Source organism: Mytilus edulis, chromosome 12, assembly GCF_963676685.1.
Source record: "Mytilus edulis chromosome 12, xbMytEdul2.2, whole genome shotgun sequence".
In the NCBI taxonomy this organism is placed as follows: Eukaryota; Metazoa; Mollusca; class Bivalvia; order Mytilida; family Mytilidae; genus Mytilus; species Mytilus edulis.
In genome coordinates, this window is record NC_092355.1 from 30,730,466 (window position 1) to 30,874,644 (window position 144,179).

Below are 144,179 nucleotides of genomic sequence, written 5' to 3' on the forward strand. Positions count from 1 at the left end.
TGAGGAACAATGCCTGATCGTATGTGTCTAATCATTTGTAGATGACACGCAAACACTACTGGAATAATTTCATGAATGCCTGGAAACAATTTACCTCAGAGTTCATTTCAAACCAGTTTTTATTTCTGTTCTGTTTTCCGTTTTATATAAATGTGTTATAGTTTTATATTACATATCGTTTGTAAGGGGATTTTTGTTGATTGCTATTAACGTTTTTAACACAAGATATTATGAGAAGGACGAAAAAAACAGATGTGTATATACTGTATTCTATCACATTGCAATGAAAGAAAACAAGAAATATGCCATATTCGTACTGTTGCAAGTAATCTTCTAACATATTTAATAAGCTTAACATGTATAAGTATACTTCCAGACGTTTTTGATTGATGAAACTTTTTTTATTAGACACATCTAAATTTGTTTTTGTGTATACTGTAAATAGAGTTTAAATTGACAGAAAGGGACAAAATCATCAATAACCAACTTTTTTTCTCTCCAATTTGAAGATATGTGATTTTGTAAAAAATACAAAATAAAACACACAATATCTACATAAATTATGCAGCTGTGAAAGAACTTTTCGATTTTGGTGGGGTTTGTGTTTCTCAGTCATTCGTTCTCCATGTTGTGTTTTATGTAATATTTCCAGTGCGTAATTTTATCTAACGTTCAGAAGGAATCAAAGTCGCTTAGGTTTATAGGTGTTATATTCTGCGGATTCATTTTTTTTTTCTCAAGGATATAAAATTTCGTGAATTACAGAAATTTTTTATTTTCGTGAATATTTAATTTCGAGATTTATCTAAAGTATGCATATAAGCCAATAGAAAATTTATGATTCGATGAACTTTTACTTTCGGGTTTTATCTATACTCACGGAATCCACAAAAATTGGAATCCCACGAAAAAGGATGAATCCACAGTAAGTAATGGCCATCAAAGAGATATATATTTACAAGTTTAGTACAACAATAGGTCATTCATTGGTGCAATTATCATGATTATGCCACGACTTCATATTATATTTAAGTAGCATATCGGTACAATCAAAATACAACACTTCATTTTAGAATAGAAAATGTTTTTTTTTTTTTTTTTTTTTTTCAGAAATACAAAAGAAATGTATTACGTATGTGTAAAGATAATAAAATTAATTATTTCTTTGGATGAAGGTATATATATTCGTGTTATGAATTAAATATAATAAAGGTTATACTTATTAAAAATTTAAAAATATAATATCAACATTGGTAATCATTTGATTTTTTATTGGGCTTTTAAATATCATTATTTTCCTATGGATATATCTAATATTTTCTATTGCAGCGTCGAGAAAAATGCATGACAAATTCATTGATTAAAACAAATTTTTGCAGAGTTGATATAACCAGCATGTTTAAAATTTGCATGGTTTATTTGGTTCGATGCTCTTGTTTTGTAAAAACTCTTCTTAAATAATAGTTTGACTTTTTGTTTTCATTGAAGAGTCACTTGTGAGTCTTTTGTAGACCGAACACGAATCTGATGTAAAATGATTATCAAGGTACATTTCACGAGTTAATATTAACAGTTTTCCTTTTAAATAAATCAGGCAGCAATAATCTCTCCAATTTGCAGATTATTTTTTTTAATTAATAAAACATAAGATTTATTTAAATAATTACAGTTTTACAATAACCTCTTGATTTTGGTGTTTGCGGTGCTCAGTCTTTGGTTTTGTATGTTGTGTTTTGTTTAATATTGCCATGACGTAACTGTGAATAAGAATACATACCATCAAACTTTCGTGAACGTACAGAAACAATTAAAGCCGTCAAGATCAAATGAATAATATACGAAAATGAGTAATTGTTTACAAGTTCAGTACAACAGTACCAATGAATTTAGTACAGATATATTGAATAACCTCGAAAGTAAACATTGGTACAACTGTGATTAGGTCTTTAATTGGTGAAATTATCCTCTTGTTTGTTCTTTATATTCAAGTAGCTTATCGATTCAATCAAATTATAACACTTCTCCTTAAAATAGAATATAAATAAATCATCTTTTTTAGATGTTAAACGTACCTAGGTGTAAAGATAAAAAAAAATAGTTTTAGAAAGAAGGTATCTGTAGATATGTTATCGATTAATGAATTTCAAAGGTTTCACTTTGTAAATAGGAGGAAATAAATTATGAACATCCCTTATCTTTTGACAGTAGGCCGTGCAGTTAAAACATCAATATTCCTATTGTCGGTATCATAAATTTAGAAAAATATCAATGCAATTTCGGATTTATACATTCAACAAAAAATGCCCTGAATTAAACAAACATTTGCCGCAGTGATATAGCCAGGTTGTTTCAAATTGGCATGGCTGTATTAGATTCTAATCTCTTGTTTTACTTTATTTTTAGTAAATCCCCCATTACATAGTACTTGACTTGTTGTTTTCATTCGAGACGAAACGCGTGTATGCTGTATAAAATGATAATCAGATATAATGAGTTGATATAATATATAATAGTATAGTTATGCTTTGAAGAACGACGATTTTGATCAGCAAAATATTCGCAAAACACTTAATTGATAAGAAAATAAATGACAAGGCAAATATAAAGTACTCCAATCTGGCCAAAGATCAGAAAACAGTCAAATAAAAAAAAGAAGATGTGGTATTGACTATAGGTCACCGTACAGCCTTCAACAATAAGAAAATGTTCATACCTTATAGTCTGCTATAAAAAGCCCCGAAATCACAAATGAAAAACAATTCAAACGAGAAAACTAACGGCCGAAGTTATTTACAAAACATGAACGAAAAACAAATATGTAACACATCCACAAACGACAAAAACCACTGCATTACAGGCTCCTGACTTGGGACAATCAAATACATACAGAATGTGGCGGGTCAAGTCCACAAAGAACTCTTCAATGTAGTGGGAAAATTGAGTCCCCTGGAGAGAACTATAGCTGACTCAAAAACAAAAATGAATACATGTTCAAAGAGTTAAATGGGTCGTTAACAATGATGATCTGTTTTACACAAATGGAAGTAGTTTTGTATGAGCTTCACAACATTCTGCGGAACAATGCCTGCTCTTAGATGTCTTATCGTTTTCATGAACCACGCAAATACTTTTGGAATCATGTTATGATTGTCTACATGCAATGCAAAGCTGAGTTAATTTTATGTTTATGTCTTTTCTGTGTTGCTCTGTCTTTGGTTTTCTATGTTGTGTTTTGTGTAATATGTCAAGTACGCAACCATGAATAAAAATATATAGCATCAAACTTTTCACGTGCAGCAAAAATAAATCTGTTCAATATCATATGAATTTGATAAGAAAAGACCATCACATGAATATCTATTTACAAATACATTGCACAAGTACCAATGAATTAAGTACCTCAGATGTGTTTAAAAGTAAACCTTGATACAACTTTTATTACGTCACTAATTTGTGCAATCATCCTATGGTTTATTCTATATATACGTAGCATATCAATACAATCTAAATACAACACTTACAATCTAATAACGAAATTCAATTTTATCTAAATTAAAACGTAGGTGTAAAGATAAGAAAATGAATTATTTCTTTGGATGAAAGTATCTATATTTTGTGATTTCAACGCATTCATGAATTTCAAAGGTTGCACTTAGTAAATATAAAAAGAAAAAAGAAAAAGAACTATTCATTGAACATACTTTGTATTATTTAACAGTTAGTCTAACATATTAACATATGTAGTAAACATATTCATATATAATATGTTAGCAAGTTTGATAATGCAGCACCGAAATTATGCATTTAATACAAATTAGTGATAGTATCAAATATTCGCGGAATGGATACAGCTAGCTTGTTTCAAATTGACACGATTGTATTTGATTATTTTTTCTTGATTAAGCGTAAACTTTTATTACTTGATATTAAGCTTGTTATGGACGCTCATTCCTTGCAAATGAATAATTCAAGTTTGGTTTAATCAGGAAAAAGAATAAATGCTTGCAAAACACTTGACCTATAAACATAAAAAAAAAATATGTCAATTATAATTTACGCGTATCACATATTTGTCAATTAAAGTTTGAAAGCGTTAGTTTGGTTCAATTCAATATAAAACTGAAATAAATACTTGAAAATATTCTCCTTTCAAATATTTTGTAATTTCCTATGAAATTCAATGCATTATACATGTTATATGGGTACATTTCTGAAGCTGCGATTAACTCAAACTATTTTAGTACGGTTTCCAATAATTTGAATGACTTCAATATGTTTTTAATCTTAAAGTAAGAAATTGTTAAAGAGTTATGCTACATTGCATATAGTTGTAAGATAGTCCTATTTAACAAAGTCAGCTTAACAAGAGCATATAAACTATGGAGTTGTTATGTGGGAACATTTTCAGATTATGCTGTAATCACCGTCAAATCTGTATTTCCTCAGGGCATGTTTATATATATATAACATTAGTTGTATGAGCCTTACTTGTCTTGTAATTCTCATAATATAACATTTCTTAAGTACTACGAATTGCGGATAGCTAATATTATATTTAAGCAAAAAAAACAAAAAGACAAATGATAGAAGAGTTAATTTCAGTCAAGCATTATCTTTATCTTTGCTGATTTGTGTTTTTATAAAAAAAAAAAAAGATACATTTCTGCCGTTTGACAATGCACATATGCAATATGAGGTCCCACACAAAATGAATTTACGATTAAGATATAAAGTATCCAACTATGTTTTAGAGGACACCACGAATTAGCAAGATACGCCACCAACTTTTAATGTAAAATTGTCCCCGTCTTGTCATTGATCTAACAAAGAATTTTTATTTTCTTCAATAAAAATCAAAACGTCGAAGTCTGAAAAACAGTACTAGACTGAAACATTTGAAAAGAGAAAGATGTTGAAATTTCATATGAATTTTGATTACTGAACAATAAACATATATCAACTGATATCTTTTTAGCTAATAATGAGTATACCAGTCTGTGAAACCCTACAACAATAAAACATAAAAACCTTTCAATCCAAACTTATTACGTTATCTGATTTTAAACGGGATGGGATGTCAGTTTTAAGGTATTAATTGGCCTCTGAGTAAATATAAGTTTTACAACAACACTTACTCACATTTGTATTATAAAACACCGTGTAGTCTTTTCAGACGCTACGTATACGTAAGCATAATCCGATCGTCATTTCCATGTGGCAGCGGTGGTGATGCTCATGTAGTTCAAACCGCCGAAAAGTCTGATTCGGTTCAACCACTGAGATAATACTGTATAGTGTACTGGCTTATTTCATGAGATCAGGTCAGGGTTTTTTCAATTTCATTTTTTCCAATAGATCAAAAATCGATTTGATTCGTTGTCCGGTTTTTATTACCTTAACGTGCCTTATAAAAAGAAATCCTGTTTATTTAACATGTAGTTTTTTTTATGATGCACACTGTGTGGGGGTGAGTCCGTCTTGGCGTTGAAACTTATAACAGATGTTTATTATGACATGAACTATTGACATTAAATTCCAAATTAGGGATATGCCTATGATTTGCGATTCTTTGAAAATGCCTTAGTGTCGTATTAATAATTGATATATATATATTTGTATATTCATATTTATTAAATTTGTTTCATTATTTTTTGTCTACTATGCTTTATTTTAATTATGACAGTGGCTTAAAAAGTGTATAAGAAATTAGTTTTGGTAAAATAGACACTTGCCGTTAATTTGCAAGACCATCATATTAGACTTAGCAAATTAACACAAAGCGTTATTTGTGTTAAATGTTTGTGATGTACGTGTTCAAAGTGTGCTGATGGATTCCAATTATTGTAACATAAACGAACAATGTCTAAAATTTGGTTTTGAATTCGGAATTTCTAACATAAATATTAATAATCTTTAATATTAGATCGTAATGGTGAATAAGAATTGCACAATTTAAAATTGTTGAGGAAACCACATTTAGTAATATCTAGTTGCCAGTATGAATCGAATTTAATTGTTTTTATTGTCTTGAATCTTTCTGTATTATACATAATTTTGGTTTTAATGAAACAGATCACATTTTTTACTTTAAATTTCTCGTAACCAGTAAATCATATTTTCAATTCTGTAACTATAACAGATTGCTGCTATTTCATAACCTCATTTACTATAGCTATAGCTAGCATCGGTTGTGATGTTCGTTATATATGATCGATGATTTCAATATCCGTTGTAAGTATGAAATATGGTGTCTCTGCACACTATTTGCAAAATTGAATGATTCTTCGAAATATTTTAATGAATCTTCGAAATTAGACTGAGCAAATTGACACAAAGGGTTTGATTGTTCTAGTCATGTGTATTATATGTGTGTGATGTACATGTACAAAGTGTGCTGATGTATTCTAATCATTGTAACATTAACCAACAAAGTCTGTTTTTGTTGGTTAACTAATAAGTCAATATATGTATATTTTTATTTTAATATGACGACCTTTTATCGACAACCAGTATAATCGCAATGTATCTACCTTTGGCGCAAACACAATAATACACAAAAACGGCTGTTCCGTGTTACGACCAACTTATTTATACTACCAGGTATTCTCAATTTAGACATTAAAACCTCAGTTTTGCTTAGTAATGGCCTTCAGGTGGCATTAGCATATGACTTCGTGAAAATAAGTACACTAGGTTCCATAATAAGAACTATAAAAGGAGGCCCGACCATGCACATCCATACTGGAATTTTAGTGTAAACACGAGGATCACATAAGTTCAAAACAATGTGGTTATATTTTCATGAGACCAGGGTAACTTTTGTTATCTGAATAAATTTGGAATTGAAATTGTCAACATTGTTTTTTTTAACACTTATTTTTTTTCACCATCTATGATATGTTAACCTTAGACATATTGTTTTCTTAGCAGTCAAGTAAAGTGCCGACATTTAGATTATATCTGGTTTATTTTCAACATATATATATAGACTACTTATTAATAATTTTTCGTAAACAATATCTATTTTTTGCATTTAAACTAATTAATTTAATAATTGTTCTTTATTTCAATGCTTATTTACAATGTTAAACGATAAGCTGTCAATCAAAACCAAAAATCAATAGCCCCAGATATAGTCTAAAATTTGGTTTTGAGCTCGGAATTTTTTACATAAAAATCAATAATTTTTAATATTGGATCGTAATGGTTAATAATGATTGTATAATATAAAATTGTTGAGAAAACTACGTTTAGTTATGTCTTGTTGTCTTTATAAGTCGAATTTAGTTGAAGCATGAAAGAGTGTAAGCATATAGATATTAATTCTTGAATCTATCTGTTTTATAAATAATTTAGCTTAAAGTGAAACAGATCACATTTCTCATAGCCAGTAGATCATATTTCCATTTCTGTAACTATAACAGATTGTTGTCATGCCAAAACCTCATTTACTAATGCTCCAACTATGATTGGTTGTGATGTTCGTTATACATGATCGATGATTTCAATATCCGTTGTAAGTATAAACTATGGTTTCTTTGCACACTATTTGCAAAATATTAAAGAACCTTTCTTGGAAATTAAACTCAGCAAATTAAGACAAAGAGTTTGATTGTTTTAGTCATCTGTGTTATATAATGTGATTCACATGTACAAAGTGAGTTGCTGGATTCCAATTAAAGTAGCACATACCAGCAATGTCTGTTTTTGTTGGTCAACTAATTAGTCAATATATTCAAACTTTAAACAAATGTTACATAAATTTGAAATTTGATTTTTTTTTCTGACAATGCCTGCACCAAGTCAGAAATATAACTGGTGTGTGCCTTTCGCTCCGTTGGTCGATATAGTCTATAATTTGGTTTTGAGTTCGGAACCTCTTATGTTATTATTTACAATCATTAATATTAGATCGTAATGATGAATGACTCTAAAGTTGTTGAGAAAACCACATTTAGTCATGTCTAATGGTCATTATAAGTCGAATTTAGTTGTTTTATGAAAGAGTGGAAGCATATGGATATTAATTCTTGAAACTATCTGTTCTATACATAATTTTACTTTAAGTGAAACAGATCACATTTTTCATTCAAATTTCTCACAGCCAGTAAATCATATTTCCATTTCTGTAAGTATAACAGATTGTTGTCATGTCATAACCTCATTTACTAAAGCTACAGCTAGGATTGGTTCTGTTGTCCGTTAAATATGATTGATGATTTCAATATACGTTTTATGTATAAACTATGGTTTCTTTGTACTCTTTCTTCAAATGTCGGTTGATGAGTCTTGGCAATATTGAGAACACAGTTTTTTGTTTATGACCAAGAGAAACAATAATATATAAATAAAACAAAACGAATCGAAATCAAACTAAACAATACTCGAAAGATATTCAGGCGGTATATACATTGTCTATAACAATATTAGCTCTAGCAACCGTCGAGTATCAATTCTTTTTACAGGTCATCAGTATCATGATGGCTGCCGCTGGTTGTGAAAATAATTGAGTCAATCCAAATTACCTGAACACATTCCTATTTTATAATAATGTGCTACGTGTTGCTTAATCTTCAGTAGTCTGATTTGATATTTTGGAACTTTGATTGTCTTCTTAATATTAACCATGGTCTGGTTTTATTTACGATGGGCATATAAACAACAACTAAGTCTTTGTTATAACTGTTCTCAACACTTCTTTAAAGTGGTAATCATAAACGAACCATTATTATTTCATATCGGTTAAGAATAAGCTTCTCTTATTGGATAAAAAGGGATCACATGACATTCATTTCTCTTCAGAAATAAATTCCATCGGTAATTGCATTGTAACAGAACGAAACGGACCAGAAAACCGGTCGTTAACGGATTTTTACATGATAATGACCGATGGGGCGTGGTTTCTGTCTGTTAATGACCGTTCGAGCATGATTCCCGTCTGTTAATGACCGTTGGGCAGCGATTTCTCTGTTAAAGACCGATGGGACTTGGATTTTCTGTTTGGAGAGATGTTCCTTTAATAAAACATTTTCCTGTTATCAATATCATATTTAAGTTGTTAAATTGTTTACCATATGTTTTGGTAAATTATGAAATTATAGAGAACATGATTCAGTATTCATATACTGAAAAATTGCACTAAAAATGAATAGCAGTAGTCCTACGACTGATCTTCACTCTTTGCCATAGAAATCGTACAACTACTCGAGTTTGCTTTGGACATTTTGAATTTATGAGAATTTTCAAGAACATGGTTCCTCAATGAAATAAACATAATAGTTTTTGAAAAACTTGTCAGTATCGTGATATATGGACTGCTCAGTCATTATCACCATCTTAGTCAATACCACTGTCCTGTGGGCAGTCCATATATCACGATTACTGACCAGTTATTCAAGAACTATTATGTAAATAAAACTTTAGATATAAATAATATCTTTCTTTATCTGTATTTAGCCAAATCTTTTGGAATTTTTGTTTATCAATGCTTTTTCACTTCGTACTTTGTTCAGTTAAGAACTTTTATATTTTTTATTCGAAGGTCACTGATGTTGATAAAACGTACGTCTGGCGTAGAACATCTTACTTAATCATAGCATCGTTGATGACTTTCTTTAATGCATCTTTTGTTTTGTTTTAATTTTTTTGTTGTAGAAACAGTGCCACCAGTACAACCGTTCAAACGTGACACAAACAAATACATATTGTACTTAATGCTGTCTTGTCTCGGACTGACTTGCTGAGACGTGGATACAATTTCAGCTGGTCAAGTTGCAGCACTCAGTTAAAAAGTCATTTTAATTCAATATTTTTTAAATTTAATGTTTAAAAAATTCTAATTGTGAACTGATAACCTGACAAAATCTAGTTAGAAATAACTGTCTTTGATATGAAAAAAAATTGTATATTAATATGATGCACATTCGTTTTTTTTACAGTTTTACAAGATGTTATTTTCTGGGGTTTTTTTTATTGGTTTTTGCTGTGAACTACACAAAAACTGATATGGATATCTTGTAGCTGTTTAATTTATAAACATTATTTCATTTTTTTATTTTGGAAATTTTCTGATTAACATATTATATTTGATTCTTAGATCTTGGATGATATGTAATACTGTGATTTTACCGATTCAGTTTGAATCTAGAGTTAATGAATTTTGCTAGAGCTAGAACTAAAAATCATGCTAAAAAAATCCTTATCAATACAAAGAAAAAATTAATAAGAGCACTATACAATACGATGGTCAAAGCCAAATTTGATACAAAGACAAACACCAGTCTATAGAAAAACACAATACAGAAAACCAAAGGCTGATCAAAACAAACACAGATTTCGTACAATTTCGAATTTTGCACGTGCATGTGCACACATTTCTCGTTATTAAAGTGAGTTTGTAGTTTAAAATCAAAGCCATAAGAAATGTACGAGAAGGGGTGTTTTTAGTATTAACATACACCATACTTGAATTCTAGACTTTAGCTTTGGATTTTAATGAATAATAAAGGCAACAGTAGTATGTATACCGTTGTTCCAAATTTATAAATCGATTGAGAAAAAAAAATCCGGATTACAAACTAAAACTGAGGGAAACACATCAACTATAAGAGGAGAACAACGACACAACAAAACACAAATGCAACACACACAGACGAAATAAAGCATAATAATAGCAATTTTCCTGACTTGGTACAGGAATTTTTAAGGGAAAATAGAAGGCTGAACCGGGTTTTGTGGCTAGCCAAACCGGCCGCTTTAATGGCAATGTTAAATATGCGCAGGTCAAAATAGCAAAGAAAGTCAAACAAAGATGAAGAGCATTGATGAATCAAAATTCCCAAAGGTTGTGCCAAATACGGCTAAGGTTATCTGCCAGGAATATAAAATACTTAGTATTTAGAATCATTTATATTTTTGCAAACAGTGAATGACACAGGGTACGTGTTATAAAAAAAAACACGGAGGGTATTGTTTCAGATATGTAATATCAAATATGATGCATGGGACCATTTTCCATCGTTATAATGCTAATACAATGTGTAATACTTTAGACTTTAAATTGTATTAAATCGAATACATATCTTTGTTGTTTTCTCCCTTATTTTGTGATTGGAGTTATAAAAAACTGAATTGCACCTCAGCATGCGGTAATATTTAGTACGTGTGAAAAAGAAAAATTTCAAGAGTTGCTATTTCTGAAACGGACATACTATTGATTAACATTAAATAATAGATACCTTTGTTGTTTCGGTATTGCAGTTCTCAATTGTTCGTTCTTTATATAGCATTTAAATTTATTTTAATGCGAGCTCCAGCGACGATTCTTTTGTAGACAGAGCATAGGTATGGCGAAGACAATTTTAATCCTGCAATCTATAAGAAGTTTGTATTAACATTTGTATTGAAACAGTTCAATCATTACAACCGTACAATAAAGACACCAACATATACATATTTTACTTCTTCACCCCTTGTCTCCAACAGCATTGCAAAGAAATGAATATAATGTTAGCTGTTTCTATAATATTTTCAACATACAAATGCTATCGCAATGTTCAATCCTTTTAAAATGAAACTCTGAATCTGCTCTCCAAATGTTTGTAAATCTTAAATATATTATTGATCTGTTTCTGACATCTGCTTTCAATATTAGATTCAATAAATGACAGCACGATGATTAACTACCTTTTTGTTTTATCTCCATCCTCTTTGTTTTACTCTTTAAGTAGTACCACATTTACATAATTGAAATCACAATTATAAATACCTGTATACTACAAAACGAAGTAATCTCATTTGATAAAGACTGCAGTTTGTGATCATGAAAGCTTGAATTGAAATGCAAGTGTATACAATTATACCTACATTGTCTGCAGTAATACTGGGCTTTATACATACTTTTTTCATTTACAATGCTTTATTGCATTAAAAGCCATTAAGTCCGACGTTAAAGTTGTCTTACAGATTTGTTTACCATCTCCACTTTTTTTATTAATAGTATATTAACATTGTTTCATAGATCAAATTCATTCGTTCAGTGTATGTTTACTTGCTTTTAGTTTATATCTTTTGATTGAGTTGAGCTATTTGATTGATATCCCATAGTGTGTCTTTTTATGTTGTAATGTGACACTTCTATTTCAGGTAAGGGTAATGGTTGATGCCTGTTTTAACCTGTTGCATTTATTTGCACATATCATACGTTAGAAACCTGTTGTTCGGTAGTTTTCGTTTATTCGTGTGGTTTACGAGCGTTTCTCGTTTCTCGTTTCCTGTAAATATGACCTTTAATTTTCCTGATTGAAATGTTTTATACAAGTCATTTGCATGCCCTTTATACCTTGAATTGTTTTTCTGTGTTAGGTTTGGCTCCAGTTTGACAGCCCTACTTTGACCTACAATTGTTTACTTTTTTACACATTGTGACTTGGTTGAAGAGTTGTCTCATTGGCACTCATACCACATGTTCTTATTTTTATTGAACACGTTTTTACTTGAATCTCTGTTTGTGATAAGTACAGTAAACAGTATACTTTTTAAAAAAAACATTGTATCACGGCATGGGGTAATAACTAGTACACGTTTAACTTTTTTGAAACATTGATGTTTTAAGTTTATCTCTAGTATGCCATATTTAAAGTTAATAATTTAACAAAATGCTACTACAGTGCAAAAACAATTTAGAACGATATGATAAACAAGAATATGAATCGACAATTGTTTATATAAATGTGATGCCATTTAGGAAACAGTGTAAACGGTTCGTGTTTGCGTTCTGTAACAATGGAAATTCAAAAAATTGAGGAAAGAAGATTTGAGCTAAATACTCTTCTCGCCGAAAATGAATCGCTATTGATGTTCTTCTTGATGTTTCCTTTTTTCCCTCTTTTTGGTCCTTATTTAAAGAGCGCACATTGTTCATTAAATCAATATCATTAAGTTGTTTCTGTTTCATGTCTAGTCCTGATGCACCACATGCCCTGTGGTATGAAAAGCACGTAGTCAGTTCTTATGTACTGACATTATATTTTTTTTTCTTCAGTTGATTCTTTTGTAATTCTATATTTATTTAGTTCAGCAATACAACTAATACGTTTCCTGTATTTTTTTTTTTTTTGTAAATTCTTTTAAAGCCTATAAATTAAAATTACGAATTCCTAAGGTGAACAGGAGAATAGAGATGGCATTAATTGAAGAACAACAGAAAACAACATCAATAGACAAAAAATGATACAAAGTAGTGATCAAATGACGTAACACAATAACAAAACTAAAAAAAGTAGCAAAACAAATTCAGCCAAAACAATGGCTGGTATCAAGTGGAAACAGATACATTTGAGAAAAGTAGCAGCAAGATTTTCATTTTTATTTGATCTTGTGTCGTCGTACAAATTTTAAAACAAATTTCTCTACAGATGATTAAGAAAGTAAATCTTTATGATACCGACCCTGACTGCACCTTATTTCCAACCCGGAGCACATGCGCTCTTTAAAATGATTGTATTTCTCATGTCAGAAGTCGGAATTAAGTAGTTATCGTTAATTCATATTTGTTTAATGTAAGATGTTTTGATATAGTATTTACTATTAGTTTTCTTAATTGAAGAGTTTCGAATTCTCCTTTCTGAGCCTTCTATAGTTGAGTTTTCAGTATGGATTTTCTCATTGTTGAATGGTGTATGGTGTCCTATAATTGCTTACCTAATTTGAACTTTGGTGTGTAATTGTTTCTTTGGTAAGCATGTCATATATAAAATTTAAATCAACAAGACCTCTTATTTTCTATTGTAGTTTTTGTTTTATCTAGTGTTTGAAAACAGGTATTGTGAATTATGTCTGTTCATCAGCAATGTTCATTAACCTGTTATTAATGTAAGTTCACAAAAGAGGTAAAACATTAGTTGTAACGATACTTTGTTCAGATGAACTGAATGATCTATAACAATAAAGAGTTTCGTCTTGATTTTTGATATCTGTTAACATCCGTAAGGAAAGTTAGTAGTATGAAAATATTGTCGAAGTTTCTAATAAAATGCAGACAATATCTTAGTCATTATTGTAAACGTAAAAGTGAAATGACAATTTACCGTTATTTATATGAGTTTTATGTCCTTTTTGATATATTCAAATTTCATTTTCTGTAATTACTAACATTTCTACGGAAATCAAGAAATACATGTGATGATTAACCGGAATCCTTGTCTGTAAAAAGTAAAATCACAAAAATACTGAACTTACAGGAAAATCAATTCGGAAAGTCCATAATCACATGGCAAAATCAATTAACAAAACGCATCAAAAATATAAACGAATGGACAAGAACTGTCATATTCCTGACTTGATACAGGCATTTTAAAATGTAGAAAATGGTGGATTAAACCTGGTTTTATAGCGCTAACCCTTTCACTTTGATGACAGTCTCATCAAATTCCGTTGTAAAATACACCATCGTCTTGGTATTGTTTAAAACGATACTGACTAAAGGAAGAATACATTACAAATAAAATACTACAAAATTAAAGTGATCTTTGCTGGAAGTAACATGAACCAATTTCATGTAAACCAAAGAAATTTCCGAATTGTTAAAAAAGGCAATGACTAAAAAAAAAAAATAATATCAGCGTGATCTTAACTTGAAAGAACAATACATTATTTAATGTAAACTAAGGAAACTTCCCAAATTGACGTGCATATTGATATTGAATAGTAGTCATAAAATATAGAGATGATTCATTCAATCATACATTTCAAAGAATTATTCTTTAACGCAAGACTATAAATCTTCAAGTATTGTGTCACTAGATTTCCATAAACATTAAATTGCATGTATTTAAGTACACGCTGAAGGCTTTATGAAAAAAGCTTTAACGGAACGGAATGAAGCATTAACTTATAATTCCTAAACAAGGGAGTAGTGTAAAGTAGGTTTTAATGCTCGTGAAATATTCTTTACTTTTAAGGTCATACGAATACCATAATATCAATCACTCAATTCCATTGTAAGTTTGTACGAAAGAAGCAATCTAGATATTGATAAGACATACATGTAATGTAAAAGTATTCTTATTCATAAGCTGACAATTTTTGCGGTTTTCGTTGAAGGTCTTATCCATAAATTAAATTGACCATGATATATAACTGTTCTAAACCAAGACATGGACATATTCCCATTTATGATTGACTACCGGCATACGATCATATAATCAAATAAATCATCGAATACAAGCAATCATATTTTCGAAAGTCAGATTGCCGGAGTATGATGACGTTTTTGTATAGATAATCTTCTCTTCAACATGCGCTTTTTGCTGAATCCACGAACGTTGAAACCGACGAATAACAGCTCTTTAACAGTAAGTCATAACTAATTAGTCAAAAAGAAAAAAACGAACAAAGACTATAGCAAAGGCTTACAAAAGACAAAAAACCCAAACGCAATAAACAACCAAAAAAAAATCACTTGTCAAATGCAGTGAGTGGTATAAGTTGCTACAAAGGGGTAAGCAGATCCTGCTAAAAATAAGAGACCTGTCGTGTTTTTCATGAAGTTCAAACCTGCTGTTGTATCAATGGTATTTGCATAAGGTTAACAGATAAAAAAAAATCTGTAAATAAATATCAACGTATAGACTGTCATCTGAAAAATGAAAAATATATATTACCTTTATTTTACCACAGAGTTGAGACGTTTCCAATATATTGTTTTCTAAATCAAAGACATTTCTGAACTGTCTATTTTTGTTTTTCTAATTGAACTTCGAACGTATACTGACTCACGGTATAGGGTATAATGTTGGACATATTTGGCAGTACGATTCGACAAATTATAAAACAATATGTATGTATGTACGTATGTGTGTACGTAGATCCTTTCTTTGTAGCTGCAAAGGTACATTGAAATCTATGTACACTCCCTATCGGGAGTTTTGAGGTTATTTCACTATAAACGTATTTACAACAATATTTCCAAGGGCAATCCCTACCCAAATACAAGGCAGTGGTCATAACATCGGGCAAAATCTGTTAGCAAAGTAAACAGTATGACAGTATTGTTGAAGATTCTAATCAAATGCATATAATGTATTCGTCATTATGGTAAACGTAAAAGTGAAATGACGATTTACCGTGATGGCTGATGGCTTCAAAACTTTACTCCAGAAATTTTCAGAAAAATAAAATCCACCAATACAAGAACCCACGTACATTCGCTTTCTCCTGACACCACGAGTGCTAATATCGATAAATTAGAATACTTTACAGTCATAACTCATAATTTAAAAAAAAAAAACGACTATAGTAATTATCAAGACTAAATGAAAAAAGACAAACGTAATAACAAAGAAAGAAAGTTGACTTGTTAAAAGCAGTGAGTAAGGTGTTACTAAGGGGTAAGCAGATCCTGCTCAACACAAGAGACTCATTGTGTTTGCCATTTAAGTATAAACCTGCTGATAAATGTACCGATGGATTTTATATTATTTGAACAATATTTGATATGTAAAGTATCAATTCATAGACAGATATCTGAAAGTACAAGAAGGAAGTCATATATATAGCGGGTAAGGAAGATATATTAGGTATTTCGTATAAAAACACATTTGGAGTAATTGGAGTTGGTTCCATTAGCTATTGTTTGTATGCTTATAAACTAGTAATTGAAATGGGTTGACAATGAACATCTGAATATGTGTTACCAGACTATTTTGTGTGGGGTCCGTTTTGGTACCAAGTGTTGTACATATGTTCTTTTAAACAACATTGTACTTTACAATTCAATTACAGTAATACAAAAATAAGCGAACGAATACCATACAGAGAAACACTGCTATTTTAAAGAGCCGAGGTATACAATTGTTTAAAGTGTTTTTTTTCTATTTTCAGAATATTGAGTATGCCGGCACGGAAGTGACTAGTATTACAGTTTGCGTGAAGATTCTTTTAAATGCCTCAACATCGCAGACGACACGATAAACAGCAATACAAACAGTCAGTAAACCATTATTAATTTGAATTTCATACCATTTAAGAATCAATGCAAACGGGTCATCTTATCTTTCTATGAATATTGATATGTAAAAGGCAGGCAGGAGATATCTATTATCATCTATCGTTGTTTATTTTTCAATGAAAATCTCAATAAGTATATAATGTTTTAATAAGATTCTAAGTCGCAGACAGTATTAAATTAAATCCACATCTTAGTGTATAATGGACAAAAAGACAGTACACCTGACTCCGATCGAGTACACTTACAAATTTGATGTTCATTTTAATTGTAAGGTAGTACAAATGTCCTTATCTAATACATTACATGATACATTGCAAATGACACACATTTCTAAAACCTTTAACATTCAAAATCTGTTATGAGATATACATTTGAAACACATGTGTAACATAACGTGGTTCAATGACGAAATAAATCCTACATTGTATAAACTTTATATGGTTGGATTAGTAAGCAAACAGGATATTTAATCTAAAGATTTGGATCCTCAATGCTCTTAAACATTGTTCTTGTTTGGCTTTATATATATTTTGATATGAACGTCACTGATGAGTCTCATGTAGACTACACGTGCGTCTGGCGTACTAAATTATAATCCTGGTACCTTTGATAACTATTAACATTTAAAACGTTATATACAATAACTTAATATTACCCCATGGTTGAGCAGTGTCAAAAAGATTGTTTTCGTAACCAAAGTATTTTCACTTATTATTCTTTTAATTGTCATGTTTTTTTTCTAAATTTAACTTCTTACGTAGAGGGTATATTTATATTGAATATGCAATGACAATCTGGTATGGTTAGATACACAGGAAAAGGGGATAGCTAGGATTTAAGCTTTCGTTTTAATTTAACTTAATATAAAAAAAAAGAAAATGTGGTGTAATTGCCAATGAGACAACTCTCCACTAGAGACCAACATGACACAGAAATTAACAACTATAGGTAACCGTACGTCCTTCAACAATGAGCAAAGCCCAAACCGCATATTCAGCTATAAAAGGCCCCGAAATAAAGCATGTATTTCAGATATCTTAATTGTAATTAAAATTAAAGTTAAGTTAAGATACACTTGATGTAAGAATAATTTTTTTTCACTCCGGCAGTGCGGTTTGAACACACTGTCTCTGGTGTCATCAGAATGTTCATCTTACTGCTGAGACAACGAAACCATAGATAAAGACATGACATTTAAATATCTTAGTCGTCTTCTCTCAGAGAATAGAACACAATTTCTATTAAAGAACATAATCAAAATTAAAGTATTAAATGAGGCTGCTTTTGCAAATCCTTGTATTTTCGAGCAAATATTTTAATATCGAAATGTTCTTATTTTTTATGAAATGCAATTGGTTCATCATTAAGCTGATATGGTGTCTTACATCAACAAAATCAACCATTTAAAACAAAGTTTTGTTACTGCTTATCTGAATCCAATTCCAAATTATATGATATGTAAGATGTTTTTAACTCTTTAAGGTAGTTCAGGGGTATAACGCCATCGTGAATTGTACACTCACAGTAAATAATCGGTCTTGTTCTTTGCACAAATCTGCAAGTTTAAAGAAAGATTTGCAATTTATTGGTTACTCTTCTTATGTATATGAAGAAAACGTAGTGATTCATTGCAATATCGAATTCATTTTAACAAATACAAACTATTTGTGCTATTAGAATTAATTTTTCAAATTAGCCATTTAAGGGGAGATAACTCTTTTAGTTACAAATTGATACTTCACATATAGGGAAATTTTCATATTTTCCTTGTCGCAAGAAAACAAGTTCGGTGACACTATTTTGTGTTTTTATTTTCTTATAATATACAATAAACCTATCTTCTCATTTAATTTATTTCAAAATTCTGTCTCATATATTTCTTTTTATGCACTAACATGTGTTTTTCCATGAACAATCTTAGCAAATGTGGACAATTTTTAACGACTCGTACCTTGAAGAATAGCACGATGTCCCATACTTTAATCATGTAAAAAAAGAAGATAGTAAAATCTTCATTTTGGCAAAGTTTTAGAACATTTTGTCAATTTTTTTGTTATACCCAATGAACTACCTTAACCGAAACTGATTAGAAGTCATTGAAACCAAAAAACCTTAACACATTGACTCCTACAGGATGACAAAAGATCATAAAGATTAGACTATTCAATAAAATGCCAAAACCAAATTAGGAAAATCACAGAGACAAATCAAGCAAAACTAAACCAATCATCGGAAGCTAGACTGTATTTGAACCTGGAAGGATATTAGTTTCTTTGATAAAGAAACTTCATACATTTCTAGTTTATAAAATGATTTGAAATTTGATTAATAATCTTATAGATGCACATGAGGCTCTTTTGATGTTGTTCTCTTTTATATTCATTTCCTTTGTTTGGTTTCTGATTGGAAATTTGAACATGGTGCATAGAATTTTTTTTTTTGTTATCTTTGGGCATGAAAATCACGTAGCCATTGTGTTTGTTCAAGCATAATTCTGCTTTGATATTGTGACATTTCACTTGCACGAAATGATATTGAATTTTGTAATTCTAAGGATGTCTAGTTTGTTTCCGTATAACTGCTACATTCCGATTACAAATTTTCATTTTATAATGGGCAATTGAAGTAAAATTTAGGTGCACATCATTTATGGAGGAACTATAACATATTTATCAGGATACTTACGATTTTCACTTACTAGAATATCTTATAAAACTTGCTTCTTACAAAGCAACACACTGCCTGATTGCCGTTTTGTTAATTGAAAGTTGATTGGTATAACGTATATTTTGTTGTCCTTGTGTTTCTTTAAGATTAAGCGATATAAACTAGAGTTTGACCTACCTGTTTGGGACCTCCAGGTTAAGCGGTATAAAGTATATATTGTCCTACATGATGTGTTACCATAATGTTGTGCAGTATAAAGTAGAGTTTGGCTTACATTTAATGTAACAGGAATCCTCATAGACAAGCCTGATAATGTCAAAGAACCAACTTCAATTCACCGTATTGTAAAAACATATATTTGTAGGTACTATAGATAAGGCCTTCACATATCAACTTAATCTTCCGGTTAACCGGTTAATCGGTCGAACGATTATCCGAGTAACCGGTTAGTCAAAACTGTAGGATTTGATAACACTAGTATAAAGTAGATTTTGACGTACTTATGCTACCTCAATGTTGAGCGGTATGAAGTAGATTTTGTTGTACCAGATATGTTACCTCAAGTTTGAGTCGTTTACACATACGTTTGTCGTACCAATTGTGTAACCTTAAGGTTGAGTGGTATACTATAAAGTAGATTTGGGTATGCTGTTTGATTCTAGTATATATGAATATTGGACAAGTTTTTATATTATAGAGCATCAAATAATGATATCATATTATTTCAAAGATTATGTCGACAAAGCTGAAAGGTTAGACATTCGTTCATAACAACGCTTACAACAATATGTACCTAGACTTTTTTGTAATACCTCTTTGCATTATTGGAATTAAAACTTTGTGAACAATGAAAAAGGAAAACAATTTATAGAATAATGAATTAATATGGGTCTAGTGATGATCTCGTGGCTTGTATGCCGTGTGTCGCTAGTTTGGAATACACCTAACTGACAATTTACTAGAAGATATGATACAAATACAAGCTTTAGCTAACTGCTAGCATACCTTAGAATAAAGATGTTACAGTACCTGGGCACTAGTATTCGTCACCTGCATTTTTTTGCAATATATTTCATATGAAAACACATTTTTTCAAAAAAATATTTTGAGGGCATTTAAAGACGTAGAATTGTTTAAATTATGTTTGTTTATCGGTAATAGTTTTTGTTTTTGTCTTGATGTGAACACATACAATATTTTTTTTATAATTTAATTTGGTTGAATAAATAGCGAATTTCTGAACAGAAAATAATATTTGTGTTTATCTGGTGAAAAAATTAAAATGATCCACAAAAAAAAAAAAAAAAAAAAAAAAATAAACAAATAAATCTATGACAATTCTGATTCTATTGGTACCAATTTGCTTAATTAAAATAAAACTAAAAATGACCCAAAATATTTTTTTAAGAAAAATGTAGTTTTATATACAATATATAGCGAAAAATTTAAAGTGACGAATACTTATGGCCACACTCTGTACTTAGATAGGGGTAATTTGTCAAAATATTTAGTGTCTACTTACTCAAAGACATTGGAAATATAGCGTAATGAGTTACCCTATTTTATGTATTATTATGTTAAGATGCTTAATGTATTGCTATTTCATGACGGATGTACTCTATGATATGTTTCTACAGTGCACTTAAACAGTCATTGGTATTCTTAACTAGAATATTGCAGGAACCCAAAACTGGACATACTCTAATTACCTTGAATAAAGAATGCAACGGTGAATTTTAACAAGACTTCGGCAGATGATGGATGACACCTACCTATTCAATAATGTGATTAATAGAGGAAAGAGGAAAAGTCAGAGGTAAAAAAGGAAAGAAATGAAAACAAAGCAATGACAAACAATGGTCCACAACACACACCAAAAAAAAAGAGAAAAAAACTAAAATCACAAAAAAACTAAACTCCGAAGAAATTCAAAACGGAAAGTCCCTAATCAAATGCCAAAATCAAGTGACAAAACACATCAAACGAATGAACAACAATAGTCAGTATGAATCCCACTAAAACTGTCTAAAGTGTTCACTATGTGTACCCTCAGAATGCTAAAAACTGTTGAATACTTTCAATTTTAACTACTGTGTCTCTTTTTTTTTATATAGTTTCTGTCAAACAAAAGTGTGTCATGGCATGTAGTTATAGTAAGAACATATTAATGTAAAATGGAGGAAATATAATGGCGATCTTAAAATTTCTTACTTTTAACAATTTTCTGTATGCCTATACGGAAGTAAACAAAATTGTGTCTATAATTTCGCTTCAAGTGCAGACATCATTTGATTCAATCAGGGGAAAAATAGGAACATGATCCAGAAAATTGCAGTTCTTTTATATAAATGTATTGCTATTCAGGAAACAGTGTAAAAGGTCGTGTTAATTTTCTATAATTATGGAAATTCCCAAAGGAAGGAAGGACAGATGATTTGACGGATCGAATCTATATCAAAGAGTATATTTGCCTTCAATCGTCAATTAAAAAACTCATAAGAGTACATTTTAAAACAAAAACCAGGATTATACAAGTTAGAGATATATTTGTTTTGAGGAACGATATGTTATCCATTATGGATCGTTAGAGGTTACAATAAACTATTAGGTTTTATGGGCACATAAAATGTTTCAGAATATATTGCTTTTGGAGAAGGTATGGGTAATTTTGATCTGAACAACTCCATAATTAATCATTTAGTCATGTTCAGTATATCACTCAATTTCCAGGCTGTTTCAGTATTGTTCAAACAATTCGCTTGCAGTATATAAAAATCAAATCAGTTGACGTTCCTACTGCTCAAAAGTTGTCCCTTACCTACATTGACACCATATACAGAAGTGCATGTAAAGCTATATAAAAGTACTGAATTGATTTCTAATTGACCCAAGACTGGACATGATTGAATAGTTTAGTTCATACTTTTCATTTAGTCATTTAGTATGCTAACGTTAGAATAAAAATGACCGTATAAGACTTGACGATTTAATTTTGGGATTACATAACGCTCCACAGTAAACATAAACAAATAATTAAACAACAAAATGTCTAATCCTCTTCTATTTAAGACTTTTTGTTAGGATTTAAGATAACTGATTTGTGCATACACGTGCATATATGTGTATTTTATATACCTCTATGAGGTTTTATTTTATGAATCACAGAAATGGCTGACGATCTTCTACAACTATGTTACTAATTTATTGGTATTTATGTTGCGAAATTTTTCCCCATCGATTTTTAACTAGTTAATATCATAATATTTTGTCAAGTTCAGCATCAAATATGTGGGAATAAAAAGGTTCACAAGGTTTTATTATCAAATTCAAAAATCAAAATACGTCATTTAATTTTTTGTGAAAAATTATCATAATTGCAATCTAACCATATCTTCTTATTCATATCTAGAACCTCATTTTTTTTTCATCAATGTAAATTTAAGAGGTTATGAATAAACATTGCAACGGTGAATTCATAATTTCATAGAAATTGATCCAATATCCACCCATTTAGGTGCGAATCATATCTCTGGCCTAATTTCATAGAAATTGATCCAATATCCACCCATTTAGGTGCGAATCATATCTCTGGCCTAATTTCATAGAAATTGATCCAATATCCACCCATTTAGGTGCGAATCATATCTCTGGCCTTACATTGACACTGTGCTATGTACGCAATGTTTCGGGTTATTTCGGAAATGTTTTTATTCCAGGGAAACCTTCATCAGAGACCACCCCTATTGTTTTTGTTTTGTTTTGTTTTGATTTGTTTATTTTTGATTTTTGATTTATTTCTTTTTTATTACTATTTTACTTTAATTTATTTATTTTTTTTAATTCTAAATATTTTAAACCGTTTCTGAATTGTGTTTTTAATAATTCCACTTTTTGATTTGTTTTTTGTTTTTCTTAACTTTTTCAACCAATATTGAATTAATTAATTAAGCGTTTCAGAGTACGAATTTGTCCTCAGAAGAATATCATTTTACATGTGTTGTTTACATGATGGTCATTAATTAGTTCCGCACAGTTAAATGTTTAGTAGGAACTGTGAGGTTTAGATAAATTATCATATAGTTCGTTTAACTAATTCACCAATGTTTCTGTTTCCTTTTGAAACCTATTGATAGGTTTTTATGGAATTTAGCACCTATTGTAGAATCCGTTTTAATAAGATGCCAGTATTTCCCGAATACTTTTTGAAGTTTTTCTGCTTGAGGATGATAATTTGTAATGAATGATACATTGTATTTATTTTCAACTTTATTCTTTTTCTTTAATTTAATTTGCCTGTCTTGGAATTTGATTTTTGATAGAATTTGTTCTACCAATTTCCGTTTATATCCTCTTATTAACAGTTTTTCAATAAAAAGATTTTTTCTGGTTTGAAATTCACTTTCATTGTTGGTGTTTCTAAGTATGCGAATGCCTTCGCCTTTAATAAAAGATTTAAAGTTTGAGATGGGATGGTTTGAGTTTTTATGAAGATATTGGAATTTTTCAGTTTTCTTTGTAAAACATTTCAGGTCTAAAACACCAGTATTTTTGAAGCGTTCGCCCTTGAAGATTTCTAGGTCTAGAAATGTTATGGACTGTTTATTGCATTCGTAAGTGAACTTTAGCAGGTCATGTTGTTTATTTGCATTTTCAAACATAAAGTCAATTTCAGACTCTTTTGCTTTCACCATTAGAAGTCCATCATCTCTCATTCTTTTATGAAAAATTATTTTTTCAGAGATTGGAGAGTTTTTAAGGATTGAGTTTATGTGATTGTAAATAGCAATGTCACATATTTCAGGGGAAGCTGTTGCTCCCATTGATGCTCCAATGATTTGGCGATATGACTTTCCATGAAAGGTAAATTCATTATTGGAAAGGATGAGTTTTGTTATTTCAATCAAAAAATTGTTGGTATAATTTCATAGAAATTGATCCAATATCCACCCATTTAGGTGCGAATCATATCTCTGGCCTTACATTGATACTGTGCTATGTACGCAATGTTTCGGGTTATTTCGGAAATGTTTTTATTCCAGGGAAACCTTCATCAGAGACCACCCCTATTGTTTTTGTTTTGTTTTGTTTTGATTTGTTTATTTTTGATTTTTGATTTATTTCTTTTTTATTACTATTTTACTTTAATTTATTTATTTTTTTTAATTCTAAATATTTTAAACCGTTTCTGAATTGTGTTTTTAATAATTCCACTTTTTGATTTGTTTTTTGTTTTTCTTAACTTTTTCAACCAATATTGAATTAATTAATTAAGCGTTTCAGAGTACGAATTTGTCCTCAGAAGAATATCATTTTACATGTGTTGTTTACATGATGGTCATTAATTAGTTCCGCACAGTTAAATGTTTAGTAGGAACTGTGAGGTTTAGATAAATTATTTTATAGTTCGTTTAACTAATTCACCAATGTTTCTGTTTCCTTTTGAAACCTATTGATAGGTTTTTATGGAATTTAGCACCTATTGTAGAATCCGTTTTAATAAGATGCCAGTATTTCCCGAATACTTTTTGAAGTTTTTCTGCTTGAGGATGATAATTTGTAATGAATGATACATTGTATTTATTTTCAACTTTATTCTTTTTCTTTAATTTAATTTGCCTGTCTTGGAATTTGATTTTTGATAGAATTTGTTCTACCAATTTCCGTTTATATCCTCTTATTAACAGTTTTTCAATAAAAAGATTTTTTCTGGTTTGAAATTCACTTTCATTGTTGGTGTTTCTAAGTATGCGAATGCCTTCGCCTTTAATAAAAGATTTAAAGTTTGAGATGGGATGGTTTGAGTTTTTATGAAGATATTGGAATTTTTCAGTTTTCTTTGTAAAACATTTCAGGTCTAAAACACCAGTATTTTTGAAGCGTTCGCCCTTGAAGATTTCTAGGTCTAGAAATGTTATGGACTGTTTATTGCATTCGTAAGTGAACTTTAGCAGGTCATGTTGTTTATTTGCATTTTCAAACATAAAGTCAATTTCAGACTCTTTTGCTTTCACCATTAGAAGTCCATCATCTCTCATTCTTTTATGAAAAATTATTTTTTCAGAGATTGGAGAGTTTTTAAGGATTGAGTTTATGTGATTGTAAATAGCAATGTCACATATTTCAGGGGAAGCTGTTGCTCCCATTGATGCTCCAATGATTTGGCGATATGACTTTCCATGAAAGGTAAATTCATTATTGGAAAGGATGAGTTTTGTTATTTCAATCAAAAAATTGTTGGTATAATTTCATAGAAATTGATCCAATATCCACCCATTTAGGTGCGAATCATATCTCTGGCCTTACATTGATACTGTGCTATGTACGCAATGTTTCGGGTTATTTCGGAAATGTTTTTATTCCAGGGAAACCTTCATCAGAGACCACCCCTATTGTTTTTGTTTTGTTTTGTTTTGATTTGTTTATTTTTGATTTTTGATTTATTTCTTTTTTATTACTATTTTACTTTAATTTATTTATTTTTTTTAATTCTAAATATTTTAAACCGTTTCTGAATTGTGTTTTTAATAATTCCACTTTTTGATTTGTTTTTTGTTTTTCTTAACTTTTTCAACCAATATTGAATTAATTAATTAAGCGTTTCAGAGTACGAATTTGTCCTCAGAAGAATATCATTTTACATGTGTTGTTTACATGATGGTCATTAATTAGTTCCGCACAGTTAAATGTTTAGTAGGAACTGTGAGGTTTAGATAAATTATTTTATAGTTCGTTTAACTAATTCACCAATGTTTCTGTTTCCTTTTGAAACCTATTGATAGGTTTTTATGGAATTTAGCACCTATTGTAGAATCCGTTTTAATAAGATGCCAGTATTTCCTGAACACTTTTTGAAGTTTTTCTGCTTGAGGATGATAATTTGTAATGAATGATACATTGTATTTATTTTCAACTTTGTTCTTTTTCTTTAATTTAATTTGCCTGTCTTGGAATTTGATTTTTGATAGAATTTGTTCTACCAATTTCCGTTTATATCCTCTTATTAACAGTTTTTCAATAAAAAGATTTTTTCTGGTTTGAAATTCACTTTCATTGTTGGTGTTTCTAAGTATGCGAATGCCTTCGCCTTTAATAAAGGATTTAAAGTTTGAGATGGGATGGTTTGAGTTTTTATGAAGATATTGGAATTTTTCAGTTTTCTTTGTAAAACATTTCAGGTCTAAAACACCAGTATTTTTGAAGCGTTCGCCCTTGAAGATTTCTAGGTCTAGAAATTTTATGGACTGTTTATTGCATTCGTAAGTGAACTTTAGCAGGTCATGTTGTTTATTTGCATTTTCAAACATAAAGTCAATTTCAGACTCTTTTGCTTTCACCATTAGAAGTCCATCATCTCTCATTCTTTTATGAAAAATTATTTTTTCAGAGATTGGAGAGTTTTTAAGGATTGAGTTTATGTGATTGTAAATAGCAATGTCACATATTTCAGGGGAAGCTGTTGCTTCCATTGATGCTCCAATGATTTGGCGATATGACTTTCCATGAAAGGTAAATTCATTATTGGAAAGGATGAGTTTTGTTATTTCAATAAAAAATTGTTGGTAGGTTTTGTTATAGAATATTCAATTTTGTCATGTTCATCAAGCGCTTTTTGTAATGCTTCTGTGATTTCTTCAAATCTGAGATTTGTATATAGTGATGTTATATCATATGTAACAAGTAGTACATTATTATCAAATGTACAGTTTTCAATATTTCTGATTAAGTCACCTGTATCAGATATGTATGTTTTTTGTGTTTTCACTAAGGGAAACAAGAAATAATCTAAGTATCTCCCTAACCTTTCAAGTGGTCCATTACACTGTGATATTATTGGTCTACCAGGGACATTTATAGTTTTTATTTGATTGTTCTCGTTTTCAATGTTTTGTAAAACTTCACGGTCTAGTTTGTGAATTTTAGGGAGGAAGTATGCAAAAGGTGTTTTTATATAATTTTGTTCATTCTTAATGTATTTGAAAGATATTTCATCAATACAGTTTTCTTCTTTCATTTCGAAGATTATTTCATATACCTTTTTCTGAGTGTTTTTAAGATATATATCTTGGATTTGTTCATAATGTATGTTATCATTCAATTGTTTTTCACCTTCTTCTAGGTAGTCAGCAAGTTTTTGAATGACTGTTACATTGTTTTTATCTGCTTTATGAATGATGATATTTTCATCGTGTTTTAGATTCTTCAGACAATTCCTTTCTTGTAGTGAAAGGTTAAATTCAGTTTTAGGGACATATTTAGATAATTCCATTTTGGTATAGAAAATATATTTTTCAATAGGGTTGTCGGCAAATGCCGGCACCGAAAATTTTGATTTCTCCTTGAAAGGATGAATTTTACTGTGTATATTTCAATTTTCAAGGAAAAAGTATGAGAGTCTCAAATTTCTTTCCGTTCTTTTAAAATCTATCATTATTTGTTTTGTGGATGTTTTTGTTGTTGGAACAAAGTTTAGTCCTTTAGCAAGAACTAATGTTTCTGGTTGTGATAATGTTTTAGAGGATAGGTTCAGCACAAATTGTTTTGCAATTTTAAGCTTGATTTCTTTTTTATGTAGTTTTATTTTATTTTTAACTGCTTTGAATTTTTCAATGTTTTTATACTTTTTCTTGTTTTTATTAAGTCTTCTATGTTTTCCCATGCTTTTCTTTTTGCATTGGTAATAATTTTATTTTGTAGTATTTCATATACTTAAATATGATTCTGTATCACTATTCTCATTGGATGACCATCATGTAAACAACACATGTAAAATGATATTCTTCTGAGGACAAATTCGTACTCTGAAACGCTTAATTAATTAATTCAATATTGGTTGAAAAAGTTAAGAAAAACAAAAAACAAATCAAAAAGTGGAATTATTAAAAACACAATTCAGAAACGGTTTAAAATATTTAGAATTAAAAAAAAAAAATAAATTAAAGTAAAATAGTAATAAAAAAGAAATAAATCAAAAATCAAAAATAAACAAATCAAAACAAAATAAAACAAAAACAACAGGGGTGGTCTCTGATGAAGGTTTCCCTGGAATAAAAACATTTCCGAAATAACCCGAAACATTGCGTACATAGCACAGTATCAATGTAAGGCCAGAGATATGATTCGCACCTAAATGGGTGGATATTGGATCAATTTCTATGAAATTATGTCTAGATCTTATCTTATTGATCTCATCCGTGCATCTGATCACTTGTGATCATGGTCCCTGTTTGTGGCTGCTAAAAATTGTATCTCTGAGCTTGATACTGTGCTACATACAAACAAATATTGAAAAATTAAATTTAAACATCAAAATTCATCCTCAAAATCAAACACAAAATACAAATCCTAAAATAAAACCTACAATCCTAAAATAAAACCTAATAATTATTTTAATTGAAATTAAAACACTTATTAACATTAAAACCATATTGAAAATAAAAAACTGGTCAAAAGTCATTTATAGACTTGACCAATTAAATCATGTGTAATACTAAACCACGCCCATCTAAATAACAATGGTCAAGGACACTATTTAAGGTTTCTGCAAATTTTAAAGCTTAAAACTTTTGTAAACTTCACTAGTTCAGGTATAACCAACGCAAAGCAAGACACCATGGCTGAAAATATGGATTTTAGTATTTCCACAGAAAATCTGTACTCTGATGAAAATCTGGATTTAAACGATGACTTCACCATACCTTGCAGTCAAATCCCAAACAGTCAAAAACCTAAAGATGAAATCGAAATCGCTGAGGAGGGAATGCAAACTATTACAGAACTCAGTAAGAGAAGATATCCTCTTTTGACAATGAAAACTTTGTTGGAGTTCTAAAAGAAACACTCCATTAAATCTGGAATAATATCCGTGCATTTCAATGGAAACGTAGGACCGAAGACCAACAATGAGGTCAACGCAGATATAAACAAAACATTGAAACCTGCAATAGACAATCTTCAGGATTCTATAATACAAGTGCTGAACGAACATATTAATAAACTGAATGTGATGCTAAGTGATACATATACTGAAACAATAGAATCCATTGGAGTAACTACGGAAAAAAGTGGTGACGCAAGAAATATGTTAAATAGAAAGTCTAGGGAAATAAATGATGAGTTCGAAAAACGCTTAAGAAACTATTCAAAAAGCTTAAAATATGAAACCAGAAAGAATACTCCTAGCAGAAGGAAACCAGAAACAAAGAAGAATGGAAATGAAAAAGTATTGAATGAACTAGCCAAACTGTTAGCCAAACACAAATAACGGATTACATGCATATAGTGAAAAGTAATTATGAATAAACTAGGAAATATCTCATTCCTATCCATATGGATTAAAACGAACAGTAATTACAAATTTCATAATTATTTCATGTGAGATAAATCGGTAATCATTACTAATTAAACCATATATAATCTATATCAAACTTTTGTCTTTTATCAAATGATTACTAAAATACCTAAACTCTACTTTTGCTTTTACTTGGATTGTTGATATATTGCAAATTAATGACAGTAAACCAATAAACCTGGGAATATTTTATCCCTAGGTTTGTTTATTTATTGCCTACTGCGTATCCACGATTGATCTAGATAGCAATTATAGATACTGACCAAACAATAATGAAGAAGGACACACCCCTTGTGGTCATTACACAATTAAAAACATCCAATGAGAATAGTGATACAGAATCATATTTAAGTATATGAAATACTACAAAAAATTTTTATTACCAATGCAAAAAGAAAAGCATGGGAAAACATAGAAGACTTAATAAAAACAAGAAAAAGTATAAAAACATTGAAAAATTCAAAGCAGTTAAAAATAAAATAAAACTACATAAAAAAGAAATCAAGCTTAAAATTGCAAAACAATTTGTGCTGAACCTATCCTCTAAAACATTATCACAACCAGAAACATTAGTTCTTGCTAAAGGACTAAACTTTGTTCCAACAACAAAAACATCCACAAAACAAATAATGATAGATTTTAAAAAAACGGAAAGAAATTTGAGACTCTCATACTTTTTCCTTGAAAATCAAAATATACACAGTAAAATTCATCCTTTCAAGGAGAAATCAAAATTTTCGGTGCCGGCATTTGCCGACAACCCTATTGAAAAATATATTTTCTATACCAAAATGGAATTATCTAAATATGTCCCTAAAACTGAATTTAACCTTTCACTACAAGAAAGGAATTGTCTGAAGAATCTAAAACACGATGAAAATATCATCATTCATAAAGCAGATAAAAACAATGTAACAGTCATTCAAAAACTTGCTGACTACCTAGAAGAAGGTGAAAAACAATTGAATGATAACATACATTATGAACAAATCCAAGATATATATCTTAAAAACACTCAGAAAAAGGTATATGAAATAATCTTCGAAATGAAAGAAGAAAACTGTATTGATGAAATATCTTTCAAATACATTAAGAATGAACAAAATTATATAAAAACACCTTTTGCATACTTCCTCCCTAAAATTCACAAACTAGACCGTGAAGTTTTACAAAACATTGAAAACGAGAACAATCAAATAAAAACTATAAATGTCCCTGGTAGACCAATAATATCACAGTGTAATGGACCACTTGAAAGGTTAGGGAGATACTTAGATTATTTCTTGCTTCCCTTAGTGAAAACACAAAAAACATACATATCTGATACAGGTGACTTAATCAGAAATATTGAAAACTGTACATTTGATAATAATGTACTACTTGTTACATATGATATAACATCACTATATACCAATCTCAGATTTGAAGAAATCACAGAAGCATTACAAAAAGCGCTTGATGAACATGACAAAATTGAATATTCTATAACAAAACCTACCAACAATTTTTTGATTGAAATAACAAAACTCATCCTTTCCAATAATGAATTTACCTTTCATGGAAAGTCATATCGCCAAATCATTGGAGCATCAATGGGAGCAACAGCTTCCCCTGAAATATGTGACATTGCTATTTACAATCACATAAACTCAATCCTTAAAAACTCTCCAATCTCTGAAAAAATAATTTTTCATAAAAGAATGAGAGATGATGGACTTCTAATGGTGAAAGCAAAAGAGTCTGAAATTGACTTTATGTTTGAAAATGCAAATAAACAACATGACCTGCTAAAGTGCACTTACGAATGCAATAAACAGTCCATAAAATTTCTAGACCTAGAAATCTTCAAGGGCGAACGCTTCAAAAATACTGGTGTTTTAGACCTGAAATGTTTTACAAAGAAAACTGAAAAATTCCAATATCTTCATAAAAACTCAAACCATCCCATCTCAAACTTTAAATCTTTTATTAAAGGCGAAGGCATTCGCATACTTAGAAACACCAACAATGAAAGTGAATTTCAGACCAGAAAAAATCTTTTTATTGAAAAACTGTTAATAAGAGGATATAAACGGAAATTGGTAGAACAAATTCTATCAAAAATCAAATTCCAAGACAGGCAAATTAAATTAAAGAAAAAGAACAAAGTTGAAAATAAATACAATGTATCATTCATTACAAATTATCATCCTCAAGCAGAAAAACTTCAAAAAGTATTCAGGAAATACTGGCATCTTATTAAAACGGATTCTACAATAGGTGCTTAATTCCATAAAAACCTATCAATAGGTTTCAAAAGGAAACAGACACATTGGTGAATTAGTTAAACGAACTATAAAATAATTTATCTAAACCTCACAGTTCCTACTAAACATTTAACTGTGCGGAACTAATTAATGACCATCATGTAAACAACACATGTAAAATGATATTCTTCTGAGGACAAATTCGTACTCTGAAACGCTTAATTAATTAATTCAATATTGGTTGAAAAAGTTAAGAAAAACAAACAACAAATCAAAAAGTGGAATTATTAAAAACACAATTCAGAAACGGTTTAAAATATTTAGAATTAAAAAAAATAAATAAATTAAAGTAAAATAGTAATAAAAAAGAAATAAATCAAAAATCAAAAATAAACAAATCAAAACAAAACAAAACAAAAACAATAGGGGTGGTCTCTGATGAAGGTTTCCCTGGAATAAAAACATTTCCGAAATAACCCGAAACATTGCGTACATAGCACAGTATCAATGTAAGGCCAGAGATATGATTCGCACCTAAATGGGTGGATATTGGATCAATTTCTATAAAATTATGTCTAGATTTCATGGAAAGTCATATCGCCAAATCATTGGAGCATCAATGGGAGCAACAGCTTCCCCTGAAATATGTGACATTGCTATTTACAATCACATAAACTCAATCCTTAAAAACTCTCCAATCTCTGAAAAAATAATTTTTCATAAAAGAATGAGAGATGATGGACTTCTAATGGTGAAAGCAAAAGAGTCTGAAATTGACTTTATGTTTGAAAATGCAAATAAACAACATGACCTGCTAAAGTTCACTTACGAATGCAATAAACAGTCCATAAAATTTCTAGACCTAGAAATCTTCAAGGGCGAACGCTTCAAAAATACTGGTGTTTTAGACCTGAAATGTTTTACAAAGAAAACTGAAAAATTCCAATATCTTCATAAAAACTCAAACCATCCCATCTCAAACTTTAAATCTTTTATTAAAGGCGAAGGCATTCGCATACTTAGAAACACCAACAATGAAAGTGAATTTCAAACCAGAAAAAATCTTTTTATTGAAAAACTGTTAATAAGAGGATATAAACGGAAATTGGTAGAACAAATTCTATCAAAAATCAAATTCCAAGACAGGCAAATTAAATTAAAGAAAAAGAACAAAGTTGAAAATAAATACAATGTATCATTCATTACAAATTATCATCCTCAAGCAGAAAAACTTCAAAAAGTATTCAGGAAATACTGGCATCTTATTAAAACGGATTCTACAATAGGTGCTAAATTCCATAAAAACCTATCAATAGGTTTCAAAAGGAAACAGAAACATTGGTGAATTAGTTAAACGAACTATAAAATAATTTATCTAAACCTCACAGTTCCTTCTAAACATTTAACTGTGCGGAACTAATTAATGACCATCATGTAAACAACACATGTAAAATGATATTCTTCTGAGGACAAATTCGTACTCTGAAACGCTTAATTAATTAATTCAATATTGGTTGAAAAAGTTAAGAAAAACAAAAAACAAATCAAAAAGTGGAATTATTAAAAACACAATTCAGAAACGGTTTAAAATATTTAGAATTAAAAAAAAATAAATAAATTAAAGTAAAATAGTAATAAAAAAGAAATAAATCAAAAATCAAAAATAAACAAATCAAAACAAAACAAAACAAAAACAATAGGGGTGGTCTCTGATGAAGGTTTCCCTGGAATAAAAACATTTCCGAAATAACCCGAAACATTGCGTACATAGCACAGTATCAATGTAAGGCCAGAGATATGATTCGCACCTAAATGGGTGGATATTGGATCAATTTCTATGAAATTTATTGGTATTTATGTTGTGAAATTTTTCCCCATCGATTTTTAACTAGTTAATATCATAATATTTTGTCACGTTCAGCATCAAATATGTGGGAATAAAAAGGTTCACAAGGTTTTATTATCAAATTCAAAAATCAAAATACGTCATTTAATTTTTTGTGAAAAATTATCATAATTGCAATCTAACCATATCTTCTTATTCATATCTAGAAACTCATTTTTTTCATCAATGTAAATTTAAGAGGTTATGAATAAACATTGCAACGGTGAATTCAACAAGACTTCGGCAGATGATGCATAACAACTTCTCTTTCAATAAAGTGATTAATAGAGGCACGAGGAAAAGTCAGAGGTAAAACAGGAAAGAAATAACAAAAGCAACGACAAACAATGATCCACAAAACACAAAAATAGAGAAAAAGTAAAATCACAAAAAGACTGAACTCCGAGGAAAATTCAAAACGGAACGTCTCTTATCAAATGGCAAAATCAAATGACAAAACAGATCAAACGAATGGGGGTCTCTACCAATAAACAGTTCATCATTCAACGACTTATCAGTACACAATTATACTTTGTAATGAATCAATGTACCTAGTATAGTTATCCTTTTACAAATAATAGATGAGAAATTCACATTACCATTTTTGTTATCAAGCAGTCACTGAGCAATGAAAACGATGTCAAGGACAATAAAAAAATCAAATAACAAACTGAAACTTCGTTCCATAAGTTATCTTCGCACAAGTAATGCAGCACTCTGGTTATCTTTCCCATTGAAATATAAAGACTTGTACAAAACGTTTACGTCACTGCAGCCGCCAGATTGTATTCTCTACGTTTCGTATTCTTTCGTCAAATCTAATAAAAATTCAACACTCGAGGAAAACACACGTATATGCAAAGAAAAAAATCGCAATGATAAAACAGTCCACTGCATGGCAAACTAGATATCGAATCCAGAAAGAAAACCTAGTCAATTAACTCACATTCTACCGTTAGTCAACTTAAAAATATGTAGAGATGTCTCGTCACGCTTTTGGATAGTTTGTATACTTTGTATCTTTCAACACACCACAATCCCCATAATTACCCGTTCACCTGAGTTGTTTAACTGGTTTTGCTTGCCTATGTCATGTTGTTGTGAATCTGTTCTTATTTTCCCAATACTTTCGGGTTTCCAATATTTCGTTTGAAGGACATTTGTTTTCCTTCCAAATTTGAAAAATGTCGCTTGAATATTGATATCTTGTTATTCTAAAAAATGTTGAAGACGTGGGGATGTTAACATAGTACCATATATTACTGTTGACTTTGTTAGGAACGGTTACCTGTCAACTGTGAACACTGTGTTATACTAGTATGTATTTTTTTACTTTATTTCCATTAGAAAGTCAATGCCATTAGAAGAATTCAGATATAGAAAAAGTTCAATTCTTGACTGAGCGATACAGATAATTTTTTGAAACTCATAAACTTCGTGCATTCGTAGATTATTAATCTGTTGTCCGGTCACAAGTTGAGCCAACGTTGTATTTCTTCGTTTGGCACTTTTATATTTATACATTTGTACATCGTTGTACTTTGGCAATGAGATATAGAATAAGTTTAGTAAAATGAAGGAACATTATCTATAAAGTAGTAACACTGCCAGTTTTGAAAAGAGTCGATCTTTAAAAATGCAATCATTAATCCAATAAGTTTTTTATAATCTCTTGACTGCATTTATGGAAGCTCAGAGAACAACGATATGCTTGTAAATTCTCTTTAACTACATAAATGACAGTGTTTGGATCAATGTGGTAATTAGAACATAAATCGGCAAAAAGTTAATACTTATTGATATCAATTGTATGCCATTTAGAAACAGTGCATATGGGTCGTCTTTCACTTCTGTGATGAAAGAATTTTTTTAAAGACAGGAGACATAATTTGCATATATTTTATCTCTTGTCTGTCAAATAGTTCATTAACTTTAATATTGCAGAAGAAACCCGTCTTTTTACACACATCACTAAAATGTTCTTGCCAGAAAGAACGTGAACGTATTTGACTCGAAAAAACCGACGGATTTGGCGCTCATTATATCCGATAGTATTGGATGAAGGAGTTGATTCACTCACTACAACATTTCCTGAAACAATGATTCGTTCTTATGTTGTACTGTTATACCACTGTCCCAGGTTAAGGGCGGGTTGGGATCCCGCTAACATGTTTAACCCCGCCACATTATTTATGTATGTGCCTGTCCCAAGTCAGGAGCCTGTACTTCAGTGGTTGTCGTTTGTTCATGTGTTACATATTTGTTTTTCGTTAATTTTTTTACATAAATAAGGCGGTTAGTTTTCTCGTTTGAATTGTTTTACATTGTCTTTTCGGGGCCTTTTATAGCTTACTATGCGGTATGGGCCTTGCTCATTGTTGAAGGCCGTACGGTGACATATAGTTGTTAATGTCTGTGTCATTTTGGTCTTTTGTGGATAGTTGTCTCATTGGCAATCATACCACATTTTCTTTTTATATTTAAATAGAGTTGTAAAAATTTCAAACAACACACTGCATAATAACCTTGAACATTAATTTACAGTTAGTGTATATGTTAAAAGCTTTACCACACAACTGTTACATATTATCACTGCGCAGTGCTGTTATAAATCCCTAATGTAGCATTTTTCTATTGTTGCCCAGTAAACGAAAATGAAACAGTCCCTAAACATGCTAGACATTACAACTTTAGTAATATCATTAATTATTTTCTCGGTGCATTTGAATCTTTATTGAGTTTCCACTTGGTAGTTCTATATTTTCCTTTGTTAAGTTAACGATAAGAAATGTGCACATGGTGCATGAACTATATTTCATCATTTTGTAATTGTTTACTTGGATACCAGAACGTGTTGGTGCATCCCTGGTGTATCATACAGACGCAGACGATGCTTTTATAATGATATAATTATTTCTTGGATATTTTAGTGCAACGAACTGATATTGAATTATCTAATTCCAATGACATTATTATATGTGTGCGATTCAATGGAAACATTTTGATTGCATATCTTCCTGAAATGTACACAGTGATAAAACTTAGGTGACAAATCCGTGAGTTCAAAAAAGGTTAAATGTATACCAAAGGAACATTTAAACAAGTAAAGCAACTCCACCATTAATTGTAAAAAACAAAAAAGTATTATCAAAACGGATAAAGTCAAACGTTATCAATCAACAGAACAAAATAAAATTACAAAAATACCGAACCCTGAGAAAAAAGCACTCATATCACATCTTTTTATATCTACCTTTGAACGTGCAATTTATGATGATTGTATTTTTGAATATTATGCCTTTAAGGAAACAATATAAACGGGTTGTCATTCTTTACTATAATTATTGAGATTTCCAAAAGAATTCAAAGATCTATTATGAATCAACTGGGAAGCATCCGTGTCTATCAAAGATTCCATCTGCATGCAGATCTTTAATGAGACACAAACTTTGAGAAGTACATCTTACACGCACATAGTTACACAGTTCAGTCATTGCTTGAAGGAAAGAGACCGTATTTGTTGCGGATCGAAAACACTTATGACTTTGAAGTTTGCTCATATTTAATAGAATAGCGATGATACATTCAATAGTACATAGCGATGATACATTCAATAGTACATCATTTTCATGAACAATTGCTTTTAGCAAAGTTTTTAATCTATAAACATATTGACAGATTCCCTTTACACGGATCTATTAGTATTTTATATTCGTAATAGACCATTTTCATATTGCCGACCTTTAACTCCGAGTTCTCTATTTTTTCGAGAGGTCACATACTCTGTAATCGTATACCTGGTATTCGGTAAATTACGAGCAACCAAAAGAAGTAAAATCAAATGTAAAGTGTACTGTTTTCCGATGATTTAGACTAGTCATGTATAGAAAGCATTTAAGAAATAATTGATGCCAGCTATACTTTATTGTAGTTTTAACATGGGTAGGCATTATATTCGTGATTATTTTTGCCAGAGCGATAGCGAGGGCTAAAATAACACGAATATAATGCCTACCCATGTTAAAACTAAAATAAAGTATAGCTGGCATCAATTATTTCGATTCTGATTAGGACAATTACGGTAATTTCTATGTTCACTGTGTATAAGTGTACGATCTTCGTGTAGGCTCTTCCATCAACCTCGCTGTCGATTTTTATCCAACTAGTTCAAACCAGTTTAATTTCGCAAAGTTGTAGGTTTCTAAAATTCAAAATTGAAACAGAAATAACCAAATTAATTTATCAGCCTAACTAAAACAATATTTGAGTCACAATATAACAGAAAATTTATATTACAACAGTCTTTTCCTTTGAGGTCAATTTCTGACACGCACATTTTCAAGTCAGTTGTCAATGGCGGTGGACGCACAAGGAGAATCGGGTAGGTCTTTATTTTACTAAATTAATCGTAAATATTTCGCCGGTTAATAGTGTAGCATTGGTAAATATGTTTATATTTGATAGAGGATTCCTTGATAAAGTTGTGCTGACATTTGAGACTTGGAAGGAGGGGCCCTTTGACAGAGATCCATTTATACTTGCGGTGGCTACACCTTGTAAAGTTGATCAAAGGGCACGCCTTTGTGCATCTGACGATTTTAAATGCTGTATTACATGATGATTAAAATTAATACTGGGTGACAATCTTGTTGCATTTGTAAAATGGATTGGAAACCTTGGTGGTATATTGGTAATTACGCCTATTTTTTTTTATAGGAGAATGGGGTTCGATTCCCTGCTAGGGTCAATCCATTTTATCAGAAATATATGAAACAATTTTGTCATTTCAGTACAACAGTAATAATAACCTATACTTGATTTTATATTTTATCATCGGAACATATGTTTCAATGAAATTATTCTATACAATGACATGCCTTTTTAAAAGGAGAGATGAAACGTGTTTTTCAGAGGGAGGGGTTTTGAAGTTGGAACAGCCAACATGAACGATGCGGTATCTAGGTCAAATATGTCAATTACGAATTGTAACACATTGTTGTCATTGTAAAAGTATAAGGAACAAAATGTGTATCATTTTAGTGTTTGAAAGTGGTTTAATTTAAGGAAATACATTAAATGCATATCAATTTGACGAAATTCATTTTTCTGCCGTAGTCAATATACGCATGTGCAAACTAATTTTATTGGATAATAAAGTATGGTTTCTTTACAAAGCTTAAGAAGCACGTCATATTAGAATAAACAGTTATAAACGTTAATTCAAAATTATCCCGATTAAAGTTTTGAATTTACTTATGTATGATCCTCTTGCTTGACCGAGTATTAAAATATCATACCGCAGAAAAGGAAACCTGTCGAAAAATTTATACGCCAGAGTCAAAAGTCGGTAATATAAAATTGGTCCATTCCTGAATAACACAGCTACTGGAAAACATCAGCGCACGACGAATGAGTAATGCAATAAACTTTCAATGAAACAATTTCTAAGATTGCAGCTGTTAAATCGTGAAAATAAAACCAGTTCTTAATAGCAAACGTTTAAGTTAGTTAATTAAAAACCTTGCTTGTATGTTATCACATAGACGAGTAGTATAATTTTGTTTCTGCTGTGCTCTTCCAGTGAACACAAACACTAATACATGTAAACCAAAGAAAAGTAATCACAAACTAATACATGTAAACTAAACAAAAGTAATCCCAAACTAATACACTTAAACTAAGCAGGAGTAGTCCCAAACGTATACATGTAAACTAAGCAAAAGTCAATAGAACATGAATGAGGGTGTGCGGCTAAATAAACTCTGTGTAAATGAGATGTGCACATTCTTATACATCTGCATACGAATTACCATTGGTTTACCACTAATTATTATAGTGCATATATTGCTTCAGGCGTTTCTAAGTATATACAGCTTCTTCTGTAAGTCTAAAGTCTGCATCTCGAAAAAGGCTATCATTGTCGCCGATGGGGAAATTAATGTGGTTTTTTTTCAATCTAGATGTGATTTCTTCGATATTTTAAGTAATATTGTATAAAAATATAAGGCAGATTTTATCGTATTTAGTAGCGTGCTGTAAAGTAAAATAGTCTCACTTTTCATTTCAGATTGCGTTTAAAATGTTCAATATTGTGTCCAGTAACTTTTTTTTTTAAAGAAACAATTTGAGTGATTTCGGTTCTAAAGCACTGATTCTAAATTTTGCAATAACATCACGTACACTTGAATATGTTAGACAAATGATATCTCATAAGGTTATACTTTTAAGAAGTGACGATCTTTTTTGTTATGAATTATCGATACTAGTTTGTTTTCAAAATCTCCTTTTGGAACAGAATGGTGGTATCAAAGTTGTTTCTCAATAACTGCAAAATATAAAACATGTTTATGGGATAAATAAACTCATCATAAATACAAGGACTAAATTTAGTATAAACGCCAGACAAAAGACTCATCAGTGACGCTCGAATCCAAAAAAGTTATACAATCATTTGTACCAGCAATTTAACATTGTTTGTATGAACTGTATGTCAATTCAGATCAGTGCATGTGAGTCGTCTTCACTTTCTGTAATTATAGACAATTTCTAGGAAAAACAAGAAACATCTATGATGATTTGCCAGGATTTTATCTTTGTCTGCTAAATGCTTCATCTGCTTGCAAATATTTAATATTGTAACCCCAGTATTTGGTAAAAATTAAACTTTATAAATCCATTTGAATAATAACTTTTCTGACACTATTGATCTACAAACTTATCAAAAAAATACTGGTGGCCTCTCATTTCAATATACTTATTTAAGTGGATTTTTTCAACAAAATAACAAAAAAAAATAACGTTTCAATAATTTCTGGATCAATGTCTGGTATTGATATGAAAATACGGACTTCCAAACAAATACAGCCCATAAAGGATTTATTACACAATTTATCTGCAACTGACATTAAAAGAATGCTTGCTTTCTTGATTAACACCATATATGTAACGTTTAGAGGACGCAGTTTTCAACAAACACTCGACATTTCAATGAGAACAAATTGTGCTTTCTACTTGTAGACTTTTTTCGTTATCTATATGAGACTGACGTCAACAAGAAGCTTCTAAGTATGAATGATACGAGGCCAGCATTATTCTTTAACTTCACGTTCTGCTATATTGATGATGTGTTCTCGCTAAAAAAATAAACATAAGGTGTTTATGTTGAACTCATCTATTCCATCAAACTTGAATTAAGAACACAGCAAAAATAGTTAAATCTGTCTTATATATTGACATGACTTACATTTACTAATTGACAATGAAGGTCAGTTGAGAACAAAACTTTAAAACATAAGAGATTATTTCAACTCCTGTCGTAGCAACATTTCAGAAGCACCTGCATTTAAAGTATAGATCTCCAAATTGATTCAATATTCCAATGCTTGCATTTCCTATCCTGAGTTGCTTGTTAGTGGGCTGGTGCTTACAAAGAAGCTTTTAAGCCAAGAGTCTAAAGTGTTGAGGTTAAAATCATCTGTTTGCAAAATGTAAGGACGCAATCATGAGTTGGTTGACCGTTATGGAATATCTGTTACACATATGACGACTGCAATGATGTGTTTCTATGATCTTTACCACAATTCTTCCCTCTTTTCATCGAATGTGACCTATCGAATAAGATTTATCCCCAGGTTTTTACTAACATGTCATTGTGAGACAAAATCGACTAATCTTTCGGGAGCACTTGAGATCTTCCCCATATTTTTGTTGCTAAATCTTTTCCTTGTTGTGTTGTTTGGTGTTCTGTTCTTTTCTAAATTTTTTTTATGCATATTAGAAACTATGTATATGCATGGTACAATGGTCGATAAGTGAAGTATATGTTATATACCTTTATAAAGTTTATTTTATGAATCATGGAAATACCTCAACTATAGTACTAAACAGGCAAATTTTGTTCACATCAATTTCACGTGAATTTAAATTTATGTAAATCTTACTAGTAATTCACATGAATTTCACCTCAAACGAGCTTATACGTGAAACTCACGTGAAATCAGTGCATGTGAGTGTCATGTGAATCTCATATGAATTTCAAATGAAAATCACACGAGTTTTTTAATGTGAAAATCACGTGAATTTTTACAATATTGTAATTCAAATGACATTTAATATATCTCCCAATTGATACGATATTCCCGTGCTTGCATTTCCTATCATGATTTTCTTGATAGAGGTTTGCTGCTCACAAGGAAGCTATTAAACCAAGAGTTCCAAATGGTGAAGTTGAAATCATCCCTTCGTAAATTTTACGGACGCCATCACGAGTTGGTTAACCGTTATGGAATAACCATTTCACAAATGATATCGGATATGTTCCTTACGTCGTAACTACAATCCCCTTCCCTTTCATGAATATGACCTACCGAATTAGACTATTTACCGGATTTGTAATCACTTAAGCAACACGACGGGTGCCACATGTGGAGCAGGATCTGCTTACCCTTCCGGAGCACCTGAGATCACCCCTAGTTTTTGGTGGGGTTCGTGTTGTTTATTCTTTAGTTTTCTATGTTGTGTCGTGTGTACTATTGTTTTTCTGTTTGTCTTTTTTATTTTTAGCCATGGCGTTGTCAGTTTGTTTTAGATTTATGAGTTTGACTGTCCCTTTGGTATCTTTCGTCCCTCTTTTAAATTTTTAAATCTGAATAATTTAATTTTGGATATAACGCGTCTTCTGATTGGCTGACTTATTTTGTTATCAGCCCATAGACATAATTTAGTCATGTGGCCGTGAAGTCATCAACGTTTTTTCATGGTTTTATACGGTTTAAAATGGAATTTAGGATTAAATTATAAGAAATGACTGTAATATTGTTTTCTGTCTATTCGAAATAACATAAAAAATGTGGTGCACACTGTTAAATAACCCGCTACGCGCGTTGTTCAGTGTGCACCACATTTTTAATGTTATTTCTTCATAGACAGAAAAAATATTACAGTCATTCCTTAATTAAAATCATGAAAATACCTTTTTTTTGTGTAAAATTTCATGTGCAAATTTCACATGAGGTTCATTTGAATCTCAATTCACGTAAAAATTCACATGAATAACTACTTGAGTTTCATGTGTAAGCTTGTTTCAGGTGAATCTAATGTTAATTTTTCACGCGATTTTCATGTGAGATTCATGTGTGCAAATTTTGCCTGTGTAATTAATTGTATTTATGTTTGTGACATTATTCATCGTTTTTTTTTATATCAATTTGATACATTAGAATTGACTCCCATCAAGGAGCTTTTCTCATTTTTGAATACAATCATAAATATTAATTAGCCATTACTGAAACATGTCCAAAATCTCACAAATTGCAGAGAAAAGTCACACAATAATCAACAAAACATCGGCAGCTAATTTGATTAACAATCTTACAGGCTATTAATTTCGTTGGAATTGAAACTTATTCTTTCAAACAATCTGAAATTTGATTTGCCATCTTTCTGATGCAGATGAGTCTCTTTTGATTTTCTACTTCATACTAGGTTCCTTTCTGATGAAAAATAGTCATCTATCTGTCAAACAGTTTGTCAACTTGCAATGAATTAATTTAACACTAATAATTGCAGAGGAAAGCCGTCTCGTTACAAACAACAACACGGTTAAAATGTTCTATCTTTGTAAATAGAAGTAGAAGTGTTCGAAATTCAAGGCGAGTATAATCCTAATTCAAGTATTTTAACAAGAAACTGTTCCTTAGAATGGGATGATAGAGAGTTAATTGAAAATGCGTTAAAAAAAAGAAGACCAGATTGTTCTTTTTTAATTGTAACCTTGAACTTTTTGATCAAAACACGCAGTACGCCGTAATGCTTGAGGTTTCTGTTTAAATTCAGACACACGTTGCTAAGCCTTTCTTTTCCTTCGTTTTGTCTCTGATGAAAAATGTCCACATTGTGCATGAAATTGAGTTTTAACTTGGATACCAGACACACTTTATGTTATGCGATAAACAAGACTTTAATCACGAGTTGTCATTGTATTAACTTAATGTAGTCATTAAACTTTTAACGATAAGGAAGTCAAAAAAAGAGACATTGTTATTCAACGGTTTTTTTCTCTGCTGATATCAGGGAGTTCATCTAAATGCATCGTTGTAAAAATAACGGAATTTGGGGCGACTGTCATAGACTTTAAAGGTTTAGCGCTATAAAACTAAGTTCAATCCGCCATTTTCTACATTTGAAAATGCCTGTACCAAGTCAGGAGTATGACAGTTGTTGTCCATTCGGTTGATGTGTTTAATCATTTGATTTTGCCATTTGATTAGGAACTCTCCGTTTTGAATTTTCCTCGGAATTCAGTATTTTTGTGATTTTACTTTTTTATGAGACAAGAACTCGAAAGAGAACACTTTAAAACATATATAAATGATAATGGGCCTTGCTGAAAGGAACGAGAACGTGCTTGTTTCGAATCGAAGACACATAAGAATTTGACGTTAATTTATATTTGCTAGAATTAGATAATATCATTCAATCAATAGTGCATATTATGAGCAATTGCTTTTAGCATATTTATAAATCGATCACCAACATATTACATGATTCCCTTTACACTGAACTTTTAGTACTTTCTATGAGTAATACTTTATAACACAGCTATTATAGAATATAGCATCTATGAATAATGAAATATATTTTCAAAGAAACAATTTCCAAAATTACACGCAATAGATCACAAAAACACTTAGTTATCTTATTTTACAAATTGACAAACCACTAAAACACAGCTTTGATCAACTTTAACTAAGAAAAGGAGATAAAGATCATATGAACTCAGCCAGAGAAACAAACAACTCACACTCATTCCATACAAAACATACATTGCTTAAAGTATCTAATTAGCCGACAAGACCGGGAAAACTAAAGATCGATTAATGAAAAATAAAAATATAGCCACTTTCAAATGAAATGTGTAAGACAGACATGCACAACAATCATTCCATACACCTATTATTTATAGTATCAACGAAATAAACCAAATCATGAAAACAAAGCATTTTCTATATTGACCTACTGCTTACAGTGTTCAACTACGGAAAAGTTGCATGTTCAATAATCCATAAAATGAGGTCGAGGTCAGATAAACCATCTGTGATAAGCATATAGACCACCCTGCAAGTTATCCTACTACTCATAGTAGGTGAGAATTTCACATTACAAATTTATTTGTATTCAACCAGCAACTGCATCATGCAAATGAGGTCAGAGATAATGGACAAATGACAAACTCCATTAAATAAATTATCTTTAAACAGAAGTTAGGTGTTCTTCTCGCTGAGATTTAAATTAAGCTTTATATAAACAGTTATCGTTTCCAAACAGACAACACTGCACTATTTAACTATGATTTGAAAGCTTTTAGATTAATGTGTTGGAAAGAATAAAAATCGGTCACAAGTGAACATTTATTGATATCAATTGTATCATACATACAATGCATTAAGAAACAGTGCGCATGGGTCGTCTTCACTTTCTGTAATTGTAATTTTTGAAAGACATCTTTGCTCTGTCAAACAGTCCATTAACTTGCAATGCATTAATTGAATGCTGACATTGCAGAAGAAACCCGTCTTTTTACAAACACCACTAAAATGGTCTTGTCACGAAGAACAATAACGTATTTGATGGAGATCAAAGTCACTTACTGATTTGGCGCTCATTTATAATTGATAGTATTGGGTGAAGGAGCTGATTCACTGTATACAACATTTCATGGAACATGCTTTTTTTTGTATTTGGCAATATTTTTAGTAATTATTGGTTATCACTTTTATCAACCTAGTACTTTGGCCCCTATAACTTTTTTTTATTTGAACGTCACTGATGAATCTTATGTAGACGAAACGCGCGTCTGAAGCAATTACAAAATGTCAATCCTGGTACCTATGATGAGTTCTTTTAGTTAAATTGTAAAATTGCAAACAACACACTGCATTGATACCTTAAACATTAAGTTACTGTTATTGTATGTGGAGGACGCTTTATCCCACAATTGGGCCACAAATGTTATATAATATTAAAGCGCTATTCGGGTGAATGGTGTAATAAATCCTTAGAGTAGCGTATTCTATGAAACGAAATTGACACAATTTCTAAACATTACAACTTTTATAATGGTATCATGAATATTCTATGTGAATATGCGTCTTTATTGATCCTCCACTTGTTTTTAAATTTTTTCCCTTTGTTAGTTAACGGTAAGAAATGCACACATTGTCCATGAAATTAATTCAATCATATTTTAATTATTTCTTGGATACAAGAACGTGCTGGGGCATCCCTGTTGTATTATAAGTGCATATAACATGCTTTTTTTAATGATATGACTATTTCTTGGATATTCAGAAGTTTCAGTCCAACCAATCGATATCTTACTCTCATGACATTATGTTTGTGCGATTCGATGGATACATTATGACTGCAGATCTGCATGAAATGAATGCTGATATAGAACTAGAACTAAGGTAACAAATCCGTGAGTTAAGAAAGGAGAGAATGTACCAAAAGGACAATCAAATTGTATAGCAACTCCAAGATAATTTCAACCGTTATCAATCAACAGGCAAAAGTAAACAAGAAAAATAAACGAAAGCCGATGAAAATTCAAAACGATAAGCCCCTAATAAAATGGAAAAATCATATATTTTCTTGCAATTTAGAAAATGATGAGTTAACCTAGTTATATAGATAGGTTACCCCTCACTTGTATGACAGTCCCATGAAATTTATTATATTGACAACGATGTGTAAACAAAACGAAACGACATAAAAGGGAAAAAAATCAAAAATAGTGGTACAGCAGTCAACATTGTGTTATAATCTTGATCACTATTCAAACAAATGAATATGTAGCAAAGAAGGACAAAAAGGCAATTAGAAGAAGTACATAAGCAAAACGGAAAGACAAGAACACACAAATTATCAGGGAACAATAACGAAATGATGGGATGTTTAGCACAGAACTACGTCATAGGTTTTAAAGAAAAACAAAAAGGCATATAGACAAAGCTCTTTAGCAACCAAAAATGAAAACAAAAAAACAAAAAGTATAATAGAACAATAGCTTAATGACGGGATGCATAAATACAGCATCGCGACAAATGAATATCACCAAAAACAAACTAAATAGTAAAAGTAATGTTCAAAAAGACAAGTTAAAAGAATTAGTCAGTTGAAATTCAGGGCCAGAAATAATTTCTATGCAAGAGTTTCAAAACGACATTATACTTTAGCATGTGATGATAGTCACTTTATTGATAAGAAATGGAAACAAATAGTCACGAAGCTTTTTAAGTATCAATCGTTTTATCAAATTCCGCAGTTCGTCGTTATGTTTCGAGTTTCTTTTTTAAAACATGCAGACTAACTGTGGGTAAATTCGATAAATAAAATATGATCATGTAATTAATTTACCATTATATCTGTAAATGTTATGCCGTTAAGAAATAATATAAACTGGTTGTCTTTACGTTCTGTAGTCATTAAAATTTGAAAAGTTTAGAAGTAGAGAAAAGATCTTTGATAATTCAACGAGGTTTTCTCTGTTCGGGTCAAAGAGTCAATCTACATGCAATGCCTTAATGAACAAAGATCTCGGAAAAGTGCACGTTCAAAACACATAGTTACAAAATTATAATGATCTTATAAGGAACGATATCGTATTTGCTGCGGATCTAAGACACTTACGAATTCGATGTTGATTTATATTTGATAGAATTAGATAATATCATGAGCAATTGCTTTTAGCATATTCTGTAATTCGTTCACCAACATATCACATGATTCCCTTTTACATCGAACCATTAGCACTTTATATGCGTAATTTTTAATGAGACAACCATTATGGTATATAACAACGCACGACGTATGCATAATAACATATATTTTCAATGAAACATTGTTTTCAGATTGCAAGAGATAAATCCTGTAATTACTACAAGTTATAAATATTCAAATTGTATGTCAGTGATACATCTTATTTGTAAATTATCACAAAGGTTTAGAAAATATATTCTTAACAAACAACAAACAATAAAAGTGATCTTGCCAGAAAGAACTATAATGAATTTGATGGGGATCGAGTACATGCTCATTTAAATTTGATTGTATTGGATGAAGAAGTTGATTCACTTACTACAACATGTAATGAAACAATGCTTTTAGCAAAGGTGTAAAATTCAAACAACACACTGCATTATTTACACCATAAACATTAAATTAAAGTTTGTGCATGCTATATCACACAACTATTACAGCCGATTTCAACGAGTTAGTAGCTAAAGGTATATTCTTTGGTTAGCTTCCTTGCTAGCTCAACAATAAAATGATAATTACCTTATAACCACCGGGAGGAGCAAAGCCCCATTTTATCATCCAATGAAAACATTCATATTAATGGCCTGTTTATTATTTATAGTATGTGTGATTCATACTAAGGATTACCTAGACTACTTTGTAAATGACATTTCATTCCTTATAGTCTTTGACTGAATTTACAATCTTTTTATAACAATAAATTACGTATTACGTTATAAATTTTAATCCTGGTATCTATGATGAGTTTAATTAGAAGCGGAATAAGTCTTTATTGATGTTCTGCTTATTTCTCTTTGATAAGTTAACGATGAGAAATGCGAACATGGTGCATGAAATTAAAATGTATCATATTTTAATTCTTTACTATGGATACAAGAACGTGCTGGTGTGCAACATATCTCTGGTGTATAATAATTACGTAGACAATTATTTTGTAATTCTATTTCTTGGATATTCCGAAATGTTCGTCTAATTCCAATGATATATAGTTTTTCGATACGACGGATACATTTTGATTGTATGTTTCATCCGATGTTTAATGTAATAGAACTAAAACTTAAGTTACACATTTGGGGTTTGGAGGTAAAGAAGATATCAGAGGCCCATTAAAAAGGAATAGTAAAAATATTTCAATCAAAGATAAATTGACCAATCATAAGTCGTTCCCTTCAAACAAACCTATACACACACATTAACTTGTAAACGATGCAAGAGTTTCACAATCATTAAACCAGGATGAGGTTCTGGGGCTATATTGTCTCCTTGGAAACGACAATTACAAATTATAACAATAAATTTGCATACCAAATATCATTGACTAAACATAAGCGGTTCGGCTTAATCTGATATAATCACAGACTAATACATGTAAACTTAGCAAAAGTTTCAAAGTCAATAGATCATGACTGAGAGGGTGCGGCCAAATATTCTCTCGTGTATATGAGATGTACAAATCCATATACAACTGCATGCCAATTAGCATTGGTTTACCACTAATATATCTGTATCACAAACTAATGCATTGTACATGTAAACTAAACAAAAATTACAAAGTCAATTAACCATGCCAGAGGGGGCAGAACCAAATAATCTTAATGGAAATGAAATATGTTAATGTTTATACAACTGCATACCAAACATCATTGACATATCATTAGTGGTTCTCAATAAACTGACAACTCATACATATAGTAGGCAAATGTGTCAATGTCGATAGACAATGACTGAGGGGGCGGGACCAAATAATCACCATAGAAATGAGATGTGCCGTTGATAATACAATCCCATTACATTTAAAAGAGGGTCGAAAGATACCAAAGGGACAGTCAAACTTATAAATCTAAAACAAACTGACAACGACATGGCTAAAAATGAAAAAGACAAACAGAAAAACAATAGTTCACATGACACAACATAGAAAACTAAAGAATAAACAACACGAACCCCACCAAAAACTAGGGGTGATCTCAGGTGCTCCGGAAGGGTAAGCAGATCCTGCTCCACATGTGGCACCCGTCGTGTTGCTTATGTGATTACAACTCCGGTAAATAGTCTAATTCGGTAGGTCACATTCATGAAACATTGAGCGATTCTACATAAACTAGAATTAATACATTGCTGACAACGCCGGTGCCTACCTACATGTATGTCTGGCTTTTTAACTCCGTCAATGCGAGACAAAAATGGAAAGTTCCTCATCAAGTTGCAAAATCAGAATCTCAAACACATCAAACGATTGGAAAACAACTGTCATATTCAGGACTTGCTTTTGGTGTTTTGCTACAGGACAGTTCCAGGATGGTTAATATACTAGTATGCAGGTATAATCTTGTCATATTCTTCGTGTCCAATTTAGAAAACTGTGTTTCCGTGGCTGTTCTTAGTTGATATTCTTTTATTAATTATGTATGTTTGCCCTATTTTTTCCTCGCTTTAAATTGTTTTAGATGCGTATGTGTTAGTTTTGTTCACATTGTTGTCAATATAATTGAATTTGATGCGACTGTAATACAAGTGAGAGGTTTATTTAGCTATAAAACCAGGTTAAAACCCTCATTTTCTACATAAAAAATGCCTGTTCCAATTCAGGAAAATGAAAGTTGTTATTCATTCGTTTGAGTTTTCCATTTTGTCATTTGATTAGGGACTTTCCTTATTAAATTTTTCTTGGAGTTTAGTATGTTTGTGATTTTACTTTTTATAACTTTATATAAGGTACACATGTGCTTTGTCGCATTATTCGTGAAAGCTGTATATGTCCTCGTGCTTTTGGACCGGATTGTCGCCTTATTCGTGAATCCTGTATATGTCCTCGTGCTTTTGGACCGGAGTTTCATTGGCCACAATACCTCCTTATTTTAATAATTAGGTTTTATGAATATCAAGTCTTTTTAACAAGTTTCATTTAGTAACAATACCATATTTTACACGTAAAATGTGTATGGATGCAATACATGCATTTTCAAATGACATGACACATATAAGATAAACATGGTACAGGGAGGTTTGTGCACCTTGAAACGGGTTTCTTCCCGTCACATTCTGTATGTGCCTGTCCCAAGCCAGAACCCTGCAGTTCAGTGGTTGTTGTTGGTTAATGTCTGTTATATCTTTTTTCATAAATTATTAAATATGTTTAGAGCCGACTATACTGTATGGTTATTTTCCTACATATACTATGGTTGACTAGTTGCTTACATCCAATTCATTTGAACGTAGTGTGGAATAAAGGCAACAGTAGTATACCGCTGTTCAAACTCATAAATCCATGGACAAAAAACAAAATCGGGGTAACAAACTAAAACTGAGGGAAACGCATTAAATATAAGAGGAGAACAACGAAACAACACTACAATGTAACACACACAGAAACGGACCAAGCAACAGACAAAATCCCACGAGAATAACAAATATAACATCATTTGTCTTATTGGCAATCATACCACATGTTCCTAATGTTTTATGTGAGAATAGTCAGGCGTTGGTATACAGGAGTTCAAGGTACCATCCACAACAATCATCTCCAATATGACAATCCCCAAGGGTGACTGGGGTATAGAAATATGGTCACTTGGTCTTCTCCCGACCGGCAGTAAAACGCTTGCCGAAGTGGGGCGTCCGTCTGGCTGTGCGGGATGTATCAAGTTCGCAGTCACGTCCATCAGAAGGGGACGTTAGATCCGATGCCTCGTGTAAAGAGAGTGCCACGCTCTTTGCACGTTAAGAACCCTTGCAACAACTCTTTGAGGGGTCCGTAGGTGGCCTGTTGCAAGGCAGAATTTCTGTCCCTATCCAATATACCCTCATTTTCCAGTGGCAGTCCAAATTTCCCCGACCTTCATCCTAGATGGCCTCTATTACAACAACCTTAATATTGTATTTATTGTGAACTTGTTCTCGTCCTGAATATGCATGAAATATTTGCCACAGGACGTTAAGCAACCAACAATCAATCAATCAATCCAATATGACAAAACAAAGAAACACATAAAAGTTAATTGTTAATTTACTATGTAGATTGTTGTAATTGTCATAAATTAGTATTTATCAAGTTAATTGTTAATTTACTATGTAGATTGTTGTAATTGTCATAAATTACGCGTTTATCATAACATTATGAGTTTAGGTTCAAGTGCATGTCATTGTTTATTCTTTAGTTTTCTATGTTGTGTCATGTGTACTATTGTTTTTCTGTTTGTCTTTTTCATTTTTAGCCATGGCGTTGTCAGTTTGTTTTAGATTTTATGAGTTTGACTGTCCCTTTGGTATCTTTCGTCCCTCTTTTTTCATCCTATTTGTAAACAAATAAAAATAAAAATGATATCATTTATTGGTCATTCATTTGAACACAATAATCAAGTAGTTGTTTGTACATAATTTGGTAAGAATAATACTAACTTTCTACAGTCTGTCAACATGAAGCATTATTTTTAGTACACATAATATATTGAAGCTCTATAGAGGGTGTATCTGAAAACAAACATAGATGAATATTTTCAAAATGGTGGTCAAGAAATAATGTCAATAAAGCTCTATTCAATACACAACTGTATCTATCTTGTCACTTTATCACAAATCATACATAAATACATTAGTAATGTTAGTGTTTGTGTTAAGTTTTGTCCCATATAATCATACAATTTGTTAATAAGAGTCCACAGTAATTGGACAAAACAGTTCACATAAAATTCTCCATTTTAATGGTAAGGACTAGGATGAAAAAAAATTGTCCTGCCTTTTTTTAGTTGTAATCTCTATCCTGCCTTTTTGTTTTTCACTCTTTCAGTCTTGTCTTTTTATATTAGTATATCCTGACTTGTATTTTTACAAGTTACTCATCCTTGCTTTTTTTTATTTCATGCTTAATGTAAACTTCAATGTTTGTAATTTTTTTTCTCTTTTATGAGAATACAAAGCTATTCATAAATATAAAACTTAAAAGTATGCAAAGCCTTTCAGACAGAACCATGCATGTTTCTGTCTTAGGGAGCTACCATTTGATTTTTTATTTGGGGGGAGGGGGTAGGATGAAATTTGAAAAAAATAGGCAGGACAGGAGTTTTGAGTAAAAAAAAGGCAGGATGAGACACTTTGCAAAAAAAAAGGCAAGATGACAATTTAGGTAAAAAAAGTCATGATAAACTAATAAAAAAAGGCAGGACCAAATAGAGTGAAAAATAAAAAGGCAGGACAGAGATTACAACTAAAAATAAATTGCAGGACAAAATTTTTCACCCCCCCCCCCCCCCTAAAAATCAAATGGTAGCTCCCTTAATTAGTGCAGGATAATGAATGATAAACTTGATGCAATTAGTTATCATTGGCCTAATATATTTTATTTTGAACAATTGGTGTTTGCTTTATGGGGCATTAACCCAAAGAGATTATATTATGATGACATAGCAGCTGAAATGAACAAAAATCAATGTTGACGGACATAAAGATGAGTTTAGTTTTAATTCCTACCAAATCATGATTATGATTGTCTGATATTTTTCTCCAAATCCCCTGTGATTTCAAACTAATAAGTGTATCCCCAACCCCAAAAAATTGTCTATAATCAATAAAATCATAAATCTATAATCATGATAATCACTAGGCTGATTAATTTATGTATACTGTCCACCAGTGATAAAAAACAAAATTAAAATGAGTGAATAAAAAAAATAGCATGAACTAAAACAATTTATTTTTTTCACTAATCATTTCATTTATTTTAAGATTGCAATGATAAAAGATTAATAATGATTATTTTATCAATCAAATAATTTTGTTGAAGATAAAACTAATTACTTATAAACTCATATTTACAAAACCCACTGATTGGTCAGTCATAGGTTTGTTGCCTATAACAACACAAATTAAGAAAATTCTTACTTTCTTCTGGTGGGGGTCTTCATCAGTACATTTTGATTATTCTTTATTTTGATTGTATTATAGTGCTTTCTTCATCAAGTTTCCCTATTCATACATTTTATACACAGTATATTGAATTCTAATTTAGAAATAGTCAATTTTCATGATGAGGAAATATAAAGATACTACATATTTATTATGTAAAATAATCTATATTTTTTTCAGGTATTTTTCTTGTACTGCTTTTTTTTTTTTAGTGATTTGGGAAACTGTGTAGCCTCTAAAAGAAGGCTAAACAGAATTATGAACAATTGTCTATTTTTTCCCCTATATACATGTACATGTATGATGCATTAATGTAAGAACCGTTACCTTATTACTAAGAACATAATGAATTGTATGACATGTGTACAATGTAACCATGGTAACAGATAGTCAATAAAATGTAACAAAAATAAGTAAAGCCTTTTTAAACTTTACAGCATGCCAATTAGACCATTTTAATCTGGATGAGTTCATACTGATTTTGTTTCTCTCAGACAGGAAGGGAAAATCTCCAGTCAACTTTGACACCTAAATTCATAATAATTTTTTTAGTTCAAAACTTCAAAATAATTCCAAACATCCAGAATGAATAGTGAAATTTGGCAAGTTTTAAAACTTTATAAGTCAATAAAACAATTTTCATAAGCCATAATACTGAATATACTTTTCTGTTTTTTAAACAAAATCTGTAGAATAAAATACCCATCAGATGGGTTTTGGTGATTTTTCGGAATAAATAAAATCTGCAAATAAATTATTGATTTTTTAAGAGTAAACGTATTCCTCCTTTTTAAATGAAATTATTGTTTTTGTAGAATAATAAATTAAAAATAATTATTCAGTTATAACCGAAAAGTTCATAAATACTGGTAATATTTTACACATCCAGAATAAATACTTGTTGTATTTTGTACTGTTAAACAGTAAAACAATTATTTTTTCCAACGTTTCAAATTATATTCCATAATTTTACAATAAATATAAGGCACACAATTTAATAATACAAAAATCATTTATATACATTTCAAATAAATCAAATCATGTATTCTATATGATGACTTAAATTCTATAACATTACATGAAGATGGATATGGTTTTAACCTTTCACCTCTAATTTATAGGTCATATGACTACTTGATGTCATCTAATTGGTGAGATTAAAATTCAGACTATGTCACATGCATGACCATGTAAATGGGTCCTGTATACAATTTTCTCTTTTTACAGTACACTCAAGATGATGAAATTAAAATTTACCCATGATAGTGTTAAGGGACTTCCTGTAAAGTAGATATTTGGGTGAAAACTGGTAAATTATCCCATCAGCATACAAAATAAATATACAGTGAAACCTCTCTAAACCAATCTTGCATAAACTAGAAGTGTACACATCTAGAACCTGAAGAAACTTAACTACTGTAAAAACAGAACAAAATTTTAAGTTCCTTAAGAAGTTTGGTTTAGAGAGGTTTGACTGTACATAAATATTTCATTCACCAGCAGCATAATTCACTGCAAAAAGTGAGGAATTATATTTGATCAAATCATCTTGTGTGTGTTGTAATATAAGACACAACCATTAATTCTAAAACAATTAAAAGAACTTAAAGACAAATATTTCAAAGATACTGTAACCTGGTTTGACTATGATGAATGATAAAATGAATTATGTGATTATAAAATGATAAAATTGTGCATAATTACAGAGGTGACATCACAGATATAGCATTCAGACTTACTTCTACTGTACTGTATAAGTATAAAATACAAATATAAAGCAGTTTTACTTTACCGGTATCAAACACCTACATCAAACAAGTCATACGTTCAGTTTTGTATTGATTACTTCCCTTTATAGATTACAATTATCTCCCCTTGATATAAGGGTAAATTTTTGGTAAACATACATTTAAGATTGTTCACCAAGTGAAATAACTCTTAAACAGTTACTTCCCATTTTTTTGAAAGTAAACATCTCTATAAGGCCCTTCTTATATCCAACACAAGGGAAATACCTTTTTGGAAATAAAGAGAAATAACTCTTTTTGTTTGAAATTATCTCCCTTTACAGATTAATATTTCTTTAGAGCATTAAATTATAGTTTTCAACAAATAAAAGAAGAATATACTAACAAAGAGCTGTAACAAATACAAAACAAAAATATGGACCAATTACAACAATACAGTCAAACAAGACATATATATATATGTAAGTGATTAGCAAATCACTTTAATTTACAAATAGATGAATACAGTTATTGTTATAGTAAACAAAAGTTTTATATGGTTTCCACAAATCTGGACTCCAAAATGTGTGTGAATTAAAAGATCTTTTCATATAAAGTTGTTAAGATTCTAAAACCAAAAAAAAATAACCACTTTCAAATTGTTTTTAGTGTTATATTTTGCATAAAAATCACTGTGGCATCTTATATTGAAGTGGTATAAATGGACTGTTGGATGTCTCATAATCCAAAAATACAAAGCTCTAAGGCCATAAACTTGCATAGTGACTTTTTTGTTGTGAATCAAATTTAAAAAAAAAAAAAAATAGCAAAGGTTAATTCATGGTTTAATCTAAATTGTAAAGACAGGTGAATGTTTTCCTTTTCAAGTAATTTTTTTCATGATTTTGGTCCCAATCAACATGGTTGAAAGTAAGTAGTAATTCAAAAAGTCTGGAATAATCTTGCAAATATTCAATAAATGTTGTCCAATATAGCTAAAATAGACACTTTACTGCAACACATACTACTTAATATATAAAGACTTATAGAATTACTGTTTTAAAATGTAACAATAAATATGATATGATGATATTTTATGCTTATTTTATGAAAAATGCACAAATATAATTCCTTAGTAAAGATTTCCCTAAGCATGTTTTGCATTTTTATTAATCATAATCTTCATTCAAGAATTTAAAATGATCTTTTCTGCATACATGACATATTACATCACGAAACTTATTATCAATTCTGACTGATTTTATAATTGTATATAACAGTCTCTCATAGTTCTTTTAAGAATGGCACATGCATTCTAAATTTTATATTGTGTACTTGATATTATATTGTGTTTTTACTTGTTTATACTTGTATGTATGTTGTGAGACTTTAATAAACTATTGAATCTGAATCTGATTCTGAACATGTTCATTTATTATTATTACAATTGATTGATAATTGATTGCTTAAGGTCCTTACATATATAATAATAAAAAAAATTGATTGCTTAAGGTCCTTACTTATATAACAATTAAAAAAAATCCATATCTAATGATTATAACAAACATTATGAACATATTATCATGATTATGTACCATTTTTTTTTTTAAATATCTTTTGAAATTATACAAAAAATGTTAGCACAGTCAGATAAAATGAGATTTACTTTTATTTTAAAAAATTTGTAAGAGTTCCATGGAATCCAGTGCCTCACTACTGAATGTTAGCATTGGAACACATTTTGGCATTTTTTTTAAATGGAGTTATCTCCCATTGTTTAAAATTAAACATTTTTTGTTGATTTTTTTTTCTGGTGGAAATTGCAGAATCAATCTGAACTATAGTCTATCTACAAGTTTAAACATATTAAATATGATCAGATAATGCTGCAGTTCTATGTTCATGTCAGGATCGATCTAAGAGTTAAATACATTGACTAGAACAATAGACAAAAAACATATTAGAACTTGAAAAGAATAACAAAGAGAAACTAAATTAGAAAGCATTGTACATAATTATCTATAACTTTTTCTTATTTAAATTTACAAATGATTTAAGCATGCATGCTTACTTTCATCATACAAGCAATATTTTCTTATATACATTTTAAAAATTAGCACTATATGGACTGAAATTTGAGAACTATTGTCAGTTATTATAAATGTCTCTTAAAGCTACAGGACAATTACATAAGTTCCTGATATTTTGTAATTATAGATCTATCTAGAGAACAAAGCACTACAAAAAGATATTTAAAAATAATCTATTGTAATTCTACTTTTTTATTTAAAATGTTTGCAATAACCCAGATTGCTTTGGACTCTGACAATATGCCAAAATTACAATATTATTAGTCTTACAGATTGTCTGTTCTATTTTAATTATTAAAGATTGTGAATTTTCCATCACTGAGTTCTTTTTCAACCTTAAAATATTTAATAGTGTTGTATACTAGATTATTGATTATCATATCCACCAAATGAACTGTAAATATATTAATCACTAATAAAATACATTTATATTTTTGATATAAAAAAAAAATCCTTACATTTGTTGTGAGATATGAGTTATTTTTACTTACATCTGACTTCAAAGGTTGAAAAACAATTTCAGACTGTGATAACTATCAGTTACACATTTTTCTTGAATGACTTTTATAGTCTGTTTCATATTTCAAATAATTTGATTTTTATTGTTTCATATTTCAAATAATTTGATTTTTATTGTTTCATATTTCAAATAATTTGATTTTTATTGTTTCATATTTCAAATAATTTGATTTTTATAAGTCCTTTTATTTATTTTTTTTCTGAGCTAAAAATATGTGTATGAACAGATTATAATTTTGTAGCATCAATCATCGGGTCAATGAAAACATTGCATTAATTTATTTATGCCATTTCAATAGAATCAATTATACACCATGTCTAACTTTACTGATGCAGAAAATTAAAACTTCAATGCAATGTGGTAATTGATAAAAACGATTGTGAAAGGATGCACTTAGTCACATCATATGCATCAATAAAAACGTTGCATTAATTGCTTGGTCTACAGAACTTAGGATTGACTTAAAGGGGAGATAACTCAGCCATAGAAAACTGATTAATAACATACTAAATGGAAATAATTATAACAAATGTAACTTAAAGGCCAGTTCAGACTGACCTGGTTGCACTAAACTGTTTTCAGTGTTTAAATGTCAGCTTATCCATAAAATTCAATGCTATTCTCTTTTGGGTTAGTCACTCAATGTTATCATGACCAAATCATTTAAAGCACTGTATATAATTAATTGCTTAAATAATTATTTTTTCCTGGTTGATTGTCTTCAACGTGTTTTCCACACTGAATTCTATCTTTATGGAATGCTACGCAATGAAAAATAAAACGGTCATGGTTAAATCTAATGCAATAATCCAATCATGAAATAAGGCAATCACTTTTCTGATTAATCACAATCAGGATTGTACTGCAAGAATGTATGTTTGTGTAACATTTGTTACGTTCGCATAGCCATGCACTGTATTGTATGTATCCAGCCGAACCCTGACGGCATGTCGTGCCACACAAAATTCTCCCGCGTACGATTCAGTAACACACGATTCTCATTGTGAAAGTCACATGATGCATTACTAACCTGAAAAGAGAACAAAAATCATAATAAATTATTATTAATAATAATGTCAACATATTTGGCTTAAATTTTAGTTCCTTTTGGTAATATGACTGATCGTCCAACTGTTATAGTTCTTTTTCATCCCTGGCTTTCAAATATTCTGATTTGAGCATTCTTGGTAGATAAAGGTTAATCCAAAAAAGAAATTCTGACCCCATGAATTTTATAACCTGTTGCTTTCATATCTTTCAGCCTATTATTTGGAATATTTTAAGTTTCACTTCTTTTTACTACATTTGTATAAACTTCAACGGCCCTTAATAGCTTGTTGTTCGGTGTGAGCCAAGGCTCTGTGTTGAAGTCCGTGTATTGACCTATAATGGTTTACTTTTTTTTAAATTGTTATTTGGATGGAGAGTTGTCTCATTGGCACTCACACCACATCTTCCTATATCTATTAAATGCAAATTTATACTTTTTTTGAAAGTTTCAAGATTTTTTTGTGAATAAAAGAAGAAATTTTTATTTTATATTTGCATCAACAATTTTTTGTACATTGAAGAGCAATTATAAGAATAAGTTTCTCTTTAGATACATGCATGATCCAATGCTGTTTCCATAACAGACTATTTTTATAGTTTGTTGTTATATATATGTAGTAAGTTAAATTTCACCACTGTCCCCAAATTGGTGGTGGTGTCTGATTTGGGTTGCATTTAAAAAAGAATTAACACCATATCAAAAATTTACAAAGGACATAGAAATGTTTTGTATTTTGCAGTAGAGATCATAGTGAGGACCAGCCAGATTTTCTTCAAAGACTGCCAGAGAAAAAAGGACTTGACAACGCTGCTATACCATAGCTATGCCGGTTTTGCTTTTTCTTGAATGCCAGATGGTGACCTATACATGCTCAGATAGTTGTTAATGTCCATGTCATTTGGACTTCAGTGGATAGTTGTTAACGTCCATGTCATTGGACTTCAGTGGATAGTTGTTAACGTCCATGTCATTTGGACTTCAGTGGATAGTTGTTAACGTCCATGTCATTGGACTTCAGTGGATAGTTGTTAACGTCCATGTCATTTGGACTTCAGTGGATAGTTGTTAACGTCCATGTCATTTGGACTTCAGTGGATAGTTGTTAACGTCCACAGTCATTTGGACTTCAGTGGATAGTTGTTAAAGTCCATGTCATTTGGACTTCAGTGGATAGTTGTTAAAGTCCATGTCATTTGGACTTCAGTGGATAGTTGTTAAAGTCCATGTCATTTGGACTTCAGTGGATAGTTGTTAAAGTCCATGTCATTTGGACTTCAGTGGATAGTTGTTAACGTCCATGTCATTTGGACTTCAGTGGATAGTTGTTAACGTCCATGTCATTTGGACTTCAGTGGATAGTTGTTAACGTCCACAGTCATTTGGACTTCAGTGGATAGTTGTTAAAGTCCATGTCATTTGGACTTCAGTGGATAGTTGTTAACGTCCATGTCATTTGGACTTCAGTGGATAGTTCTTAACGTCCATGTCATTTGGACTTCAGTGGATAGTTGTCTCATAGAAAGTCATGTATCACATTTTTTTTAATGTTATATCGATAATTATGAAATGAAAACATGATTTACCAGAAATTTGAAAACGTTAAGAAAAACAACATACAAAATGAATCACGATGCAATCTCTATTAAAATTTGTTCCTTTATTATTCCATCATATGATTGCGAGAGAATTATCTAACAAAAAACAAACTTTGACTGAATAATTGACAGAATTTTGACTTCCAGCCGTTTTCCTACTGTTCATTCAATAATATTGATCGGCAGATCTCAGCAAGATTTCCCAATTGCCTCAATTATTTCTTTTCAATTTCATACAGAACTCTACAGAACATGTAGTGAACCAAATCCTCCGTAGGGAAAACAGAGTCCATCAATTGAAAGTTTCCGAGCCGAGTTTTGATTGTCATTTCAATTACGATTGTTGATTCCATTTATCGTTTCTCTGAGGATAAAGAAACTTGATACTGTCTGATATAAATGAAAGCTTTGAAAGGATTGGTATTGTGTGGGATTACAAAGGAAACTGCTTTTGGATTTGTATTGACTAAACCATCATGATCGTATTATTTACAAGTACGGCTAGTGCATCTGTTAAAAATAAGATAGGTATAGACTGTATATGGTTCGTAAAAAAGAGAGGGAGTTTCTTGGCTACATCCTCATTAAAGGGGAAATGAGATACCTAAAGCATGGAGTTGATACCTCTGCTGGTGGTCTATCAGTCTCCAAGGCCAAAATTAAAAAATGTTTGTTTCCCCTCCCCCCACCCGGGTCAAAAGTAAGCCCCCGGGTCAAAAAATTAATTTCCACAAAAAAATCGAAATTATTTTTTTCCTGAAAATAATTTGTTTCCTTTTTTGGAAAGTGCTTGAAAGCAGAAGGATTGATAATCTAAATTAATACACTCAAATTGTGCACAAACAACTGATAAGTGGCCTGGACTGGACAAGTCAAACCATTCATGTGACCATGCTATGACAATCACATCCAGTTAAAAAAAAAAAAAAAAAAAACTGCCTTCCTGGTCTGTTTACAAAGGGTAGACCCGGGGGAGGGAAAACAGACATTCATTTAAATGTGGCCCAAGAGTATCATCAGCTCAGTGGTCATATTTGTCATATATTTGAAATTATAAAGAGGCTAAGGTTTAAACTCCCTCGGATATAGTTGGCCTAAGAAGGATTTGGTCATGTTTTATTATATAGTTCTTCAACTGTCTCAGTTTTTTACATCCTTGAACACTTTTTGGCCTTCAAATATTTGGCTTTGAGCTTTCCTGATGAAGGTAAATCCTGAAAAGCCCTTGAACGCATTAAATCTACATTTGTTGTTTTTGTTGAGACTATCTTAATTGTTTTACATTGTCTTATCGGGCCTATTATAGCTTTCTATGCGCTATGGGCTTTGCTCATTGTTGAAGGCCGTACGGTGACCTATAGTTGTTAATGTCTGTGTCATTTTGGTCTTTTGTGGATAGTTGTCTCATTGGCAATCATACCACATCTTCTTTTTTATATATCTATAGTTTCTGAAAAAAGGATTTTTCTGCCTCAGTACATTCTTATCAAAGGGAGATAACACTGAGAAGACACTGTAGCAGAGATACCTCCTGAGTTAATGTTTGTATTATATATATATCACATCTAATAAGAGAATCTACACCTGTGTCTATTTTGGTTTTTGTATTTCGTTGGTTTACTGTCTAATTAATCTTTTTTTTTTGTAACCATTATTTATTTATGAAGGGAGTTGTTCCCCTTTGTATTATTAACACTTACAATAGCTGCCCATAGCGTTCTTTTGACTTCTATAGATCTCATCATTTGTCTACATAATTCTGCTAACTCATCAAAACCTTTAGTTTCTGTACATTTTGTGTCTATCCCTTCATATAATCCATAGGCCATGCGCAAATTATTCACTCTGAAAAATACAAAAATAATTCATCATTAAAAAAAAATCAATTATCGAAAAAACAACAAAAAAACATAGTTAATAGGACACGAAAAAATTATACACTGAAAATTATATAAAAAATATATATATAATTCATCAGACTTGTACACATTAAGAAAATAATTCATTATTTAAAAAATAATCATTTGTCTAAAAATACAAAAATAACACTTAATTTATAGGTCACAGAAAAAATATTCATTAGGATAAATACAATAACAAAATATCATTTACAAAACTGACAAAAGGAGCCCGATCTATCACATTTAAATTAAATATAGGAAAAGAAAACATAAGACATGATAATCGAGGCCATGCATGCCCATATCATTCACTCTGAAAAAAATACAGTACAAAATATTTAAAAAGATACCAATATATATCATGTATATACATCATCCATCAACCTGCAGTCATCTATCAAAAATTTTAAAAGAAAAATAATAATACATTATAGGCAATGACCAAATTAATCACTCCGTGAAAAAAAATCATTAATAATATAGGCATAATTATGAACATAATCTATATAGTGATCATCATATATATATCTATCATCATATCAATTGAATTAAGCTGATCCGCACAAATCTTTCTTTAGCATTGTCTAGTTAAATTTGAAATAAAATTTTAAAAACAAATTTAAAGTCACCTAAAAAAACGAATAAAGACTTTCAATAACAGGGAAATAATGCAAGAATAAAATGTGTTGATAATTAACATATGACATTTCCTGAAAATATCTAGAGACTATTGGTTCTAAATCAATAAGATTTAACTACAATGATATAAGACCTATATATAAACTTTGTCCTCAGGGGAATATCATTCATAGTAAGCAAGGTATCATTAATAGCTTACTGTCAGTCCTATGATAAATATACAGATCTAATGATTATTGACTCTGCATGTAAGCAAGAGAAATAAAACATCAGAGAAAATGAATTATACATTAGGGGTTTATGTGTTTTCTCACATAAATAACCTTTATAGGTTATGTAATGTATTATTTTAACAGTTTTATATCTGTTGTTTAATGGTGTATGCATATTCATAATCCATAACTAAAATAATATGACAAAAATTCTGTGAAATTGATGTAACATGCATGAATGAGGGTCTCCATTGGGGGTCCTTCATTTCTTTAAATATTCCTTATACTTTATACCACTTTTCTTTATTTGTATTTTTAGCACCCATTACTTTAAATATTCTTTTTTGTCCCATTTTTTTTCTCTCTTCTTTATTTTTATCAGCCTTTTATTCTGAACGTTTTGTCCATAAATTCTCTATTCCTCAAATTCCATCTAGACCTTCATGACCTTCAGACATACAGCATTAATGAGACATAAATAAACAGCTGCAACGTTAACATATTCTTATATATTATATCATAAAAGAAACTTCTTAAAATCCCATAAACTAAAATAACATAAAAATGGGTGTTCTATGGGATATATACAAATGTATGTTATAGGTTACTTCATGCAAGCTGTTAAAATTTGTCTTAAAACTGAGTAAAATGAAATTGTTTTTTTTTTTTTTACGTAACTCCAAAATGAATTTATCATGAAAACTAAAAGGGTCCTTAGCTTAAATCTTATTGCATTTTAACACCATTTGTCCATCTGTATCAATTGGTTGAATACATGTTTCCTTAACGTCCAGTGGAAAATACTTCATGCATGTTCTGAGGAAAATCATTTTATCCGATATACATTGAATTCAAGTTTTATAACAATTGGTCATACAAAATTGTACTTATTGTATATATGACATTTATTATCAGATATGTGAACAGACAGACAGACTGTGTTATAACTTTTAAGCTTAATACCTCAATTCAAAGACCAACACATTAGAAAGTACCTATAACCTGGTAACAATCATGAAAGCAAACAGTTGTACTTCTTACGAAAACAATTACGTAAATTCATGAATATTTTACAACTACATTCCATTCCATAATACAATAACATTAATGGAAAAATGTCATAAATACCATGTTTATAACATTTTCAGACTTGCAAAAGATGGTTATTTAACTATTTATGGCTTAAAAGAGACATTAGGGATTTCCATAATTTTACAAATTATGTTTTGGTTGGAAGACAATAATGGGGTCTGTCTTCTATCAAACCATGGCACAAATTAGGAAACGGTAAAAACTAATGCATGGTCATAATGGCATGAATTGTAATATGTGACATTATATTTTGGTTGGAAGACAATAATGGGGTCTGTCTTCTATCAAACCATGGCACAAATTAGGAAATGATAAAAACTAATGGTAATAATGGATATATAGATGACATTTAATATTGTCAGCTAATGGTCACAATGGCATGAATGGTAAAAAAAGGATATTTGATAATGTCAGAGTATTAGATATATAGACGACAATTAAACAAAAACAGAATGAGAATGTTTTGTGTCATTGAAAAAAACGAAAACAAAACTTAAACTTTGTAGAATTAAAACAATGGCATGAATGGTAAAATAGGACATTTAATAATGTCAGAGTATCATATAGACAACAATTAACAATAAAACAGAATGAGACTGTTTTGTGTCATTGAAAAACTGTAAACAAAATATAAAATTTTGTAGATTAACATGATTAAGTTCATTGAAAATATCTTTCAAAAAGTGTATCAAATTAAATCTTGGTGTTTTATTAGAAAACTGTAAAATAATATCGAAAAACATCATTTGTGTGTCTGTGAAACTGTGAAATGATAATTATATATAAACTCTTCCTTATAGATTTAAAATCAATGAAAGCCTGCTTTAAAAGAGAGGATCAAGTTACAGTTAGTGAGAAGCTAGCATAGACATTAGAAACTGTAATAGTACACTACTTCATATATTGCATTGGGAACTGAAGATTCCAGGAAACACAGAGCTAAAGATCATACTTTTAGACAATAAAAGTTATAAAGGCTAATTAAATTTCAATACCTTAATTAACAGAAAACACTATAATGTTCAAGGTGGCAATACTTTGTCAACTTGCCAATGCATAGTAAACCTAGCTGGTATTCTAAATTACAAGTTATCTATATTTGGTCTGCAGCTATAAAAAACGGGAAAAAAAGTCTTGTATAATGAAATTAAGAATTAAAACTAAATAAAATAAACATAATAATTAAAAAAAAATATTTTGCCAGTTCTATTTGTCCCTTTGACCACCATGTTTTTTTTCTATCCCTTAATGATAGAAAGTAACACTTAAATTTATCTAATTGACAAAATAATAGCTAGCACTATGTTTTCTTTATCTTGCAAACTTTTCAAGGTCACTTTGTAGACAACTCAGACAATTTTCAAGCCTGGATTGTGTCTTCTTTCATTTTCAAGCACTTGAAAGTAATTTAAGCAAACATATATGTATATGAATTAACCCCTTATATAAATAAATCTGTGCATACATATATACACTTACTTAGCTAGAAGCATGCTTTAAGTCATAGCAACCATGTCATAGTTTATCAACAAGCTTATATAATATATCAGTCTACCTTTTATCTACATAAATCTTGTAACTTAAAGACATGTTTATGTTTAACAAACGTTAAAGTAAATTTCATGTACCTTTTAATAATGATTTAATGATGAAACTTTAGAAACTTAAAGTCTGTTATATTGTGCTTAAATTTGAAAGGGGAAGTTTAAACCACCATTCCTGTATGTAAGATAAGGGATGGACATTTAACATGTAACAGTAAAAACACACACATCAAAGACACCAGACAATAGTTTTATCTACAGAACACTCATTAGTGATGCAAGAGTTAAAAAAGAAGTTAAAATGTCAATTAAAGACTAAATTGAAGAGCATGGAGTGATAAAATAAAAACAAAAAACTATTGTGGGTAATTCTATTCCTGTGAAAGAAAATCTAGAGAAGTTCAAACAATTCAAAGTTTTGTATCATTGTCTGCAGCAGTATAAACACTTTCAATCGAAGTATCATTAAGCTTAATTCAGAAGATTGATTGATTGATTGTAGGTGTTTAAGATAAAAAGAAGATGTGGCATGATTGCCAATGAGACAAAACTCCACAAGAGACTAAATGGCAAAGAAATTAACAACCATATAGGTCACTGTACGGCCTTCAACAATAAGCAAAGCCCATACTGCATAGACAGCTATACAAGGCTCTGATTTTTTTAAGTGGATGATTAGCCAGACTGCCCTCAGAGAGAACCACCAACCTTAAGCAGGAATAATGACAATTGTAAGTCAATTAAGGTGGTACCTAACACTACAGGGAGATAACTCTGTAATATCAGCTAAATGTTTTAATTACGTTGCGTTGTGAAGGCAATATTAAGCTTCTCAATGATCAAAATTAGTGTTTGTCAAACTGCTATATAACCAGTGTAATTTTTCTGATAAAACCCTTGGTTCAAATTTTTTCAATTTTTTATATTTTTGTTAAAGGGTCAAAGTAAATACTTTGTAAAAATTTTATGAAAATTAAACGAACCAAATTAATTTTAGTGAAAGTGTTGGGTACCACCTTAAGATTGGAGTCAAACTGCCATGTACATGTGCAGCTTTCACAACCTCTGACAGCTTTAAACAGGCAATAGCTAGTTGATACAGTAGATAAACTTTTTAGATCACTCAAACACCAAGGCCATAAACCAATATTTTAACTATTAGAAATATTTATCTTGTAAAAACGTTTCAAAAGCATTTATTTTCATGGGGTTTCAGTATTTCATTTTCAGGACTTTTTAGTTCCCACATTTACATGTTTTCTCGTTACTGATTTTCCTTAAAAACACAACAAACTTGCATAGAGATATTTTTTAAGATTTATCGTAATCATAAAATTTAAGTTTTTATTTAAAAGCAGAAATAAATCCCTGTTGACATTTACCCACTTTATAGCAGTCAGTTTGACACCTTCATAATCAAATCATGAGTGCTCAATTTTCTTTAATTTCACTTTAAGTATATATTTGCAGTACATATATAGGTTCTGTAATTCAATTTCAACATAATTATGATATAATTTTCATAGGCATTGGAAGACACGTACTCATGTAAAATTTAGCAGATGTGATATGATTGCCATTCTGACAAGGGATCAAATGACACAGAAATTAACAACTATATGTCACTGTATAAGGCCTTCAACAATGAGCAAAGCCCATACCACATAATTGTCTATAAACCTATTTGTATAGCTGTCTCAATTAAACCGAAGTAACCAGAAGTGTTATTTCTAAAGCTTCATCTTGCTACTAATTATACTTTGTATATAAACAAAGACAATTTTTTGTTCTGTTATAATTGCAATTTCCATCTATCCTGTACATTGTATAGGTAATTAGGCGGAGAAGAATGTCATTGAAATGAGTATGTATGCCTTGAGTCTAATGGTTAAATTTAATTGCCTTCAACAATGAGCAAAGCCCTTATACTGCATGAGTCAGCTTTAAACCAATTTGTATACTGTTTCAATTTAACCGAAATAATGAGACAAAGTGTTATTTCTCTACCTACATCTTGGAGGGCCCTCATGGGGTTTTTGATTATGTGATTACTTGGCCGTTTTTTTAATGATTATTTGATTATTAAGCCAAATATTTCATGATTATTTGATTACCTAGGACTGTATTTTTAGTTTATGATTATTTGAATACTAAAGATAAGCAAATATTTAATGATTATGTGATTATATTGGCAAAAAAATGGTGATTATGTGATTACTAGGACCCCCCCCCCCCCCCATGAGGGGCCTCATCTTGCTACTTGTTCTTTATTATACAAACAAAGAGATGAATCTTTGTACTGTTATATCATGTGACTTTCATCTATCTTGAAGGTGTATAGCTAAATAGTTAATGAGGCAGAAAAGAATGTCATTGATATGAGTATGTATGCCTTGATTCTTATGGTTTAATTATTGCCTTCAACAATGAGCAAAGCCCTTACTGCATGAGTCAGCTTATAATACACCCTTTTGTACTGTTTCAATTGAACGCAAAAATGAGACAAAGTGTTATTTCTTAAGCTACATCTTGCAACTCATAAATACATTGTATCATAAACAAAGAGAATTCTTTGTACTGTTATCTCATAATGCAACTTTCATCAATCTTGAAGGAATAGGTAATGAGGCAGAGAAGAATGTCATTGATATGAGTATGTATGCTGTGATACTTAATGGGTTAATTATTAGGGAGACATACAAAACAATTCTCTTGCCAGTCAAGGTCTATAGTGCTTGTTATTAAGCTACTAAGTAATATATCATACAAAATATTGTAGTGAGAATCTAGGAATTTCTAGGAGATAAAATTGGTTGTAATATTATCCAATTTATGAGTAATGTCATAATAATATCGAAGTGTCAATCTCTGAGAATTTCTAGGAGATAAAATTGGGTCTTTAGTAGAAGTTATAATCGGTTATTAAGTTACAATTATGAGTAATATTACAAAAATATTATTGTGTCAACATGAGAATTTCTCAGAGATATAATAATTGCCATTGATTATTTTCTCAACCATCCTTTTCATTGTAAATTGGTCCATCTATTATGACTTTTCTTATAAAAGAGGGACGAAAGATACCAAAGGGACAGTCAAACTCATAAATCTAAAACAAACTGACAACGCCATGGCTAAAAAATAAAAAAAAAAAAAAAAAAAAATAAGTGTACTTGGATGTTCTCATGTGCTATAGTAATAATAAGTACACATCTTATTGTACTGACAACAGTTAGAACTACAGTTCTTTTTGTAAAATCCAATGCTAATACATGTAACTATGATTGATTAATGGTGTTTTAAAGACACTTTTAAGAACTGGCCACTTTTGGGTTATTTCATGGTGGCCAGTTTTTATTGGTGGAGGAATTTTCTTATGTTGTACTGTTATACCACTGTCCCAGGTTAGGGGGAGGGTTGGGATTCCCGCTAACATGTTTAACCCCGCCACATTATTTATTTATGTGCCTGTCCCAAGTCAGGAGCCTGTTTATTCAGTGGTTGTCGTTTGTTTATGTGTTACATATTTGTTTTTCGTTCATTTTTTTACATAAATAAGGCTGTTAGTTTTCTAGTTTGAATTGTTTTACATTGTCTTATCGGGGCCTTTTATAGCTGATTATGCAGTATGGGCTTTGCTCATTGTTGAAGGCCATACGGTGACCTATAGTTGTTAATGTCTGTGTCATTTTGGTCTTTTGTGGATAGTTGTCTCATTGGCAATCATACCACATCTTCTTTTTTATATTAGCCCGAGTGCCCGTAGAAAATAACAGACCTTCGATCATGTGTCGATAGGAAGACTGACAATCCTAGTCAATTAAGAATGGACAACTCACAACCTCAGTGATGACTGTCTATAGATTACAGTAGAAGAACTTAACTTAGACCATTTGGGCACCAAGGCCACTCCATGTATATACCAGTGTCAGACTTCTGACACAAATCAGACTTCATTGAATGAGAGAAACAAAATGTAGGGATTTTTATGTACCAAGCTGCATGAGTAAACATTCTTAATATTGTCATCTTCATTTGCGATGGCAGGGACTATATATGTGACAGAAAATGGTCAAGTCACAATGTACAAAACGTTAACAATCATAATTATAAGTCAAAGTACGGAATTCAACACAGAACAGCAAGCTATATAGCAGGCCCGTAGCCAGGAATTTCCAAGGGGGGTTCATTTGGACTCAATTTGAACAGAACGTTGACTTTAACAGTGCTTATTTGGTTTCAAGGGGGGTTCGTCCGAACCCCCCCCGGACGAACCCCCCAAACCCCCCTGGCTACAGGTATATATAGGGCCCCAAAATGACTACTGTAAAACAATTTAAACATGAAAACCAAGTATAATCTATATAAATAAGGAGCAACAAGAAACAGCTGAAACATGCTCCTGACTTAAGACAGATTCTTAAAAATGCAATAGGGTACGTTTAGTTGTTTAAACAGGTGCCAACCTTCACCCTATACTAAAACAGTAAATTTGTAACATTACAACATATAAAGACACACTATATATATATATAAAATACCAATTGAAATAGTTTAACTTGACCAAAAAGATGTTTAAACAGGATGTGTCTATAGTACACGGATGCCCCGATCGCACTATCATTTTCTATGTTTACTGGACCGTGAAATTGGGGTAAAAACTATAATTTGGCATTTAAATTAGAAAGATCATATCATAAGGAACATGAATACTAAGTTTCAAGTTGAATTGGACTTCAACTTTATCAAAAACTACCTTGACCAAAAACTTCAACTTGAAATTTGCACTATCATTTTCTATATATGTTCAGTGAACCGTGAAATTGGGGTCAAAAGTCTAATTTGGCATTTAAATTAGAAAGATCATATCATAGGGAACATGTGTACCAAGTTTCAAGTTGATTGGACTTCAACTTCATCAAACCCTACCTTGACCAAAACCTTTAACCTGAACAGACAGAAGGACAGACGGATGGACAGACGGAAGGATGGATTGACAGACGAACGGACGCACAGACCAGAAAACATAATGCCTCTCTACTATCCTAGGTGGGGCATAACAAAAGCAAGTAAATATACACTGAATGAACAAGTTTCTTCTGTGACACAATATAAATTGGTTTTTAATAAAACATTATCTTCCAAGAATTTGCATGATGGAAATTGTTCTGTTTCAATATTAAACATGTTAAAAGTACAAATAGTATATATTAAATTTTAAAGATCATTATAAACTTCAACAATTCCAATAAATTGCTTTACTAGTGCTATAACAGCTGTATAATCATGATATATAATTACAATGAGGAGCACTTTATAGAATACAAAATTAGAAAACAGACATAAATAATGAAATGAAGAGTTCAACGATCTTGTTATAGTGCTTAATATAAACTCTATTAAAATGAAATAAAGACAAAAATAGAGCTTAGTTGTCATGTATATTGACATAGTCTATTTTACTTTGTTCTAATATAAACTTTTCCTAATCAAAACGCCACATGCTACATGTACTATAGTTGTTTATGAGAAAGAATATATTGATATAAAAAGTCTTCACTACATACTCTTTAAACTTGTCGATGGGAAAAATATATTGATATAAAAAGACTTCCCCACACACTCTTAACTTGTCGATTGGAAAAATATATTGATATAAAAAGCCTTCCTAAATTTTTATTTTATTTTAAATGCTAAAATTAGCTCTTCAAAGTTTATATATAAACTTTTAGGGCTCAGTGACATATTATTAAAAGTCAGACATTTATTGTTGAAAAGCGCACCTGGTGTGGTCCATCGACTGATTAAAGTTGATGGGGAAACAACTTTTTCTCTAATAAGAATTCAACCAAATGACACAAATAGGGGGGTTTAACACCAATTTCAGCACTATTCATGGTGTCCAGCTGCTGTTTTTATTTGGAGAGAAAGTGGGTGTCCAAATGGAGAGAACCATCTACTTCTGCAGTAAACCTGGTAATCCTAGTCAATGTGAGAGTCGAACTAACTGCATGTATTAAGACCACACCACCACCAAGGCCCCTACTTATGAAAAAAAAGTTCCTGCATAATACATTTGTAATATCTTAAATATTTTGATTGACCTTTTTTCAGCATGGTGTTTGACAAGACAATCGTTCTTTCACAAATCTAGATTGTACAACAATAAATTATCTATCTACCAACTAACCCATGTTGCAATCCAAACAATTTTTGTTTAAACTACATGAAATATTGAGGAAGAAAACATTAAATCCCATTAGAGGTCTAATTGCTTATTTGAAATAAATGGAAATTTCTTGTATATGATAATTAGATCTGTACTTATTTCTCAGACTAAACATTATTGTGTAATTGAAATCTACAAGGAAATCAAGTACAGTATCAATTCTCTGATGTCTATTACCATTTATCCAATGAATACATTTCATAATTGTATCTATGTCAATTAAAACGTTAAAGATGTGAAGTCTAGCTGGTTATACACCAAAAAGATTAGAATTGCCATTATGGCTGATGTGAACTTTAAATTATCTCTGTATAAAATATCCTCATGTCAGTAAGAAGTTTCAGTATGTTTAGTAAAATCCAATTTTGCATATATTTTGATCAATAGATAATTGTACTTTAACATTTTGTTTCTTTAAAAAAATGTCATGATCAAGTATACCATCTTTATATTTTAAAATGCCATGACAAGCTAGCATTATTATTGTAACACTTTGGAATCAACTTTCACAACAGACAGATTTTTTTTAATAATTTGCCAAAATAATATTTTGCAGCTTTAAGTACGTATCCACTTGTACATAAGCCTTCTTAGTAACACTTCATTCTAATATTGGGAAAAGTGCAGAAAATGATTAATAGCTGCACTCGATCATGATGCAACTTCTGGTGTCAGACAAGACAATCTAATCTTGGAATTCCATTATTGCATTATTTTGGTTCCAAGGTTATTTTCTGTCTGATACAATAAGAAAATGACTATATTTATTTGATCTGAGTACTTTGATACTATATATTTGACATTTTGAAGTATATATAAAATGTCACAGGTTGCCAGGATTGTATCTTTAATGTTTCATTCCATTCCATTCACTGAACTGTAACAATGGTACATGCTAAATTTGTTACATTATTACTGAATTAGCTGCTCTGTAAAATCTATATAATAAAACTCATATTTTCAAGGTTCTTAATTCATTCAAATGTCTGAACTTACAATGCAGTAGAGTTAAATTCTTTACATCATAACTGAATTAACTGCTAATCAATAGCTATAAGGACAATGATTTGTAAAACCCATAATAAAACTCATGTTTTCAAGGTTTTATGATGCAGGGATGATTCCACTATATAGTTTAGGGCCGCTTAACGGCCCTTTAATGGGCCAGCGGCCCCCAAAAAAAATGTTTGTCAATATAAATTCCCAATTCAGGAAAATAAAAAAAAAATCGGTATTTTTGGAAAAGTTTCCGTCACCGATCACGGCAACTATAATTTTTCATAGTTAATCGTCAAAACATAGTAAAATCTGGATAAAAATGCTGACTATGATCGCTTTTTATTAACAACGATTTAATTATGTCAACATGAGGTAAACAAATTTTAGCGGCTGGATTCAATTGAAGTTAAAATGTTATGAGAGTATGTGGTTTCGTCAAAGTAGATCGCTCAGCAGGTTGATCAAAAATATGCTTTTTGTCAAAATGGGTGTCAAAACAGACCTCGGCAAAGAGCAAATTTTATATAACATTGATGAATGAATTTTAATGGTAAAAGCAGATCGCCCAGCAGAGCCTGTTATGTTGATTAAAACTTGTTTTGTAAAAGAAATTATTTTATATTTAGCTCTTTTTTCCGCAAAAGACAAAAGTTTGAGCGTTTTTGAAAATAATGTTGATGATAGACCATTCATGAAAATGAGACCCCCCCCCCCCCCTGAAATACGATGTCATCATTATGGAACTGTTTCAAAAGATATGAAAATGATCCAAATAATTTTAAAGTTCACTGGTTCAACTGCTTTAAATAACTTATCAATTAAGCATATATATATATACTTTTGTAATTGCTTTTCTTAATTCAACAATTGGCAAGTTCTATTTGAAATACATTTAAATTTTTTTCACTGGTTAATATGGCAAGCCGTTTTGCTATTTAATCTAACTTCAAGATATCTCATAAACTTTATAACATATCTTATATAATAGTTCATTAGATATTTGATATAGTTTGAAAGATATCTTATCACGAGATATCTGAAATAATTTATGAGATGTCTTATACATGTAGTTTATATTTTAGATACATGTATCTCATATAATTTTCTTAATATGAAATCCAATGAACTATATAAGATATCTTATACAAAACATATTTATAAGATATTTCATATACTTTAAGATATCTTAAATAAATCTTATATATTATATGAGATATCGTATATATTATGAGATAATTTGGAATTCGAATAAATAGCTAAACGACCTGCCATAGGTTAATGTTAGCTGGTACTTGTGGTCTATATGTTTTTTGTAATTGGCCTCGTTTACCAAAGTTAAGATGATAGTGCATCATATGCAATGATATTCATGTATTACAACTTCCCTGGTCTGAATCAAATAATTTCTTCAATCAGTGTACAGAAGAAATTAACTTAATATTCATTTTCCGTTTTTACAGGAAAATGATATATTGTTTCGTCTTCGATTGTATGCATAAAAAATTCCCAATTGGGATAAAAATTCCCAATTTGATATTCAAGGGACCCATTTGTAAATACCTGGAATCATCCCTGTGATGATCCAAATGTGTTTATGACTACATGCATTTTAAAGAAAGGTTAACAATCCAATGGAGTCACATGCTAAATTTGTTGCATAATTACTGAATTAAATGCTAATCTGAATACGACTAGGATAATGATTTGTAAAACCTATAATAAAAAGCATGTTTTCAAGGTTTTACCATCATCCAAATGTGTTTATGACTGTTATAAAGAAAGGTTAACAATTTTTTCCAATCTAGTACATGCTAAATTCTTAACATTATTACTGAATTAACTGCTAACCAATACGCCTAGGATAATGATTTGTAAAACCTATAATAAAACTCATGTTTTCAAGGTATTACCATAATCCAAATGTGTTTACAATTGTTATAAAGAAAGATTAACAATCTAATCTAGTACATGCTAAATTTTTTACATTAATATATATATATATATACTGAATTAAATGCTAATCAATATACGCTATAAGGATAATGATTTGTAAAACCCATAATAAAACTCATGTTTTCAAGGTTTATGATGATCCAAATGCATTTATGACTGCATGCATTTTAAAGAAAGGTTAACAATCCAATGGAGTCACATATTAAATTCGTTACATAATTACAGAATTAAATGCTAATTAATATACAATGTACATCTAGGATAATGATTTGTAAAACCTATAATAAAAAGCATGTTTTCAAGGTTTTACCATCATCCAAATGTGTTTTTGACTGCATTTTAAAGAAAGGTTAACAATCCAATCTAGTACATGCTAAATTCTTAACATTATTACTGAATTAATTAATGCTAATCAATATACATCTAGGATAATGATTTGTAAAACCTATAATAATCAAAGAGCTGAAAGCTCTGAAGAAAAATGACGCCACTGTCTCAAATATCGGTATAGTTTTTATGCAAGTCTTGATTTTCACATACCGTAATTAGTTTAACAATGCAACATGTATCGTGAGCATATAATTGATATTCGTATATGTGTGTATGTGTGAAGTGAAGGTGACAACTGGCTGGTTTTTTAAGACAAATGAATAGGTCAAGACTAGCTGAATTGTACAAATAAATACCGTAGAAAGGCTTGTATATTTCTCACTAGTACATAGTCTGAATCTGGGTCCGTTCGCTTCCATTCACGTTTGCGCCCACTCATTTTCACCCCTTTCACTTTCACACCCTACATGTTCGCACCCAATCTTAAATGGTTTTGTGTTTAATAACTCTGTAAGCAAGTGTTTTCTTATAAGTATAATTGTGGTCATTGTCTCAAAATAAAGTGAGACAGCAATAATTTTTTTTGTGTTGAATAAATCTTAATCATGTTTTGGATAAGGTATTGCTTAAAATAATAATAATCCTTTCTAAATAAAGTGGTATTTTGTCAACGTTTTATTTTGTGTTGAATAACTCTTAATCATGTTTTGGTTAGTGTATTGCTATAACTTGTTTCATTGACTTGTTTTCAAAATGAAGTGAGATTCTGACTATGTTTGTTTCTGCGTGTTGAATAAATTTTATCATGTTTTGGTTATATTAGTGGATTGCTATATTTTGGTTTCTATGTTTTATTGTTTCGTTGTTTCAGATCAATGGGACCAAGCTGTTAAAAACAATTATCTTTTGTGATTTTTCCTTTAAAATCTTCAATGTTTTACTCATACCAAGCTATAAATACATTCAGTATTTACACCAAAGTAATTTAAAACAACAACCATGATTTTCCAATTATTCAACTTGAATTTGAATTAAAATTGGGCGCGAATGAGTAGAGTGTGAATGTGCGAACGTGTAGGGTGCGAAAATGTATTGGGCACAAACAGACCTGATACCACACAGTCTGAACTCCCTTCTCCCACAAAATATTAAGTAAATAATCTTTTTTTTACTGCTATCAAAGGTCTAATGAAACTCAGATAGTTTCAAACATTTGTCAAAGAATTCTAGTCAAACTGGCACCTAGTTAAATTGGCACCTGGACAAATCAGCACCTGGTTAAAATCGACACCTGATATAGTCAATTCGTCACCCATGTTAAATATATATTTTTAACAGTATTTTAAGCAATAGGGTAAAAATAAGAAAGGGGTTGCCAGAATTTTTTTCAGTATTTAAGCAAAAAGAGTTAAATACTAACTTTCACATTTTTGGGTGTTCATGTACATTTTGTATATATTTATTTTTCTCAACTAATGACTTTTTTGGTGTATTTTTAATGATATATATATATATATGAGTAGTCCAAATAATTATTACGTCTGGCAAGGCTTTTTTAATTTTATTCTGGAACACCTTCCTATGACCGAAAAGGCTATGTTAATTTTTTTTCTGGGACGCCTTCCTACGAACGTCGTAGGAAGGCGTCCCAGAAAAATAATAAAATAGCCTTGCCAGACGTCATAATTATTTGGACTTATACATGAGATATTGTGTATTTTTCTGCATTATTTTAACCAGTTGAGCATTTTACAGGATTGTTGGTTTAATGCTGTTTAAACTTTACTGAAGAACAAACACCTTAAATTTGCTAATTATTTGGCATGCAAGTTTGATTTATTGAAAGGGACTCATAGTTTTCCATTTTATTTTAATAATTGACTTGTTTTTACAATTACACAAATTGTCTAATTGTTAAAACAACAGCTTTGGTAAGGGCTTCGTTGTTTACCTTTATACACTACATATTCACTTTCGTTTCGTGGTTTACCAAAATACACAACAACATATTCACTATGTACTTGGTAACAGTAATTAATTAATTGAATAGAAAATATTATAACAAATATTATTGGATGCCGAATTGACGTCGAATAGGTGCCGATTTGACTAGATGCCAATTTAACCAGGTGCCGACTTGACTTGTACGTTTCAATTCCTCTGCGATCGTTTGCCGAATTTTCTTGAGAAAACCTATTTTCCATCATCAAAGAGAAGAAGAAACTGCTTTAAAATGATTCTGGAACGCTTCATGATTGTTAAAATAAGTTTAATTCACTCAAAAACAATTTTAAAACTTGCGATTAAACAGGAAGTTTCCAAAGCACGTGTAAAAGAAGAAATTAACCGGTGAGAGTGGAAATCCGTATATGACAGATATCCCTATAGTACGACTTTGAAAGTAAAACAGTTCAATCCTTTTGTAAAACAATCTTTAATATACCTATCACATTAATGTTTGAAGGGTCTTAAGCTTATTCAAACCATATAAGTTGGTATGAAACACCAAAACGGAATGAACATTAACCGATTACGTTTTGTAGTTTACAAATTCTAAAACTGGTTCCCGTCAAACTACAACACTTTGTTCGAGTGTAGTGGAATACAAACAAAAACCAGTGTAAACTGGGTCCTGGCTGATTTAATACTACACAATGATGCATAATGATAACACAAGCAGATTCCAGTTTGTATGGAAAATAGGAAATACGAAACCAAGCGCGGTAGGCAGAGAAATGTAATGAAGTTCAGGTCGGCAGTTATGGAACAATGACTGCGTCATTTTCCAAAAAGCATGTTTTCAAGGTTTTACCATCATCCAAATGTGTTTATGACTGTATTTTAAAGAAAGGTTAACAATCCAAAACAGTACATGCTAAATTCTTAACATTATTACTGAATTAAATGCTATAATCAATATACATCTAGGATAATGATTTGTAAAACCTATAATAAAAAGCATGTTTTCAAGGTTTTATGATGATCCAAATGTGTTTATGACTGCATGCGTTTTAAAGAAAGGTTAACAATCTAATGGAGTCACATGCTAAATTTGTTACATATATATATAATTACTGAATTAAATGCTAGGATAATGATTTGTAAAACCTATAATAAAAAGCATGTTTTCAAGGTTTTATCATGATCCAAATGTGTTTATAACTGCATTTTTAAGAAAGGTTAACAATATTGTACAAAGAGGATTAAGACAATCAATAAGTAATATAACATGTATTTTCATACTTGAATTCATTGAAATATGTTCAGCCACCGAAAACGTTTCTTTTATGTGTCTTTGATCAAATTATTTTCACATCTATTTCATATCTTTTATCACATTACATCTGAGAACGGATGATGATGATGATGATGCAGTATTCCTAATTAAAAATATATTAACTTAAAAACGAAGTTATATATTCAAAAATGATTAAGGTAATGTGAATTCCTCAACATTTCATATCAAAATGTCTTTATAGAAATATCGATAATTTCTCATTTTCGATTCTGTGACATCGCCAAAGCCTTTATATCAGCAAATATTTTTACATGCAAGACTCAACGATGACAATGTAAATTTCTGGAAGAACCTTCATAAAGTAGGTAACTTTGCCATGTTTGCTATCATCACCAAAAATTGAGAAAAAAGTGTTTATTTAAACTATCAAAACTACTATTTATTGACTGTTTGGTTAATTTGTTCTTTGCTTTTATGTCCAGTGGCAGACAGTTCATGCATGTTTAAAGACCAGAGAAAAGTTCCTTTTGTTCATTGGTTTTCAATTCGACTATTTTAATTTTCTTACTTTGGTATTTTCAAATGCAGTATTCTATTGCAAATCTATTGGTAGGGTGGGTATTAATGTCATGCTGTGCTAAAACTCCTAAAAAAACTTTATTTATATTTTTCTATATATAGATATATAGAGCAAAATCCCTTAAGCATGCTAAGTGACTATACAATTTTCTTAATAAGTCTTCATAAAACTTAACAACTAAGCCTCCTCAATGGACTAATAAAAGCTCCCATTACGTTCAAATGTTCCAACCAAAATCACTATAAATAGAATCATTGTCATAGTGAGGCTTAAATTAAAATATTGTTTGTTTGCCCTTTACCGACCGACCCTATAAATTTGTTCCGCCTGAAAATCTTTTATTTGTATTTACAAGCAAGATTTTATTTTATTTTATTTTTTGTTCCTACCAAAATTCTTATCTTTGTATTTCCCGCTCAAAACTGTTTTACCGGAATTCTCGGGTTTTATCTTTCCGGTATAAGGGCTAGTCCGTTTGGTATCATGTGAGCGTTTGACATAAATGAACACTTGCATTTGGAGTTTCAAAGCATTTGTTTGAAATCGATGTTGAAAGCTTTGAAATCATGATTTAATGAACGTTACTCTGTGTCTTTATACTTGAAGAGCAGGGTTCATTAAAAAAAGTTCGTCCAATACTAAATTTTCAACGTCTGTACAAAATATTTTGTACACAGACTTTGTATCCTATGTAGGGATGGCCTTTGGTGGTCAATAGATTATGATGATTATGTTAACGATACCTTCGACCAGCATTGATATATTCTGATTTATATCTGACATGAACCAAAGGTCTGTAAAGGGGAGAATATTTGGCAGTAAAATCGCCAAGTTTTTCCATACAGATCATTTATAAATGCGATGTAAAATATATGACAAAGTCAATTGAGTTTCAAGTCTTGTGGTATTTTAATTGAAAACACAGGCACACACGAAAATTTAAACACTCAGGACTTTTTCTACTAGTAATGTAGTACAATGTATATCTGCCCGGACATATTTTACCAGGACAAAGTTATCTCTTACAGAAAAACTTTAGGTCTATAGGCAGATAGGTATGCGTACAAGGTACATAGTACAGAATATTAGTTAAAGTTAAAAATTCCAGGTATGTAAACGTTTAAAATATGCCGCACAGCCCTATATTTTGATCTTTGAAAAAAAAATTGTAGCGCATATGAATTAACTTCACATTCTACATATTTTTTTCTCAAAACTTGGGACTATTATACTAATAGTCCTTGAAACTTATTAGCAAAAGCATACTTAAACAAAAGCAATACAGACAAAAATGGCATTATGCAGATTTTGTATCTATAAAATAAAATATTATACCTACCTGCCTACCCATGACAAAAATGAACCGAGCTAAGTTATTTTTTGGGAAGGAAAAATAAAATATTTTACCTACCTACCTACCCTGTTTCAAAACATAGGGTCGGAAAAGGGCAAACAAACAATATTTTAATTTAGGCCTGATTGACTATATAACTTCCTGTTAGATTTTTCACATGCAATGAATATCTAATATAAAATGTCTTCATATATATAGTTGTCATCATATAAATACTAATATAATTTTGTCTTATACAGTTAAACTATTTATGGTTATGCTAATTATAAACAGAATATTACAAATTAATCATTACCAAAGGTCACATGACTTGTACTTTTAATTCGTATTAAAATAAGAGCATGACAGTTTAAATGCCTATTAATATACACCCACACAAACCCATTTACCATGCATATACTGATATTAAGGCAGAGAATTTTTTAAAGAAATATCCATATATGGAAAAAAAAAAGCAGCAAACTGATATGTCAAAATATGCTAATATTTATATAATAATTTGGATCATTTTAAAACCTTGAAATATATATGTTTATGGTAAAGTAAAATCAACAAAATATTTGTTTAATTTAACCTTCAAAGTGAAGACAACTAAAAACTGCTTTTATTGGGTTCTTTTACTGGCAGGATAGAGGTGGATTTAGTGAAAAAATTTATTTGATTATACAGGAAATCAATGATCGAAGCATGACTGGAGCAGACCTCCTCTTAGACAGTCAGTGGGCTCCCTCTTATGAAAATTTCTAGAGTACAATGTGCCATTATCAATTTAGCCCTGACTTAAGATCAAACTTTTAATATGTAAATTATCCAAACATTCCAAAGTCAATGAGCATGATCAATGGTATTTTTTTTAATCTCCATGAATATGAGTTGCACTATGAGAAAATCTACAATATATTTCTTATGTAATATATGAAATAAATAATGAAATATAAATTGAAATAAAAATAAATCATCAATATTAAACAATTCTCATTCAGCTTCCAGACTGTGTAACAAAATCTCAAAAACCTTATGCCAGTAACTTGACGAAAAATATGTGTTTATGGTAAAGTAAAACCAACAAAATATTTGTTTAATTTCAACCTTATTGAATTCTCTAATAAATCACCATGCAATAACCTAAGGCCAACTAAAATTAATTAGTAGATTTTCATCCAAATTTTTGAAAAAAATGGGGCGGGTGGGAGGATTTTATTTTTTAAATTTTATTTCATATGAAACCTTCTTGTCATGTGTTATTCATATATGCAAGTGTAATAATAAGCTTATATCATCTAAATATACCCATAAGGTATCGTGTATAGGACAATAACAATCAAAACTAAGGAGTAACCAAAGACTCATAAAACCAAAAGACATTTACATCAATAGTTACAAATAATAAGTAGGAAACAACAAGAACTCCACTAAAAACCATGAGTGAAATCAGGTGCTCCGGAAGGGTAAGCATTTCCTGCACCGTATTCGGCACCCGTCATGTTATTTCTTTGTTCAGTTCGGTAATGATGAAAGGTTGTTATGAATGACGAAGAATATCACTGAGATATGATTTCTGATACACTTTTGTCATAATGGCCAATCAGCTCATGATGGCGACCATTAAATTGCTTGAGTGATGACCTTTATTTGATTGATTCATAGCCCTGTCTTAGCAACTTTTGAGAAAGCAGTCTTACTTGTTCAACAAAATCAACGTACTTTGAGCTATAGCTCTAGAGTAACGTACCAACTGAGACACATGCATATACTCCATATGCTGGTGCCACTTTTTTCAAATTCATAAATATATATCTCTGATTGGCAACCACTGTTCTACATGTAATTGCCGCTTTAAAAACCTATTTTATAGTAAACAGCAGAAATGTGGAGAAATGCTCTCTTCAGTTGGACTACCTACATCAAATGTGTTTTTCTTTCTAAACAATGTTTTGTTGTCCTAATAAAATGAACCAAGTGCATTGGTATGCAACACAAGTACGATAAGTACAGAATAAAATGAAAACTCAAACAGACTGTTTAAATAATAGGATCGGTCCTTAATATGCAAGATGCAAATATAATTACAATGTAGAACATAAAGTTGTTTAATGACTCTATCGTGGGTATTGGGACAGAGGATGTTTTCTCTATTTCTAAAAAAACGAAATTAAGGCTAAATCTAAATCTAAGAGCTTGCTATAAACTAATAATAAATTAAAAATGCGTATGTTTGTCGATTTTTTTTAACTCAATATGTGACAATATGATGGCTTAAAATGTATATATAAATATATATTATATATATTTATATTTATATTTAGGATTATATATTCTCAAAAATGTTTATTAAATTAAATAAAATTCAGGGGAATATCTATTAAGAAAAACATGACCTTGTAAAATGTTGTTCAATTGACCTCTAGGTTATATATATATATATATGTAACATGTTTACATTCAGACCAAGTAGTGACATGTAGCAATTAGTTAAAACAATGGACATACGTGCATTCTTTGACCATCAATCTCCAGGTTGGTCAAAGCATGTCAAAACATGTCAATTAGAGACAACTTAATAGATATTCATCCCTGTATCTTTTGATTTAAGACTATAATGGTCAAATTAATAGAATCCTTGACACTGTTTATTTTCTGTATATATACTTGTGTATTTTACTGTATATAGGGAGACCGTCCGTTATGGACACTGGTCCAGACGGGCTTGAATAAACGACAATTCCAAATAACCATGTGTTGTGTTACATGTGGTTATTTTTGGTTAACCGTGACCAAAGGATATTAAGGTAAAGTGACTTTTTATTTGATACTCTTTACTTAAATCTCAAAATGGCTAGACAAGAATTTAATGCAGGGTTTGTTTTTCTAAATTTAAAAACACAAGTTCAAAGTCTCACTCAAAAGGTATTTAAAAACGGCATTAATTCGATTAAAAGCTTTGATGGTTCAAAATCAGACACATTAGGAATAGGTGTATCAGATGTGAGCACAATTGTTCATGATCCAGATGCTGATTAACTCATTAAAAAAAAGGTTTTATTGAATAATGTTTTTTTTAAAGCGAAAATGTAGATATTTTTTTTTTTTTATGAATCAATGGTGAAGGTTTAATTTTTTAATTGATATTTTTGTATGTAATCATTATCATAAGGGTGAAGGTACTTATAATAGGTATTTGATTGTTTTAGTCAATATAAAAGACTGGCAACTTTGTTAGGTATTTAATAGTATAAGTCAATACATAAGATTTGCGTGTATATTGTAATGATATAATGAGAAGTTTTTATATGCTGTTTTTTTTTAAAGACAGAATAGATATTTAAATAAGAAAAAAACAACACTTGAATATTAATATTTAAGAATTGAATAACAATAGGTAAAAATATTTTAAAGATGTTGGTTATATTTTAAAGTATTTAACTGCAGGAATAATGATAATATTAAAACATTTAATATACCTTGATTTTGAATATAATAATTTAATTTTTAATTCATATTTTGAGCTGTTTACTGAAGAGACACTCTGTAATTCTAGAATATACGCGCCTATATACATTGGTATAAGAAAGTTTCATAAGAACACTTTTGGCGACGAATTTAAGGGTATTTCTGCGATGTTATAATCATATGGTTGTTAAAATATGGTTGCGCAGTTGGGTAAGTGCGTAAGCACATTTGTTTAGAGAAACAAAATATTCTATGGTATTTAGAATCCAAACCTTGATTTTCGCACAGTTATTGTGGTATTTTTAAAGAATTGCGGAACTATCTTCGGAAAATAGCACTTAAATGATAAAAATTGATATTATTGTTTAAGTCCACTCTTAGGGAAATGTAGGGTTTTATAAGTTTTAAAAGTATTGACAGTATTTAGCGATAGATGAAATATAAGATTAATTATAGAGTATATAAATCTATACTAAGGGTTGAAAATGGAAATGTTTTCATAATAAAACAATTTAGGACTTAAAATATGGAAATAAGTATCATATGATTAATCGTTATAAACAATTATAACGCGATACATCTTCCGCAAATATTTTAATGTGACCCTGATTGAATTTAAAGAAAATTAGCAACCCAAGAAAAAATGAGACAAAGAGAAGCATAAGGTCATCTATAACTTCCGGTTTAAGTGATATGACAAATAATAATAGTTCTGATAGATATAATTTAGAAAATAGCCAAGACATGCCTGTTGATGAAATCATAATACCAAAGAAAAATAAGCGAAATGTTAAAAAGTTTGAAAAGAAAGACGAATTAATTTTAAGTTTTCTCTCAAACATTTCTTGTTATCTTAATAAAATGAACGACTAACATGTCGTAAAAGTAGGCTTCGTGATGATTGTTTTTAAATGAATATATGTGTATATAAAATAATTTTGTTTTGATTAATCATTCTAATTCTCGCTTCAGATTGATTGCTGAAAAATTGTTGATTGTTTAGAAATCCTATAAATATCAATAATCTCTGAATCACAGCTTTGTTTATGAAAAAGGAAGGAAAGTGTTGGTTGAATGTCAAACCTTATTTAAAAAAAGAAAAAAAAAATTCAGTCCTAACTATAGAAAAGTTTATCTTATTAGTTTATTGTTTTTGTATTTGAGTTTATTTTTATTTTTTGTTCTTATTTAAAATAAATAACATATCGATAATTTATTTTTTCAAATTAAAGCAGTTAGAACTTGAGGACGACTTTGAACTATCAAATTTAGTAAATGCATTAATTCATTTCGTTGCTATATTTATAGGTATTTTGTTATTGATCTATTCTTAAGTTTAATAATAGGTGTTTAGCCAAGAGAATTTAGTAAAAGAGAGGTTCAAATAGTCACACGATACCTTGGTGGCGATCAAATGGTGTCAACTAATGTTGAGGGCGATGGTACTGCCTCCAGAGATGTTAAAATAGCTTCTGCACCATTACAAGAACCAGCCACTAAGAACCATTATCCAGTATTTGATATTGGCTTTGATTATTGGACACAACGCAGACGATTAGATGTACATAAAACTATACGATCACATAACTTATATTGGTAGAGGGAATTGTTCTACAGCATCACAGGTAGATTTGCCTGTAATGTTTCAGCCGGTGATAACTGAGCAACCTAGTCAGGGACTCTGAATTAACAGAGTAGGTAAGCTAGGTCAGTTAGGAGTAAATCAACGACAGATGGTGGATCATATGCAGGTTGGATTTTCGCCGATGGATGGTGGATCACATGCAGGTTGGATTTTCGCCGATGGATGGTGGATCATATGCAGGTTGGAATTTCGCCGATGGATGGTGGATCACATGCAGGTTGGATTTTCGCCGATGGATGGTGGATCACATGCAAGTTGGATCTTCGACGATGAATGGTGGATCACATGCAAGTTGGATTTTCGCCGATGGATGGTGGATCACATGCAGGTTGGAATTTCGCCGATGGATGGTGGATCACATGCAGGTTGGATTTTCGCCGATGGATGGTGGATCACATGCAGGTTGGATTTTCGCCGATGGATGGTGGATCACATGCAGGTTGGATTTTCGCCGATGGATGGTGGATCACATGCAGGTCGGAGTAATTGCAGTACTTCTTAATGATGGGAATTGGCGTTGCAGATAAACAAAGGGATTGTTGGAGTTGACAACGACGATCAGAGGAGCAGTTCACTGGAGTCGGGGTTATGAAGACGGTCCGCAGTTAATGGTTGCGCCTTTTTCTGGAAATAAGAAGTTCCGATATTTGATGTTACGAACTTAGTTATTCACACAAGAATTGTATGAACTATACATTGCTGAACATTTAGATGTTGTTGAACTTTTGAAATGATTTTGTTTATGAATACTTTTTGTTGTTTTTAGGGAAATTGCGAGCATTCATATTGTCACCGATTTTAACTAAAATATAAAATTATATTTCTTAAGAAAGGGAGGAATGTGACAATATGATGGCTTAAAATGTATATATAAATATATATTATATATATTTATATTTATATTTAGGATTATATATTCTCAAAAATGTTTATTAAATTAAATAAAATTCAGGGGAATATCTATTAAGAAAAACATGACCTTGTAAAATGTTGTTCAATTGACCTCTAGGTTATATATATATATATATGTAACATGTTTACATTCAGACCAAGTAGTGACATGTAGCAATTAGTTAAAACAATGGACATACGTGCATTCTTTGACCATCAATCTCCAGGTTGGTCAAAGCATGTCAAAACATGTCAATTAGAGACAACTTAATAGATATTCATCCCTGTATCTTTTGATTTAAGACTATAATGGTCAAATTAATAGAATCCTTGACACTGTTTATTTTCTGTATATATACTTGTGTATTTTACTGTATATAGGGAGACCGTCCGTTATGGACACTGGTCCAGACGGGCTTGAATAAACGACAATTCCAAATAACCATGTGTTGTGTTACAAATATACGGTCATTAATCTTAAAAGTTCATGCTTGTGGCAATTTCTTTATTCCAGTCAAATGTGTTCCACGATTCTAACGCTTTTGGGTTTCATTCACAGTCCAAATTTCTTGACACAAAGTCGTTGCATAAATAAAATAAATCCAAAGTGTTTTACTCACAAACATTTGTGTCATTTGTGGCATACCGCGATTTGCGTTCTTGGATACGGGTCAGCGTATTACTCGTAACCCGAATTTTTCTCGCCCTTCTCGTAATCAATCTTTATTCTCGGTAAATAATGTTGTCATCATAGATTAGCAGAATATATCGACTTAATCATTCAGTAAGACTATGCTAAGAAATAAGAAAACCGAAATTTGAAACAGGAAGTTTTACATGAAACGAAATTATCGATGGTTACCGGTAACGGAAATGAACAAAATCTGGAAATCGTATTTTTTTCAAAAATAAAAAAAATCGGGGCGGGAAGATTTCAGAGGGGCGGGCGGGGATGAAAATCTATCAATTAATTTTAATTGGCCTAACTGATATCTTTACTTTTTGTCAATATATAATCCAGCATGTTGCCTTTATCATGTTTATATAAATAGATTAATCTGTGAAAAACACTATCATCCACAGAAGGTATATTTACCATACAACTTTGTCATTATATTGTATTGGCATCACATTTCAAACAACACATGGTATTGATTTAATTAAAACTTCTTTCTATTGACATCACTTTTACAGAAAAATTACAATTCTGCAAAAATTCAGGAATGCTGTAATTGAATAGATCTAGAATCATTTTTGGTTCTTGGCAAATATTCTTAAGCTCACAGTTCCAGAAATGTAGCCATCCTTATGGCTTAGTGGAAAGCATTTTCTATCAATTATATTATATAAAAGCCCAGCTGGCTTAAAAATTGAATCATAAACTCAGCCCAGGCTTCTAAAAAATACTTAGTTATTTATAATAAGAATTAATATTATAAAAGTACAAGCTTATTTTATACTCCATTCAATTTTGACCAAGATTTATAAGTATATATCATATTTCTGTAAAAGACAGAAAATTCAATGATTTTAAACACAAACTAGTTGTTGCGTATGATTGCTGACTTTTATATCTGTTTTCCTTTTATTTATTTGTTTTCAATAATCAGGTCTAAACAAATCATTTGATTTGTTTCACATTAACTCTGGATCTCATGGTGTTAAACTTTTTATTACTGACTTTTAGCCAAGCCTTTTGCTTATTGTTGAAGGCCTTACAGTGTAACCTTTGTAATTGCTTGTATTGTGGTGGTTTGTTTTGTTGTTGATAATCACAACATGTCTCCTTTTATAAATATCTTAAAACCAAAATATTTTAAGGTTTTACATTATAAATTTAAATGTACTGTTACTTTTAGAAACATCTATATATAAATACTAGTGAAACTTCCAAATGATATAACACTGGTCAGAGTCTTTCAAATACATTAATGTCTCCCTTAAGCAGAATGATTATGTGCCAAGTAATAGTTTTGCATTTCAAACTTCCAAATAATATAACAGGTTTTGAAAAAATCTCCATTTAGGAATGATTTATGAGCCAAAAAATGGTTTCCATATAAAACCGCTTAAATTTAAGCTTTTATCCTCTTTGTCGGCTTAATTTTTTGTCACAGATTAAAAGATTTAACTAATCTACAATACATGTTTGTCGACTTATGATTTCTAATGCATTAATTGTTTTTCTCTTTATTCCTGGGATTTCAAATGATATATGTATATCTAATGTACCTATTTCAATAAATATGACAAATATGCTTTTAAATGAATTTGGGGAATAAATTTCATCAGGTCCACTGAGACATACAAATATCAGATTGAAATTTTAGTGAGCAAAATATTTAACAAATGAATCTCAGTTGGTTTTTTTCTTTTTCCAAAAGTAGGTTAAAATGAAATTACAAAAACGTTGTTTAAACAAAAACTTCCTGGCAGTGATACTACAACTATGATTAAATCTCATAAAAGTTGCATCATTTAGTGAAAGAATCTCAAGTTTTAGAAAATTTTCCAAAAAATACAAAATAAATTGCTAAAATTATCAAATAGAATTGTTTTGAGTTACTTAATTCAGAATATTTTAGATCTTTAAAAGATTATATATCTAAAACATCAAAGTTTTTGTCAAACTGAAGTTTTATAACAGGTGTCAAAATAATAGAATGATGTTAAAAGAATGAATCTCTCAAGTTTTAGAAAGTTTTCCAAAAAATTCAAAATAAATTGCTAAAATAATATCAAAAAGAATTATTTGAGTCACTTCAGTATCTTTCAGATCTTGTAAAGATTTCTAAAACATCAAAGTTTTTGTCACGCTGAAGTATTTAAACAGGTGTTGAAATAATATAATAATGTACAAAAAATTGAACCTTAAAGAGTTCTGGTAAATTAATTAAATGACTGTAGTGTTGTAGCAACACATTATTTCCCTAAGATAATATTTGTTTTTCTATAAACATGATAAACACACACATTTTTGTTTTAACAAGATAATTAAAAAGGAGAAATTGGTTTCACATCAATGAGACAAAACATTGCTAAAGCTATCAAGACACAGATGTAAATATCAAAACTGACTAAGCAAAAAAACATAGTAAATATCAGTGCAAATAAGTCATTGCGCTTGCAGTAAACCTTGTATTGCAATACAAAAATGTGGTACCACTGGTTATGAGACAACTCTCCAGAAGAGACCAACCAAATGACACAGAAATAAACATCTATAGGTCATCGTACAGCCTTCCAACAATGAGTAAAACCCAATGATGTCCCATTCCGAAATGACCATGTTCAGCCAACCATGGCATCTAGGTTAATCTAGGAATCTGATGTACTGTAGTTGTCGTTTGTTTATGTAATTTATACATGTTTCTCGATTCTCAGTTTTTTATATAGATTATATAGACCCTTGGTTTTCCCGTTTGAATGGTTTTACACTAGTAATTTTGGGGCCCTTTATAGCTTGTTGTTCGGTGTGAGCCAAGGCTCCGTGTTGAAGGCCGTACATTGACCTATAATGGTTTACTTTTATAAATTGTTATTTGGATGGAGAGTTGTCTCATTGGCACTCACACCACAAGTACTTCCTATATATATCTAAATGAAAAACTTCTTCAATAAAAAATGTCTAAAAATCAACAGCATTTTAAGTTTAATACTTTGAAGTTTTTTTATTCACAGCATTGAAATCAATGTGCAGAAAGCTATTACAGTTTATAATTCACCTCTAGTGGTAGTACGAGGCTTTTCTATCTTGATTGGCAGTGAATTTGATTGGACACAACAGCTGTTTTTAACAATGTTTGAATTTCGTAAACCTGATAAGAACATTCTGATAAAGGTTAAAAATATAGCAAAAATGGAGGGAAAAACATGAATTCAAAATAGATTCAGAAATATATCATATTGAATACCTTTAAAATATAAATTGCTCATAATTACCTCCCTTTGATAAATTATGCAAATTTGGTCTACCTTTGTGAAACATTTTAAAGGAGCAAATTTAGACCTTGCCAGGCCTTGCGGTCATAAAAATTGAAACATGATTATCCTACTCAGACTCAGAATTCAACCAATAAACCAATTAAAATATAGGATTTGGTTTTTGAGCACAAATTCTGTACTCAAGAGTTCCAAGTACAATTTAATGACATATAGACCATATATGCCTTGCATTCAGTCAATCAGGATTGTCATACTTAGGATCAGTATCAACAAATCACAAATACTGGATTTGATTTTTCCAGCACAAACTTTACATCATGCTCATGCACTGTAATACAGTTCCTTTAATAGCATCTTATCAATGATTTATTCATTTATATTTTCTGAAATTTGATTTGAAAAATTATCATCGTTTAAATACTTCTCAAAATCTGTATATTCAGTCTTCAATTATGGTTCGATCAGTAAATATCATTTGTTTTCATAAATAAGGTTAATTAAACAATCATATTTCATCCAAATACATTATAATTCCATAAATATTACCAGTATCATCTTAACACCAGTCCCAATCTAGTTATTCATTTATGAGAAAGATTATGCACTGTTAAAGATCAAAGCCTATAAGACATATGTTCACTATTGATCTTCTAACCTTGAAGGGAATTGTTATTATGCTAATGAATACAGCATAATGTGAATAAAATGGAAATCTGATTTACACTTTGTCTAAAAATAGCACTAGAAAGTGGTCATTTATTCTACTGACATTTCCTGTTCATTTATTCTACTGACTATTTCTGTAAAAGACCATCAAATTAACCAATGTCAATGACTGTTTGAGATATGTTTCTGTGTTGTTAAGGTGGTACCTAACACTTTAACTAAAATTAATTTGGCTTGTTTAATTTTCATGAAATTTTGTCAAAGTATTTACTTTGACCCTTTTACAAAAATATAAAAATTTCAAAAATTTTAAACCAACCGTTTTATCAGAAAAAATACACTGGTTATATAGCAGTTTGACAAACGCCAATTTTGACCATTGAGAAGCTAAATATTCCCTTTACAACACAACATAATTAAAACATTAAGCTGACTTTACAGAGTTATCTCCCTGTAGTGTTAGGTACCACCTTAAACAGTTACAGTTTTATTGCATTATACTGAGCAAGTTTCAAATGTTAGATCCAATTCACTTTTCCTGAACAGCAATAAAAACAAATGGCTTTTAATTTGAATTTATTTTCAATGGTATTTTTAGATAAAATGTAAGATAAAGGTCAAATCTTTATCTGATTTGAAATGGAAATGAAGTAAAAATGTTTTTGATTTCATCTCAATTTTATTCATATCTTAAGGGTTTGAACATCTTGAGGAAAGTAGGGCATGTATATATGAGAGTATTCTTTTTTCAATTATTTCCTTTTTCCTTTCATGCAGAAGAAGATGACAAGCAATTTTGTAACAATTCATTATCAAAAGGAGTGCCTATACAAAATGCTCAGGTAGACAGGTTAAGGGCAGATCCAGACATTTTTTAAAAGGGGTTCCCAACCTAGGATATAAAGGGGGGTTCCAACTACATGTATATGTCCCCATTCAAATGGATAGATCATCAATAAAAGGAGGGGTTCCAACCCTGGAATCCCCCACTGGATCCGTCACTGAAAAGGTTGATAAGCACAAAATTACAAGCCATACAAATTGTCAATAGAAAACTACTAACTGTCAAGTTGTGGCAGTTAGGATTATTATGTTATTATTATTTCCCTTGTTTAAAACTATAAATTTCATATTTCTTAATTTGATGATTTACATGAAGCTTATTAAGGATATATTTGTTGAATTACATAGCTTTTGCTATTTTAATTCATTGGTTAAAGATATTTATTTATATTGCAAAGTTTAATATTTGCATCGTTACAAATTCTTTGGTTGTCCTTATGTGAGAAATTTATATATTTTATATAACTATAGTTTTAGATTCTTATTCTGAATCCTCTGAGGACTGACATTCAGCCCAACCAAGGAAAGCCAGGCTTTCCAACCAAGTATCCATTAGGTTAGTGCATTTGCTACATGCCTCCTTAGTATGGTAGTATGGTAATATAATTTGAAGTGATATTTGAATGCTCCATTTATACACTTTTGGATTTACATAATAAAAGTTTTACTTTGTTTATAACTAAATTATATACATGTATTGTTTCCAGTTTTTGGTTTTCATTTACTTAGATATATTATAGAGCATCACTTTTGGCATCAGTCGTTTTCCGCACACATCAGTTTACAAACTAGAATAAGCTGTGGTCCGCATCCGCGACTCTTAGGCAGAATTGTTCCTGCTACAAAGTCATAAAAATAGGAAATTTCTTGTAAGTTGTGTTGTTTACAAGCTAGGCAATGATTGCTTCCATAAATTTTGTCAATAACAGGAAGTGGTTGACTCAATGTCACAGCAGCCCAACCTGAGGATAAAAAGGGACGGGGTTTCCAACTATATGTCCCCATTCAAATGCATAGGTTGTCCATATTAAAGGGAGGTCCAACCCCCTGAACCCCCCTCTGGATCCGCCACTGCATGTTGAGGAATAAAAAGGTTGATAAGCACAAAATATCATACAAATTGTCAATAGAAAACTACTAACTGTCAATTCATAATAATAGGAAATTTCTGGTGATGGATTGTTTACAAGCTAAGTTGATTGCTTCCATAAAATTTTGTCAATAACAGGAAGTAGTTGACTCAATGTCACTGAAGCCTAGTCAACTGCAAGTAACCATCACATTGATTTTATGGAAAACAGTTTGGCCTTGGATAAAAATGCATTCCTTAGAACAAATCCATTAACACTATTTACTATTAAAAGAATAGCAAATATTAAAATATATAAGGCAACATAATTTTCATTTAAAAATTTCCAGATGAATATAAGTAAATTGCTATTTCAAGATTAATATAAGTAAAAAAATTAATTAAGTGCTGTATGTTTCGTTTCAATTATATACTCGATCAAGTTAGCAGTAAACAAATTTGAGACAGCCATGTCTGAATTAATTTCATTCAGTTCAACAGTTCTGTGCCATGAGCAAGAATCTATAATACTGATTGATTAATTGTTAACTTCAAGGTCCAATGACCAATATTTCAGGCATATTCAGGATGATTTAATCACAGAATTAGCCAAGTGTTTATTGTATGAGAATTTATTAAACTTTTATAATTGACAGGATTTAAGGCATATTCAGGATGAATGAGTCACAAAATTAGCCAACAGTCTAATGTACGAAAATTTATTAAACTTTTATAATCTACAGGATTTAAGGTCCAGTGGCAAACATTTCAGGTATATTCTAGATGTTTAAATAACAAAATGCAATCAAGTGTTTTGTTGTATACAAATTTATTAAACTTAATATTTTGACAGGATATGAATGGATCAGAAATAATTGAATGAACCATTAACGCACTTTGTATTCAATATATTGTTCTGAACAATTGATATTTGGCGTAGTTAATATGAAGTGCCGCGTACAGAAGCCCATTATCGGTATTCCAGTCAATACAAATTACTTATAAAATCAAGTAAACACAACATAATGAAAACTTAGCATGTAAATAAGGATTTGAGTATGAAATTTTGAGATTTGACGTTATTATGAAGTGTCACAGGCACTACAGTAGGCCATTATTGGTATTCAAGTCAATAAGAATTTGAGTATGCAATTTAATGTAACCTTAAACTTTAGTAAACATTAAATATTGAAAATAGTATCAGGTTGAATAATTGTCTAAAAATAATCAATTTCACATCATTATTAATCATTTTAATTACAAGACAGAATTGTTTTTGGAAGATATTTCCGAAAAAAAAGTGACAACAAAATAATATGATAATTGAACAATTGAAAAAACTACAAGTAATTTTCTTTATTGTAAATAAAAACCTAATTCATAACAATTATGAAATTGATTTTTACTCTGATATTAAATGGGAGGTTGATTACTTCAGTATAATGTTGTTGATAAAAGGAAACTATATACTCATCAGTGTTTAGTAACTGTTAGGCCAATCAAAATTAATTGATAGATTTTCATCCCCGCCCGACCCTCTGAAATGGTCCCGCCTCGATTTTTTTTATTTTGCAAAATTTACGATTTCCGGATTTTGTTCATTTCCGTTAACGGTAACCGTCAATAATTTCGTTTCATTCGAACTTCCTGTTTCAAATTTCGGATTTTATATTTCTTGTTTCGAATACTTTAAAACGATAATGTTGACAAATTCTGCTGCTCAATGATGACAATCTCATCTACAGAGAATAGAAATAGATTACCAGAAGGGCATGAAATATTCGGGTTACGAGTATTAAATACGCTGTGTCCAAGAACGCTAATCGCGGTATGTCACAATTGGATATTTCTTTCATCAGAAAATTGTGGATTTATTTAATAATACATTGACTTTCTTGAATAACTTGAGAATCTTAAAAGCGCCAACTTAACTATTCCCAAGACTTGTTTGGGTTTTCATTTCATTCATAATACTTGTGTTGCATACCATTGAGGACTACAAACCATCGCTTAGAGAGCAAAACAAATTTGGAGTTGGCAGTCAAACTGAATAGAGAAATTCTCCATGGTTTTACTATTTACTGAAAATAGGTTTCTAAAGGAGCAATTGCATGTAGAACAGTCGCTGCAAATCAGAGATGTTTATTCAAGAATTATGAAAAAACAAGAATGTGTCCTCAGTACACGAATGCCCCACTCGCACTATCATTTTCTATGTTCAGTGGACCGTGAAATTGGGGTAAAATCTCTAATTTGGCATTAAAATTAGAAAGATCATATCATAGGGAACATGTGTACCAAGTTTGAAGTCGATTGGACTTCAACTTCATCAAAAACTACCTCGACCAAAAACTTTAACCTGAAGCGGGACAGACAGACGGACGAACGAACGAACGGACGAACGAACGAACGGACGCACAGACCAGAAAACATAATGCCCCTCTACTATCGTAGGTGGGGCATAAATATGTACGATTCTTTATACATGTTTACACATTTACATGGTATAAGCTACTTTTTGTAATTATAACACTTGCATATACATGAAGTTCACGCCACAAGAAAGTTTCAATTTAAATAAAATTTAAAAAATAAAATCCTCCCACCCGCCCCATTTTTTTCAAAACCTTGGATGAAAATCTACCAATTAATTTTAGTTGGCCTTATTGAAGCTAAGCCAAATAACTGTAAGTAAGATAAATGGATTTTATGGAAAAACAATACGACCTTGGAAGCAAATCCGTTTCTAAACAATAACATTAACACAAATCATGATGGCTAAATATAGATACACCAAAGTTATGGGAATTTGTTTTTAAAATTCCCATTTAAAAACAAAAATCCAATTGAAAATAAAGGCTAGCTAATACTTTACTAAACACTTATTTGACATATATAACAAGGAAAGGTAACACCAGGGCACCGAAAACTTGATTTTGTTCAGCTAAGTGGTGGAGTTATCTAGCACACGAGCATTGTGCAAGTTGATTAGGTGCCACAAAATCTCAATAGCACGAGTTTTATTCCGACCATGGAAGAACAAAATTTCCATCTGCAAATTTATAGATCTAACATTGCCATGGTAAATAACCTTAAACCAGATACAGGACATGATAACTGACAAACAGAAACGCTAACAGACAGAGACAGTAGATACCATAAGGCCCCCTTAAATGCTGACGGAGCATAGAAAATAATTAAAATCTATTTAATTTCTTTTAAACTTATGTTAGTGACAATTTCACATATCAAAATTCCAGTCAAAGAATATATATACACATGTATATTTCGGGGCCAGCTGGAGCCAGCCTGCATGTTTTAGTTTATCTCCCTGCCTGGAAGACCCATTGTTGGACTTTGCCTGTTTTTTGCTCTTTGATAGGTAGAGTTGTTTTCTCTTTGACAAATTTCATGTTTTCATTGTCTATTCTATATAACAGGTTCTAATGAATTCTAAATCATACAATTGGCCATAAGTGTTAATTGCATGGGAATTGATTATAAAATATTTTATCTAAATGAACAGGATGTTCAAATGTAAATTGCACGGAAATAATGACTGAACCGTTAATGCACATTGCATTAAATAAATTCTTATCTACAATTGATATTTGCTGTACTTGTAAATACCACCTACAGTAGGGCATTATTCACTTCAAACAAACAAAACAATTTAAAACCATGTGAATTCAACATATGGGAATTGAGCAAATAAAACTAATCAATTGTAATATTTACATGATGGTTGGTATTTCAAAGAAGATACAAATAAAAGCTTGGTAATAAAATAACAAAGAATTCAATTTTCATCATACTTTACTTAACAACATAATTGATTGAATAATGCACATGAAAGTAAATGGGGAGCATGCCCATGGGACACAATTGATGATGCACCCATTTATGTATAAACCTTATAAAGGGATCTGAACATAACTAGAGAATTGTAAAAGTGATGCCACCCAAATTTCAAACTTGATCTGTGTTTTATGGTTATATTGATTGAGTGATTGTTGGTTGCTTTACGCCGCATTAGCACAAAAAGGCTTATATTATGGTTATAAGCATTCTGTATAAGTTTCATAACATGTGGTTGAGGCAAACTTGAGTTAGAGAAAGGAAACTCAATTTTGGACAAACATACTGATGGACAAAAAGTATAACACTCAATACCCCCTCAATTGTGGCAGGGGTATTAAAAAAATAATTTACTTGCTGTTAAGTATTTCAAAGTAGATAGAAATTAAATCAAAAGGTAAGAATAGCAAGAATTAAATTTCTAAAATTCTTTTTTGCATCGTGCTTTATGTTAGTTATCAGCATAAAAGATTGCATATATAACTTCTACAAAAAAAATGTTATTACAAAAACATTTGTTATGTAACCTTTTTCTGACTTCAAAAAGCAATTAAGATTTAAGTATTTCAAAGTAGGAAGAAATAAAAGCTAGGTAATAAAATAACCAGAATAAAAAGTTCTTAAATTCAAAAAAACAACACAATAAATTGCATAACTTTGTCCAAAAATAATTTTTATTACACATCTACATGTCTAGCATTTGTTGTGAAAATATCTCAAACTTCAAAAGCATTATTCTTATGTAACAATGTTTGTAACCTGCATTTTGATTGGATGATGCAAAAAATTTCAGGCATCATTTCAACCATTGATGATCTGAAATTGTTTGGGATCATGAAAAGAATGTTTTTAACCATATGATATGCAATAAATTACCTGATTCACAGCAGGCTTAAAATGATACAAAATAAATTTAACAAACTGAGACAGCCTGCTCATTGAATCTCTATCATCTTTATTACTTTGAAGACAAGTATTATTGTCACAATGTACTAAACAGAAAGTGCAGACCTTGACATTTTGTTGAACAAACGTTTGTTGATAATATCTTTGTTCAACATCCTCTTAGAGATGTGGCAGTTAGACAATAGGACATCAACATGAAAAACAACAAATATTGAAACCTTTACAAAGAATAGTTTGTTTTTGTAGAGTACATTGCAGAAGAACTTTTATTTAATGGGGGAAGGGGGGATGTAAATTTGACCTCCATTTTGTGGAAAAAATTAGTTGATTATATAGGGAATCATTGAAGCATTACTGGAGAGGGCCCTCTTTTAGGCAATACCAAGTTCATGGTTGCTTTCCATCCTTGACCCCTTCACAATAATAACACTGAGTCTAGACCAATAATTCATAACCTCCTGAATTATAGTTGACCTTTAAGAGGATTTCATACATCTGGTGTTGTCACACAATATATTTTTGAAAGATAGCATATCTAAACATAGATATGACCCTATATTGAGGGAGGTTAGGAGGGGTCCTGATCCCGAAATCCCGGGCTTAAAAACACGAAATCCTAAAGTCCCGAAATTCGAAAAAAAATAATCTCGGATCCCGAAAAGATCAATCCCGAAATCCTGAGCTTAAAAACACCCGATCCCGATAAAGGTCCTATCCCCCCTCTATATTGGTGAACTTACATTATTATCACTTAATATTATATAGCTTGACATGTTGGATGACATTTATGTTCTCTTGTAACCTTTAGATGTTACTTTTTAAACTTGTGCAACTAAGTTGTTTATGAAAATTAGAAGATATTGTCTGATTGCAAATGAGACAACTCTCCACCCGACCATAGACCAAATTAAATGACATAGAAGTTATCACTTTATATTATACAGCTTATTTTTTAGCTTAATGTATTGCTGAGTTGCTTATACAAGTAAGAAGATGTGGTATGATTGCCGAAAAGATTTGTAACTTTCCTTCATGTAGAATTAAGTAAATATTGGATATTGTACAGCCTTCAACAAGGCTCAAAACCAACATCGGTACAGTCAGCTTTAATAAAAGGCCTCAAAATGTATAATAATAGACCACTTTTGAGTTCATCCGTCACCCGAAAAAACTCGTCAATTATACGCGCCTTTATGACGTCATTTACCAGATAGAGGGGGTCGCCTGTATCCCTGCACTATTTACATTCATCAAGCATCTTAGTGATCGTCATTGTGCAGGATAAACTAGAAATAATGGTTGTTCTGTAGGTACTTAATTACAATTCTCTAATGACAGCAGTGCTGATTTTCAATTTTGAGAATTCAATTTGACAAATAATTTGTACAATATAGAATTATAGTTTTCCAACCACTCGCTCAACATTGAAATAGAAGTGACGACGCCCCTTAACGCACAAATGACGTTCACTAAAACCAGAATTTTTGACGGAAATGCATCGAACTCGAAAGTTGTCTATTCAAACAGGAAAATTATTGGCCTGACTTTTAAACAAAACAAACATACTACATAATAGATATAGGAAGATGTGGTAAGAGTGCCAATGAGACATTACTCTCCATCCAAGTAACAATTTTTTCTTTATGAATAAGGCCATTAGTTTTCTCGTTTGAATTGTTTTACATTGTCATTTCAGGGCCTTTTATAGCTGACTATGCAGTATGGGCTTTGCTCATTGTTGAAGGCCATATGGTGACCTACAAAAATGTATAGTTGTTTTAAATTTCTGTGTCATTTTGGTCTCTTGTGGAGAGTTGTCTCATTGGCAATCATACCACATCTTCTTTTTTATATAATATGCAGGTATTGGGAAAGAGCCACAAGATATGATTTGTTTCACAAGAACCATTAGGGAGCTACCATTTAATTTTTATGAGGGGGCTAGGATGAAATTTGAAAAAATAGGCAGGACAGGAGTTATGAGTTAAAAAAAGGCAGGATGAGACACTTGCAAAAAGAAAAAGTCAGGACGACAATTTAGGTAAAAAAAAGTCAGGATAAACTAAAAAAAAAAGGCAGGACCGAACAGAGTGAAAAATAAAAAGGCAGGACAGAGATTACAGCTAAAAAAAATGCAGAACAAAATTTTTCCTCCTAGCCCCCCATAAAAATCAAATGGTAGCTCCCTTAGGAAGATAGTACAAAAATATCTCCCTAAGTCAGCAATTTGTTTGTAAATAGCTTTACAGCTAAGTATCAAAAATAAGATAAGTGTATGTCAATAGTTATATATGATAAACTTTCTTTTCATATCTTCAAGACACAAAACATTTCTTTAAAAATAACAAATGTGTCTACAAACTTGGGTCAATTAATCAGAACCAGTGTAGTTTTTAACATAACAAGTTAACATGCACTTTTGAAAACTACCATGCCATCGACCCCATGTACACAAGTCCTTCTAAATACAAGTAATTTATGCAAATGTGACAATACCATTTATCAATGTCTTTTTTTTATTGCAAAGCCTGGTAATAATTTTCTACTGAATGGATATACTCCTTGAACACAGAAAAAGTGCAGAGTATTATAAATCAAGATTAACATATAGACTGAAGTATAAAAAAAAATGCAGCAGGTTAAAATTCCCCTTTTTAAGGATTAGAGGTTCTATAGGGATTCAATTTGAAAAAGGGGGGTCCTGATCTAAAATTTGTTGATTTTTAAGGTATTTAGAGAAAAATCAGGGGAAAAAAGGGGAGGTGCTAGCCTATTTTTGGTTGTGCTACATACTAATGTGATTTATTTTTTTACGTCCAAAGAAAGGAAATCCCTTCAACCTTGACTTACCAGAGTGTGCAATGTGCAGTGCATACAGGGCATAACAAAGGTTTAATCTGGTAAAATTTATAGGATAGGAAATCATAGGAAATCCACATCAATGATTTTGTCATTTTCATTTTTTATTAACAAAACACTTAACTTCACATTTAAATCTGTCGATAAAAATTGAAAATTAAATGTACTGTAAAAACACATTTATAAACTCTTTGTTAAATCTATGTTTTCTGATAAAAGCAAAAATTTGTTTTTAAACTTTTATAGCCTTGATCATGACATTTTAATCTTTTTCTACTTAACCTTTTATCATGGTGTATTTATTTACTTTAAATGTAAACTTAGATGAGTTTAACTTCATGTGCCAAATTAATTCTTTGAAAATTTGTAATCTGGATAGAATAAATATCAGATAACATTAATGGCATAAACAAAGGCTAAAGTACAATTAATTAACAATTATATATTATTTCTATGAAGAAAAAAAACCAAAGGAAATTACTGTTTAAATTCATAGAAAACAGATGGTATGTTTTAGTTTACTGTTTTAAGAATGTAAATTGTTTGTACTCCTAAATTGCATGAACTGAAACTAAATGCCACTAGCTGTGCATTCATCTATTTTCATGGGTAACAATTTTGGTGGATATATAATTTCTTGGTATGCCAAACTTTGTTTACATGCCTATTAAACATTTACAGTGCATTTAACATTAAAATTTGGTTCACCTGTACCCACCAGATGCAGTTCTTGTGTCTAAAAAAGGGGAGACCATCAAACGAAGCATTTTTTGGAGTGGGACGTTTAAAAGTCTTTGTATAAACATGATATAGGTATATATGTAGCTCCATAAAGGGTACGTGTTCGGGCCCACTCCCAAAATCCATTCCCATGAAATCAACAAAAAGTGATATCCCATGAATAATCATAGGCGGATTCAGGGGGGGCCCTGGGGGGCCCAGGCCCCCCCTTTTGTGGGAAAAATTTGGTTGATTATATAGGGAATCATTGAAGCATGACTGGAGCGGGCCCCCTCTTAGGTCAGTCAGCGGGCCCCCCCCTTAGGAAAAGTTCTGGATTCGCCACTGATAATAATTGAGATTTCAGATGAGTTAACATTTGTTTTAACAGACTTTCACATACATCAATCATTTGTCAATACACATGTAAACAGACATATATCATTTCTTTTTAAATTCTCTTTGCCTTTTTCTTGTCTGTAAAATTCTTTGTCTGTTTTGTTTCATCACTTGCATGATACGTAACATCTGTTTTTCTGTAAGACTTGGAGCAATGCTATGTATACAAACTTATACTACAAAGCAATGTTGCATTGTGGGAAATTATATACAGAAAATAGTTTCTTTAAAGCTAAATATAATACAGTATATATATATATATTTACATACATTGTAGATATACGAAGATGTGGTATGAGTGCCAATGCGACAACTAACTTATACTACAAAGCAATGCTTAGTTGTAGGAATGGTATACAGAAATAATTTTTCTTAAAAGCTAAATATAATACGTACAGTATGTATTTACATAGATATAAGAAGATGTGGTATGAGTGGCGCAATGCTATACAAACTTATAAATACTACAAAGCATTATGTTGCTTTTGTTGGAAATTGTATACAGAAAATTATTTCTCTAAAGCTAAATGTAATACAGTATATAGTTATAACATTTACATAGATATAAGAAGATGTGGTATGACTGTATGACTCCGCCTTATGTGTGGCGTGCCAACAACTAACTAATACACTACAGAGCAATGCTGAATTGCAGGAAATTATATACAGAAAATTATTTCTCAAAGTCTAAAGCTAAATATTATTGAGTATAAATTTACATACATTGGATATGTCTATTACAATGATTTTACATCAACATGATGGAAAATTGACAATGATTGATAGATACAAAAAAAAAAACAGATTATTTTACAATACATGCAATAATAAGATCTAGAAATGACAGTGTTTTAATAGCACAACTTGATTATTCCTGTACATTTAAATAAGGTGTTGATCGATTGTTTCTTGCTTAAGGTTCAGTAGGAAATATTTCATACATATTCCGGTTGAGAATAATTTATCACTTAATACAGAAAACATTATTTTACATACTTATACTACCAAACTTTCACAAATTTATTTGTGTATGCATATTCATTAGATGATGGTGTTTGCCTATTTTAGCTTATTTTTAACTTACATCAAGATGCATTATGTAAAAAGATTATATTTTAACAATTAACGAGGGGGGTCAAATGCAATTAGTGATGCTGATGGCTGACGGCTGCTTAATGTCCAGCGGCAAATAATTAACTAATGAGATCCTGGTTTATTACAAAACATACAAATATTACATGACATAAAAAGCAAAATAAATAGTGTTATATGTTCACCCATGGCCCCCACACATAGAAACATATAAAACATACGGTAATAATTATATCCCTGTTTGGAGTCCATTTAAATAACGTTTTACATGTCTAACGATGTTAGAAGAGGAAGTGTTAAATATGTTCCATTGTAACTTAGGTTACAATATGTTCACCCATGCCCCCCACCACATAGAGACATATAAAATATATTAAGTATTCCTGTGGGAGTGTTATGTTGTTCTTCCATGCCACCCTCACATAGAGATATATATAAAATATAATAATTATCCCCATGGGAGTCCATTTATAGCTGTATGTCTAAGGATGTTCCAAGACACAGTGTTTAATATGTTCATGTCACTAAGGTTATGTTGTTCAAACAAGCTCCCCACATTTTGTGAACATGGTGAAAAATAAAATATAATAATTCTCCCTGTGGGCATCCATTTAAAGATGTAAGATTAGGCTTCATGTCATGAAGGTTATGCTTTTCTCACTGATAAAACATGTTTTCCAGCAATGTGGCTGGCTTCCACAGTGTGATCATTTATTGAGACAATTAGCATATCTTGACAGCCTGTGACACCATTTTTCATCAGGCTTATAATTAAATATAAAATCAGTCACAGCTTAAAACATTTGACAGCTACTGTCATGACTGTTTGTGAAATTCCCCAAAAATCACAATTTTTCTACATAATATATAAATCATGTATATATCATGTATATTATTATTATTTAAGTGTTAATGTTACCCTGTAAAAGTTAAAAGAATCTTAACAGGGACTTTCCCATAGTTAAAAGTTTAAGTAGGTCCATAATTTCTTCTATTCCTTTATGTATTATATATACAATATTAGAGCAACATCGCCCCCTTCCCTTTTCCCCTTGTACATGTATAGTAAGTCTGCAAGGCAAGGGATCTCACCTAAGGGGAGATAATTGTAAGTTGGCACTTTAAAAAAGTGTTTGAAACGTGATATATTTCTGTTTACTGGGGAAATCCAGGGTTTTTTTTCCAGCAAAAATTATATATGAACTGTAAAAAAAATATGAATAGCAGTAAAAAAAGAAAAAAAAGTTAATGTAGTTCCTTGTCAGATGTGGTTAAATACATGTAAAGCAATAAACATGTAATGAGTCATAAGGATAGATAGGCATGTCTACACTAAACATGCTAAAAGCTATAATAAACTATACAAATTGTCAACACCAAATGTGGTCTGGCAGTACATTGTAAAATAATCTTTAACAATGGAGAGTCAATTTGTAGCCTTAATTTAGTGCCCTTGGAAATAGCACATAAACCTCCCTTCAGCAATTACTTAGTCAACATGAATTGTACCACTTTTGCTTCAATATTAAACGTCCAAGGATAGGTTTCTGAGAAAAGTAGGTCATTTGAAACAAACATTAACAATCTGTATCTCACGATTGTATAATATACACTCAAGTTAAGTACATGCATGCACAAAAAAAGCCATAAAATACAATCCATATATTGTGCTGGCATAAACACATGATAAATGAAAAAAATGTTTAGACAAAAGTCAGTCAATACGATTCATACAAGTTATATTTTCATACGCTTGAATTATATACAACATGTAATTGTATAATTATTTTGTCAGTTTTAAATTTTTGTATTATGGTTTGAATTCTTATAATACATTTACTACATGTAGGATATAAAAGCTCCCAAAATTTGTTTATTATACAAAAATTGTTTTCCCTACGCAACATGGTGATGATGCTTTTCTGGTTGAAGTTTAATCTTCTAAATCAAAAATTGTGCAAAGAAATGTTAAAACGCATTCTATCATGTTTAATTAGTAACTTAAAGCACACCATTGAAAATTACAACTTCCAAAGATTTAAGTGAGTAGACATTTTTTGAAAATCATGTTGAGAATAGAATTAAAAGACGACTATCAGAAAACAGAAAATAAAATACTTTACCATATCATGTATATAGGAACAATGTATATACGTATATATATATATAAATGGTATAGCCAAATAAAAATCAGTCTGCATTAAATGTCTGAATAACATGAATAATCTGGAATGAACTATAGATACAAAATGTACATAATTATATATGTTAGATATGATTAAAGCTAAAATGTAAATATAGCTATCAAATTCATTCCTAAAAGGGCAAAATATAAAGATGATTAGTTTCAACAGAATAATTCTGTGACTTCATTCAATCATATTTTGTTTAATAGGTTTATTCCTTCCTGGTGACATTAAGCATGTTTAGTAATATTTCAATATGAGTAATGCATCATAAAAACATTATATGATTACATCAATTTACTGTCTGATTCCTTTTAAAGCTTTAGGTATAGATCATTTCATCTGTACAACATGTATTCAGCTTACTGAATAAGTCTGTTAAATAGTCATATAAACCTGAGGCCTAAAAGCAGGAGGATCACAATGCTGAATTGTTTAATAACTATAAAGAGAGAAACTTAGCACACAGGTTGTTGCTGAATGGCCTTGATTTGGTAACAGCTAGCAGAAGGTGTTATTTAATATTTTTGCAATCATTTGAATTCTTTAGTCATGTTTCTATCACGGGTGAATATAATGAATATTCATATAAAGAGTTTGTCAATCTAAAATATTAGCTTTTCAAAAAAGCTTGTCTGGTTTCCAAGAGATCTAATACATGTACATATATATTAAGCCCCCAAAATATCATGTCACCATAAAAAAGCTTCAAGCTTCTTTTTAATCTGTGTGAGATAATCTTAAGTACAAACAATATCAAAATTACCGCCTAATTTACTGTTATTGTAGGATTTCCTTTTTATGTTGTACATGTACTTACTTTACATCAGCACATGTCCATGTCAGACTTGGAAAGCTTCCTCTACTGTGTTCACCACAAGTCACATTCCTTTCATATATTAAGTTATGGTTCGGAAAGGGTTTGTCTAAAATAAAAATAAATCCATAATTGAAGATTTAAAAAAAAATATATAAAACATTTGGTATTACATGGTATAGAAACACAAAATAAATGTACATCATTGTATTCTTAGTGAACATGTTTATATGTATATCTCTTTTTCAATTTCTATATCAGTCATGTCAGTCATGATTATATACATTATATATAAGAACTCCAACTATAGTCTATTTATTGCTTTATTCTTTTAAAACACAAATGCATATGTACACAGACCTTTTTTCGTTAACATAACTTCATGTACTTTAGCTTACAACATTAAATGAAATTAAAACAGCTATCATGATTTTTTGCAGGCAGCTGTTTAAGCAACTACAAAAAATGTACATGTTGATCATGTTGGTTTTGGAACTTTAGATGGTGAAATTTATTTGTAAATTTGCTAAACGGTCAGGCCCCTACATCATTGTACATTGTAACCTGAGTCAGTGGTGTATTTTACAAGCAGTACTCCTTTCAAATGTCTCCTCAGAAGTGAAGCTTTATGTGTACAAATTGTTTTTTTGTTATCTAGATAAAGTTCCCATGGCGACTACAATTATATGTTTTATCACAAAATCTGCAGTGCAAATTAAGTTCTTATAATTGTACCTCCAATTTCTACCATTTTAGCATAAAAGGTTATTTTTACCTTAGATAACAGTCTTTATCTTTCCAGACTAAGTTTTAATGGCATATTTATCAGTAGCTTTATAAATTCAATTTGCATTTAATTAGGAATTGAATGCTTATCTTCTTGTTTAATTTGAATTTAGAGGGATTAATTGACAGATGCATTTTTTTTAAGAATCATGAAAGGGCTCTTTAAAAACTAATCTTAACTTAAATGTGTGTATCATGAAAGTAGCACAAAAACAATCAATCAATCAACATGATCAAACAAAATCAATCAATCAATCAAACAAAATAAATCAATAAATCAATCAAGAGAAATATTTCTTGACCATGTATTTTTTTTTAGGATGAAATTTGAAAAAATAGGCAGGACAGGAGTTTTGAGTTAAAAAAAAAAAGGCAGGATGAGACACTTGCCAAAAAAAAAAGTCAGGACGACAATCTAGGTAAAAAAAGTCAGGATAAACTTTAAAAAAAAAAGGCAGGACCGAACAGAGTGAAAAATAAAAAGGCAGGACAGAGATTACAGCTAAAAAAAAATGCAGGACAACATTTTTCATCCTAGCCCCCCCCCCCCCCCCCCCCATAAAAATCAAATGGTAACTCCCTAATGTGTATTTTATGTGAATACAAAACATTAAGCACATGTTTATTTAAACTCTGATACAAGTACACAATAATATATATCATGTATATCATGATCAAGGATCCGGAAATTTTTTCACCTAATTTCGGTCATTTTCATATAACTTAAAAGTTGGTGCCCCTTTTCAAAAACATTGTCAAAATCTCATTACTGCATGCTTGTGCTCATACTCGTAGCATCAACGAACTTGTTTCACTGTTGCATCGCATTTACTTCATGATTTATCCTACCATTTTCCTAAAATCGATCAAGAGCAATTAAGGGAAGGCAACAGTTTAAAAATAAAATGATTTTAATGACTCAAAATGATAATTTTCTCAGTCATCGCTTACGTTTCTTTCGATTCTGAAGTCGAAATTAAAACCGGATGTACTACGATAATACTAAAACGAACAATTCCGGACTCATTTCCGGGATTAGTTTTGTTGATCAAATTCACAGGAAAACATCCGCTTTTTGATGTTTTACCTTTAATAACGTAAGAATATTAATGAAAATAGTTACACTTGCTTTATTTAGCATGAAGCAATTTTAAATTTACGATTTAGTGTCAAATCTGCGGAAGAGAATTTCAGGCATGCGTATTACATAGTAAACAAAGCACGTGTGTTAATAGTGAAAAAAATCTTTTTTCTACGTAAATTAAATCAAGTTTTAATTAAATTTTAATCATAATTGATAATTGTCTTAGCTGAAAAGTAATTAAATAATGAAGACAGTTGGTATAATTTTAATTTCTTTATAATTTGGAGCTTGTGATTAATAGTCCGGTGTGAATTAAAAACACAGGTAAAGAGATTAGCGATCATTAGCCAATAGCTCCCCGAGGCATTAATATAGTTATTAGGAGGGCCCTCAGGATTATAACACTTTACTGGAGTGGCAGTTTAATTACATAAAATCGATGAGAAAACAAAAACATGTTCAATATGGCGATTTTGAAACTCGATCTCAACGAAATGACCGAAATTATTTCTGTTGAAAAATAAAATTTGACCTAAATCCCAATAAATGATTTAGGACTTTTGAGTTTCCGAATCGGTCATGTCTGGCATATATGACCGTTTCCGGACCCTTGATCATGATTATCTTTTATAAAAATCTTTAAGCATACTATTTTTACTCTTTCTATAAACACAATATAATCATATATTTAATCTAATAGTCTTCAGGGGTATCAATAACACCTAAATAATCGGTCAGTCGCCTTTAAACATTAAGATAGAGAAACCTTTCATTAACAGTCAGACAATGCACCAATAATCCAAGGGAAATTAATTATGGATAAAACCCATTACACAGTTTACCAGCAGGTATCAATAAAGCCAATATCAGAATGCAGTCTTCACGACGAGTGGCAGCCCAGGCAGCCCAGGCTGGTAAAATTGCTCTCGGGCCTGTAAAAATCAGACCTACAGGCCAACAGAATCTAACTAAAAAAATTCAAAAATTGAGCTGCGGGCCTGTAGATTTAGCAGTTCAGCGTGAAGACTGAGAATGGCAGCAAAGCCAAGGAACTTTCACCACAAATTGAACTTTCCATTCTGTTTAAACATGACCGAACTGATAATAAGGTTTTTGAACTGGTCTAGTTATTAACCAAAGATCTAGACCTTGTTCATGTTGTTGAGGTCTGGCAAATTTCCCAAAATGATTAACTTCATTTTTTGTACTACATTGGTTTTCATTGACAAATGATTGATGAATTTGTTGTTTTTAAAACTTTGATCATTAATTTATAATGTATTTAGCTAATCTATTTTATTACAAATCATCTTGAGGCATTTTATAGCTTGCTAAGCTGTCAGGGTTTTGTTCATTTTTAAAGGCAGTATGGCGATCTGTAGTTAACTTGTTTTTGCTATTTAGTCTCTGGTGAAAAATTAATGATGTCTATCATCATGATTTTTATTAGAAATCAAACGACATCTTTTTTCTCATACTCGTATTAAAACTGAAAATAAATAATCAGACCCAAAAGACTTGATAAAGGATGAAATTATTTATCTGCCCCAAAAAAATACATCATGTTAAAATAATCCTGCACATTGAAAGATAAATTTTAGCATAACATTGGTAAAATAACAAGCCTGCCATGCAACAGGTGAAAATGAATATCAATTTGGTCTGAAAAAATCCTCAAGGATCCCGCTCAGGATCCTGCCCAAGAAAATCTGTAGACAGACCTCTGAGGGGGGATAGGACCTTTAATTATCAGGACCAGGTGTTTTTAAGCTCGGGATTGTGGGATTGACCCTTTCAGGATCCAGGAATTCTTTTTTCTGAATTTAAGGATGTCAGAATTTATATTTATATAGTTCGGGACCTCAGGATTTTGTGTTTTTCAGCCCAGGATTTTGGGATCAGGAACCTCCCCCCCCCTCCCTTTCACCTCTAAGCTTATACATCATGTACATCTGTATTTCTTGATGAACAAAAAAGAGAATACAGAATAAGCTTTGATTTATTTTTAGACCTTAACATGTTCATGATGTTTATCACTAATACTAAATGTTTGAGGGATTAAATACTTTAAGGACAGACAATTTTATCAGGAATAAACTTAGTTTGCGACACAAATTTGAAAATGACAATTTAACATAATAAAGACATCCAGAAATGTACAACTGTTCCATTTCATTATCAAATATAATGAACATGTCATGAATCTGACATGGTTACAATAAATTCAACATTTAAAATATTTTTGTGCAGCTACTAATGTAGCTGACATCTGATATACATCTTTTACTATTGCTTCATCTATCATGTCTATATCAAATGTGTGCATCAGCTTAATATCAAATAATTATCCTCTCAAATCAGAGTTCGGTTATAGCATATGAAATAGATCAATTAGACTTTGAAAATAGAAGAACTAAAAGAGAAGATCAGTAAGTTTTTATCTAAAAGATTGTTGATAAAAAGATCAATACTTTCTTGCCTTTGACAAATCATTGATGTCTCAGGTAATTATATATCTAAATTTTCATAAAAGACTATTTATGGAAAGAATTTATTACTTTTCAACTTGCATTTAACATGTTTAAAATCAAAATAGGATGTATGAAAAATAATAATGTATTGAGTCATTAAATTGAAATGTCTTTTTGACTTCAAATGAATTTGTGTTATAGTTACGGAAGTGATTTTAATGGTTAAGGTGGCTGGTGGCCCAGAGGTAAACTTGGTACAATTCAATTTATTTATTTTAGTTGTTTACAATAATATAAATATTGGGAAAATTGCATTGACTTACATGCACCAATTGATTTGAGTGACATAATATATCTTTTTTCAAATTTGCTTTTTTCATAGACCTATAATTGCTTAGGTATACATTATGTTCGGTTATTTGGTTTATAGTAGTTGAAACGGTAATAAAAAAAACTCTGCCTTAATTTCATTTTTTTACAATGTTCAAAAAATTTACTGCAGCTCATCATAAGAGTGTGAAAATTAGGGCAGTTTATAATTTGATATTATGTAACTAAATTGCTTTTCCAAAACCTATTTCTTCAATATAAATTGATTTTAAATTGATATACTTTGGCACATGTTGCTTTTATTATGTTTATATAGCATCTGTAACATGATTATTCAGCAATAAAACTATTCATGTACATGATGTTCAGCTATATCATTTGTGAAGTGTTTCCTAACCAATTACAAATTTACAACAATTTATAACTTATGTATATATATATATATATGTAAATTTATTATGTGATCTCTTTTTAATAAGTTGTTGTCATGTAAGAATTTTAGTCAGGAAATTATTGAAAGCATAACTTAAACAAATTAAAGTATCTTTCAATTTAAAATCACAATATAAGATTAATGATTTAAATAGCACTGTATGACTACATGTATGCATGTACAATGTACTAATATAAAATGCTAACATTTAGACCATTGATTTAAAAGGCAAACTCGTTTGAAACCTTGATCAACCATCAAAATGAGATTATTACTTCTTAAATGTCTCTCAAGGTGGTACCTTAAACACTACAGGGAGATAACTCTGTAAATTCAGCAAAACGCTTTAATAACGTTGTGTTGTAAAAGGAATATTAAGCTTCTCAATGATCAAAATTGGTGTTTGTCAAATTGCTATATAACCAGTGTAATTTTTCTGACAAAACGGATGGTTCAACATTTTTTAAATTTTTATGTTTTTGTTAAAGTGTCAAAGTAAATACTTTGACAAAGTTTTATGGATATTAAAAGAGCCAAATTAATTTTAGTGAAAGTGTTGGGTACCACCTTAAAGTATATATTTTGTACATTAAAATTGTTAGTAAAGTTGATTCATTTGTTCTTTAATTTATTCATCATATTCATAGACAAATAATTTTTTTAAGGATAGAAGTCAATTAAACCTATTGTCAGCTGTGAATTTCACAATGTACTGGTACATTTAATTTTACATGTTTTGTATGACCTAAATCTGTTTAATTTGACATATTTCAATTTGTCTCACAGATAAAAAAAAAATCATTTAAATGTACTTCCATCCTACATTATCTATTAGTGATCATATAGTGCAGAATTGACAAATTTTTATCCCTACAAAAAATTGTATGTCAAAATACATTTTGTACATCTATTCCACATGCAATAACAATTTTTTTTCTTCAGTGGAGCAAATTAAATGGCATGAAGTCATGTACATACAAGAGAATTGTGTTTTTCAGCATGTTCAGTACTAGAAAAAGTTTAGTACATTTGAGTAAATTTAAGTTACCAAAAAGGATAAATACATACTCATTGGCAATCATACCACATCTTCTTTTTTATATGTACTGAAAGTTACTGCCAGCTTATCAGTAAATCAAGAAAAGGAAAGACATCTGTTATGTAGGTAATTGGTGATCTTACTGTGTCTACATTCTTTGTAATGAGGCATAACATACTGTTATTTATATCACCAGCCATGCCAGCTATATCATGTGGAGAGTTGAAGGAAGGTTATTTTGAGGTTGTGCCAATGCAATGACAGTCTGCGCCGTTAGCCACTTGTCCGATGCCCCAGACTAGTAAATATTGAATTGGACTACTGGAAATTTTCAAAATTTTATATACTATATAGTCATATAGGCACAAGTTTTGATATTTAGTTTCTGGACTAGTAGATGAAAAAGTTTTTGGCACAGACTGCAATGAGACGGGTTTCATTTGTACAATGTGGCAATATAAATGTTTAATATATAGTCATGATTGTGTTATACATGTTTGGTAATTACTTGTACATGTACTGTATAATTGTTTGTTGTTTTTTTAGCAAGGGTTGACTTAAGCACTGGCCCACTAGCTCAAAGACAGTAGAATTTTGATAGGGCCAGTTGAACCTTAAGACTTACTGACCACATTGACTAATGTCTTCACTGTGTTAGTATTATAACATGTATCAGGGCAAGTAATAAATCAGTAGGGTCAGTAAACTTATTTATCAATTACCATAATTATTTCGGATTACTTTTAAATTTTTATTATTTTCAATCTCCCGATTTTTTTGTGTCACTTTCAGAAATTTTTGTATATATATATCAATAAGGCCAGTTTACATTTATATGGATAAACCGTTAAACTCCTAGAAAAAAAACACTATCCTTTGACATGAAACTTGGTAATTTTAGTCAATTAACATGATTAAGACATGTAAGATGAAGAAGGGTCCAATTTCAAATTCAATTTCTTGATTGTTTCATTGGCAGTCATACCACATCTCCTTTTTCTTTTAAATGTTTAACAAGGATATATTATATTCTTTCTCTTAATACAATGTACATTATTGCACATTTTTAAGACTCAAGATTCCCTTTAAAGTCATAAGAAACGAGTGAACGGTGAAAAATAATGTTCTTCCAATTCTTGAACCAAAGCATACAAACATCATAAACTTAGTCTTCTGTGCACGAATTTACCATTTTTTTCGTGTAAATTTCGTATAATCGTCATTTTTTTTTCAATCTGTCAGTGTTGTTGTGAAAATATGGCAGGTAATTAAAGTTCGTGTTTTGAATCCAAAGTTTAACAATTGTCATGATTGTCACCTGTTTGTCAACAATCGACAAAAAATCAACAAAAAACACGGAAATTGAGCACGTGTTTAACATGTAAATACAGATAATAGTTTATTTTAAGGACATCCATGTTCACTGAATTTTTACGAGATGGGTCACACTGAGGACACTTTGCATACGGAAAATATGTTGGGAGAATTGCTTCCTGAAACAATTAAAATATATATAAAAGTAAACTTCTTCTAAATATGAAAAAATTAAAGAATTTTTTTCAGAAAAAAGTATATGTACATAAGTTTTATAATGAAAACTATCCATTAAGTTTTAAAAAAACATATATATGCATTATTTTTTTTGATTTAAGGTTTCTTATGACTTTAGTTTAAATTTATTATAAAACAAAAAAAAACAAAAAATGAAGTTTTCTTTTACAGGTTTATAAATTTATTATGAAAGTGATATTGGATTCACTTTATTTCCTTTGCTGATATGTTTTGAAATCATTCCTGGTTTGTCTGTATTACAGATTTATACACATTGTCTATTATGTCATGTACATGTATGTCATACACATGAATATTGTTGGGACTAGTGTACATCAATTGGCTGTACTGTACAGCTACATGAAATTATAAATATTTACAATTTAATAAGATGACATATTGATTGTTTAAACATGGGACAAATATTGACAAATATTAGCATGATTAGTCCCAGGTTTGCACATATATAATATTGTTGATAAAAATGTAAAAATAAAATATATATTATTCAATAACAATGTAGATTTAAATTCAAATACACAAAAGCTTTTAAAATTAAAAATTTTGGAAAATCAAACCAATCCTTTATTTTGGAAAGTCCATTGTAAATATGATATCTACCTGGTTGATAGGTTAGGGAGTTTTAATGAACAGGAACAAAATAGTCTATTATGTTTGAATGGTTGTAAATTGAGATTTCAGATAGATGACACATTAACTTTAAATTTGTTTTAATTTTAAACTTAATTGATTTATTCTCATGATTATTATTTAATTTGTAAGATCAGTAAAATACGTGTAATCAAATGATTTTATTAACTAATAGATTTGTCTTTACATTGGATAATAATTGATTTGTATTTTAATTGTGTAACAACGTGTTTGTTACATGTCAGAAGCGACTTAGGTTAATATGTTAATCATGTTAATACACAAAATATAAACATCACACTCATTGTATACTCTAGGAGTCACATCTAATATATCTTTCAATTAAAATCCTAGGTATATTATTACATAATAATAATTCGCATTAAAATATCGTGTACACCTGAATTCTCACCTGGAAATCTTTGGTTGAACTCTTTTTGACTATCCCCAGATAATTCCTCCGAAAATTCGTACAAAAATAAAAATATCACAGAAGTAGAAATCACAAATTTATGACACATCCAATTCATTTTGAATATTTAGTAATCCACATAATTAAACAAATAAATTCCTCTTAATTATATCCACTAGCCAGGGTCAGCGAAGTACATCACTGACGTGTAAAACTTTAAATAACTTCTTGTAGTTCTTATGTCAAAACTATATTGTGTACTGCCTTTGTAAGCGACCTTGAACCTTTTCAAAGATTAACCAATGAGGGGAAATCAAAACAATAATTTCTATAGCCTATTTCAAATATGTATTTATTCACCAATTTACGATTTGTAGTATGAAAGTAATCATGTTATTCCTTGAAGTCTTAGCGTAATTCTGAGCTCTGTAAATTTGTAGCTAACAGAAAATTACTAGCTTCAGTACATAATGTGATATTGATTTTTCACAGGAAGTCTTGTCATGTACAAATTGATTATTAGATAAGAAAATGACATTATCGTCATTGACTCGACATGGAATCTATTTACAGTTAAACAAAGGATATTGAAGTTAATTATCAACAACATGCTGCAATTAAAAAAAAACATAAGGCGTATTTATGATATTGATCGTTTGGAATAAATAAAAAAAATCCAAGTGTTATCAGCAGAACACTACTGTTCAGGGTTCAGTTTCTGTATATTTTCTTATTTTCGCTCATTTTTCTTTATCTTTGAGAATAAGTCATTCTGTAATTACTTGATAACTGTATTCTGGACATTGTCCTTTTTCTGTAATCAGTATATTTATGTTATGAATTCTTTAATTCTTGCCGCAGTTATTATTTATATGTTTGGCTCCCAATTATTCTCTTTGAGGGTTTGGATGGGGTTAAATGATTAAAGAATAATGCCCTTCAAAAATGAAGATTTGAGAATAAAGGCCAAAAAAAATGAAGATTATAGAAAAAAGGGGTTAATTTTTGGAAGATTAGAGAAAAAAGGGGTTATTTTTTTTAAAGATTAGAGAAAAAAAGGGTAAAAATTAAATGTTTACAGAATAACAGACACCCCCCCCCCCCTATCCAGACCCTCCTGTATGCATTAAATTATTCTCTGTGTTTTACTATTTTTAGTTGCCAATTTTCTTTCTATTCTTTCTATTTTTGTTTATAATTTTGTATTCTGTAAACTCCATCCACATCTCATACTACACTGTTACGTGTTCGGGCAATACTCTCTTGAAATTGGAAACTTTTTAAACCAGTCACGATGTTCAAACATTAATCTTATGTAAATAAGAAAATACTAGATTTATTTATTAAGTCGGTTTTCAAATATACTTTCGACATATCCTGCATGATACATGAGTTCTTTAAAACTCATTAACCAACTTATATCAAATAACATTACAATAGTCAATTTAATTCTTCAAATACTAGTAGCAACATATTCTTATAGAGCACATGCAATCAATTCATGCAGCACATTTAAATAAATAAATAACGGCATGCTGAAACGTTGAAACCAACGCAACATATATAATGTACTAGATGTAAGCTTCTTATATATCTGAAGGGCATTAGCCCCGAAGGTTTAGACGATTACACCCGATTTGCACAGAAGTAGTTAACATGCATATTCGATCTTTTCTCTAAAAAGAAATGAGCAATTATAGTTTTGATACGAAGTGCCATTATCTAAAAATTTCCATATTCAGTAACACTTTCAGATAAAATTGAGAATTGAAATGGGGAATATGTCAACTTAAAGAGACAACAACCCGATCAAAGAGGCTGAAATATTTTTGTTACATGTATGTACGCATTTGAAACTTAATCTTCATTGCTTCTATATTTCTGAATTGCAACCATTTAACTTCAAAGAGAGGGTTATGGTTTGTTGTTTGAGTCAGAAAAATAACTCATAGTACTTTTAGTCAGCTGATGTGATATTGTATGGCCGGTTCTACGCCATCTAATACCGGCGGCTGTACTTCGAAATATAATTCATGCAGACACTTCGCAAACAGTGTAAGAAGACAACATCTATGGGAAATGAACCGAGACATTTATTTAAAAAAATGCTAAATAATGATGTGGCGAAATGCGGAATACACTGTTTTGAGAAATCGTATCAAAAACTGGATAAAACGTCACAAAAGTTGCTTAAATTAATTGATACATGTACGATGATATGGGGTGCGGTCCGTAATTTTTGTAGGCTTTAGTTTTTATAAGATTATCTTTATTCTTTATCCTTTAATCTCTATTCTTTATATTCTAACACCCAAATATTCTACACCCTTTATTTTTTTACCTTTTTTTTTTCTCTTTACCCTTTTTTGCTTTTTATTCTACTTCGCCTTTTTGCCTGTTATTCTCTATTCTGTAAATAGATATAAGAAGATGTGGTATTAGTGCCAATGAGACAATAAAATTGAGAATGGAAATGGGGAGTGTGGAAAAGAGACAACAACCCGACCATAGAGCAGACAGCAGCCGAAGGCCACCAATGGGTCTGCACTGCAGCGAGAAACTCCCGCAGCCGGAGAAGTCCTTCAGCTTGCTCTTCCATCCAAGTCACAATTTGTAAAAGTAAACCATCACAGGCCATCTAGACCCTCAAAATTAGTAGACATCCATGTAGGCGTTTGTCCAATAAGGTGTATATAATTTACACGATGATATTACGGCTAATTCAATAATTTTAAAGGGGGTATTTTAGCAATTTAACCTTATTTCATTGTTACGCATGACAAAATAAAATGCAGGGTATTCAGTTGCACTTTATCGCCTCGTTGAGTTAAGTAATAAAAGTTGGGTTTCCCACCCAGCTAGTATTTCATACGGATATCGATATTATCTGTAATATACAACAAACAAGTTAATATTCTGTTTTTTCTTTAATAGGCTGATTCATATTTAAGTCCGATTATAATGCTTAAGTCTGAGCTGCTGATAAATATCTACAAATTACATTACATGCAATCCATACAATATAATACAGTAAGCTTTATTTAGAGTCGCTACATAGCATAAGCTCTTTAAAGAGCTATCATAACCAACAAGAAACATATTAATACTGCAGTAAAACACACATCATAAAGTTAATAAATCGTTATTGCTAAATTACACAAGTAACGGTCTTTTAAGCAATAACAATTTAAATACATACGGAATACAACGAATAACCAATAAACTTTTACAGCACACAAAAGACATTCCTGCGTGCATTCAAAACACAAACCAAAAGATCAATAACTATAACATAATTAAAAGATAAATATGTTAGTTTAAGCAGTACATTTTTTAGGAGCACTATATAGGAATTTTACATGCAGCTTTGTGTAAAAGCACAGTGCCACTGAAGTTAAAAGATCGTAAAAGCAGTATTGCAATTAGGGAACACATAAAAGTAAGTTGGATATATAACATGGAACATTACAGCGAATTGAAAAACACGGCAATGAAATCCTAAAGATTCTGCCATTTTGACACAAGGTTGTTAATAATCCATTTGAGGATTCTCTGGTTGTCGGACAAATCCGACATTCGCTCTGGACACAGAAAAAACAAACGGATTTAGGTCGCTAACTTGAAACACTTTCCGTAGTCAAATATATTTAAAAAAAATTATGTTATGATTGGCAATGAGACAACTGTCCACCGGAGAAAAAACGACGCAGAAGTTAATACAACTATATAAAATAAATTGGTAACTGGCGGATCCAGAAATTTTTAAAAGGGGGAAAGTTGACCAAGAGGGGCTCGCTCCATTCATGCTTCAGTGATTTACCATATATAATCAAAATTTTCCCCCACAAGAGGTCACGTGCACCTTGCCCCCTAAATCCGCCTCTCTTGGTCATCGTACGTCCTAAGTCAGGTGTATTGAATTTAAAAGCTTCAAATTACCTTTTGTTTTCGTTTTGCTCATTCGTTTATCTTCACTTAAGCAAATATATTTTTGTTTCTGGGTGGAGATCCATAATATTTTTATCTTTACCTTTTAAGATCTTTTACGATCTAGACCATTTTTTTCTCCATTCTTTACTTATTTTTGTCCGTTTTCTCTACTCTGTATAATAAAGCACCTGTATTAAAACCGGTCCAGACCAACACGTTATCTTTATTCGGCATATTGACAAACACTTTAAACCGGTAAGTTTCGGTGAGCTTTTTTGCCGACTATATTTATACCCTAATATATAATCATCACAACCTTATATATACACGATCTGCCTATGTTCTACATAGTGCATCAATCCTTCATGCAGCAAGTAAAAAAAAATACAATTAATTAACATGATATATTGGCTATCGGTAAGGCATGATATTTTGTTAGTTACACTATATTAATTTCTTCATTCGATACATGAGGGTCTAGAAGTAGTATGGAGGGTAACATAAATTTGCCTCTGACTTAAAATCACTCGAGACTAGGCGAGTCTTGCACAGTAGTGATATATATGTAGTATAGATATAGAAAACTGAATATTTTAATCCACAGCACAAAAAGAAAAAAGAAAATCTGTATTATATACCCAAGCGCCTGTGACATTCAAAAATAATACAACTACTGTTTAAACAACGAACACATGTTAACGTAACAGTCTTTGTACAGATAGCAGAGGGTCTGGTTTAGAAGGAGGTTGTGTTTTAATTCTGTATTCTGTATTTTATTCCCCTCTCCCATCTCCAGGCGGAGTTCCCGTCCGTATTCTGTGCGTCCTTTTGCCCGTCTTTCCGCCCGTCCTTCTGTTCGTCCCAAAAGCATTTATGCACCCCATAATTCTCTTTTCTTATTTTTTTGTCACGTTTATGTAGTATTGTCCTTTAATCTCTATTCTGTAAATTCCATCTAGACCCTCAACAGAGAGTTGGTATAAAAAGGTCAATTTATTCCTATAGATGACTAAACACCAATTTCATTTTGCGTCTGATATGTTCGTAAATTAGCGATTGCTCAATGAACACTCGAACACGTAAATAGTAACGATACAAATGTCAATTTATTCGTCTGGACCTGAGTGGAGACACACGACTACATGGTAATACCTTAGTTAGTTGCATGAAAGAAACAACACAGACTTGATCAAAGAATTTCCTCCAATGTTCTTTCATAATCCATCATTGAACTTTAAATTTGTTAATTTCACAAACGAATAATTGCCGAATGATTTCATTAAATCTGTGTCAAGGTATGCATTAGGCTCATCAACAGTTTCAACATAACCTTCACTTAAATAAATTCTTTTAGACACACAAAAAAAAAGAACCAGTTAAACTAAAGACATTTTATTCCATTTTTTTTTTTTTGGTTAATAATAACCTTAAAAAATGTCAATTTATTTGTCTGGAAAATAGTTGGGAGACTTTGACATAGACCGAGATAATTACTAGTATGGATAAAACAGAAAACAAATAAACGCAATCAATTATTGAAAAATCATAAGACGAGACTAAAACCTACTTAATTAAAACGAACAACATATACTTTATTTTCATTGTCAATTAATCTTTCTATTCTTTAGTTTTAGCACCATCTTATTTTTTGCCTATTTTCCTATAAACTATTTGTAATACGGATCTATTTTGGTATAAACCTATTATTTGCTATTCTATTAACTTCATGCAGACCCTCGCATCCCGAAAAAAACATATGGAAAAAGAACATGTCTTTTGGTCGAAGTTTGCACATCCGTTTCATGTTCTTGAATTGCAATCGTAAACCGGACGTTTTATCAAAGAATACCTTGTGCATGTTAATGTAACAATTAAGCTTCCATGCAGGTCGAAGTGGATCTGGTTTGTAGATAATTAGGGGAAGGGGAACTTAAACATATGTATTATTTAATGTTTTTAATCATATTTTTTTTTCCCATTCTTTAAAATCCTCTATTAATTTTTCACAATTTTCTCAATTCTGTATATAATTAGCATCCCTTTGTTCTAAATCAAGATTTCAGCGGCAAATAGTTCTATTCTCATTATAAATTAACACTCCACCATTTCTGTATTCTGTATTTTTTTTCGCTCATTGCTCTATTATCTTAAAAAACAATTAGGAGATAACTGTATTGTATTTTAAGCTCCGACGGCATCAATTGGGGATTTGATGGTCGCAAATTAAGTTTACTGGCGACGCGTTAGCGGAGACAGTAAACGGGTATTTGCGACCATCAAATCCCGAATTGATGCCGTCGGAGCTTAAAATACAATATTGTTATCTCCATTCTAATGAAACTGACAGAAAACAACGTTAAAACATGTATTTTAAGTCTGTCATATGCCGTCTGCGCTTGCGCACGTCCCATAGCATCAATTGTCAATTGATGCCATGTAAGAAAGTGACGTTATCCAATCAAAATGAACGTTACAAACGTTGTTGCATTAGAATGGCTATTCTACACGGAATAACCGGAAAACTGTATTCTGGACATTGATCGACATTGCTATTTCTGTAATCAGTACATTTAATTTTCCCCTAATTCTTTAATTTCTTTGCAGTAATTATTTATGTTTTTAGTTCCCAATTATTCTCTATGCTTTTGTTTTGTTGCCAATTTTCTCTATTCTTTATATTTTTGTTTATTATTATGTATTTTGTAAACTCCATCCACATTAAAACTACACTGTTATGTGTTCGGGCAATACTCTCTTGAAATTGGAAACTTTTTTAAAACCAGTCACCAGAGACCAGTCACGATGTTCAAATATTAATCTAATGTAAATAAGAAAGTACTAGATTTACTTAGGTCGGCTTTCAAATATACATTCGACATATAGAAACATGAGTTCTTTAAACTAATATCAAATAACATTACAATAGTCAATCTATAATTCTTCAAATTAATACTAGTAGCAACATATTCTTATACAGTACATACAATCGATTCATGTAGCACATTTAAATAAATAAAGCTAGTCACGGCATGCTGAAACATTGAATCCAACGCAACACATATAATGTACTAGATGTAAGCTTCTTATATATCTGAAGGGCATTAGCCCCGAAGGTTTAGACGATTACACCCGAAGGTTTAGACGAGTACACCCGATTTGCACGGGAGTAGTTAACATGCATTATTACCTTTTTTTCTCTTTACCCTTTTTTGCTTTTTATTCTACTTCGCCTTTTTACCTGTTATTCTCTATTCTGGAAATAGATATAAGAAGATGTGGTATTAGTGCCATTGAGACAATAAAATTGAGAATGAAAATGGGGAATGTGGCAAAGAGACAACAACCCGACCATAGAGCAGACAACAGCCGAAGGCCACCAATGGGTCTGCAATGCAGCGAGAAACTACCGCAGCCGGAGGATTCCTTCAGCTTGCCCTTCCATCCAAGTCACAATTTGTAAAAGTAAACCATCACAGGCCATCTAGACCCTAAAAATTAGTAGACATCCATGTAGGCGTTTGTCCAATAAGGACTATATAATTTACACGATGATATTACGGCTAATTCAATAATTTTAAAGGGGATATTTTAGCAATTTAACCTTATTTCATTGTTACGCATGACAAAATAACATGCAGGGTATTAAATTGCACTTTATCGCCTCCTTTGGTTATTGAGAAAGTATGTACTCACAGGAGTTAAGTAATAAAAGCTGGGTTTCCCACCCAGCTAGTATTTTTATACGGATATCGATATTATCTGTAATATACAACAAACAAGTTAAAATATTCCGTTTTTCTTTAATAGGCTGATTCATATTTAAGTCCGATTAAAATCCTAAGTATGAGCTGCTGATAAATATCTACAAATTACATTACATGCAATCCATACAATATAATACAGTAAGCTTTATTTAGAGTCGTTACATAACATAAGCTCTTTTTAAAGAGCTTTTATAACCGACAAGAAACATATAAATACAGCTGTAAAACACACATCTTATAGTGAATAAATCTTTGTAGCCAAATTTACACCAGTAACATGTCGTGAGTCTTTAGGCGAATTACATCTTAGGCCGTGTTCAAATCGACCTAAACATGTTTACTGTACATGGCGTTTGGTGTGAACACGGCCTTAAATACATACGTTATGTATATGTTGTGTACAAGTTGTAATGTTGTACAAATTATAATTTGTACAGATTTTTTGTACAAATTAGCAGTGTTTTATGACCTGCTGAACAAAAATGGATGATGCAAGCACACAGTCTTTTGCTTTGCATATTTCTGTCATATTTTCACAACTTCATGATACAGTCTAATACTGAGCATAAAAACATAAGACCACACAAAGACTTTGTATGGATATGAATACGGTATAAGGAAAAAAATAAAATTACAATCTAAACCATTCAGGTATCCTCATTTCCAGTTTGAAGACCAGGAGAATAGCACTAAATGTTAGGTAGAAGTAAATTTTTTTTGAATTTAGAACACTACACTGGTACATTTTTAAAGATAAACTTGTATCACCTGTTGCAAGAAGATAGGTGTAATTTTTTTTTTAACTTGTACAAAAACCCTGTACAAATTATAATTTGTACAAACTTACATCTTGTACACAACATATACAACGAATAGCCAATTAACTTTTTTAAAACACACACAAGACATTCGTGCGATCAAAACACAAACCAAAAGATCAATAAAATTACAATAATTAAAAGCTAGTTTATATTAGCATATGCAGTACATTTTTAGGAGCACTATATAGGAATTTTACATGCAGTTTTGTATAAAAGCACTGAAGTTAAAAGATCGTAAAAGCAGTATTGCATTAGGGAACACATAAAACTAAGTTGGATATAAAATGGAACATCACATCTTTATGATTCTGCCATATTGATACAAGGTCGTTAAGAATCCCTTTTAGGATACTCTGATTGACGGCCAAATCCGAAGTTCGCCCAGGACACAGAATAACAAAAGTGTTTAGGTCGCTTAACGCTTTCTGGTCAAATATAGACAAATAATTAAAAAAAAAATGCAAATGAGACAACTGTCCACCGGAGAACAAATGACACAGGAGTTAATACAGCTATACATAGAATATATTTGTAAGTGGTGGATCCAGAATTTTTTAAAAGGGGGAGGACCATTGACTCCATAAGAAGGTGTTCGCTCCATTAATGCTTCAGACAGTCACTATATAATCAAACTAATTGTTCCCGCAAGAGGTCTTCTTGCCCGCTTAATCCGCCTCTGTTGGTCATCGTACGTCCAAAGTCAGGTGTATTGATAATTTCCAGCTTCAATGCAAATTACATTTCGTTTTCGTTTTACTCGTTCGTTTGTCTTCACTCAAAAAAATATATTTGCGTTTCTGGGTTGGGGTCCTTCATTTCTTTTAACTTTAATTATTAGACAATTTTTTTTCAATTCTTTACATATTTTTGTCCGTTTTCTCTATTCTTATTTTCTTGCTAATCTTTCTGTATTCTTTACATTGTTTGTCCTTTATTCCGCACTGCTTTATTCTTTATTCTTTATTTTGTAAACCAGTCCAGATCCACACTTTAGCTTAATTCGATATATTAACTAACTAACTATTTAAACGTAAAAAATACAATGGTTTTACATGATATGTTGGCTATGATGGTTTAACTTTTACAAATTGTGACTTGGAAGGAGAGCTATCTCATTGGCACTCATACCACATATTCATATATCGATCGTTAAGGTATACGAAAGAAACTAACACATATATTTTGATAGTAAAACAAGTGTGGACACAGATTAGTGTGGATATTATGTTTGGATGTTTGACAGTGTTTTCTGCCATAAAAATTTCTCGGGTCGTCCCCCATAGGGTTCTATGATGACAACCAACGTGTACCAAACACTTAAAATAGCAGAGTTACTTATTTTTTTTTTATTCTTTGTTCGATTCATGAGGGTCTGGAATTGGTCCTCAATTTGGTATGCGTTAATTTTTAAGAACACCTTTTATTTTGTTGCCCTTTATTCTCTTATATTTATAGTTCAGCACCCCTTAGTTTTCCATTTTTTTTTTTTATTGTTTGGCCTATTGTTATCATTTTTTATATATATATTCCCCCATTATTCAGCACCTTTTCCCAATCATTCTGTAAATGTAAACCGCACCTAGTAGATCCTCATTTATTTGATTGAAATAAATCATTTGTATCTGTGAAAACAGATAAAAGATACTTGTCTACAATGTATATTGCATCTAGTGACTGAATATTAGGCGGAGGGGCCGGGTCTTTTAATCATGTATTCTTCATTTGTATTCACCCACCGTTAGGCGAATAGGAAATAAGTGTCACTCTTGACCGTTTTTCCTGTTCGTCCGTCCCCCGTATTCTGTTAGTTTTTTCCTTTTGTCCGCTGTCTTTCCTTCCGTCCTTCTGTCCGTCCCAAGTGTAATTTCACATAATATTACAAGCAAACCTGAGCAGGGGCATTCGTGTTCTCAGACACATTCTTCTTTTATTTTATGCCATTAATTTTGCCCATTTTTCTCAATATTTTATATAAACAAACAACCAAACAACAAACAAATAATTTAATAGAGTCTCACCTCTTTAAAACATTTGATATAAAACACAATATAATATTAACAATTTATAAAAGAGCCACTCTAAAAAGAGTTATGAGAGACTGTAAAAACACAGATTAAAATACATTTATATTACATCTATAACATATATCAATATATCTTAGCATAAAACACCATACTATTAAAAACAATAATAAAAAAGAAAACAAACAACATTATATACACTTATTACGAGAATAAAATACACTTTCTCTTAAAAAGTACTTCATGGCAGATTTTGGCTTAAAAATTACAAACTCTATCATCATGAAACATAAATAAAAACTTTTCTTCATTACTTAAATTACTAAAACTACTTTCTATATTACATACACTGTTAAAAAATATCGTTCGCAGATCTGCATATTCTGGGCATTCTAATAAATAAAATTGAGAATGGAAATGGGGAATGTGCCAAAGAGACAACAACCCGACCATAGAAAAAAACATCAGCAGAAGGTCACCAACAGGTCTTCAATGTAGCGAGAAATTCCCGCACCGGAGGCGTCCTTCAGCTGGCCCATAAACAAATATATACTAGTTTTTCATATTCAATTATATTCAAATCATTTATATGTGAGGCCCCATACTTTATCATTTTCAATTCAGAATTTAGCACCTCATAATACTTAATTTTGTGAATTTTAGCACCCCATCATTTTCAATTCTATGTTTTGTAACACCATGCAATGATTTTCTATTATATGTATTTTAGCACCCATTGGCAATAATTTTCAATTTATGTATATTTTTCAAAGCACCCAATAATTGTTAATTTATAAGTATTGTAGCATCCATTCATTATCAATTCTATATATTGAAGTACCCAAAATTCTCAATTCTATAGATTTTAGTACCCAATAAATAACCATTTTATGTATTGTAGCACCAACAAGTTCTCATTTCTATGTATTTTAGCACCCTGTAATGCTCAGTTCTATTAATTGTAACACAACATATTTCTCAATTCTATGTATTTTAGCACCCTGCAATTCTCCATTCAATGTATTGTAGCACCAAGCTGACCCTCGTATCTCGGAATAACAGATGAAAAAGAACAAGTCTTTTGATCCAAGTTTGCACATCCGTTTCGTATGCTAAAATAAAAGAATAGAAATTAATTGACAATGAAAATAAAGTTTGAATGAAGTACTACTAGGTATTAGTCATGTCTCATGATTTTGCAATACATGGATTGCGTTTCTTCTTTTTCTGTTGCATCCATTATTATTCTATGTCAATGTGTCCACAACTATCTACCAGACGAATGCATTGACGTTTTTATCGTTACTATTTTCAAAAAACAAATCAGGTTCTATTTTTGTATTTTGTCTTAAAGGATTTATAAGTAAAGGAAATGTTGAAACTGTTTACTGCCGTTGTGGAGCCTAAGGAATACCTTGAAACAATTTTAAAGACATATTACGCATTTATTGCGTTTCATGTTTAATTATCTTGGTCAATGACAATTTGACCTTAATATCGTCCACATGAATAAATTAACATTTTCGCGCTTATATTTTACCAAAGATAAGAAAATTAAAAAAAAATCGAATGATAATGTCTTCAGATGATTTATAAGTAAAGGTTATTTTCAAACCGTTTTACTGCCGTTGTGGAACCTAATGAATACTCTAACACTATTTTAAAGAAATTATTACGCAATTTGTCGTTTGTGAAATTAACAAAAGTTAAAGACAGAATAGAAAATGGGAGGAAGTTCTTTGATCAAGTCTATTGTTTCTTTCGTGAAATTTACTATGGTATTAGTCTTATGACTTTGTAATACATTGACTTTTCCTTCTTGTTTTTCCTTCTTGTTTTTGGCCTATTTTCCTCTATTCATTTTTTGTTCTGTTTTTTTGTTTGCTGAAATGTAAACATATTATTCGTCATTCTGTCAACCCTAATCCAGACCCTCGTATCTCAAAATAACAAATGAAAAAAAACATGTTTTTTTTATATAAGTTTGCACATCCGTTTCATGTTCCTGCACTGTAATCGTATACCGGACGTTTTAACAAAAAATAACTTGTGCATGTTAACGTCACAGTTAAGCTTCCGTACATGTAGAAAGGGGTCTGGTTTGTAGATAAGGGGAAGGGGTACTAAAATATGTATTATTTAATGTTTTTTCACCACTTTTTGCTCAATTCTTTATTAATTTTGCCCAGTTTTCACTATTCTGTATATAATTCGCATATTCTATATTTTGATTAAGATTTTAGCCCCAAATAATTCTGTTTTTTTCTTTATAATTTAGCACCAATGATTCTATTCTGGTTTTAACCATGTTTCTGTAGAATTGGCAGATATATCTCGATTCTGTCAATTCAATCCACCAGAGAGTTGGTATAAAAAGGTCAATTTGTTTCTATAGATGACTTAATACCAATTCCTTTTTGCGTCTCATACATTATTTTGGAAATTAGCGATTGTTCAATGAACGTACCAACATGTGAAAAGTCACGATACAAAATGTCAATTTATTCGTCTGAACGCGAATGGGGACACGTGCAATGACATATGCCATTTATATTATGCATGGAACATAAAATGAACCAGAATCAATGAATGACAAAGTCACGAGACTAATACCTTCCTTAATTACACGAAAAGAACTAACATAGACTTTAGACTTGATCAAAACTTTTCCTCCCATTATCTATCAATCCTTGAACTTTTATTAATTTCACAGACGACAAATTGCGTAATATTATCTTTGACACAGTGTCAGGGTATTCATTAGGCTCCACAACGACAGTAACACAGTTTTAATATAGCCCATACTTAGATGAATCATTTTATACAAAACAAAAGAAGAAGAGCCAGAAAGACATTTTATTCCATTTTTTTGTAGGTAAACAATAACTGTTAATTGTCTTTTTATTTGTCTAGAAGATAGTGGGACACATTAACATAGACCAAGATAATTCTGCATTAAACAGAAGACAACGAAATCAATTTATTGCAAAAACCACGAGACAAGACTAATACCTACTTAATCAAAATGTACAGCACATATTATATTACATTGTAAATCGGATGCATTTCTATTCTTTAGTTTTAGCACGATCTTATGTTCATTAATTTATTTTTTTGCCAATTTTTCTCTATTATTTTTTGTTCTTGTCTATTTCGCTACAAACCCATTATTAGCTATTATATTAACCCCATCCAGAACCTCTTATCTCGAAATAACAGAAGAAAATAGAACTGGTATTTTGATCTAAGTTTGCACCATCCGTGTCATGTTCTTGAATTGGAATCTTATACCGAACGTTTTAACAAAGAATACCTTGTGAATGTCAAGCTTCCGTACAGGTAGACGTGGGTCTGGTTCAGTAGACATGGGGAAGGAGTATTTAAAATATGTGGTATTTAATGTTTTTAATAAAATTGAGAATGGAAATTGGGAATGTGTCAAAGAGACAACAACCCGACCATAGAGAAGACAACAGCAGAAGGTCACCAACAGGTCTTCAATGCAGCGAGAAATTAACGCACCCGGAAGCGTCCTTTAGCTGGCCCCTAAACAAATTTATATACTAGTTCAGTGATAATGAACGCCATACTAAACTTCAAATAGTACACAAGAAACTAAAATTAAAATAATACAAGACTAACAAAGGCCAGAGGCTCCTGACTTGGACAGGCGCAAAAATGCGGCGGGGTTAAACATGTTTATGAGATCTCAACCCTCCCCTATACCTCTAGCCAATGTAGAAAAGTAAACGCATACATGTAACAATACGCACATTTAAAATTCAGTTCAAGAGAAGTCCGAGTCTGATGTCAGAAGATGTAACCAAAGAAAATAAACAAAATGACAATAATACATAAATAACAACAGACTACTAGCAGTTAACTGACATACCAGCTCCAGACTTCAATTAAACTGATTGAAAGATTATGATTTCATCATATGAATAACGGGCACAATCCTTCCCGTTAGGGGTTTAGTATCATGCCATCATAACATTTATGAGAAGAATATAACCCGTGTCATGCCAACAACTGGTTTTTTAATAAATGTGTCTAGTTCCGATGCAAAGACCCTATAAGTCAATCAATATTAACGCCAAAAATATGCAATCTTTAATGACCTGACAACAGTATCGTAACTATATCCCTTCTTAATAAGTCTATTTAAATGTTTTGTTAGTTTCTGAGGTGAATACTGCCATTTTTGTGCTTTATAAAGAATATTTCCATAAAATAGTTTTGATAAAACAGAAGAAGTGCCATTATCTCAAAATTTCCATATGCAGTAACACTTTCAGATAAAATTGAGAATTGAAATAGGGACTATGTCAACTTAAAGAGACAACAACCCGATCAAAGAGGCTGAAATGTTTTTGTTACATGTATGTACGCATTTGGAACGTAATCTTCATTGCTTCTATATTTCTAAACTGCAACCATTTGACTTCAAAGAGAGGGTTATGGTTTGTTGTTTGAGTCAGACAAATAACTTATGGTACTTTTAGTCAACTGATGTGATATCGTATCGCCGGTTCTACACCACCTAATACCGGCGACTTTACTTCGAAGAATAATTCATGCAGCCACTTCGCAAACTGTATAAGAAGACAAAATCTATGGGAAATGAACCGACTGACAATTTTTAAAAGAATGCTATAGATAATGCTGTGGCGAAATGCGGAATACACTGTTTTAAGAAATTTTATCAAAAACTGGACAAAACGTCACAAAAGTTGCTTAAACTTTTAATTGATACATGTACGATGATATGGAGAGCGGTCCGATATTTCTGTAGGCTTTAGTTTTTATAACATTATCTTTATTCTTTATCCATTAATCTCTATTCTTTATATATTCTAACACCCAAATATTCTACCCCCTTTAATCTCAACTCTATGTATTGTAGCACCCAATAAATCTCAATTCTATGTATTGTAGCACCCAATAAATCTCAATTCTATGTATTGTAGCACCAAATAAATCTCAATTCTATGTATTGAAGCACCCAATAAATCTCAATTCTATGTATTGTAGCACCAAATAAATCTCAATTCTATGTATTGTAGCACCCAATAAATCTCAATTCTATGTATTGTAGCACCCAATAAATCTCAATTCTATGTATTGTAGCACCCAATAAATCTCAATTCTATGCATTGTAGCACCCAGTAAATCTCAATTCTATGTATTGTAGCACCCAATAAATCTCAATTCTATGTATTGTAGCACCCAGTAAATCTCAATTCTATGCATTGTAGCACCCAATAAATCTCAATTCTATGTATTGTAGCACCCAATAAATCTCAATTCTATGTATTGTAGCACCCAATAAGTCTCAATTATATGCATTGTAGCACCCAATAAATCTCAAGTATATGTATTGTAGTACCCAATAAATCTCAATTCTATATATTGTAGTACCTCATAATTCTAGGTACATGTGAGTTAGCACTTCTCATTTCTTACATCTAATCATATTTCTGTAGGATTGGCCTATCATTCTGTATTCTGCAAACTTCAATGCAGACCCTCAACAGAGAGCTGGTTTTAAAAGGTCAATTTGTTCCTATAGATGACTTAACACCAATTGCGTTTAGAATCTCATATATTTTGTAAATTAGCGATGGTTCAATGAACATACGACGAACATGTAAATAGTAACTATACAAATGTCAATTTATTCGTCAATTTATTCGTCTGGACGCGAGTAAGGACACTTTGATATATGCCATTAAAATTATGGATGGATCAGAAATAGAACAATAAATTTATTCAGTCACGACAATAATACCTTAAAGTTAACAACACCAAAGAAACAACACAGAATTGATCAAAGAACTGCCTCCCATTTTCTATCTATCCTTGAACTTCTTTTAGTTTCACAGACGATAAAAATGTCTTTAAAACAGTGTCAATGTATTCATTAGGCTCCAAAACGGCAGTAAACAGTTTCAACACAACCATCACTTATATAAATAAATTCTTTAAGCCCTGGTCACAACGAACCCACGACACATCTATGCAGCGCCACGAGAGGATTTTTTGTCTGTGATCGTCGTACGATAGTCGTACGATATTTTGAGCATCGTGGCGCTGGCGTGGGACGAAAATTGGCTCTACGATTTTTAGTCGTGTCACTGTCTTGTGGCTGTCGTGAGAGTGTCTTACCACAGTCGTGCGACTGTCGCGAGATAAACACATTGTTGTGGGTACCAAAATAAACCATTTTAATATTTAACAATCGAACGACTGTCGTACGACAATCTCACGACTGTCGCAAGACACTCGTGATACAGTCGCCCGATTATCTCACGAATACCAAAGGAGTAGGTCCGGTAAGGGCTGATTTTGGCCTCAAGTTTCAGGTTCATCTAACGAAAGTTTTTGGACACTTTTTAAACACTTAAGTGTCTATTTAAATTGATTCGATTAGTTTATGTGAAAGATTTTAACTGATTAAGATATTAAAAACGCTCTGATTCAAGCTTAGATATGAAAAATCTATCAAATATGCCCCAAAACGTCACTTTTCAGACGGTTTTTGTCAAAAATGAAAGTGATCGCATCCGTGTTCATCCTCAACCTTTATACATGTTTTTTTATTATCATTAAATACAACTTACATTTCAATATTATGAATGAACACGAATGCGGCCACTTTCATTTTAGACGGAAACCGTCTAAAAATTAACCAAAATTCTAAAATTTTGAAGATTTCAGTAATTTAGCATGACTTTATGATGCTAGAACGCGATATGTGTGCATTGTATTGTCAAAAACAGCTCATATTTAAGTAGCAGGAGCATTTTACTTTCCAAAATATAGCTTAAAGATTAGATTTCACAATTTTCTAAAACTGATATATTTTGGGGCCAAAAAGGGGGCTTACTGAACCTACTCCTTTCGTACGATGCTTGCACAACATTGATTGTCTGTCGTACGACAGTTGTACGTTCGTCGTGCAACATATTTTTGTCCACGACCACAGTGACGTCTCCAGTAGTTTCCGAATCTTCATATGCTTCAGCTTGTGGTAGGAGGTCCTCCGTCTGGTCAACATCATCCACGTTTACTGCTACCACCTTTCTTTTGTTAAGTTGTCTTTTCGGGGGCATCCTGGTTTAAATTCACTGAACATTTATAATATGAACTAATACGAAAAACGTCGTTTACTTGGAACGGACTTATCATAACACTTAGCAATATTTAAAGCAAATGGCAAACGGCACGCAATAAATCGGGCCTTCTTTATATACCAGTAGGCCGGAGTCAAACGCGCGAGTGATCCACGACTATTGTGTGACAGGCGTACGGCAGTGACACGACAGTAAAACGCGTATTCCATGTCATGAAAACCTGAGAAATAGCCCCAAACAACTCTCGATTGTCGTACGACTGTCGCACGACCGACTTGCGACAGACCCACGACAGTACAATTACAAATCGGTTTTTTTTCTGTCGTGTACTTATCGTTGACATGTCGTAGCTGATGTGACCACTCGAAATATTTTTTTTGACATTTTGCACGACAGTGCCACGACAACTATTTTATGGATCTTTCACGACAAAAAATCGTACGATCTGTTGTGACCGGGGCTTCAGACACAAAAAAAACCAACGAAGAACTAGAAAAACTTAAGACATTTTATTTCATTTTGTTTGTTTGTAAATACTTACTGTTTGTCTGGAAGATAGTTGGGACACATTGAAATCGTATAAATGTACATGAAACAGAAAACGAAGAAACGCAATCAATTTATTGCAAAACCATGAGACGGGACTAATACCTACTTAATGATCAGTATACACATACTTTTTTGTTTTATTTTCATTGTCAATTATTTTTTTATGCCCCACCTACGATAGTAGAGGGGCATTATGTTTTCTGGTCTGTGCGTCCTTCAGTCCGTCCGTCCGTCCGTTCGTCCCACTTCAGGTTAAAGTTTTTGGTCAAGGTAGTTTTTGATGAAGCTGAAGTCCAATCAACTTGAAACTTAGTACACATGTTCCCTTTTGGTTTATCTTTTTACTTTTAAGGCCAAATTAGATTTTTTACCCAATTTCACGGTCCATTGAACATGGAAAATGATAATGCGGGTGGGGCATCCGTGTACTTTGGACACATTCTTGTTTTGTTTTAATTTAATTAGCACCATCTTATTTTTCATTCTTTATTATGCTTTATATTTTCCTCTACATTATTTGTTGTTCTGGTCTATTTTGCTGAAACATTATTCGCTTTTTTATCAACCCCAACCAGACCCTCGTATCTTGAAATAACAGATTAACAACGATCATATCGCTTGATATATGATTAGCTTCCCATTGTTCCACATTCTTAATCAAGATTTCAGCAGCAAATATCTCAATTATCTTTATGATTTAACACCCCATGATTCTATTCTTGTTTTTGCCATGTTTTTGTAGAATTGGCCTATTATTCTCTAATATGTGAACTCCATGCAGACCCTTAATAGAGAGTTGGTATAAAATGGTCAATTTGTTCCTATAGATAACTACACACCAATTTCTGTTTGCGTCTCCTATATTTGTAAATTAGCGATTATTCAATGAACATACGAATATGTGAATAGTAACGATAAAAATTAGACTCCACAACGGCAGTAAAACAGATTCAGCATAACCTTCACTTATTTTTGCCTATATCCCTCTTTTATTTTTTGTGTTTGTCTATTTCGCTGTAAAACCATTATTCGATATTCTATTAACCCCATCAGGACCCTCGTATCTAGAAATAAGCGAAAAAAAAAAAAGAACACGATGTTTGATCCAAGTTTGCACATCCGTCTCATTTGTGTGCATTGTAACCGGATACCGGACGATTTAACAAGACTATAAGACAAAAAATACCTTGTGCATGTTAACGCAACAATTAAGCTTTTGTACAGGTAGACATGGATCTGGTACAGTAGATACGGGGAAGGGTTAATCGAAATATGCATTATTTAATGTTTTTTTACCATTTTTCTAATTTTTATTTTCTAATTTCAGCCCTAATAAATCTATTTTCTTTATAGCATACAAAACACCCCTTGATTATATCCTTGTTTTACCATGTGTTTATAGAATTGGCCTATTATGGTAACTCCATGCAGACCTTCAATTGAGAGTTGGTCTAAAAAGGTCAATTTGTTCCTATAGGTGACTAAACACTAATGCCTTTTTGCGTCTCATATATATTTGTAAATTAGCGATTGTTCAATAAACAAACGAACATGTTAAAAGTAACGATATAAAATGTCAATTGGTTCGTCTGGACGCAAGTGGGGACACAATGACATATGCCATTTAAATAATGCATGAAAAAGAAGAACAGAGACACGAGACTTATACCATAGTTAATTTCATGCTAGAAACAACACAGACTTGATAAAAGAATTGCCTTTCATTTTCTAACCATCCTTGAACTTTTGTGAATTTCACAAATGACAAATTGCGTAATAATGTCTTCAAGGCAGTATTGTCTTCAATACAGTGTCAGGGTATTCATTAGGCTCCACAACGGCAGTAAACCAGTGTCAACATAACTTTTATTTCTATGAATCATTTTAAACACAAAAAAGAAGAACCAGAAAAACTGAAGACATTTTATTCCATTTTGTTGTTGTTGGTTAGTTATAACGTAAAAAATGACAATTTATTTGTCTGGAAAATAACACTGTGACATAGAGCGGGATAATTATACATGAAACAGAAAACGAATAAACTTTGAGACGAGACTATTACCTACTTAATGATAATTAAAACGTACAATATATACTTTATTTTCATTGCCAATTAATTTATATTCTTTAGTTTTAGCACCATCTTATTTTTCATTCTTTATTTTTGCCTATTTTCTTCAATATTATTTTTTTTCTGATCTATTTTGCTATAAACCCATTATTCGCTTTTCTAGCAACACCACCCAGACCCTCGCATCTCGAAAAAACCTATGGAAAAAGAACATGTCTTTTGATCCAAGTTTGCACATCCGTTTCATGTTCCTGCATTATAATCGTATACCGGACGTTTTTACTAACACATGATTGTTATCAAAAGTACCAGGATTATAATTTAATATGCCAGACGCGCGTTTCGTCTACATATGATTATCAGTGAGACTCAGATCAAAATAGTTAAGAAGCCAAACAAGTACAAAGTTGGATGTGCATTGATGACCAAAAATTCCCCAAAAAGTGTCTAATACAGCTAAAGTAATCTATGTCTGGGATAAGAAAATCCTTAGTTTTCGAAAAAATCAAAGTTTCGTTAACGGGAAATTGTATAAAAATGACCATATATTTGATATTCATTTCAGCACCGAAGTGCTGACTACCTGGCTGGTGATACCCTCGGGGATGAAACGTCCCCCATCAGTGTACTTGTGCATGTTAAAGTAACAATGAAGTTTCCGTACAGGTAAAGTAGATCTAGTTCACAGTAGATACGGGAAAGGGGTACCTAAAATATGTATATTGTAATGTTTTTAACCATTTTTTCTCAATTCTTCATTACTTTTGCCCATTTTTCTCATTCTGTATATAATTAGCATCTCCTTGTTCTATACTCTTAATCAAGATTTCAGCAGCAAATAGTTCAATTATCTTTATATTTCAACACTCCATGAATCTATTCTGGTTTTAAAAATGTTTCTGTAGTATTGGTCTTATATTCCCTATGCTGTAAAATCAATCCATACCCTCAATAGAGAGTTGGTATACAAAGGTCAATTTGTTCCTATAGATGACTAAACACAAATTCCTTTTTACGTCTCATGTATTTGTAAATTAGCGATTGTTCAATGAACATACAATCCATACCCTCAATAGAGAGCTGTAAAATCAATCCATATCCTCAATAGAGAGTTGGTATACAAAGATCAATTAGTTCCTATAGATGACTATACACAAATTCCTTTTTACGTCTCATGTATTTGTAAATTAGCGATTGTTCAATGAACAGGCAATCCATACCCTCAATAGAGAGTTGGTATACAAAGGTCAATTTGTTCCTATAGATGACTAAACACAAATTCCTTTTTCATCTCATGTATTTGTAAATTAGCGATTGTTCAATGAACATACGAACATGTAATTAGTAACGATAAAAATGTCAATTTATTCGTCTGGACGATAGTAGGGACACATTGACATATTCCATTTTAATAAATGCATGGGACAAAAAAAGAAGCAGCCCAATCAATTTATTGCACGAGTTAATTGCACGAAGGAAACCACACAGCCTTGTTCAAAGTGATTTCACCCATTATCTTACTATCCTTGAACTTTTGTTAATTTCACAAACGATAAATTGCGTAATAATTTCTTTTAAACAGTGTCAGGGTATTCATTGGGCTCCACAACTACAGTAGAACAGTTTCAGTAAACCCTTCACTTATAAATCAGTTTAGACAAAAAATCTGAAGAAATTATCATTTCATATTTTTCCCTATTGTTTTTTAATCTTTGGAAAATAATAACCGCGAAAATGTCAATTTATTCGTTTGGACGATATTAAGGACATATTGACATTGACCAAGATATTTGTACTTGAAACAAATTACAAAGAAACACAATCAATGTATTGCAAAGTCACGATACTAATATCTTAGTTTATTGCATGAAAGAAACAACACAGACTTGATAAAAAAAAGATTTCCTTCCATTTTCTATCCAGCCTGGAACTTTTGTTAATTTTACAAACGATAAATTGCGTATTAATGTCTTTTAAACATTGTCAAGGTATTCATTAGGCTCCACAACGACATTAAAACAGATTCAACATAACCGTCACTTACTAGTATATAAGTGAATTCTTTTAGACACAAGAACCAAAAACACTGATGACATTTTCATACATTTTTTTGTGGAAAATAAAAGCGGTATTAATGTCAATGCATTCGTCTCGAAGATAGTGAGGACACGAAGATAGTGGGGACACGAAGAAAGTGGGGACACGAAGAAAGTAGGGACAAATTGACCAAGATAATTATGCATGAAACAGATAACGAAGAAACGCAAATAATTTATTGCAAAACCATGAGACGAGACATGATACCGTACTTAGTTAAAACGTACAACATGTACCTCATTTTCATTGTCGAATGATTACTATTCCTTAGTTTTAGCACCATCTATTTTTCATTCATTATTTTATCTATATTATTCTGTTGTTCTGTTTTTTTTGCTATAAACACATTATTCGCTATTCTATCAACCCAATTCAGACCCTCTTATTTCGAAATAACAGATAACATAAGAACATGTCCTTTGATCCAAGTTTGCACATTCGTTTGATTTCCTTATATTGCAATCGAGAATACCGGACATTTTTACAAAAAATACCGTGTTCATGTTAACATAACAATTAACGCTTCCGTACAGGTAGAAATAGGTCTTGTTTAGTATATAGGGGGAAGGGGTACTTTAAATATTTATTTTTTCTCAATTCTATATTAATTATACTAATTCTTTTCCATTTTGTATATAATTCGCAATTTCTTGTTTTATATTCTTGATCAAAATTTCAGCAGCAAATAGTTCTATTATCTTTATAATTTAGCACCCCATGGATTTATTCTGGTTTTAACCATGTTTTTTTTAGTATTGGTTCATTATTATCTATTCTGTAAGCTCCAATGTAGACCCTCAATAGAGAGACGGTATAAAAAGTCAATTTTCTATTATAGATGACCAAACAGCAATTGCTTTTTTGCGTCTCATATATATTTTTAAATTAGCGATTGTTCATTGAACATACGAACATATCAATAGTAACGATGAAAATGTCTGGACGCTAGTGCGGAGAAATTGACATATGCCATTTAAATTATGTATGAAACAGAAATATATGAAGCACAATCTATTCATTTCAGTCACGAAAATGATACCTTATAGTTAAAAACACTATAGAAATAACACAGACTTGATCTAAGAATTTCCTCCCATTATCTTTCCCGCCTTGAACTTTTGCTAATCTCACAAAGTTAACGATACGTTGCGTAATAAATTTCTTTAAAACAGTGCCAAGGTATTCAGGTATTCATTAGGCTCCAAAGCGACAGTAAATAGTCTCAGCATAGCATTTACTTATAAATCATTTTAGACAAAGAAACAAAAACATAAAAGGAACCAGAAAAAACTGAAAATTGTTTTTGTTGGTAAATAAAAACGGTAGAAATTTATTTGTCTGGAAGATAATTGGGACACCTTGACATAGACCAAGATAATTATGCATTAAACAGAAGACGACGCGATGAAATCAATTTCATTGCAAAACAATAAGACGAGACTAATACCTATTTAATTAAAATGAACAACACAGATTTGATCAACGAATTTCCTCTTTTTTTATCCATCCTTAAGCTTTACGATGATTTCAAAAACCACAAGTTGCATAATGCTTACATTAGAAACAGTGTCTTGATACTGTATCCATTAGACCCAACAACAGCAATACAAATAATGGAGATACGTTATTGCCATCATGTTAAACCATGTATGTATCTGCCAGTCCCAAACCAGCAGCCTATAATTCAGTGGTTGTCGTTTGTTGCTGTGTTACTTATTTGTGTTTCGTTCTATTTTCTTAGCATTGATTATGCCGTAATTTTTCTCGTTTGAATTGTTTTATATTTGTGATTTTATGGCTGATAATGCAGTATGTATGGACTTTGTTAATATTGAAGGCCATACGGTGACCTAAAGTTGTTAACTTTTATATCATTGAGTCTCTGAAGGAGAGTTGTCTCATCAGCAATCATACCTAATGTTCCTATTTTATACCTAAAAATTTTTTTAAATGCCAAATTCCATCGGTCGACATAAGAATGAAATTAATTATTGACACCTGGGAATAACAGATCACAGACTGCACATCCGTTTCCGTCGCTATCATATTGTTAGCTAGTTAATCTGTTCTTGAAGTGACGAATACATTATGCATGCTAGCGTAATAAGCTTCCGAACAAAGAGACTTCGTATGACAAGGTAAATTTGTCCTAAACACTACTTTCTTATTTCGTCTCATATTTGTAAACAAACTCATAATCATACTTAAAATACGCATACTGTGATACTGTGAATATTTATAGATATTGAAAGCTCTTTCTATAATGGTGCGTTGTAAATTAATTTAGGGGAAAATGACTCAACTGTAGCGCCAAAATTTGGAGTAGGGGCAATAAGGGCCAAAATCGGCCCCAGCCTAGAACAAATTCATTTTTTCTGAAAATCATGCCTAAACTATCCAATTTATAGAACAGAAAAGATTTTGTTCATATCTCAAGCCGTTTTTGCGCACGAAACTTTTAAAACTGATGACAGATAAATAAAAATATCGTCTATTTTCATGGAATATTTTTATTTGTAGCTGTTTTGAAGTATCAATGTAGCATATACTATTTTAACATTCAGTTGATTAAGGAAATGCTATTTTTCAACTCATACAGTGTACAAATGCTATTTTATGATATTTCTTTAAAATTCAATAAACTTACAATAACATGGTTACCGTTGCTATGGCAACAGAAACATACCTAAAAATAATCAAATCCTAGATAAGCGCTTTCAGATACATGAGATAGCTTGCAATGGGTGTTTAAATGTTGGACGATATATTTTTCTCTCTCTTTTAAGACCTCTGGATCAATATATTTTCGATTTTCAATATAAACATGGTAAAACCTAGGTTTTTTTTCTCGAAATTATTGGACTTAACAAAACCACAGTTATTTCATAAGGTTAAATAGAAGAAATATTTTTTTCCTTATTGAGGAAAAATTCAATAATAGAATTGTTTAAAATTAAAGGAGAAAATTGTTTTTCATAAATATTTCAGAAACATCAAATCAAAATGTCAGTAATAGGCCCTGTTTCCATGAAGAAAACAAAACCCAACAAATTGTCCTATAAAATTCTGTATGATCATTTGAAAATGATAATTCTCTCTAAATATTTTAAATACACTTGAAGACACTTAATTTTTGAAAAGGAGCAATTTTAAATTTCAAGTCTTGTTTGTTAATGATACTTTCTACAATATTCTTAAACCAAGATTATTTTTCTAAGATGCCCAGAAATATGCCCAGAAAAAGAATCAGATCTACCGTGAACAGTATACCAATTCGAAAAAAAAAATATATCTGCTTTTTTATCAATTGATTTGTTATTGGGTCCTTATCTATATTAATTCTCACTTAGAACTTTCATAGGTCTCCGTTTAATGTGGACATCTACACTGGAAATAGAATTAACAATAGGCATATGCATACAGTATTTTTATCAAAGAATCTTGTAAAATATTCATCAATTCTGCATTATGTGACAAATTATTCTTTATTTTCTGCTGTCCGCAATTTTCCTTTAGCAAGGAATGGATATACTCTAAATACCCAAGTCACAAGCTATAAAGAACATACACTGTCATTATGCCTTATCATGAACATAAGTCTTAATGAGTTATGTACCTATTTGTTAAATTTTACAATTAATTAGAAATAGTCACATGAAAAACGTGTATATGAAGAAATATGTTGAACTAGTAAATCAACATATTAGAAAACATGAAGTTATTGTCTGAGAAATTCAAAAAAAAAAAACACAAACTACAACTTGATACGGTTGGCCGCTGACAAAATATGTACAGTATATGATTAAAAAAGGAATTAAACGTTTTGTCATTTCTTCCAAATTGAAAAACAAATTATGAAATTTCATGTCATTCACTCTTCATCATTTGCTTCCTCGTCACTTTCGTCAACAGTAACTGGATCTGGCAGGTTACGAGCGTCGAGAAGATATTTGCTCCAATCACGACAGTTTTCAAAAATGTTATCCGTGTACTTTCCAATACCAAGATACCAAATTAAGGCTGTAACATGGGAGCAGGTTCCTACAACACGACTTCCGGCTTTGCACTGGCAATACCAACCCACGACACTAATGTCATCATATTTAACCCATACACGATATCGTTTTGATGATATATGTCTTGACTGAATTTTAGCACACAAAAGATTCTCTTCATGGTCACATGTAAAAACTTCATAATTACCATCGTCATCTAGGTGTTCTCTGGTATAACATGGAGCAAGTTTTAGTTGGTAGACTCCAACAGTAATATTTCTTATATCTTCTTCTGATAAACGAGGAAAAGTAGGGGCGGATGAAGCATCAATCTTTTGCCATTTACAAGAACGTTTGTCAAGGCCTTCCTCTATTATTTTCTCATGGAGTAAGTTCTTTTGCTTTGAAAGATAAAGCATTTTAGACGCCAATTGTTCATCTTGTTCTAAGTCACCTGTATTTAGTTCTGGCCAATATTTGTTCATGATTGCACAGGCAATATTTACATAATCAGATACAAACGGAATCTGGCTATTTGGTAAAACTCTATCAAGATATTTCCATGATTTAATGCGGCCATTAACGGACTCTACCACCCAACGGATTTTTGTAACAAGTCTTGTTACGTTGCTGTCTTCAACTGGAAATTGAGACTCCCCTTTTTTATTAAAAGCTGGCATTTTTGTTTGAATACCCATTTCTTGCAGTAAGTCAAGTGCATCTCTAAAGCCACGATCGACAATCATTATGTCATCCTCAGTCACCCATTCTTTAAATTCTTCAATGTCATGTTGAATTATGTGCTTCATTATTTGTGCATCGTTGTGTTTGCCGTCGCTATAGTACGGTCCAATTACACTTATTATGTAACCAGAAGTTGTTACAAAGACCATTGGTTTAACCAATGGTCGATGTTTGTGCATGCTAAAACATTTACGTTGGAACTTGAATTGTGAACTTTTCTGGATATAGATATAAGTGCCATCTGCGACTATAATTGCAGGATACATTCCTTTTCCGATCAGTGATTGCGCTAGAGGTCGATTATGCGATGTTATAACCTCTTCCCTACTTATATGATTAAATCCTAGATTAGAGGGAACAAAATTTTCAGACAATTATTTTCTAGCTGATGCAATAGCACGTCTAACAGAATCTTTACCAAGATTAAAAAGTGTTGATAAAAGTTTATTTGATAAACCAGACTTCAATTTTGTTAGAAATATTCCAATACATGTCCGGACACTTCGAGTCCGAGAATCTCGCAAATTACCCTTTTGGACAATTGAACATAGGTCATTAAAGTTTTCCTTAGAAAGGCCTGTTAAATTTAAAATGTCTGAGCTTGTAAGTGCATTTTCTGTATCAAAATCTATTCGCCGCTTGCTTCCTCTCAAAGCCATATCTCGGATTTGCGTAATTAGGTCCATTAAATCAGTACGGTTGAAAATGGACGAAGACTGCGAATGTGAAATTCTGTCAAGTGCATCAGGTAAAAATATGTCATTGCACAAGTGTCCTGGACAACATCTGGCACCAACTGTGAGTATAATGAGTTTATCCAAAAATATATTAAATCTAGCGTTTGTTGGGACAACTACTAGCTTTGGACCTCGGCGTTTACACACAACACACTGCGAGTGGCCACCTCCAGCTGATGGTATAGGCAGTGCGATACTTGGTGGAGATTTACATGGATGACATCTAGCATACTTTGCTGGAGGGACGTATTCTGTGTCATCATTAATTGATTCAGATATTGTAGTTTGTATGGGGCATCTTACATTTGTCTCAATTTCTCGAGAGCATCGTATTCTGCACTTATTACATATAACACTGTTAGCGTGATTAATTTTGTCATGTTCAATGAAAAACTTTTGTTGTAAACATTTACGTAGTGATTTATTGTTGGGTCCTATGAGTTTTCGCCTGTCTCTGGTTTTTGGTCTTTTTGAACACAAAATGCAATTATAGTTTCTGGGCGTTGACATTCTCTGAAAATTAGAAATGGAAATATTTAAACACTTAGCATGAGGTAAATCAGAATAACATGCAGAATATCCAAAGTGTGATTTAAAATGATAAAATACAATATCGTAAATAGATTGTTTTAGCCTGAAAATACCATGGTGCGTACGTTTCTTAGTTTTGTTGTGTGTATTTGTCTGTGCACGTGTGTGTGTTTACTTTTTTGTTTAATACATGTCAATTTCTTCACGAAATATCAGTTTTAGAATATGCGGTATTCAACCCTGATTGTCCATACTTAATTATTGTTTAACGTTTACAGCTAATTTCCTACTGCGTGTAGAATAAAACTTTGGTTGGCTTGCTTGCTATGTTTGTATAAACATTTAATCAAGTTTTGTAATAAAAATTAGCATCTTCAAACAATATATATATATATATATATATATACTCAGACGTAGTTAAACATGTATATATTACTTTTTAAATTTGATTGGACGTTATCCCAATTACAATTTTACATAATCTAAAAACAAAGCAAACAAGCTAGCCAAAGTCTTGCTCTACATGTATTAGGAAATTAGCTATAAATGGAACCTACTAACAAAAGTGTTTATGTCAGTATAAAAATCACGGATAGTTAATGATAATAAATAAATCTTAAACTCTTCACATATTAGATATACAACCTAAAAACAGGAATACAAAGATATAACGGATAAACATTCATAGGACAGCTGCTGAACCCCACCCCTATAACAACACACACATACAAAGACAAACAGAGGGAAACATAA

The 144,179-nt window shown here is 31.0% G+C and overlaps 4 protein-coding genes and 1 long non-coding RNA gene across 5 annotated transcripts in view; 2 read left to right on the forward strand and 3 right to left on the reverse strand.

Annotated features, from left to right (window-relative positions):
• Positions 1–27,212: 27,212 nt before the first annotated feature.
• LOC139497567 (uncharacterized) lies at positions 27,213–27,941 on the reverse strand. Its single transcript, XM_071285797.1, has one exon. The coding sequence runs from the start codon at positions 27,939–27,941 to the stop codon at positions 27,213–27,215; it is 729 nt and encodes a 242-aa protein (XP_071141898.1).
• Positions 27,942–30,814: 2,873 nt separating this feature from the next.
• On the forward strand, positions 30,815–32,290 carry LOC139497568 (uncharacterized). Its single transcript, XM_071285798.1, has one exon. It carries the CDS (start codon positions 30,815–30,817, stop codon positions 32,288–32,290), a length of 1,476 nt encoding a protein of 491 aa, XP_071141899.1.
• Positions 32,291–52,290: 20,000 nt separating this feature from the next.
• LOC139498242 (uncharacterized) lies at positions 52,291–57,205 on the forward strand. Its single transcript, XR_011657862.1, has 2 exons — positions 52,291–57,071; positions 57,113–57,205. It is a non-coding gene; the product is annotated as an uncharacterized lncRNA (long non-coding RNA).
• A 1,187-nt stretch (positions 57,206–58,392) lies between these two features.
• LOC139498240 (uncharacterized) lies at positions 58,393–115,498 on the reverse strand. The gene is made up of 4 exons (XM_071286609.1): positions 115,031–115,498; positions 106,277–106,382; positions 62,557–62,701; positions 58,393–59,240 (listed from the first exon to the last, which is right to left on the reverse strand). Exons 1-4 carry the CDS (start codon positions 115,146–115,148, stop codon positions 59,103–59,105), a joined length of 507 nt encoding a protein of 168 aa, XP_071142710.1. The 5' UTR covers positions 115,149–115,498; the 3' UTR covers positions 58,393–59,102.
• A 24,415-nt stretch (positions 115,499–139,913) lies between these two features.
• The window catches only part of LOC139498243 (uncharacterized), a 5,860-nt gene continuing 1,594 nt past the window's right edge, over positions 139,914–144,179 (reverse strand). Inside the window, exon 4 of the mRNA XM_071286611.1 lies at positions 139,914–143,408. Coding sequence (XP_071142712.1) covers positions 141,291–142,424 — 1,134 coding nt within the window. The 5' untranslated portion in view covers positions 142,425–143,408 and the 3' untranslated portion in view covers positions 139,914–141,290. The remainder of the gene's footprint in view (positions 143,409–144,179) is intronic.

Excerpts from the sequence above, each read along its gene's own strand:
- LOC139497568 (XM_071285798.1), top strand. The coding sequence starts at position 30,815 with ATGGAATTATCTAAATATGTCCCTAAAACTGAATTTAACCTTTCACTA.
- LOC139498240 (XM_071286609.1), bottom strand. The coding sequence starts at position 115,148 with ATGAATTGGATGTGTCATAAATTTGTGATTTCTACTTCTGTGATATTT. Across the intron at positions 106,383-115,030 it reads GTTCAACCAAAGATTTCCAG|ACAAACCCTTTCCGAACCAT; the intron begins GTGAGAATTCAG and ends TTTTTATTTTAG. Across the intron at positions 62,702-106,276 it reads TGGACATGTGCTGATGTAAA|AGTGAATAATTTGCGCATGG; the intron begins GTAAGTACATGT and ends TGTATTTTTCAG.
- LOC139497567 (XM_071285797.1), bottom strand. The coding sequence starts at position 27,941 with ATGGAATTATCTAAATATGTCCCTAAAACTGAATTTAACCTTTCACTA.